Below are 105153 nucleotides of genomic sequence, written 5' to 3' on the forward strand. Positions count from 1 at the left end.
CATAACCTTCATTTTATCTTGAGCGCAGGATGTTAGAATTGCATGACCTGGATGTTTTTTCTTCTGAAGATCTGTTTAGTCTAAACCAGGCAGGAGTGCTTGTGCAGCAGAATCCATGTATTACCCATCTTGTTTGGTACATCATGCTCTAACAGAGGAAGTACTTGTTCATGGCAGGTTAATTAAGGTCATTCAAACATCACAACCATTTTGTTGTACAAATCTTTTGTGGCCACACAGCAAGTAGTAATGTTGACATCCAGACAGTCCAAGGAGGCAGTTGTGAATATATACTTTTTGTGAACTGTTAGGGTTGCATGCAAGGAAAAATGGTGACCACTAGCTGCAAAAAAACTGTTATATCATCATGGTGCTGATCATTACCATGGAGACTAATGATAGCACTTACAGTCAGACATTTACTCTCTCTCCCCTCCTAAATATCCTATAAAGTCTGGCTTACGGGGTGTTTAACTGCTCACAGGGATTGCAAATTTGAAGTGGGGTCAATGGTTCACACTCATCCATTGACAACTAACGCAACAAACTGTGAAATGTTAAGTAATAAATCCCAGAAGACCTGTTTGAGAATCACTACATAGATGTCTGAAAGTCTATTTTCTATCTCTAAGCATATTCTGCCCTGTGCAAAATAAAAATATCCTCTCATCTATTGCTTTGAAAGCCCTCGGTCTGCATTGCGCCTCTCAAAACCTTTTTCAAGGTGAAGTCATTCTTCATGCTGTAGATTACTTGAGGCATTTTATAACCTTGGTGAAATTTGCAACAGCATGTCTGAAATGGAGGAAGGGTTCCTTCTTTCTAACAGTGCTGACATTTTTTCTCTATCTTAAATTTTTTATTTTGTTATTTGACTTTGTAATTGTAAATAAAAAATAAGAAAACCTCTAATACATGTGCTCACCATCTTGGTAAAACCAGCTGGTAAACAAATTACTTTGTTAAATATTTGAACAATAAGGCTTTTCATTGTTATATAATTAACACTATCAGTACTTCCAGTAGGAAAACCATGGCATAAGTATCATTGATTTATACCAGTTTAATGAGCTATAATCTCTCCAGCAGCTGGAAAACACAAACAAAAAGGCCTTAAAATGCGCAAGAAATGCAACTAGAGTTGGTGCTATTTTCAAGTTTATGGCCAGACCACTACTCACCTGCACTCGTCTTTTATTTGATTTATTAAGCTAAATTCATTCAGTTCTGTAAATGCCACAGATGTTTTAAAGTCCAGTGATCTAATATCTAAATAGCACCCACAAACTTAAATTTTTTAAAATACTACTGAAAAAAAAATCAAAGCATGAATGCAATTGTGAGAATAGTGAAGATCCACCATCACCACTCACTGCTGTCTCACCAACTTTCATAGCAAAACGATCAAGCAGAGGCCTCCACTGTTTGTACACAGCCCAGATTGTGTCAAACCAGCGATGACGCATTCCTCTTCACCAGTCAGTGAGTTCAACTGTGCTGAGCTCTCACCTGATTTCCCAGTGTGGGTCTTAATGTTAGTGGGTTGCTTGCAGTAGACGGCAAACACACAGGAAAGCATACACTGCACATCTAACTTCACACAAACACACACGCGCTCTGTCTCTGAGGCAGAAGTGTGAAAACTCTTGAGTGTCATGAGCATCATCAAGGGCGCGTAGTGGTTGGTTTCTGTGTTTGGGTTCCGAGGCACATGACCTGAGGATTTGTTTGACTGTGTAATGCAGCGAGATAATGGATAGTAATGTGACCAGTGATGTCTACCAATTGACTGTAGACTCCACTGAGCACATGTTTTTTTTTTATCTGATGGTGTCACTCAGGGTGAAGCAGTAGTCTTCATCAAAAAAAGGGTGAATAAGTTCCTCATGTTTTAATTGTGTGCACTGTTTTAAGTCCATTCTTTAACAGGTCAGTTACCTTTCTGTGTCACTATCATTTTACCTTAATTTTTCTCTCACTGCAATTCTGTGGCTGATTGTAGCTCAGTATGAGAGGCAAATTCGTTACATTTTTATGACAGGCCTTTTAAATTAAAAGGACTGATGCATTAGGTTGTGACTATCTGAAAATACCCGAGCTGGGCCCCACACACTATGACCATGGCCATTCAATTGATTGACCACTCACAGCAGCAGACAGAAAAACTGGACTAATGGTTGAAATAGATGGGTTTCCAAGCAACCTTGTCAGTGAGATGCACACACAACATAGGTGTAGAAAAGTTTATAGGTACTGCACATAAACATGAAAAGTTTTGGACCTTAAACTGCATGAATCACAAAAGTAATGGGTGAAGGATATTGTGTCATGAAGGATACCTCCTGGTTGACTTGGTAGAGCTCTCAACGAACAACTACAACCTGTAAGGAGATGATCATGTGACCGACAGAGACAGTTGAAGGTGTTAGTAGGCTAATTTTTAGTAGCCTTGCTAGCATGTGCAGTTGTCTCCCCAGTTGGCTCAGAGTGCAGAATTAGCCATTAGCTCTATTAACAATCTATTCCTTTATATGGTGCAAAGTACTGGAAGGTTCATATGATATCCAGAATAAAGGAGCTCTGTGCTTTTAACTTGTACAACAGGAATTTCATACAGTATGCTAACATGCTACTATACGTCTTCAAATCTCATTAACAGACCAATGAATTTCCAAAATGACCACCAGCACACTTATTAGAGGGCCTGAATTTAGCGATTGAGACCATAATGACCATAATCATTGGGAAATATTAACTTAGTATTTCTAGAGAGAAGTCAACGCTTTTTGAATGGGAGTCCATTGGAGAGAGAGTTTCTGGAGGCACTTTAAGGTACTTCCGTATTGGCTTCAGCCTCAATGCTGATGTAGTTGCTGCTCGCTTTAAATAGTATTTTGACTGGTTTCCAGCAAGTTGCTTTATTTCTGAATACTGAAATGACTAAATACCCCAGGAAACCTGTCTTTTAGAAACGCCAATTCACTGCATCCAAATGTAAAATTCATTACGTGCCCATGAAGCTGTTTGAGAAAAGGGTGCTTGAATAATAAGCTTGATTAAAATTGCAATTGTTTGATCCCTGACATGTTTAAGAATTTGTTGTTTTGTATTTGTAGTTTACATACAGTATATGTATATTGTTTGTTGTTTATTTGGGTTCTCATCAATTGTTACCTTGTTAACAACCAATCTTCCTTGAGTCCAAATTAAAAATATGCAGTAGATTATAATCAACAAATGTTTATAGTAAACACAGTTAGAAATACAAGAAAATTAAGGAGCATTTATATCAGAATTTAACACAGACCTCATAAAATAATCTCATCATTACGCATGTTTAAAAAAACAATGGTGACATTTTATCCATCATAGTCACTACATGAGTTGTAGACATCTTAACATTATCAAAAGAAATGTGTCCTACTTTTTTAAATATAGCTCTTCAACTACTTTATTACTTTACCTATGATGTTACACCACATCGCTGCAGACTGGGTAGTTGTATATACAGTAAGTGTGGTCATGGATGTATGTACTGTATGTGTTAATGGTGCTCAGTATCCACAGACCGAAGAATCCAAGAGAAGAGGAGGAGCCATAACAACCACAGTTACATAAAATAATTGGAAGGTTATATAACTGTTCAATGTTTGATGTTGGATTTCTTTTTATGGCTCTCCTGTGGCAGAGCTCAACTTTTTGCTGTCAATTAAAAACATTTACTGATTAAATGTTACATATCAACGTTATCTTCCCACTTACGTGTCCAAATTTTCACCGTTACTGATAAATAGTTGTATTCGCTGTTAATTTCATATGAGGTAGCAGCTAATTTTTTGTTAAATACATTAAGGATTTGAAGAAAGAAAACATTTGCACTACTGAAACATACTGTAGGCCTTCTCACAGCAGACATTTAACCATGTCATAGTAGGAAAAGCACAGGTGCTACTAATCACATTAACGGTGGCTTTATTCACATGAAGTGTCCCAGTAAGCCATGACAGTGTGACAGTGAGCCATCATGCACAATATCAGGACCCTGAAACTGAAGCAGATAAATGGAATTCAGCCATCATTAATTTTATAATTTACAGCTGTGCTTTTCCTACTGTCACATGTCAAAATTTTCAAAAAATGCCTTCTTCATACAGGACGGGTCAGCTGAAATCATTATGGATAGACTCCTTATTGTCATGTTTCCTGCTGAAGACAGAGGCTCAATCAAATCTCTTTTTCACAAGACATAATAAAGATGTATTGTGAAGCACTTCATAAATCACACTTTCTCTGTCAGGGGCCGAGGCAATCAGAACTATTCATTATTAGAAAAATGTAGCAATCATACACTTTTTCTCCAAATGTTAAGAAGAGGTTTGAAAAAGCTGCAGGATAGATACAGAACTTTAACAATGGCTGTCACTGTTCATCTGCTAGGCTATATATGCTCACACATCTCTGTCTGTAAAGGTACATGTCTGCCCTGTTCTCTCCACTTCATGTTGCAAGGATTAATTGATCTGTTAAAGGTCTTTTGGTTGTCAAGAAAAAAAAAACAGTGACGTTGGTGTGCTGGTGATAATTCTGTCACTCGAGAAGAAGATCCAAGTTTCCAAGAACTTGTATATATACCATGCAGCATATATGGGAGCAAATGTGACAGCTTCACCGAAGGATGGAGAGAAGTGTGTTATTCTGAGAATCCACTTTCCACTCACGTGAGGGTAAGGAGGAGCTGTGAACTCAGGTCTGGGTTCATCCAGCCCTGTGTCCATTATCATGTCATCAAGTCTTGCCACTTGGGGACACGTGCAGCCTTGAGCAGCCTGTATTGTGCATAAAAATCTGAAGTTGGAGGAGGATCTGGATGATAGGTGATGTGAGAAATAATAGTAGCTGATTGTGAATCATTTGTGGTCTAGTACCAAAAGGAGCTGAGAGGTTTATGATCATGGGTACTCTGAACATTTGCACTGTGGATGACTCTAGACTCCTGAATACAACAAAGTGTGTGAGTGAGTTTTTGAAAGCTATCTTTTTCCTTATTTTTCTCTTCACCTGTACAGGACATGATGTGCCACATGTTTTAAAATACAACATCCAGGATTTGTGTCACTGTGTTTACCTATAATCAGACTGTTTTTCAGATGCATATGGTAAAACTGGCCTCACTTCCTATACTCAACAGCTTCAGATAGGTGCTTTGTGTGTGTAGGTGTTTTTTGTATCAAGCAAAGTTTGAATTGCATCGCTGTTTTGCTCTGCTGTGAGGGTTAACAACAGACATTTCGTCTAATCTTTAGATCCAGTGTCAGGAAATAAGAACACATTTTCCCACAAAAGTATTAAAAGTGCAGTGTGTAGGATTTAGTGGCATCTAGTGGTGATGTTGCAGACAAACTGAATACAAACTGATACTCTAGAATCATGGTGGTACAACATGACAGCCTCCATGGAAGAGGACCTGCTCCCTATGTATATATAACTAAAACACAACAATACTTATATTCAGGTGACTATACACCAATTAAAACATACTTATGAATATTATAATCCATTTCTGCTGAGTCCATTCTGCTAAATGCCACTAAATTCTACACACTGCACCTTTAAGACATTTCACAGAAACAGTTTAAAGCAGTTGAAAGAGTTATATAATTGGCTTTTTGAGTAATGCAGTTTTATAAAGTACTCTGTATGAAACCATAATCCCTTTATTTTTCTAGGAATTCAGAGCAGCCTGACCATTTGAACTACATACACCTGCAAATAAAAGCAAATGCAACTGATCCTCAGTAACACGGCAATGAACACAAGTCCAACCTCTCAGTTTGATGAAGAATGGTATTGTAGTGCCTTTCAAAGCCCAACATACCTAATTGCTGTTCTTTCAGAAGGACTCATTCAGTGGTCTGCACCAAAAGAAAAAAAATGAGAAAAAAATCCAATATATTCTCTTTACGTGAGGTCTCGCCAGCTTCAGTTCACCATGGCAACTGTGTTTTATCTCGATGAGAGCACATCAACTCAATCATGTTGCCTTTGCAGACACAAAGGTTGAGATACAGCAAAAATCTTGGGGAGTCAGCTACAGTGTACAGCTTTGGTATCAAGAGGAACATGACTGAATACATTCATAGACAGGTATAGCTTCAGTGACACTACTAATGTTAATCTTGATATTGAAAGTGTTCCCAAATAGAGAGCAGGGATTGCTCTGTAAGCTAATTTGATAATTAGTTTTTTGTTGGTAAATGGTAAATGGACTGCATTTATATAGAGCTTTTCTAGTCTACCGACCACTCAAAGTGCTTTACAACACATGCCAACATTCACCCATTCACACACACATTCATACACTGATGGCAGAGGCCGCCATACAAAATGCCAACCTGCTCATTAGGAGCAATATAGCGCTTTTTATCCAAAGCGCTTTACAATGTTTCTAATGTTCACTCACCCATTCACACACTGATTCCAGAGCAATTTGAGGTTCAGTATCTTGCCCAAGGACACTTCGACATGTAGACTATAATGAACTATAATGAACACCGTTATATTTCTGTTAATGAATGCATAAACTGTGTATACTGTGTATAGTTTGTGCCATATGTATTGATTGTGTCATTGTGTCAGTTATATTAAATAAAAGTTATAGATCCCTAACTGTAAGGGTACTGACTCAAAGACACTGCAGTTGACCACAAACACAATCTAGTAAACACACACAATCACATTAATTGAAACAATCTACCGCTTTCTTGCCTCTCTCATTGATTTCCAATGTGTCTAATTTCGTTGTTGCTCTACTGGAGCAAATAAGCTCTATCCCCTGTGTTCTGTCCTAAGTAAATAATCTGCAGTGTGTATCTGCTCTCAGCAGGGTCTCCTCAGGTCATATTATCTTGCCTCTTAACTGCCTCTCCTGCACCAGTAGTTTGGTTTACCAGCACCAAGGCCCTGGGGATGGATGTCTTTTGTCTCTATGACTCTGGAGCAGCAGCAAGTTGAAAAGGCACAGTTTGTCCTCATACAAACATGATCATTATTGATTTTTATGCCCTTCACTTGGAGCCATGATTTCAGTAAGATGTTTCTCTTTTCACCTTTTCTGCTGTTTGTGTAACCTTCTCTGATATGATGAAAACCACATATGAAATCATGATTGTACAACACAAGACTCGTTCATGTTCTTGCTTGCTGGCTCGATTGTTGACTCATCTCATTCTCCCAGTTGAAGGTAAACTATCCACTTGACTGACTGCAGAATTGAAGATGTTTTGCTAGTCATGGTAGAGATTTCATCACTTTTACATGCACCAGGTGATTCTGAATTTGGATTTTAATATCAGTTCCACAAAAGAGGAAATGCATAACAATAAACTGACTGAAATAGAAAACACAACAGATCAGTCCTTACTGCTTGCCCCTCCCACCCACCTGAGAAAAACACAGGTGTGATTTGAAACTTGCCTCATCAAGCAGAGACATGATCAACAAACATTGAAGCTAAAACCAGGGAAGAGAAGCACATCCGACAGTCTTTGAAGCCTGTGGTCACCTTAAAACCCTAACTAGGTCAACAAAGACCACCAAACTAAAACAACCAAATTCTCATTCCTGTTGTCTCTGAAAAGTACCAGAAGATTTGCACAAAATGCAGCATTCCTGTATTTGTCAAACATGGCGACATTACTGAGGCAACACCTGAGGTTGCATGCCTGAACATCTCTAAAGCAACTATGTTTGCAGTGAAGTGCAGTGAGGAGTGTAAAACCAAAACAACCTTTTCACAGATGCATCTATCATAGAAGAATACAATGTACAAATCCTGTACGGAGAGTATGGAAGGTTTGAACGAGGTAGAAACCAACAGGAAGTTTACATAGACTGCATTTATTAAATTTTACACTCTGAGTATGAAGCATGTTACAAAACTGACTTTAAAGTCCTCAATGTGCAATCCACTGCATTTTGTCCAGACAAGATTAGCAACATCAACGGCTGTATTTTGGGTTAAATGTGAATGATAAACATCTTAGAACATGTGATAAAATGGCATCTGTGACTTTTTGTTGAGAACATAAAAGCAAATAAAATGGTTAACTGAAAAAAATGGAATAATTTCATAGCATGTTTTGACTCGTGTCTCCAATGTATTCAATTTAACCACCGTGTTATGTCATAGTACTAGTGGCAAATTTCATCTCCTTCAGTGTTCATGTATTTGCAACAAATTTGAATCTATGTGGACAAACATACTGAGCAGAGTTCTCCTTTACAGCATTTACAATATATAGAGGCAGTGAATGCTACTGATTGTTCTTGCATGGGAAGACTGCCTCCCTCTGGCCATCAGGAGGAAATGAAGGTTAACTACATAAAGAAGTTCCTGGTTACAGTGAGCATAAAACTAACATTAAAAACAAGAGTGATTATGAAAGTTATAAACCCCCTCTCCACAATAGACAGTTGTCTGTAAGCTATCAAATACAAGAAATTATATAGCATGTTAAAAAACACAACATATCCATTCAATGGCAGCATTGTACAATTACAAACATGATGTATTAGGATGGATAAAACAGAAAAATGTCCAATAGGCCAAATCCTGAATCATTGCATAACTCACTGGCTCATTTTTATTTCTCTTTTCATTTTTCCATATTCCATGTTCTTGAGAAACAAACTATCGACACCTGAAATCTGCCTGTTTGTAGCATCTCATTTACATCATAAATTTCACCATCACCATTTCCATTATCATACAGATCCACTGCAGTTTGGCTACACTCCCTGACGACCTGCCTGATGACCTCCCTGATTCCCCCACCATAGATAGCTGTTTACTGGAGAAATACTTCTTGGCATGAGGTAGCCACAGTGAGCAGTTATAAGGCTGGGTCAGGTGTCCTTTCTGTACATTTATTGTACTTGTGATATCGTACCGTCCATGTTTGTCCTTAACTTCCTGCGTGCTGGCAGATTCAGTTAAGTCCACATCCCCTTGGAACCAGTGGACTGTGCCACTGGGGTAAACTCCATTGAACCAACACTCAGCATAAGTCTCATTGATAAAGAAGCCAGAACTTCCAGGGCAGTCTGCAAAGATCAAAGAACTTTTAGAAAGATAAAACAACACAGACAAAATCAAAAAAGAAAATGAACAAGCTAACTCACCTTGTATCGTAACAAAACTTGAATTGTTGTTTACTCCCATTTTGGAGCGTACTTTGCAAAGATATTTTCCATGGTGGATCGGCATCACGTTGATGAGAGTCAGAGTGAGCTTTTGGTGGGTCGTCTCTGCGGTGCTTTCACACATAACTTCAGGGTCATGTTTGCCGTTATATTCACACAATGTTTTATTTGTTCCCACCCAGGAAAATAATGTGATATCCGACAGACGTAATGAGCTGGTGTCACATGTCAGCGTCACATTGTCTCCACACTGTGCCACCACTCTAGGGATGGTCTGTACGCCCACAGCTTCACCAACTGAATTATCAAAGAGATGGAACTAGGTTAAAAAATCTTACAAAGTCTGATTAATAATTCCTGCAAATTAAATACACCATTAATTGATTTTTGATCACATTTCACTTTAATATTGCAATGTCAAAACTCAATATGGGAGTGACTAAAAAGAACACTGAGTTTGAATTGATAATAATTATTCTGTAAAAGTATCTAACTCTCAGCAAAAAAGCAAATATGCTAATTTTCCAAACATCAAACTACTCCTTCAAGTCCCAAAATGGGGTTCATGATGGGAGATTTACCAGAAAAAAAGTGAAAAAGACAAAAAAATCTATGTTAAACAGTGCTATTGTGTCATCTGTAGATCTGCTGTTTGTATTTTTCTCTTAAAGATAAACCACAACTTCTTTTTCCTTAAATCATAAAAAGTTTACCACTATTACACACTGATAAGCACACACTTTGTAAAGCCCTAGCATAACCTGTAAGCTTTTAAATCTGTTTACAAAAATGTTCTGATGAACACATCTTTTCATGTACTTTTCATGTACAAAACAAAGCCTCACCGGCACTGACTGCTGAAGTGAGCCAGATGATGGAAACCAAGCCAAACACATGCTGTGTCCTCGCAGCAGAGGAGAGACTGCTTGCTTTGATCTGTATTAAAATCAATATTTATCGCATTAGATGAAACAAACACGGAGCTGCATGAGGTAAAACAAATTTGTCTGTACTCACCATTTGTGTTCTTCTGAACATACGGCCAATAATGTTTTTCAAGTGTAGGATGATTAAGATTTAGGTCCACTGTCATTTAATGTGCTCGAGCTCAAAAGGACTTATGAAAGTACATTCAGCGACTCAGCATTTTAGCAGAAACTTCAGGCAGTGTCAAGTTTACACTTGGACATGAGTAGACTTGCCCTGGAATGAACTGACTCCTGAGACACAGTCAGAGTGAAAGTTTTCTGCCTTCTTCAACCCTCAGAACAAGAAAATAACCTGAGGATTATTATTTTGATACCCGCAGTACCACATAAGGAAACTGTCCTTGTGAGGATTGGCTTTTCTTCCCTGATTTGTGAAAACTGAGTTTTCTCAGTCATTTTTGGTGTTTCCTTCTACATTTTCTGTTGACCCTTGCCACTGACAATAAGCAGTACTACAGCTACACATAAAGTTAGAGTGAGTTTATGCCATCCTTTGGTGATTACATCAGGAAAAGCTTAAAATAGGAGTTCAATTTGCTGTTTAAGGGCTGGTGGAAATAAGGACGTTGTATTTTCTTCAGGATGGGTGATTGAAGTGTCGAACCAGATTAGCAGCAACTTGAAACACTATATTTCAACTAATCCTGAAGGCTGGGATAATCATTTTTATTTGTCAACAGGCTTCAGACAAAATTCAATTTCTTTTTTTTTTTTTTTGTTCTTTCTATAATTAGATTTCTCCCTGAAATTCTTGTTACATCTCCTTTCTATGCATTTCTAGCTGGTTACCTATATTTTTTCCATGTAAGATTACTTTGATTATTTATATGTTTACTTACACTCACAAAAAGTCAATTAAGATAGATTTAGACTGTAAAATATATTGTTTATTATTACTATCTGGTACATTTATCTGAGTCACATTGTAACAGACGTTTGAGGTACTGTTTACGGTTTGGAGAAGATTCTCTTGCACAATCTATTATCTCAGTCTGACTCATTTAAACCACTACTCTCTGCAATGAAATGCCAAAAAATGTGACCTTACCTCAGGGTAGTGTTGAGCATGAAGCATCATGGGATTTGAATTTGTTAGATTAATACTTTCCAGCAATAAACCCTCTCCATTATCTCAGGATCAGCTATTGTTTGTTCAAGGAGTTTTGCTGGGGAGTTTTTCTTCAGGGAACACACAATAAATTTGTTTTACTTAACAGATTTTCTTTTAATTTGGCTGAAATTTGTTAAGCTGACACAGCTTGATCTGGAATGTGGCTGTAACACCAAAATAACAAACAGTGTAGGCTGTAATTAAACTTATAAAAGACAAAAGTACTAGGCTGATTTCCAACATTGCACTGCTACAGGGGGTACAAGTTTTTCTGTGTGCCTGGTACATTAGAAATGCCTCAGGTCCTGCAGACAGCAAATAATTTATATAACCTTTTATCTGTTTCTTTGTAAATCACAGCAACATTTACACACCGGATGTATTGGATTTCACAATACTTTCACCATCTATCTTTTAAAATCACAGGGAGATTCCGCCCACATTCTCCAATTTCACCATAAACAGTGAAAAAGTGCTGTGCCATGGGTGTGGAAGCAAGCCCTCATGATAGAGATTAAAAAAAACCCAGCTTGTATCCGCTAGAAAAGGTATCTATCCAGACATACCACCTGTCTTTTGTGCTAGTTCTACTTTTCTTACTTTGTATAGATACTTGTTTTTTCTCTTACCTTCTACTTTTTTGATTGTCATGCACCACAAAACCAAGACAAATTCCTTGTATGTGCAAACTTAAAACATAAATCTGATTCTACTTCTGACATCTCCAAATACCACTGATAAAGAATGACAAGATAGGCGAGCGTGAAATTATAAATTACTCTTCCTCGCCATGCAGACAAGATGCATTATCAGCTTTCATTAGTAAGGCATTTTTTTATAGCAGGACAAAATAACAGCTAATCTTTTAATTTTACGCAAATTCAATACGACTCGACAACTTAACAACACTGAAGAGTCTACAGCCATGCTATCAGCTCTGTGATGTGTTATTATCTTTATCCATCTATATCTATATCTTTATATACAGCCTATGGGCTCGAATTTGGCACAGTGGTACTTTGAGCTAAATGCTAACATCAACAAGATAACATGCTCACATATATAATGTTGTTTTTACCAAGCAGATATAATGTTTAGTGTGTTAGCATGCTAACATTCACTAATTAGCACTGAGCACAGTTTTCAGATGAAGCTGATGGGAATGTGATTAGTTTTGCAGGTATTTGGTGACAGTCTGCTTTATTACTACCCAAAGGGGAAATACTTTTTGTCACTAGCCCATGCACAGGCAAAGAAGAATTGGCAAGAATAGGTAGATTAACTGGCAACAGGTTGAGGCAGGTATTATAGGCTGAATCATACTGTAAAAGATCTGGCAAACAATACGAATAAATTACCCTTGATTCTATTCCCACAGACAGAGCCACTGGGAAACCAGGTAGCAGGTCATGGGTGATTAGTGATGAGCCTCAAGTATGCAAGACAGGGGAGTACACTGAGGGCACCTGGTTGACAGATGAGAGGAGGAAAACACAACAGCAAGAAAACCTGCAACAGCATGATGAGTGAAGGCACAACAGCTAACCCTAACAGAGATGGAAAGGAGTATGATTTGAAACCAAGTTTTCTTTCCTCAAGACACAAGACAAGACAGTTCAAGACAGTTTACCTACACCTGAAAGACAAGGGACACTCTTTCAAGGACAACAATGTGCATATTTTGGATAGGGAGAACAGATGGTTTGAAAGAGGAGAGAAGTAGACCATCTACCTTAAAGTAGAGAAGCCATCTCTCAACATGGGAGGAAGTCTACGACACCACTTATCACCCACCTTCAATGCTGTCCTTTCCTTCCCAGGAGACTTAACAACCATTCACATTTTGGCTCATGTGACAACTCCAATGACTACCTCATGTGACTCCAATGACACTTAATGACTGTCATTACAACAGCCAGGAGCACTAACGAGTTTAGTGGTATCAATGACCTTGATAACGACTCCACAGAGGTTAAATACTAGTAAGAATGGAAGAAGCCCCTTCGATGAGAAACATCTTCAGGTATCTTCAGCCAAGTCCAGTTGCCCTCGATTCAACACTCCTTGGATAACCATGACCTGGATGACTGAGAATTTTCACAGACATCCTCAAGACACCAAATCAAATATCAAAGTTATCAGACTATTTTTCAGAGTTGAAAGTGGTCCTGCTCAGTTTTGTTAGTGTTGTAGGAGGACAACCGCTTGTTCTTTAATTCTGTTAACTAATCTTTGATTCTTAAGGAAAATAAGAGACAGACTCCCTGGATTCCTAAGGGATTGTAAGAGCAAACCCTCAGCCTGCAGAACTGACCTTTGTAACCCTAAGTGGGGGTTTGATCAGTGATGCTCAACAGACTCAAAGACCTCCCAATAAACCATTTTGATAAGTTGAATTATGACACGAACCAAAAGCATGAATTCTTCCTAAAGGTCACTTGGACCAGGGTAAAACAACTCCCAACTTAGAGGGAAGACAGACTCTTATCACCAAAGCCATAAACTAACCCACATTCCTGAGGACTTTCAAATCTAAGTCAAACCTGAAATTCATGTAAATTAAATGTCTGATCATTATGCAACTTATACTGGGCCGTAAAGTATACCCCTGCAGCCCCCGCAAGGCGGGGGGGCCCCCCGAGGTAGGGATGTATAATAAAAGCTGGATAGGGCGCCGCCGCTCAGCCTTGCAGCCAATTTTTCCCAGTGGCCACTCGCGGTATTGCAGTGAAAAATCCTCCTGCGGACCAAAAAGGATTTTCCCCATAGACCACCATTGTAGAAGAGATGCCTGTAAAACTGTTGACAGGACCCCTCGAACTGCAGACAACGTTCATTATGACTCTTTCTGTTATGAACTTTTGATCCATGGAGGTTTTATGTTTGTAAAACCTTCCTCGAGCCGAGAAAAGCAATTTAAAAATCTGTGACGTCATCACAATGTCAATTCTATGGGCCGAGCAGGGGGTCGTGGGTGGGGCCAGCGGGGGAAACACTGTCGCTGCCCGATTATCGGGTAGCGATGCAAATCGGGCAGCGACAAACACTACTGTGCATATTCAGTGGGCCACACAATGCGGAAGCTAACCCGGAAGCTAGAAACTTTTTTTGACGTATGCTCCAGGCGAGCAATTGTCGCTGCCCGATTTGCATCGCTACCCGATTTGTATCACGCATGCGCATCACTGCTCGATCTACACCGCTCATGCGCGTAAACTTTGACAGCTACGTACGGCATCTCCATTTGGACAAACAACATTAGAGTTGAGTTTAACAGTTTCTGTCACTGCTCGGTACCTGACGTTACAACAGTACTACTACATCCACAAAAATGAAAACTTTCGAGTATTATCAACTTTTGAGAGATTACATCTCTAATGGTGTATTTCACCCCAGCCTTTCCAGGATGGAGCGAAGTGAAATGCACCATGCTGCTTCCAACTTTATAATTAAAGGTAATTTAAGCTCATTTGGCCAGTATGCACAGTATGTTAAGTTAACATTTTCCCAGACAAATTAGTATATGGTGACCAGACGTTGTCCCGGTTTCGAGTTGGGTGTCCCGAGTCCCGACATATATCTGTAAAACCCTAAAATGTCCCGGTTTTCAACATTCAGTACCAAATTGTCCTGGCTTTCACCAAAATTAAAATGATAATTATATTACTATACTTGTTTTCAGCGCTTACATGACGTGTGTCATGATCTGTCCGACTCATTAACGTTATCTCACCTAATATAAGTTAACCCAATATGAAAACATAAACAATGCATCACGCGTCTGAATTCAACACTGATTTGTCTCTAGGCGTGTCAGTCATTTAATTTGTCGTTGTCATGGCTGTTGCTACGACGCTTGCAGCTCTTTATGAATGAAACCCTCAGTATGCTAACGGTTAGCCGTCATGCTGAAGAGAGAGTTGGACTTTTCTAAAATATGTCACCCTACGTTAGTAGTAAGGTTATTGGTTGCTAAGCTCTTTTTTGTGTGTAAATGGCCGAGTGCTTCAGATCACACCTAACATCCATCTGTTCTGTATTGAACTACAACTCTTTGTCTGTATTTCCAAGATAACAACGAACAAAAAAAGCTATTAAGACCTCTCAAATAATCGCATATGCGTGATGCAAATCAGGTAGCGATGCAAATCGGGCAGCAACAGCAATATATGGATGTATAAAGAGAACTGGATACAGTACAGAAAGAGCGCCAGGCTTTGAAGCCAATTTGACATAGCGGCCAAACTGTGTAATTACGTCACATGATGCACACTGGCCCAAAAAGACTTTTTCCCATAGACTTACATTGTGAAAGAAACGTCTGTAATTCAGCGGATACGTTTTTCTGAGCGTCACAACCCCCATGAAATGACTTGTCTCACTATCAGAATTAAATCCATTTGGTCCGATCACATTTCAAAAGCCTAGAAGAGCTGCATGATTGAATTGTTTTATCCCCATTCAAGTTAGCCGGAGGGCTAAACCAGAAGTAGCCGAAGATCCGGGTACTTTCATACTGGGAAGTCGATTTTTTTTGGCTTCATGCGCCACTGAGCAACTTTCATAAGAATGAACGGGGCCCCGACTCCGACACTGTATCCAGTTCTCTTTATACATCCATGCAGCAATTCCTATAGGACTGAATGGGTGCCATTTTTAGCAAGAAGAATACGAAGAAGCAGAATACGAAGAAGAATACGAAGAAGAATACGAAGAAAAAGGAATATGAAGAATATGAAGAAGAAGAAGAATACGAAGAAGAATACAAAGAAGAAGAATACGAAGAAAAAGAATACGAAGAAAATACGTTTAGCTATTAATAAATGTCTTCATTTATCCTAAAATTGTTTGGTTGTTTCTTTGAGCTGCAGTAAACAGACGTCACTGTTTGGGACAAGAACTTACAATCATGAGACCGATTCATTGATTAAATTGAACCAGGGCAAGTGCTCCCTCCTGGCACTAACAAATCCTAACCAAAAAGGAGGTGGTGCCCCCAATAATGAGGTAATTCATTAATAAAGTATTAATACTCCTACAGTGTTCAATGGGTTATTGCCTACAATCTTCCTTTCAGGTGAAAGACAGATGACAGTAACTGAGGAAAATAGTGAAATGTAAAGTTTGATCTGTCAGGATCATATCTGTACAAAAGAATGAGCACCATTCAAAGAAGAATCTGAAACTGATTGGTATTTCTACTGTACGGCACAACTTGGAAGCTTAACAAACACAGGTGCTGTCTTACAAACCTTATATCTTTCTCCTTTTCATTTTTTGGGTTTTTTTTGTATAGTTTTTACTTCACAAGTGAACCCTGAGAATATTAGTTCACATTCATAGAGTTTTCTACAGTTTTGAGTTATGAGTATGATACAGTATATAGTATAGATCTATTTGCAGCACAGAGGCATTTAATATTTTAATATTTCCTCATCTTATTTTTGAAATCAAACAAAAAATGATGGCAGGTAAACACAGTTCAAAGATTTCAGGCCTATGTAGTGTGCAGTGAGTTTGACTTTTTCTCAGGGCACCTTTCTCACATGTACTTCAGAAAAGCTGCTTTGTACCCTGAGGGCAAACCTTTCATTCTAATTGGATATAAGGCTCCAGCTTCTGTCATCACTTGCCATTTTGCTTCTGGTGACAATTACCTACAAACAGTGCAGAGATGCACTGCAGTGCTCGAAATGTATATACTCAACTGGGAATTTCTCAGCTTCACCCAAAAAGCCTTTAAAAGTCTCCTTTCCACATTAAATTAATCTTAAAGATTTAGAATTGTGAAACAATGATTATCAAGTAACAACCCTGTGCAGACCGCTTGTGTTTACACTGTTTATTGTTTATTGTGCAAGTTATGTCCACTGATATCTTAATCTACCAATACATTATATTTAATGAGCTTATATGTTTTACGCTAAACTAGAAAGTAACTTAATGGTAAATGGACCGCATTTACATAGCGCTTTACAATTTGCCTCTCATTTACACCAAGCCAGCATGCAAGGCACTGGCCTAACAAGCCAGAGCAAATTGGGGTTTGGTGTCTCACTCAAGGACGAGAGAAGCCTGAATCAACCCACAAACCCTGTGATTAATGGACGATAAATATGGTGTATAGAGTATATTTTCCTCTGCATATAATGAGTGAAATTATAATGTTTCACAAATACTCTGCAAAGTGCAAGTGGGGAGTGGTAACACCGGAATCCCCCGCATACCATCCAAGACAATGAACGGACCATGAACATAATACTGTCACACCTGGCCAACAGTCAGCTCAACTAGTGAAACTTGAACTGGGACTTTCAAAAAATCTCTCCATTCTTCCAAAAAAGTAAATGTAGCTGGCTTTTCTGGGAAGTTTGCCTTTCACATAAGTTTGATCTGTTTATATTCATATACAACACAGAGAGTGAGCTTATACCTGTATTTACAAGCTGCATATTTTGACAGATTCACTTCTTTTCATGCAGTGTGACGGTGAGGGGTGTGCCAGAGACTTGAATTCTTTGAAACTCCTAAAATAACTCGTAAGGTGCTATTCTGCAGATGCAGTCACTCGAACAGGATGTACACACATGGTGTACGCTGTACCCTTGCTGTATAACTGTGTTGTAGAACACATTATAAATATTAATCAAGCTGAGTCTGCGAGTCTGCAAGTATACATTTCATTAAATCATTATGTAAATATATTTCTGTGAAATGTAGCTGCCATGAATACATGTGGTTCACCACTGAACCTCTGCAGAGAAGAGAACTCAGCCTGTCATCTTTATAGCTCATCTCTGCTGGACCCTGTGGTGTGCAGACTCTCAGTTACAGACATCTTTTAGTTTCTATGACATGCACAGCCATTAGGACTTTAATGGATCATCTGAATCTTGATGGAAATCTATGAACGAACATCAAGACTATTACTGCGTTTTCAGCACCAATATTAGAGCAGCACTAAGGCTGTGTCATTACTCTCATTTACATTAAAATGTGTCATGAACGTATGGTGATGTAAAGAACTCCTCTGTGAGAAATAACTGATCAAATGTAGCTGGTGAGCATAGAAGGCTGGAGAAAGGGACATGAATTTAAATAAAATCTTGTTTTTAAGGTGTCTGATTGGTGTCATTTGATGTCAAAAATCAGCTTGGTGCTTGCAGTTAATTGCAAGTTATAAAAGAATGGCACAGGCTGATTTCTCTACCTGAAACATTTTGAATGACTGTGATTTGACAGCTGCTGAAAGGAATGAAACCCAGAGTCAAAGCAGGGCTGCATGGGCTCGTATGAGCAGATTAGAGAGTCTTAGTTTGTTCACGTCTTTTCAGTTTGTCTTTGATTGTGTACTAAAGACTGTGGCTGCGTGCTGAACATTTGAAAAGGTGATCTCTGTTCAATGGAACAACTTCTGATATGTAATTTAATCATCTTGTGGTCTCCAATATAGACTAGAATGAATTATTGTAGCCGATATTTTTATCATCAAGTGTCATACGCCCAAAGGTTCCCAGTCCACATGGCTTCCAAGACACCACTTACAGAGGCAAGAGAAAAGGAAAGCAAGCAAATAGGGGGCTGTTTACATAATGTGTTAAACATATTATATCAGATATAAACTTAAGTTAACATATAGTGTTCTCATATGTTAGTGTAATGTATTTACAATAACAAAAACTGAGCTATCTCTTGTAATGTATGCCTGGCAGACTTTAACATGAAAATCATGATAAGATGAAAAATGAAATGAAATTGAGAAAATAAAAAGTGAAAAATAAAATGCATTTCATTCATTCAACCTCCTGCACACAGACAACTTTCTGTCCTCTTAGACTAAATGGAAGCATGCTGTTTGCACAGCCAAGGGCAGCAGGATGCTAGATAGATATTCAATCAATACAGTAGTATCCATTAAAAAAAAAGAAAAATACTGAAAGCTATCCTCTGTGATTAGATTGATTTCTCTTATTTTGCTGAGATTACCATACAACCGGGCACATAACATGGTATAACAACTACACTAGTGATTCCCAAGCAGAGATAGTTATCCCATTGGTAATTCTGCCAGGGGGTAAGTGGAAAGATTGTGGAGTAACGTTAGCTCAACTCACTAGTAATGGATAAACTGTACAAATAGTTAGCTAATTAATGAATAAATGGTTAAAATTGCAAGCTAAAAGAGATGGAGACATTGATGAATGTCCAGCTACTGCTATTCCAAGTGGTGGGGCTGTGCAGGTGGGTAGAGTGGGGTTGCAAGGTTGGCAGTTTGATCCCCGGCTCCTCCTGTCCACATGCAGAAGAGTCCTTGATGTGTGTGTTTGTAAATATGTGGAAGAGTGATATATTGTGAAGCACTCCGGATAAAAGTGCTATATAAATGCGGTCCCTTTACTATTCCAAATGCAAAATGATGAAACTGACCTAAACATGGAGAGTTCAACTGTATGAAAAAAAGTAGCATGGAACCTGACAGGAGGTGCCAATGAAGACACATGTTTTATCTGTAAGGGGCCATGGGGGTAAATCAGACAGAAAGAGGTTGGGAACCACTTAAATACAGAATATCAACCCTGACCAATAAAAAAAAAATGATTTTAGTTTCAGGGGACAGAGTTATAAGTACTTCAGACATTTGAAATAATTACTCCAGAATTTAACGCACTTTGGGCATGCCCAGTACATAATGTATGTGTTAGACCTTGTGGAGCATGTGACAGTTATCATGTTGCTCAAGAAATGATTGTTTGGCCATTTTAAACCACAGTTGTACAGTACTAAGAAGATATTTTACATGTATAGTGTTTTCTCTTCTGGTCTCCCATCCACCAGCACAATATTGATACTTTCACCTGCTCTGTCTTTTAGTGTTTGGGGATTTGAAGTAAACTTAAAGATTTCTTCATTCATTAAGTTGTATCTTTGAATTTGGCTGATATCAACCATCAACTACTTTGCACTAACTCCAAATTTGCCACCCGCCACAGGTTAAATTAGTTTTTGCTTTCCTGTTTGTGTCATGCAAATGTATGCAAGGCTCTTCTGTTGTTATGATTACTTGGCCTTTTCCCTTTTACAGACATCATGGCAGTCGAGTCCACAGAAATACACTAGAGACAGGAAGACATTTCTGCTTCGAGTGAAGCTCAGCAATGTTATGCGGGCTGAAATTCTGTGAGTATTTTCTGCCACATTCCAGGCAGACAAATAATTGTAAAAAGACTATTTGCATAGTACATTGGATTTTCTACCCATTTTGCAATGAAGCTCCAGTAAAATTAAATAGTTTCATTACTGCATTTCTGCCTCTGCTTTTCCCAGGTGTATGTCTCCCTGTAAAATACAGTTTTTAGTTTAAATGAATTACTTTTAAGAGTTTTTTGTCCTTGGGGATTTGCTTCTGTGAATCTTCAGTAAAGCAGAGGGAGTCCAAACCAAACAGTGGGAGGGAGAGAAAAACTGCAGTGGAAGTAGGTACTCAAGAGACAGTCAGAGAGAAAGATGGAAAGATAAACACAGTGAAGGAGAAGAAGGCAGTATATGTCAGCAAAATAGCAAATATTGTGGATAATGCAGTGGTGGAGATGTCAACATGATGCAGGAGAAGGGGAAGATGACCATGAGTAAGCAGATAAAGAAGATAGATAAAAATGAAGGAGGGGAAATGACATAGGCTAAAGGGAATGAAAGAGAGATTTCTGAGAGAGTGCTGCTGCTGGTGTGTCGGTGGTTAAACTAAAGGTGACATTATCACTCATCGTCTCCTCACTTAAGGGAAGTGAAACTTTATCTCAGCTTCAATGAACACTTACTTATCCTTGAGAGTGATTTGCTTATTTGTACAACCACAGCTAGACATTGCTTTCAAATGAAGGGCCAAATCACCTTCACAGACACACCTTTTTGTCACTGATTACTCATGCGGAGGTTTTATTTTATGTCCTGCAGCACCACAGTTAGTCAGACAAATGAAGACCAGTCATGTTGTAGTAATGTGATCTGTCCGGTGGTTCATTTTAAATCTCAGCCGGGGCTTGTAATGTCAGCAGAGCCAGTCTTGTTGGGCTGTGGGCCAAGAAGCAAGAGCAGCAACAGGAAGAGCCAAGGCCCAACATAGTCAGTGTAAAGCGAGTTGTCATGGCAACAGAGGATGCTGCCTCTCGTTGTCCATTAGGCTGACACTAGATGTGAACTTTTTTTATGTGAGTTCTTATCCCTTTTTTCCCTCCAAGATGGCACACTAGGTAAGCAAAGGTCAAGTCACTATATTTACTTTATTGTTTATTTTCTTTTTCTTCACCCATGTTTCTTGTATAGCCATAGCAAAACTTAAAAGATAACAATAGCAATAAAAACAGAATAGATGTCAAAAGGCTTGTGCCAGATTTCATTAAATTGTTGTAGAAGCTCATCACAAAAGCAATTGATTATGTATAATATTTCTGTTAATGTATGAACTGTTCATAATGTGATGAAATGTCCCTTTTTAAGTCAAAATTGATCAATGCATCTTATAAACCAACATCTTTACATTATCACTTATATGTCAAATTATAATTTGTTCCATGGTTGAATTCTCAAATTGATCATGAAGACTGGCACGAACATTTTGACAAATCTGACTTTTTTTTAATCATTATTTTTAAATTTCATTTGTATTTTGTCGCTGGATTTTACTGTCCTCTGAAAACCGCAAATAAAGAAAACAAGCTACTATTATCTTTTAAATAGAGCATAGAGTACTGTATGTTTCACACTAAATTCAGTGTATTCTGTGTTCAGTCCGGTGGGTGTCGCTGCCGAGCTGCTGTCTGTCTGCAGGTTCCCAGCCGGCGCTGTCCACGGTGCTGAAATGAGTCCAAACACCTCAGAGGCAACAATTACAATGCTCCCTTTAAATGTATTTTTGAAGACTTTTCCACGTCAGTGTTGGGATTATATAGTGATCTGCTTTGATAAATTGATAAATTGATCTTCAGTTGGATGAGATTTACGCTCATGTCTCCAGAAACCCAGAGAGTTCATGTCATGATGAATTATTCACTGCCATCAATCTAGTGGCCTCTTGAGGATTTAATGCATATTAGCAAGCTTATTATCTCACTCCACGACTGCTTTAATTATTTTACTTGTTTCCAATAATATTAACATGTTAAATTTACTTACTTATACGGATTGAGACACTTATTGTGCATCCCTTCATCCAGGGTCTGTTCTCGTTATGTATCCACAGAATCAACTTTGGTTTTCCAGTATGAATCATTAGATGGCGCTATCAGTAGGCTAAACGAGTCCCAGCTAAAGAAGTACTAAACCAGAAGAGCGAGTCTGTGCTTCATCCACTCAGAGGAATTCAAAGAACTCTGCAGTCCTGTCGTATTGCACCTCCACTCCGCTATGTTTCCAGGACATTTAACAGTGTTAGGGATAAAATCATAACTGCTAACAGGACAGCCACCCAACATTTGCCCCTAATTTTTCCTCTGCAGATCAGTCCGCAAGCGGGAGGAGGACTATCGACCCGCTGCTGCAGGACTCGCCGGAGGGATTCCGGCTGAAGTTGCTCGCAGCACCACACTGACAGCAGTCAGGCTGAGAAGTTGCCTGTTTCACCACCACGCTCTCCGTCCATCCTCTGGACTCGGGTTGAAAGTTATGGTTTTGACGCTGGTTGTCACACGGACTTGCACCATGTTAAGGAGACCCGGAGCTTTCTATGTGTGTAGAAAATGATTGCAACCAACAGCGACCTTTCCATTATGGTGAGGAGATGTCTTCTCACTTTCAAACCGTTCAGGTAAGAACATGTTCTCCTCGATTTATTACAGCTTGTTAGACCATTTGCTGACATTTAAAAATAACAACAGCAGACTAAGTTCTCTTTTTCACACAATGTGACGGGTTTTTCTTTACTGTTTCCGCAACATCATGAAAATAAATATGTATGTATATGGGGTGAAATTAAAAAATAATACAACAAAAACGGCAAAACATTTAGGCATCTGATATGACGTCACTGTATATAAATACACTAGTGGTTGTTGGAGACCGTTGGCATTAATTGGAGCGACGGGACGCCCGTTGTGCCACAATTAACGTTTGCTTGCGCAGCTAAAAGTTTCACCACCAGCAAATGGGGAGGAGAGAAAGCACATCAAGCAGCCACAAACTCATTAAAACTTCCAGGTTTGACAAGATAGGTTGTATAAAAGCTCAATGACCCGTTGTGAGATGAGTAATCACCATGGCAGTGATGATGCCAGTGTATCTGTCAGGTATAAAGTCCTCAGATGTTTTATAGCTTTCTGAGTGAAAACAGTGGCATGACACATATTATTATGCGCATTATTATGCTCATAGCCTACACAGCAGTGGCTGTTACAGAGAGAAGAGGTCTAACTGTATAATAGGTGCAAAAGTCACACAGCGCTGCATGCTTCCCTGAACATCAAATCCCAATTATTCACCATTACCTCACATACTGGGTAGTATTAAGGCACTATCGCTCACTCAGACTCTAGCTGTGCCTCTGTGTTGTCAGTATGATGCCTTATAAAAATTCAAGAAAGCAATCTGCACTCTACAGAATGGAAATGTGACAATCTGTCCTGCAGTTTACAAACATTTACAAACATTTTCTCAGCACGACTCCCGGAGCGTGCAGACGAGCCTTTTTTTTCTTTTTTTTTTTTAGCTAATCGGTCCAGAGCGTTTGTTTCAAAGCTGGAGAACTCCAGCATGTGTTTGCTGTGTGTTCACTGCTGCCTCCAAAATGCAGCTATTCGCCTGTAATTTGATGCTTTCATTTTGGATGTTTGCTCACTGAGCACAGTGTGATCCATTGTAATGGTTCGTTTGAAATGACACAGTCAAGCGAGTACACAATGCTTTTCTGTGGGTTGATTGGTACAATATGAACTTTGAGAAATATGTCCACGCTCCATAAAGCCTCACGGTGGACTTAACTCAACTCAGAGTAACTTTATTGACTTTAAGTGAACTCTCTTGCACCTCCTCTACTGTGAAATTGAAGAACATGCCTTGTCTCATAATTTCCCTTCTTCAACTTCCTTGTCCTCATCTATCATTTATACTCTTTTTCTTTTCTGTCTTATGCGCTCTAACCTTGTGTCTTGCTCTTTTGTCACTAAACCGCCCCCTTCTCTCTGCCTCTCCTTCCTGCAGGATCTTTGTGGTGGGGATTGGTTTCTTCAGCCTGTGCTTTCTAATGACCTCTCTTGGGGGCCAGTTCTCGGCCAAGCGACCCGGAGATTCCCCCTTCACCGTGCGAGCCGAGGGTAAGCCAGCAGTTACTCCTCAGGGCTGCTTGATAGCCTCTGACTCCAGTGGCTGTGCCCTGCGCTGGTAATGAACGGGCAGGAAGCTTGCTGAGTGCTTCGCGGGGCTTCCTTGATTGCTGCCAGCGGGCTGACAGACCTGGGCCCACATGCATAAAACTCAGTGCAGATTCACTGTGTGCACGCACAAAGCCAGACATATGCATATGTATTCTTTTCGTCAGATTTATAAAGCTGTGTTACGCATGGTTGTGTTTTTTTTTTTTTATAAATCTCTGTCAGAAATGGGTGCACGTGCACGAGCCTCATCTCCACTCCCACAATGAGCCATACATGGATGAAAACACGCAGTTAACCGCACTTTCATATCAATTCGTCTGTGCACCTGTCAATGAAACAAACGGGAAAGAAGAAGCGCCGTTTGACCGATTGTGTTGGACCGGCGGGGTTCTCCAACAGCCAGAACAGCTGTCATTACGCGCGATCATTACGCACGGCTGTGCTTATGGCGTCCATATTATTAATTCTTCACATGGACCTGTAAACCATCGTCAGCAGTGATATTTCAGAAATGTAATCAATGATTAGTTTGTAGCGCTCATGTCTAAAGTGACTTTACAAGGTGTGACACAACTAAGGATAAAATAAAAAAGAGTATTAACAGCTTAATAAAGTGTTGAACTCCCGTGTAAATTAAAATAATGATAGAAATTAATCACACAGAAATAATTAATTATTGTTATTTTTTATAAATGTGTCTTTGATTGGCATTTTACAAATCCCTGTGTAAACGGTTATCAACCTAAACAATGTTTTATTCAAATATCTCGTCTCTCACCTTATATTTCATCTCCACTTCATCACATCACCCTCAGATCTCTGACATGTGTACGCTAGTCTGAAGAAAGCATGAGGTGCGCATGTTCTGTTTTTATAAACACCAGTTTATTCGCGGGAAATGGCGTGTACATGGTTTTTGTGCGTCGTTTATGCATCTGGCCACTGCTCACTCTGCTCATCAGCAGAGTCGCCGAGAGGCTTCTCTCATCTACACCTCCATCTTATTTACACCTACTTTCATCGCTGCTTAGTACCCAAATGACCTTGTTCTGACCCACATGAACATTTTCAGTAGAAGTAGTAGCTGTAGATTTGTGATGGCTGAGGTATGATTCTTATGTTGCTGTGTTGAGATGCTGGTTACATTATGGTTACTGTTGCTGTATGTATTCATGTGGGCAGATAATGCAGACACTCTAAACTTATCATGTATAGGAGGTTTTTACCAGTGGGATTCTTCTTGGAAGCTTAAGCAGAAACAAATGATTTCAAACATGAACTAATCTGGCAGTGAAGATTTAAAAGTGAAATTAATATTTGTTTCAGCCTGACAGTTATGGCTATCACAAAGCACAAGGTATCAAGTTTTGGTTAATGAAATCTCTTTATTATCCTTAAAAAGTCCATCAGAAAAAAGGCAACTCTAGTTGTAGCTGGCATCATTGACCTTGCAGAGATCAACAAAAACAAAGCGATGCCTGAAAAAAAATCAAACTATTTCAGAGACATCGTCCCTGAGAGAAACATGTTATCTTTCTCTGCACGTCCTCTGTGTTTGCACTATGTGCCTCTGCATATAAACCACTATAGAACAAGCCATTTGGGAGAGTCTGTGTTGGCTTTTGGACTATTGTCTCTCACTGTTTTATTGCTGCCTGGCACAATGTTGACACTGCATGTCATCCTCTGCAACGGATATCAGCTGGCACAAGAGAATGCAATGCTTCTATCTATCACAACTCATCCAAGGACACCAGTTGTTTGTAGTTTGTATTTGTGAAATATTACACAGATCTGAATTTATTTATATTCAAATTAGGCAACAGTAATCAGTTCAACCTTCTTGAATAATGCAGTTTGTTTCTATCAGTAAACTGCACGTTGTTTGTTGTGTAAAGATAGTTTTGAAATATTTTTGACTGACAGAGTTGAATGATTGTGGATTAGATAATAAAGGCTGTAATATTGGCTCACAGTAGGCTCCTTGGGCTCGTCAGTGTAATTCTGAAAGTGTAGTAACACAGGGACTGGTGCAGTGAGGTGCATCAGGTGTCATCATGGGAGACAGTTTCAAGGATCTCACCCATTTATGAAACAGTATATGCAGAGCTGGTTCACGGTGAGGGAGGGAGAGAGAGAGAGAGAGAGAAGGGTGTGTGGTGGGGTTGTAGAAGACAGGAGAGCTGTCTGATTAATTAACCACTCTCAGGCTATAGTCAAGGGAAGGCATCCGGCCTCTAGCTCATTAAAGACTGCCTTGTCGCAAACCAAGGAGAGCCAGGCTATGTAAATTATTATCCTCTGTGTGTGTGTTTGCATACGTGAACATGGGCATGTTTGGGAATGTGGATTAGCAGCGTGGGTAGTTTGCGCAATGAACGAGCTGGGATGAATTGTTCAGCGGAGCAGCACCTTGGTAGTATTTACTGTAGTGTACACACCCATCCAGCCTCTGCTGCTGGACACACGCGATATTTTGAATCCGAGAGGGTAAATAAAATAGCCAGCCAGTGCTGAGAAGACCCACCACCCTGTTTATTACTCGTCTTGTGACATGCAACAACCGTCTGAAGAGCAAAAGGTGTAAAGAGAAATATGTAATTGTCTTTCCAGCTTCTCTTTCTTTCTCCTCTCTCTGCCTTATATTTCTCTTTCCAGCTCAGTCTCTTGTTCTTGATTTTATATTATTTTTGTAAAAAATGTTATCTAAGAGGTACTCCAAAACCTGCTTTTCAGGTTTCCGCATCCAGAAACAAGCTCTATTTTTTCTGCAGAGCAATCGATTTCTACTGTGTGTCCATGATACAACTTGGCACTATTCAACGCCAGAGAGCCAGAATAACACCGAGTCGCATTTGGATATCGAGCTATATCCAGATTTAAAATGCATGCGTTTCCTTCATTACTTCCCTTTGAAGCTACAGGAAACTAATGATGTGGAAAAGAAGTAAGAGTGGGGACAGAGGAAGACTATTTCTACCGGAGTGGGAAGCATGAAAGGTGGAGGCATTTGATCCTAGATATCTTAAAGGCTCCAGTGGTGTACTGTAGCTTTCTAATAAGCTCTTTGAAGACCACCTTCACAGTGTGTCCTTTTACCACAGGGGTCTTAATGCAGCTTTGCCACAAAGAGCGAAATAGGCCTGGGAGGTTTTATCCCTGGTCAAAGCATGACTAAATGGTTCAGATGTTAATGTGTTCGCTCTTCCTACCTGCAGGCTCCATTACCTGAGTTTTTTTTAAACCACCATCCTTTAAGTGATGGAAAAATCTGTTTTGCTGCAGGGAAACAGACAGTCGCATCCCTCAACCCCCTTGCCAAAGCGAAAGCATATCATTTCTAGAATATTTACCTCCTCGATTTGAACTTCTACTGTATATATTTATTCTGCTAAATTGCTGTTGCCACAATAATGGGTTGGACAGAATAATAGAGCAACCGCCTACAATTTGGTGGCTGGACCACTGGAAGACTGCAGGATTTAACGTGAATGAAAACCTGCCTTTTTCCATATAGTTTTAATCAATCACTGAGTGGAGTAACAGAGCATCAGGTGTGCAAGGAGCATCATGTTCACTGCGATCCTTTTCACAGACAGCGACAGAACTTTTTTATTTCATGGCTCAGCAATCTCCACTACGTGATGCATGAAAATGGGTATTTTCTGACACTGCTCATAGCAGGGGGGGGGGCGGGAGTGGCATTTGCAGGTCTATAAAAGCTGTGAACTTTAGCACTTTGTTTGAATGAAAAATTGGATAAGTAATCTCCTTAGAAGCGATCTCCTCCAGCGTGTGTAGATGTTATGAATAAAAAAAATGACCTTTGCTACCAATGGAATTTCACCAGTAGTAAAGAATAACTGCAGCTGACTGCCCGGCTCTGTGGAGGTGTGAATAAAAGATGACTGATCATTGTTCACTCTTTCACAAGCTCCCATGTCACCAGTGATTTTCTCTTGGATGGTGAGGCAGGTACAACAACAGGGGTTGATTGTTGTTTCAGTCGCGATGGGCAGTGACACTTCACTAGATTCAACTGCAAACTTGTTTTCGGTGACTCAGATTGCCTTATTGGGGCATCCAGCTTTGTTTTTTTAAAAGAATCATTTAATGTTGAGGGTTGTCTACAACATACAACATTATTTGGCATTACAATGGACACATTTTAGACAGAGATTATACTGTATTTTTTTCCAACCTAGACTATAGTTATCACTGCACTTGACTGTTGATAAAACCGGTTGGTGTTGGTTTAATTTTGTGTGTAGGAGTGTCGGTGTAGACCTATCAGTTGATTAAATTGTCTCCTGGGGATAACAGTGAGAAATGAAGTACTACAGTTTTTAACTGCAACTGCTTCTGTAAATTATCTGCACTAATGTTGTTTCCTCTATGTGAATGTGGCCTTGAGGTCAGTGCGCACACACGCACTACACACAAATACAATCCATTTCAAAGTCATTAACACACTATTTACACAGCTGCTAATTAAAAATGTAACAGCGACTAAAGATCAGCTGCTCTATCATGGTATAATTCTATCTGAAAATGAATATAACAGGGACACAGTGTGGAGTTCTTCATTCGCTACATATTGTTGATCAGACACTGTCATCTATGTAGGGTGAGTTGCAAAGTGGGTCATGAAGTTCACTTTCAGGCTTGGTTTAGGTAGCATTTTCTATTCTTGTTGTTTCTTTTGCATGCATGCAAGACTTTTTCTGTGTGAAAACAGGAAACAATGTTTATGCCAACGCTCATCATATTTTTATGGTTCGGTGCAATCTGAGCAGTGAAAGCATAAAAGAGAATAAAACTCCTAAACTCCTGTCCTGGAAAATGATTGTTTGCTGTGACACTCTGCAGTACCAGTGAATAGTGTGTGTTTTTTATAAGGATATATCAGCCGACCCTGTGCTCTGTGTCTGAGTCAGCCTTTCCTCACCTTAACTGCCAGGTGTGCCTTGTTTTTTTCACAACAATATGGTTTAAACCTGTGGTGAATCAATAAAAGTAAGGCTGGAGTGTTTCAGGGTGTGCAGAAAAGCAAAACACAACCATGTTTCTAACAAACGTGTATATCCATATACTGTGTGCAGAGTGAGGGGCTATAACTAAGGAAAGAGACAGATTCAGGTTTTAATTGAAGCTACAGAGTAGAGCATTAAAGAAAAACCGGTGCATGTAGTTTCCCCCTTTTCCAGGCTGTCAGGCACAATAAGAGGTTGGAGCTGCACAGAGGATAAGTGACAGAGGTTTTCTGCTCTAATAGCTTCTGGATCTGGCAGCTCCCCCATAGGTGCCAAACAGAAGAGAGAAACTCAATCTCAATCAGCCTTTTCTGTAATGAATATTTGAATTGGAGGAGTGAGAGCAGAGGAGGAGGTTTAGCTGTGCATGTTAGAGTGCAAAGCAGGAGGGAATGTATGAATTTTTCCTGGTGACAGGTGAGATGGAGAGGTCTGACCCCGAGCTCCCTTGCAAAGAAAACTAAGCAGCATGCATATCAAGGATGACAGGATTTATTTATATGGCTCCTGATGGTGCCAATGGGGAGATGAAAGAATTGCTGAATGTGAATCAAATGTGACACGCTGCTACAATCAGTGTTTTTGTTGATGCATTAATTGCTAAAGGTAGAGACAATTTGCCATTTTATTGAGCTCAGTGTAAAATACAATTTCATATTAGATGTTGTAGAGCCATATTCGTACTTGATTCGGTTCATGTTGACATTGTTGACAAAAAATGTCTACAATGCAGTAAAGATTCTGTCATTCTCTACTTCTGTATATTCAAACTTTGGTAGCTAAGAGGAAAAGCAAACAAAAATCATCTGTGTTTAAATAAAATAATTTCACTTGTGTTTACAGTTTATTCTATTCACCAGTGTACAGTTCTAATTACCATGTAATGATGCTTTCCACATACTGTGGAGATGACATGATCTGCTCAACACCTGCATCACACCTGAGCCAAGAAATGAAATTAGCTTCTTTAATGAACGTTTACAAGCTACATATCCCCAAAATGTGTTATAACAGTGGACGGAAATTCATTCATTCAGTTTTTTTAGGATATTTTTTATAGTGAAGTAGTTGAACAGTAGATTTGAAAAGAGACATCAAGCTCTGCTATTAATACTTGAGGATTAATGAATTATTGAATGAAAGAAAGATGTTTTCTGTTCAACCATTATATTTCAAAATAGTGACTTAGGTTTTTTCTCAATTAGAGGGAAGCCCGCTATTTTATTTGCAAAAGGCTGTCCTTGTAAATAAGAACTTGTTAAGTGACTTGACCATGGCTCTCTATGAATCAATTATTACTTTATAGTAGAGCTGTAATTATTAGTCGATTAATCAATTAGTTGCCAACTATTAAGTTAATCATCAACTGTTTCTATAATTGATTAATCATTTTGAGTCATTTTTTCCAAATTCTTTGATTCCAGTCTCTCAAATGTGAATATTTGGAAAGTGAATAACTTTGGGTTGTGGACATTTTTATAACATCATCTTAATTTTTGGGAAACAGTGATCACCATTTTTCACCATTTTCTGACATTTTATGGACCAAACAACTAATCGATTAATCAATAATGGAAATAATCGTTAGTCGCAGCACTTTGTTATAGATACAGTTATAGCCTCCAAGTGACCGATTCTGTCTAGTAATTGATTCTGTGATGACTGAGAAAGATATTCAGTCTGTTGTTTTGTTTAGTATTGATTTGTAAATTCAGCTTTGAGCAGCCATATTCAAATGAACCATAGACAGACCGATCAATAAAAACTCCAGCACCAGCATCGCTGTTTGACACTGGTAGCCATCCACTTCCTGAACATAAACACATAACTGGCTCAGATGAAGGCTTTTAGAAATACTTGAAGGATGAGTGTGACATGCAAACAGCCGTTCTCTGCAGAACTTTTAAAGAGTCAGCATCTTAACAAAATACCAACCATTCAGTCATGAATAGGCTGTGATGGCTCTGGAAAAGGCTTAGGAATTCAAAAGCATGACTTGCAACCAGAACAGGTAAGGTAAAAGCAAAGTGTATCAGGTCATTGATCAGAACATGCATGAGCAATTAGGAGCAGGTGTGACGGTGGGGATCAGGTTATATGGCAAAGCGAGAACACACTGAGGGAAACTGCTTAAGTAGTCAAGAACAACAGCCGTTTAGAGGTGTTGCTGACCTTGTTGCAGTCAAAATAGTGTGTGAGGGACATTGCATCCTGCATATACACTGTAGCTTTCATAGTTCATTCTTGTCAGCAATCCTCCCAGTACTGAAATCTTAGCAGTCTGAGTCAAACTTTTTCTGCATGACAATGCATGTAACCAGTGAGTCTCTAGGGGCAGTTGCTTATAGCTTCTGTGTGCAAACAGCAGGCTACAGTACAAATGGTGATCTAATTGGAATTTGTTCATAATATCGATTGTGCTGTGGCACTTCTGAAATGGAGTCGTTAAAGGAGGTTAGCTGCTGCTAAATAGGCCCTTTTATTAACCAGCAGATGAGGGATGACACAGAGGAGGCTCTACATTAGCACATAGATACCATCAACTCTTGCTACACCACTGTCAGCATGCTGGACTCTGCATTGGAATGAAGAAAAAACACATTAGCCAGTGTTTCCCGAGAGGCAGCAGGAAGCAAGGGTAAAAGGTGGCCTGATGAACAGTTGATTGCAAACATATATAAGGCTCAGTTCTAAAAATGCACTGTGTAGGAAGGGTGTTTGGTCTCAGTAATGGTGATTTACGAGCACAATGTGTGTGAGGAGCATTACTGTGGAGAAATGTGAGTTCTTCTTCCCACACTTCAGCCCAGAGGCTTTGTTTAGATTTACTGCAGTGAGTAGACTTGGCAAATATTCTGAAATCTCTTCATGAAGCCACAGTCTTTTCTTTTATGGAAAGCCCACAAAAATCCTAACAGTAAATATACATTTGGGTGGTACACATGCAACGGATTTTGGGTACATGCAACAATGAGCAGAGTGTTTACTTGGTATAATATAGCGTAGCATAGTAATATGTTACCCTGCAGTGCTTTACTCCTACACAAGTCTCACCTCATTTCCCATCCTGTTTCATTCTTCTTTTTAAATTACTTGTTAAACTGCTGCTATAAAGCTGCAAATCTGAATAGGAATTCATTTAGTCTCTTTCTTTCTGTCTGTGGAAGGAAAAAATGTTGTCTAACTTCTGAATTATTCAAAGGGAGACATCCTAAGGCCAGTTTGAAGGAAGATATTCTTGAAATGGCTGGAGTGCAAAGCCAAAGGAGGAAATACGTACAGGCGATAAAGGGGAGAGATTTAGGGGAATATCTGGGCTCTCCATAATACAATTCACTTTTAAGCTGAAATACCACTTCAACTTTTTTGTGAGCTGTTCTGCACCTCTGTTTGAGAGCATGTATAATAGCGAAGTAGATTTTTTTTTGCACTGCAGTGCCCCCTTCTGGTCATTTAACAGCAGTAGTCAGAGCAGGGAATTTCCCTCAGAGTTAAGGAGGCAGGGTAGAGAACAATGTGACTGCTTCTGCTGTTGTAATTTGCCTTCAGCATTGTTACTTCGGATGCTGTTTGTCTGTGTGTATTTTGTTTTATCAATTTTTTGATACTACTTGCATAATATGTTTGTTGTATATTTGTTTTGCTGCAAAATAGCTCTAAAAGTGACTTAATTTATAGCTAGCATAGCTGTAAGCTCTTAATAAGAACTGCTTTGCCCTGTGACTCAGCATTTTTTATTTCTTACATAGCCATGTCAGTGTATATGAGTATTGTTTAGATTCTGATTTGTGTCTGCATTTTGTGCTTTGTTGCAGTTTTATAGTAAAATTGTGGATCTTCAATAATTATCCAAGAAAGTTACACCTCATGTTTATTTGACTTCACACTGTTAGCTAACTGTCAAGCTTTGAATAAGGACTATTCATTGCAAGGACAGTATAGTAAAATAGTAAAAGGACAAGAGCACAGCGCGCACAATTAAAAAAGATATTACAGTATGCAGCAACAATGAGTCTATGGTCAGGCAAATAGTATCAGCCAGCTCCTCAGCAACTGAAGCTGCTGCCTATGAAGAAGCTAATAAATCTAATAAGAGTGAACTTAGTCAAGACTTAGTAGACTTACCTCTCAGTTCAGCCTAGTGCACCTCCGAATATGTCCAGCAGTATTCAGAGGCATACTCCAGTGAAATCCTATTCAAGGTTGATCCCCTAGGCTGCCACAAGATGGCCATAAATGAAGCAGCTACTTAACATGATGAGAAAAAGAGATATGCTAATAAAGAAGAAGCCAGTGTCAAACAATAATGACAAAGGGAGGAATTAGAAGATAAAATGTACTCCTCAGAGCCAACAGGACAGTTATTTTAACTTTCCTAGAACATTCTGAGAACCAAAAAAAAACTTCCTGCTGAAAACATTTTAAAGAATGTTTAGGCGTAATATTCTAGCAATGTTATCAATAAACATTTTGAAGATGTTTCTAGAACGTTCTGGGAACCAAAAGAAAACTTAACGCTGAAAACATTATTAGAACATTACATGTGACATTCTCAGAATGTTTTTAGAACCAAAAATTACTAGCTGGGAGAGAAGAGTTAATAACACATTTTTAATAATATTATTAATTTAATAAAATGGATTGGTTTAGTCCTCAGAGCAGGTGAAGAGAATTTGCTCTGTGCATGTGTTCAACCCTACAGCACTTAGTCTAGCAACAACTGGAAGAATGTTACGGGTCACCAGAAGTAGTTGAACATGCGCTGCTAAAAATGGATGAAGATTTTCCCAAACTTACTAACAAAGATAATGCCAAGCTAAAATAGTTGGGCGACATTTCTCAGGAGATTAAGTGTGCAAAAGAAGGTGAATAACTGCCAGGCTTGTCTTATTTGAACACAGTTTGTGGAGTAAATCCCATTGTGGACAAGTTACTTTAGAGTTTGCAGGAGAAATGGATTGCCATGGGATCCAAATATAAGGAGGAATATAGAGTTGCATTTCCCTCTTTCAGTTTTTTCTCCAGCTTTATAAGACAACAGGCAAAAGTAAGAATTGACCCCAGTTTTGCCTTTGCATCCCCCAGCAAACATAGCCTAACAAAACTGAGAAATACATGAAAAGTGGCAACAGAGCTTCTGTAAATGTACACAAAACTGAGGTTCCACGAGAGTCCTTGACTATCCAGAGTAACTCTGTTGAGAAGAAAATGGAAAGTCCTGATAAGCAATGCCCCATACATAAAAAGCCCTGTACACTCAAAAAATGAGAGAGCTAAACCTGTTGAAGAGTGGATATTATTCCTGAAAGAGAGGCACATTTGTTTCAAGTGTTGTGGGTCAGCTCAGCATGTGGCAAAGGCTGCAGAGAGGCAATTAAGTGTATGGAGCATGGTAGTGAAAAACACATCTCAGAGCTATATCCTGGTCCTCCTCCCACTACAAAAGAAACGAGAGAAGCCGAGAAATATGATGATGGGGAGGTGATGGGGAGTGAAAATGCAGTACATTTGTGGTAATGCAGACAGTTAATGCTCATGCTCCAAAATCAGCCCAGTGTATCCTACTGGAAAAAGTTAGCAAGGAAAATGTATGCGCTGCTTGATGAGCAGAGTTTTCTTTTCATCTGTTCAACATCACAACCTCATCAGACCCATACACACTGAAAACCTACTCTGGGGTAACCACAACTATGGGCAGAAGAGCTACAAATTTCACGATTGAATCTCTGGATGGCCAAATACAACTTCCCCTCCCAAATTTAATTGAATGATTCCTGATGACCAGAGAGAGATTCCATGTCCTGATGTGGCATGTTATCACCCACACCAAAAGTGAGTTGCAAACAGGATTCCACTTGTGGATCCAGACGCTCCCATCCTCCTGCTCTTGGGTCAAGATCTTACGCAAGATGACAGGGCAAATCAGTGGACCTTACAGTGCTCCTTATGCGCAGTGGCTAGACCTTGGGTGGGTCATTGTGGGTGAAGCCTACTTGGGGACATCTCATAATCCAGACAGCACCTTCCAAGTAACAGAGACCAAGCAATGAAGTGTGTTTTTTCTGTCAGGAAAACATTTGATAGAAAACCTGACATGAAGAGGCAGAACATTGACTTCATGTTGAATATGCTTGAAATGACCATGCAGAGCCTATTGCTCCACTGGAGAAGCATAAAGAAGAAAGAGAGAAAGAGAGAGAGAGAGAGAACATGGCTTTGATGCCAAGCAGTTTGTAGTTAGACAGTTAGTTTTATGTTGATGACGGACTTGCATCTGCACCCACCCATGAAGAGGCTATTGACATTTTGACGAAAACCCTTCGCAGAATCCAACCTGAAATTACATAAGATAGCATCCAACAGCCACAAGGTTATGGAAGTTTTCCAGCTGATGAACAGGCCAAGGATTTGAAAGATTTGTACCTCAGATTGGATGATATACCCCTACATTGCAGCTTAGGAGTCCTGTGGAGCCTTGAAACAGCGGTTCACATTCCAAGTTTCCAAAGAGGAAAAGCTATACACTTGGAGATGTGTTTTAGCCACTCTCAACAGTTTGTATGACCCTTTAGGATCTGTGGCACCTATAGTGACGCAAGGAAAAGCCCTGCTCTGTGAACTCTCAGCTGAAAAATGACTTGGATGAGGAAGAATGAAACAGGTGGAAAGAATCTTTAAAAGATCTTCAACATCTTCAGATAGCAAGATGTCATGTCCCATTTCCACAGCCCTCCTCCCACAGAGACCTCAGCATCTTTTCAGATGCACCCACAATGGCAGTTGGAGCTGTAGCTTCCGAGCAAAAGTTGTGATTGTTCTCACTGTGCAGCATGAGATCTTCAAGGAAGAATACAAATGTTTCATTGTGAAGCAAGCATTGCCAAAACAAAGTCCACTCACAAAGGTCAACCCCATCATTGATGAAGATGGATTACTCAGGGTTAAAGGCTGTCTGACACTGGCAACTCTCCGGAGGAAGAAAAGCAACCACTTATCTTCCCCCATACTCACCACATTGCTTCTCTCTTGGTGAGATACTACCGTGAGAAAGTAACACACCTGTGCTGCCATATCAAGGAAGAAGAAATCAGAGCGGCAGGACTGTGGATTATTGGTAGCAAACGCCTCGTCTCATCTGTTATCTACAAATGTTTCATCTATTGTAGGCTCAGAGGAATGCTACAGATCCAAAAGAGGGTAGACTTGCCAGCCGGCAGGCTCTCGACAGTCCTGGATGTAATTCTTCTTCAGTCTGCACAGACTTGACTCACACATGAAGTATTGACTACCTTGATGGCTGAGGTGATGGCAATAATGAACGCAAGACCACTAATGCCATTGTCTACAGACCTGGACTTGCCAGCTGTTTTCACACCAGCAATGATCTTGACTCAGAATACAAGTGCTTTATAATCACCTTCTGGCAACTTTGATCCAGCAGCTCTCCACACAAAACCGTGGAAACTGGTTCAGTGTCTCGCAGACACTTTTAGGAAGAGATGCAGTGTGGAATACCTTGCCACTCTTCAGAGTCGAAGAAAATGGAGAGAGGACAAGTCCAGCATCAAAGTTGGAGATGTTATTTTGCTCAAGGATAACCAAGCTCACGTGATTAAATGACCTGTGGGACAGTGGGACAGTGCTTTTCCCTCTGTTAGAGTGTGTGTATAATAGCTGAGTAGATTTTTGTGTACTGCCCCCATCTGGTCATTCAACAGCAGTAGTCAGAGAGCAAGGAATTTCCCTCAGAGTTAATGAGGCAGGGAAGAGAGCACAATGTGACTGCTTCTGCTGCTGTAATTTGTCTTCAATATTGTTGCCTTGGACACTATTTGTCTCTGAGTATTTTTTGTCAATCTTTTGATACTACATGCATAATATATTTGCTGTATATTTGTTTTGCTGCAAATTAGCTCTAAAAGTGACTTAATTGATACTTACCATAGCTGTAAGCTGGTAATAAGAAATGTTTTGCCCTGTGACTCAGCATTTTTTATTTCTTACAGTAATGTCATTGTAATGAGTATTGTTCAGATTCTAATTTGTGTTTGCATTTTGTTCTTTGTTGCAGTCTTACAGTGAAAACTGTGGATCTTCATTATGTGTCCAAGAAAAGATACACCTTTGGTTTATTGGAGGACTTCATACTATTAGCTAACTGCCTAGCTTTGAATAAAGATTACTCATTGCCGGGACAGTATATGAGCTTTTGTTACAGTGCATCTCTTCCCTCTTTTAAATCTCAACAATAACACACACACATGCACACCGAGAGATTTTTCACATGGTCCTTATTCTATTTACTGGTGATGTAATAAAAAAAAATTTGAGAAAAAGGTGACTTTCTCCTGAGCAGTGATAAATGAACTCTAACAGGGGAAATGAGTCTGCCCACGCTGCAGTTTCTAAAGCCTAATGCAATTGATGAAGGAACACTGAAGGGTGACTCCCCAAGAACAATATGAGTCTGTTGTGGGTTTCTCATATTTTTTTCTCAGCGATTCAGACCAAAAATTCACTCCCAAGTCCCGAGAGTGGCATTATTTCATCTTGATTCTTTGATTTTTCCTCATTAAAAATGGCTTCAGACCTACAGCCTGAGGCAACAAGCTAATTGTGTTTTCTTAGAGGCAAAGGTGCATTTGAACCCTTTAGTGATTTTGAACTCTGATGCTGTTATGTGCTAATAATCACGTTCAGTACTGACTGTAGAGCTTAGTGTGATCAAAGAAAGCAGAGCTGGGTCGGGACCTTGGTGTGTAGTGATCCAGTCTGAGACCTGCTTTGACCTTATTGTCTGTAGCTGCAGGCTCGTTAATTGACTAGGTGTTCGCTAACAGCATCATTCCAGGTTTACCGCCTGTCAGGTCATTAATTATTTGAGCCAAGCAAGAAGGGAAAACCAATACTGTCAGACTAATTTGCTGATTCCTGTATTTTGCCAGAGCTCTGGCTCCCAGTGAGCCATTGGTTGGAAATTGAAGGACAAAAAAATAGAAATTCAAATGAGGTGATGTTTTAAAGTAAACCTACAATGAAATGGGGCATAAAATAGATGGATTTAAAATGTGACCTTGGTGAGGCTGTGCTACATTGGTGGAAACTACTCATACAGAGAATCATTTCAGTGAAAAGAAATCTGAACAATCAGTTTGTTTTGTTCCTGTGACCTTGTATTTGACATTATATAAAGCCAAATATGGTTATATAAAATGTGACTTTGCACAGAGACACACTCTACATTCTATAAAAATGTACATAATTATTACTATTTTTATTATATTATTATAATTTTATTATTATTATTAATTCATAACTTACTCCTGGTCATTCTACTTTTTTATCTGGAATGATTTTCTCCCTCTTTTATTATTTATCCTCACTCCTTTTCTTACCTCTGAGTTACATCAGTAATATTTTTCTCAATCTATGTCTTTTTAGTACTTGGTGGCCAAGAATCTCGCGGGGTGCTGAGGAAAATCAGTGACATGCTGGAGGTCATCATGAAGAGGATGGACGCTCTGTCTAAACTGGGTAACACCACTGACACCCACAGGCTGGATGAGCTCAGCTCGGCCCTGGACAGGTAAAGCAAGCACATCTCTCAGACTGTGAATCCTAATTTTACGGAAAGTGTTGCCTTTGTAGTTTTGGTTTGGCATTAGACACAGCCTAGACAAAAGGCAACTGCACAGAAATTAGGAAATTGCTGCTGAGTGGTGAATATATTACTTTGTTCTTCTCACTCTTGAAGAGTAATAGCACTCAGTATTTCAGCTCATCACAGCCTGATATACAGTTTTTGAAAAAAAAAAAAAAGCTCCTTGGGCAGAGTAAGTAAAAGAGGTACACTAGAGGTATGGGGTTGGGGTAGTGTGTATTTGGATAACATTCTATGCCTTTAATGTCAGGGAGTACCTCAGACAAGGGGGATCATGGAGTGAAAATTCCCCTTCACCAGAATTATTCGCAAAATTAGTGCTATATTGTAAAAATAAATCATGAAATAGAAATGTTGAGCTTTAAAGTTCATTCTTGACCTTAGAAACAAGATTTGGCAAAATAATCTTACCTGAAGGTCCATTTAGTAGCTTTTCCGGATCATATCACATAATCTTCATCAGCAGAGTTTGCCTGGTTGTATTGTGCTCAAAGAGCTCAGAAAGAATTTGAACACCATGACAACTGGGCAAACTCCATCTTGTGTGATATGATAAAAAGCTCTAGAACAGCTACTAAATGGACCTTGTCATTTTGTCAACTGCAATCCAAATGTAGATTTTAAATAATTTTCAAATCACGTCACAGTTAAGAGTTTGACATTACTGTGGTAACAAATAGCAGTGAGTCTTTAGGCTACTTAATCACTATGATGATTTATTTATGAAGCAAATTTAAAATGTATGCTTATTTTGAGTGGTTACTTTTATTAGATGTGTATGTTCATCTGTTTGCTGTGTCAATGGCGTGATAAAAGAAACAAAATGGAAATTAACGTCATGAAAGTCTAAATTATTTATTGTACAGTTTGTACAACTGTCAAAGTTGAACTTGAGGTGGTCTAAAGAATATTCTATCTATTTCTCCAGCTCGACCTGTGTGCTAAAGGTGAATTTCATTGGCATAGTAATGATAAGATAAAAATACATGGAAGCTGAAGAGGACCTGTGAGATATAGTGTGGAGAAAGGAAGAGGGCCAAGTACGGAGCCTTGGGGCATCCCAGTAGAGCAGGTGCATGCAATGACAAGAGCCTTGTGTTGCATACATTGGTGTTGAAGAAGATGATATGTGTTAGAACAACCCCATCCCTCTCTTTGGGAAGAAATAAAAGAGACTGTCATATATAAAAAAAAGAAAGAGCAGAGGTCTTGCTGGACATGTTGAAGCTGCCAACCCAGAGTCATGTGTGTGCTCTGCGGTTGCCACAGCAACAGACCTTTTCTCATGCACACACCTGCTCAGGATTTGAGGAGAGGAAGCTCCCTTCTGTTTTTGCCTTTGCTGTCCATTTCCCTCCTGGACATCGCCTCCGTCTTCCACATAGCTGTGAAATATCTCTTCTGAAATCCACCTCAGTAAAGCCTGCACTCTCACACACACAATAATGTAATCACCTCTCTTAATGTAGCAAAAGGTATTGTAATAAAGTTTGTCATTTAATGTTAATGTTAATATTGCTGGCCACTGCTGGCTGGAAGTAATGAACAATGATAGAAGAGGTGCACCACCTCATCAGACCTGACTCCTGCTTTTCTGAATCCTAGGGGAAAAATATTGATTGTATTCTGCATTTTATCATTTTTTTATCTGCAGTTTGATATTACACTTACAGAATTTAATTTACTCCACAAAATGCCCTTTGGATATACTCAAAGTTATATAGTTCAAACAATCATTTAATTGGCCTCTTAGGGAATAAACTGGAAATGTTACAGTGACAAAGGCCAACAAGTTTTTAAATTCAACTTGGTGGTGGAAATATTTCTAATGATAATTTTTCTTGGCTCGATTTTGGCTCGTTCAGGTGATTAAAAATCTCTGTCAGGGCCAACCCTAGAGATTAGTGTGAGATCTTCAGGCAGGAAACACTTTGCCCACATGGTATGCTGTTCAAAAAGTAATTATGTTGTCCTCTTGCTCTTTAACAGCTGATAGACTCTCTTGGGTCAAAGTCCCTGCAATGTAAATATGGGCTGGTTGTGTGTGACACCACGAACGTCTGTCTGCACAAGTAAAGGGTTTTGTTCCACTGCATAATATCACTGCTCGCTCTCTCTGTGCATGTGCATGTATGTGTGTGTGTGTGTGTATGCACACTATACTGTAGGCCAGTGTGTGTGTGTAATTGGCAATTCATTTGTGCTGACCTGATGCTCTAAAGGATACTGTAGAAGAGAAGGTTTGGCTACCACTTGCCTCTTGGGCACTACATGGAAAAATGAAATTGGGGTTTAGGATTATTTTAAGTTTTGCATATAAACACAGTTATATTGCTTTCCTCTGGCACACACGCGCACACACACACACACACACACACACACACACACACACGCACAATGAAATACATGCTGCCTCAATGAAATCTGAGTTTTACCGCTTCATCTGCATCCAATGCAGAGCCACCATTTCATTCGTTTTTTTGTAAATTTCCTGAATATACATATTCTGAGTTCTGAGCAATGTAAATTCCAGAAATACTACTACATAACAAGAGAGCTCATTAAATTAATTCATTTTAGTATTTGTTTTCATGTAAAGCATGGCAATGATAGAATAGTTACACTGGTTAACACTGGTCGAATATAATGGGCAGCACACATCATCATCAAGTCATGTGGTGATGTGCAAAAGTTTGGGGTTAAGTTTTACTTTTCTCTGAAGTTGTTACATGTTAGATGTATTGGTTTTGCTCTGCATATGTGTTGAGCTGTGTAAAAACAAGGATCTCACTTTAAAGGACTTCCACAAATTTAATGGGATCCACCGGCAACTGTGAACATTATGTATTCACAGGCTCTCCTCTTGCAAAGTACAACTAAGTGCAACACATATAGTCTGAAAATATGACTATTACTATAGTTTCTCTCTAAAAACTTAAACATAAAGTGTATGTAGAAAAAATACCACAAAATAAGTCTTCAACTAGTCACTACAGGATTTTACAAAAACTTACAACACTAGCTTCTAGTGCTAAATTGATTAGTTCATTAATACATTCATCAATCAATAGAACTGTAATCACCAGAAAAAAATAATGATCATTTATCAAAAACAAAGTCAAACATTTGCTGGTGTCTGTTTTTAAAATGTGAACATTTGCTTATTTCCTCTGTGTATATGATTGTAAATTGAAGGTTTTGGACTATTAGACAAAAAAAAGGGAAAATATATCTGGTATCTTTTTCTTTAAAGGTTCATTTTTGCACAGAACGATAACATTTTGGTTAGACATTTTTCCTTTCTCTCCAAAGTTTCGGATGATTTGACATGTTATAGATTTCTGAAATCTGTTGAAACTATAATACTATACTCTAACCCCTCCTCTTCTCTTTATTCTCTCCGTGTTTCATCCCCCATATCTCCTTCCCCATTGTAAATATTGGTTCTTGATTGTTTTCCCAACAGCTTTTAGGCCACAGAGGTCAAGTGCAGTAAAACACTGAACAACCTTCTTTTTTATTTCCCCCAAGGACCCACTTTAATATGCTCAGCCATGTTTTTGTCTCAACAAATAAATTATCTGTCAGTGTTTAAAAGCTTTTTCGATTTCACGCCTTAAGTTCTAGACAATTAACATTTCTGCTGCTACTTCACGCTCACTGTGAGGGCTGGAAAAATAGCAAATGCTGGACAAAAGGAAGCTATAAAAGAAATGTAGAGTCCTCTTTCTTTTTAAGGTGCCTGATTGCAGTTTGAAAAGAATTCGGGACATTAAATATGCTTGTTGCCGGAACATTTTTAGATATTCTCTTCCTCTTTGTGTGCCAGGATTCAGCCTATAGGGCTAGTGGAGCGGATCCAGGCCATAGCTCAGAACATGTCTGACATGGCGGTGAGGGTGGAGCAGATCCTACAGCGCAGCATGGCCAGCAACAGAGGTAGGATTTAAAATGCATGCACGCACACACACACACACACACAAAGCCTGCCCACTGCCCACTCATATACCTGGAGAATACCAAATATAGCTGTAGCCCTTCAGATGAATCCCCCCCTGTCCATTTCAAATCCATCCAATCTGAAAACACTTTCCTCTCTGCCCACATAAGCCTGACTGTCAAGCCTGGATCCAGTCTAACACTTGAATGCACAATTTATGTCTAACTTGCACTCCCTGATTGATCATATAGAACATGACAGACATTATTCATGGCACATTGCCCGCTCAAATAGCAAGCCACAATTTGTGTCAGGGTGCAGAAGCTCCAGCGTACCATGGCACATACAGTGCTCCACTGTTGCTGCCATATCATAACCACATGAAAGCATGGATGTTTAAATCATGATGATGAATTACCTTCTTGTTAATGGGGTCCATGTCTGTCAGCTCCCTTTATTAGCCTTCATCCTCAATTTCTTTATTGGGTGCAGAATAGAAATTGGACATCATGTTTAATCCAGGATTCAGCTCCTCCCCTGTATCCACTACATTGCTCTTTGTGACAGAAAACAATTCAATACACTGTCTCATTAATGTGTCAGATACTTTTTCTGGTGACATAATGTCTGGTATCATTTAAATAAAGCCGATCTGAACCTGGCTACGTGTAGACAGCAGCAGGCAGCCACACTTTTCATCGTGAGAGGTCTGTCGTTATCATGCTAATCAGACAGAATGGCTGGCAATTATTTGTCTGTGATTGTGCTCTTCGACGCTTGGCAGGATGCTGGCAGAGGAGCTGCAACCGCTCCTTTAATTAGGCTCCGTAGCACTGGGCTTCGAGGAGAAGAAAGGAAGGGAGAGGAAGGAGGGGAGAGGTAGAAAGAAAAGAGAGTCAACTGAGCGATAGAAAGAGGCAGGAAAGATGGAAGGGGGAGCGAGAAAGAAGGGGGGGAGAGATGATGATTTTTATGAATCACACTAATGCAATCTATCTATAGTAAATCCAGTGAGTGGGTTGGAACAGAGACGTGGCCATTCAACAGGGGAGGCCGAGCTCTTACAGGAGCTTGTTAGCCAGCCATATTCTCTAATTTATCTTTGTTCATCCCAAAGGCTGTACTGTATACTGTAATGCATAAGACAAGCGGACTTAATGCCCAGAGGAAACAATAAGGTTAAGACCCAATCAGTCAATATTAACTGTTAAGTCTTATGATCAATAGGGACCACCAAAAGAAGTGATAATTCTGTTTTGTGTTGCAAAGTTAAACCTTATATAAAACAAGACATATTGTTAGAGTTTTTATACTAATAAGGTTGACAGAAACGCACAAAATACATGTTCTTCTCAGCTTCCTCTTTATGTTTCTCTCTCAGCTTTTTCTGCTGATTTGTGCCGATGTCTGATCTGTGGTCTTTTGTTGGAGTGCAAAGGCTTTGATAAACACCCTGCATTTTTCTTTCTCTAGTAAGGGATGGTACATTAGGACAATGCGAGATTCCTAAAGATCCCCGTTATCCAGACTGCCCCAGTAAGATGGATGTAAGTCTTCATATCTCACTTTAAATCCAAACAATTTCACACAGAGCAAATATCCCTTTGTCCTCTCTTTTTCTCTCTCTTGGTGACTCACCTTGGTGCAACATAAATTTTGTGTAATAAGATAAGAGGATGTTTAAGAGCTCCTTGTGGAGCACCGGGTCCTCGTTGCAACACATTATACCCAGTGACGGCAAAGAAACACAGAATATAGAAAAGAATGAGAATGAAACAATATAAGGTTATGGAAAAACATTGTATATGCATGCATTGTATTTATTACAGCCTTAACAGGTTGTTCAAACTAGCAGCAGAAAATACAGCATGTACAATACAAGCATGTACACTACAGCTTTTCATCAGAACAGTGCATGGCAAAAGATTTGTTGACCTGAACCTCTGAAACAAAATCATTCTGACGAGAGCCAATTATAAGCTGTCAATTATTAGGGATACTTGCCCTCAGAGCATCAGTTAATTAAGCAATTAATAAAGACAACGGATAATTCTTTCTGCGCATGTATCCAGTAATGAAGGATTCAACATGGGCATCAAATTGAAGTTGAAGTTAAAATGTTAAAAAGTCCCCTCTGGCTTCACATTTTGTCAGCTGAAATGATGAGTGTACATAATGCTAATACTTTTATAGTTTTGTTAGTATGTACTTGAGACAACAGATTGAGTCTTTGCCTTCCAGTGGATGCGCGCTCGTTGGACCTCGGACCCTTGCTATGCGTTTTATGGAGTGGACGGCTCTGACTGCTCCTTTCTCATCTACCTGAGCGAGGTGGAGTGGTTCTGCCCCCCGTTGGCCTGGAGGAACCAGACTGCTACACCCACCTTCAAGCCTCCACCCAAGAGACAGGTATGATGTCTTTCAGTTTAATTTCACAACACAGCACACAACACAGATCTCTCTCAATACATTTTTTATTTTCTGTCAGGTGAAAAGAACCGACTCAGCTGAGGGGGCACATGGTGGTCTAAACTCTCCTCATGCAAACAGACACTTCCATGATCCATTGTCTTGGACCAAATTGGATGAAAATGGGTCAAAATGAACAATGCAAAACATCAAGGTGCTCTACCCCTTCTGTAGATTTGGCAGCTTGACACTGATGCTACGGAGAGCTTTTAACTTGTTCTCTAATGCATAGAATTTATCACTTCATCCTTCCAAATCAATCACAAGCCACACTTTTTGATTGATAACCTCCTGGGACAATCAGAACATCCCACAGTATCCTGCTGTGCTAACTGTCATTCCCAGTTTTCATTGCTGCTGCATCTGTCTTTCCTGTCACCTTTAGATTTTTTGTTTCAGCGTCAACACATGACGTACTTTACAATCACTCCTCAAGGTCTACCCCACTCCTCGCCTCCTCCCCTTTTTGTCCCCAGAGTAATGTACACCTGGCACAACAGGCCCTGATGTGAATTCATTCTGCAACTCTACCTTCTGCTCTAATTGACAGCCTGTATTCACTGAGACTAATCCCAAGGCTTCCCCTGGGTACTCTGCATTTTGCTGTGGCATACACAAGTTGCTCTTGAGAGCAATAATTCACCAGCATTGTGAGAGTATAGTACAGCTCTGCATATTGATTTAGTCTTTGAGAGAATTCTTTTATATTGTTTGTGTATTTGAGAGAGACAGACAGTTTTGTGTTTATGTGTATCAGATTACTCTTCTTTATATTTATAAGTACTCTGTGCTTCTGCATGCTGTTACTTCATTGATTAATACTCCGATGCTGGCCTTGTGCTGTGATGCAGTGATTATAGCAGGCAGAGGAGGAGATGTAAAATGAGAGCAGACTATTTATGAGGATGATCCAGGAATCCCTCAGGCAACCTGTCTGAGAGGCCTGGCCGCAGGGCACTAGCAGATAACAACATATGACAGGCTTTCTTTTTTTCAAATTTGAGTTCGAATATGTAGAAAATAATAAGTAAGAAAACAAAGCAAGAATAACCAATAAAATGAACAGGAAACATATACAGCAAATTCTCAATAAACATAAATAGATATTACATGTCCGAAAAGGAGAAGGAAGCAGTATACACTTACGTGGTCCTACCCCTTTTCTATAACTCAAATGTTTATCATATATACACTGACATAATTTCCGAAATGTTTATCCTATTTACACATACGTAGTCATCATGCAGATGCCCATACAGCATGTCCCAATACTTACAGAGAACCCCCCAAAAACGATAACAACAACAACAACAACAGTCCTGAGAGAAACAAGGCCTCTTCCTCATCTCTGTACCTCTCAAAAAATATTCTTTGTGCACCTTCTTGAACTGATGTATATTTGTATTTTGCTTTAGTTCTACATCTAAACCATTCCACAAACTCAACCCACAAACTGAAATACACATACACTTTAGAGTGGTACGAACACAATGTTTTTTCAAATTAAATTTTCCTCTTAAGTTGTAACCCCCCCTCTCTGTCTCTCTCTGTTGCCAGAAAGAAAATTACTTCTTGCTTTGTACATTATTTGTGCAGTCTTAAATTCTTCCAGAACCATGAACTTCAAAGCATGTGTCTTTAAAAACAGCTTGTTAGTGTGTTCACGAAACCCTACATTATTTACTATCCTCATGGCTCTTTTTTGTCATATGTATAATGAGTGTGTGGTGCTTTTGTACGTGTTACCCCACACCTCCACACGGTAATTCAGATATGGTAATACAAGTGAACAATACACAGTGTATAACGCTTCATAATTCAATATATGCCTTGTTTTTCACAGAACTGCAATACTCCTTGCCACATTTCCTCGCACATATCTTGTGTGAGGTTTCCAGCAGATTTTGTGTTCTAATATTTTACCTAGAAATTTATTTTAATATACTCTTTCTATATTAACATTGTCTATCATCACTACAGTGTTTATTTTACAATTTCCAAACAGCATAAGGTTAGTTTTGTTCAAATTTAATGATTTGTTTATGTCAAACCACCATTTTAATTTACTAATTTCAGTCATAAACACTTCCAAAAGCTGCTGCTAATTTTCCCCAGAGTGAAAAAACATTGGTGTTGTCCGCAAATAAAACAAATTTCAGTGTCTTTGATACCCTACATATGTCATTTATGTACAAAGTGAACAATTTCGGGCCTAATACTGACCCCTGTGGGACTCCACAAGTAATATCTATACATGTTGATTTGTACTCCCCTATCTTTACAAATCGTTGCCTGTTTCCTACATAGCTTTTCAACCAATTCAGCACAACCCCTCTAATACCACACCTTTCCATTTTATTGAGTAATATATTGTGATCAATGGTATCAAATTTTTTTTTTTTTAGATCTATAAATACTCCCACTGCGTACTTCTTTTTGTCAGTACAATAAGTTAGTTTCTTAACTCAATTAGTGCCGTAGATGTGATGTATTTGTTCTAAATCTACTTTATACTGACTGTCAGTAAACAATTCATGCTTGTCAACTGAAATGTCTAACCTCTCAGTGAGAGGGAGAATTTTTCCAACACCTTAAAGAACTGCGAAAGTAAAGACACAGGCCTGTAATTAGTAAAGTAATGTCTATCCCCTCCTTCTTACATAACCTCATTATGTTAGCTTATTTTTATATTTTTCATGTTTCTGTGCCCTATACAGTTGTAAAAGCCACCACTCACTCCAATGAAAATAGTTCCACTTGTATAAACAGCCTATTTTGTAGTAGTCTTTGAGCATCCCTCCCCTTCTGCCTCAGGCCAACTTATAAATCTTAATGCCAGCCTTTAGTATTTTGCGGTGTAGAACTAAGGAAAAGATCAAATCAAGAGTTCTCTACACGTTTTTTACTGCTCCTGTCATCCAGGCTGCCTTCCAGTCTGACATTGGGACTCTGCTGGAGCAGGTGGGCACCGGGAAGGAATCTCTGAGCTTCATGAAGAGACGCATTCGCAGGCTGGCAGCACAGTGGGCCTCTGCTGCTCGACGGCTAGATGACAAGCTCCGCAACCACTGGAGAGAGCAGAAAAGGGTGAATATGAGGCACACAAATATGCATCTGCACACACTAGAGGATAAAAGTGTAGGACAGGAGAACAAGTCTGTGTTGCGGTTTCATCTTTTTAAAGCGTTGTGGTTGCAAAAGACTGCAGATGATGAGCCAGTTAAAGTCCTTTTCTCAGCTACAAAAGATTTTTATTTTACCGTAATTCTAGAAACGTATTCCTTCGCTCCTAATTTGATGTAAGGATATGTTCTGTTTAGGTATAAAAAGAAAAAAAAAAGTCAAAACACTTCAAGGCACAAGATGTTTTGGATCAAACAATTTTGAGAAAGCCAGACAGTCCTTTAATGCTCACATGCTACTTTCCCAAGTTACCAGAACAGCTGTGACATTTTGTTGGACTAACATTTTCCTCTCTTAATTTGGGCTACTCAGTGTGAGGTGGGGTATGTTGAGTTAAAGACATGAGTAGATAATGAAGGAGGCTAACTCCTCACAGGGATTGATTGGCTTTAGTGCACTTTCACTGCTGACATTTACAGGGACATTTCCACAAGGTGCCAAAGAGCACCGCCTCCTGCCTGATGAAAAGGCAATGACATTAAATCTCTCCTGGTGTATATGTTAAAACCTTTACAAGATCACTTTTAAGAAAATGACCTGGAAGAGTGCTTTTTTGTTGTTTGTTTGTTTTTTTTTCTTTTGTGGTTGTAATTTGGAGGACTTATTGGAGTTTTTTGTTTTAAATGCATGTTTTTATTCTTGAGGTGGATAAATTGCACATAAAAAAAGACACACAATAATTGTTAAATGTCTTTCATTAAGATTTACACCATTTTATATGACAATATACGATACAGCACATCCCACACTATCAACTCAGTTTTCCAAACCCCCTTCATCCTTCGATTGCTGTTATTTTTGCTTTTTTTTTTGGCTGTTTCATATGTTGATGACACTATGATTTGTATGGTGTTGAAATATTCTTCTGTTGCTGCCTGCAGGGTGCCAACAGTGTTCTTTTGCCGTGTGCTGCTCAATTTATTTATTTTTTGCTCCAGAACACAGTTGTAAAAATAGTAATTCATCTGAGCCAACTAATCATTGATTCACTTTGTTTCAGACCCAAAGAGGTTAAAAAACATGACACTGTCAGTATCACTATCTAATCTTCACTTTAACAATCTCAAAATGAATAAATAAACTCCACCAGCTTCATCAAAACTCTAACATTTAATGTTTGCAGCTTTTGGTAGGATTTATTATTTATGTTGTACTAACAGTGTAACAGTACTGTACTTACTGGTACATACATGTAGGTACAAGAGAACAAGATGTGAAGTTAGGGAATAAGGAGGTAAAAATCTGGAAATTAAAAAAATATTTATACTGTAGGTACTGTTTAATGTAATGGGTACCTATTTTAATGTTACAGGAAGCGTATGACCTACTGAGCAACAAGCAACAAATTTGGGAGGAACTTAGAGAACTTATACTGTAATTTTTTTTTTTAAACAACAAGTATTTATTCTATTATCACAGGGTACAGTATGATCATTACTGAGCAATAAAGCTGGAAGTTTGGGGGAAGGTGGGGTAATGAGTTCTGTAGCACTTTGTGAATCTCAATACAGTAGGCAGAAAAGGATTTGTGTGACAAGATTTCTACCGTAAATACAGCTGAACTAAAAACAAGGAGTGTCCATTTATGGCTAAGGTAGTGGTGGAAGATGATCTGATTTAAGTTGTTACTGTGCAATATGTAACTTATTTAAAAAAAACAAACAAACTACAGAGTAAATTCTTTGTAAGTTCCCAGTTTGTTACCTCCTTATTGCCTAACTTCACATTGTGTTCCCTTGTACATGTATGTTTCAGTATGCGCTGTACTGGTACACTGTATATTGGGAATAATTTTTCCGCAATTTTTCATTGCGGGCTGTAAAATTATAAAATTTAGTTTACTGCTACATCAATTTTTATGGTTCTCTCTTTTAAACTGGTGCTTTATAGTCTCCCATCATTATGGAAGTGTAATACTAAAATCACTGGAATACCACTTTAAGTTATTTGTAAAATCATGACCAAGATATTTGAACTTATTATGTTATGATATGTTAACTGATTATGTTTATTTTCTCCCCTCTTTACATGTTTACATTGCTCTTTTAAGCGTTAAATCTGATGTCAGCACCATAGTGGGAACATGTTCTGTATGTACTCAACACTGTTAAAGATCAGCACTGCAAGGAAAACATACACAGTAACTAAATCATTTGCATCCATAAAATGATTCATTACAAAAGCAAAAACACAACCTTATCTGGGGCATTTCAAGTTTGTTTTTGCCTGAAGCTCCACTCATCTCTGACCCTTTTTCAACACATTTCCCTCTGCAGCATCCTTAATTAATATAGCACAGTGTCACTATTTGTAGGCTTGCTTCATAGTAAAGTGGACTAAAGTGAAGAAATATGTAGATCTCACTTTCACCAGATCATTTATGAACATGTGGAGAGTTCTACACAAATCCCTCTGTAGTTGAAAAGTGGCGTGAAACTTAAAAAGCTGGAATGAAACATGAGGAATGATAGAAATTCATTTGTAGTGTTTTGCTTTTTGCAAACGAGCTGACAGTACCCTTCTGCTTTTTTAAAATCTGTTTCTTTCATCGGCCAGAAAGCTTTTTCAGTTGGATAAATCAAAGCCTGTTCTGTAACATCACACTTGTCCCAAATGCCTGCTTCTTCCTCACCAGGGAGCGAGCTTTGTTTATTGTAATGGTGTGTTTGACAGTAATGGTTACTGTCCATTAACCAGGCCCTGCTGGCTTGGCTTTCATCGCTGGAACACTGAGTGCTGTTGAGAAAACAGAAATAGACTGATTTGTTGAAAAGAGAGATGTTTTATGGAAGGTCTCTGTCCCACCTGTCTTGTTTTTTTCCTACTTTCTCTTCTGTCTTTCTGTTCTTGGTGTGCACTGTGCTTTCAGCGTTTGAGTGCAGAAACAAGTTTCTACTCTACCCTCTTATAGTCTTTATTCAGTATCCATGTCCAATGGAGTTAGTTATGAACCATTAGTTATGTCACGGTCACATTACATCAGGTTGTATTTTAACTGGAGGCACAGTGACTTGAACATGATGACTTACTTGCGTCCAGGATGAATTATTGAGGCTGTATTGGGTGGTTCTGGCATTAGCACTGGCATTAGTTATAAAATTTAAATCTGAAAGTCTGGCTCAGTGAGATATGAACCAGACCAGAGTGTAACACAGGAGAGTTTAGATGCTAATATGACTTTATGCCTCTCAAAGTCTCATTAACATCTCTTTAATCTCGGCCTTGTTGATGTAAAATGAAACATGAATCTTCAGCTGCATGGTCTATTAGTCTCCTCAAAGTTATTCAGAAAATCTTTGGAGGAGACATTTGAAAACATGACAGCTAGAAAAAATGTTTTTCCAGTAAGACAATTTGAAGGAAAAACCAAGAATCAAGCTTGACGATGTGTGTGTTTGTCTAAACAGAAAGGGTTCACGTTGATGTCTGTTGTGTCAGTTATCAGTCACTTTCACACCCCTAAACAAATAATGTTGGTGAGTAAATATGTGGTCTAGTAGATGAATAAAGTTGTCATTGAAAGTTTTTTCAACACAAAAGTAACTGTGAAAAAAATTCAATGCTGTCATCTTTTGAAAAATCTAATTTCATTACATATTTAACAGCCTGGAAATTCCATCCTTCCCCATCAGCAATTAAACTGCTTGTGTGCTATTCTGCATATCAATTAGCTCACAGCAGGTCAATTTTCAATCAACTTTATGCACAGTCGATTGTACTTCCTGGGAGTTGCATTGGTGGTTTCTTGCTTTCATTAGATACTCAATTATATTTAAAATCTGACATCACTGATCCATGCCAAATATCTAAATTTATTCATAGAAGTGTATGTGAACTTTCTGAAGCGTTAGTGAAAAACTGCTCTCATATAATCTCAATTATTCACCACGGAGGAGATCGTCTGAATAGAAAAATCAAAAATTGATGGAAATAATGGCTCGCTCTCTACAATAACAGTGCAGAAATAGTTTAACAAAAGCGCATTAATTGCATTAACAAAACACACTGTGCTCTTCGCTTCTCCTGACTTTTCTCCTTTTCCTCTGCGTTCAGATTCTAGTCCATGTGGGCTTTCTGACAGAGGAGTCTGGGGATGTCTTCAGTCCCAAGGTGCTGAAGGGGGGTCCTCTGGGTGAGATGGTGCAATGGGCCGACATCCTTACAGCCCTCCATGTGTTGGGACACAACCTCAAGATCTCTGTTTCTCTCAAGGAGCTGCATGGGTAAGTGAAGATTTGATTTTGTGATTTTTTTTTTTACTGTATTTTCAAGCTGTAGGCAGAACTGCTGCAGTCACTGTACGATTCGCAGTCCTGATGTTTATCCATTCCAAATTTTATGAGAAATTCTTTGATGAATCTGTGCAGGATTCCTGTCTTATTTTATGGGAGTTCAAAACATTCTCTTTTAGCTTATTTGTTGAATAAAAATGATTCGTTGTCCATTCTGGATGCTCTGCAAACTGATCAGCAGCCCAATCTCGGCGCCGTTGCCCACCCACTGTTTTCGATCACCTTTGGCCACACACAGATAAGCTATCTCTCCTTCCTGCAGAGCATAGTTTCAGCCTGGGGGCTTGACAGCATCTCTACAGTTTGTGCACCTCTTTCGTGCTGCAGCTCACTGACTCCGGAGTGATAACGGGCTTGTCGCATGTCATCACAAACATAAGTGCTTGTGCCAGTGGACACACACACACACACATGCACACACACACAGCATTTCCTCCAGTCAGACAGACGGGATGGTTTAAAAATATAAGGCTACTGATTGTCACACCGGCGAGGTGCAATCGGAGGAGTTCAGAAAGCCGACCGGTTCTGCCTCAGACGTTTTTGCGGCGCTGTGATCTTTCAAAACTGCTCCAGCTTCACGCTGGCTGGTCAGGAAAATGACTGTGTACAAGACTTGATTTGCTGTCGATTCTTTAATGCCAGTGGGTGGAGTGAAGCTGGAGCAGACAGGCCGATGATAATGCGTGCTTGTTATCGAACACTGTATCCGTTGCTGTGGGGAAGAGGTCAGAGCATTGATGAGTTAAAGCTGCCCTTTGATCTTAAATATCAGGCCGTGCAGAAAAGCTGCTTTGATAAGAACAGACTAGGGAGATCAGTGAGGTGGGAAAGATGCCGCGGTGGGAATGCTTCTGCCGACCGTGCTATTATTTACCCCACTAATTGGTGTCATGGTGTATTGAATCACTGCAGTCTGCCTCCATTGGGAGCACCATCAGAAATGTTTAGAAAACTGCAGAAGTTCTGTCAGAGACTCCCAAACGCTGCAAAGAAACAAGGTTAGGGCTATATATGTGTGTTTTTGAGTGTTTATGCTACAGCAGAGAGAGATAGTTGATATTTTATTGGTGTACTGTATGTACATCTATTTAAGCGTGCAGTGGCCATCCATTAGAGTTGATATTAGACTCTATTCATCAGAAAATGAAATGTTCAGCCTTAGAGAAAATATAATGGAGGGCTAAAATTGAAGCCAAGTGGATTTATCGGGCGCTGACCATTCCCTCTTTGCTTGCAGCCTCACAAAACATAACTCAGTGTATATATCCTACTCTTTTTTTTACAAGCTTCTTAAACTGGCCATTAAATGGCAGATGCTGCAGATCTATAAATCCCTTTTCTGTGACTATTAATGATTACAAAAAGGGAACCTATCTCTCCATCCATTACTCTTACTCTCCCACTCGCTATTTTAAATTGACAGATCATTATGTGGGTTGTGCTCCCACATATTCCCTCAGGCTTGTATCTATTTACATTTCCTACTCTTCACTTTCCCACCCAGGCTTTTCAGAAAGGAGCTTAGTATTGCTGGATAGCCTGCTGTGGCTCTTATGTGATTGTTGATGTGTTTAGAGTTTTCTCTGATAGACAGATTAGCCACAACCGGAGCTTAGTTACAGTGGGAGTCAAACTGTTGGTTTGCATCACATAAATGCCTCTAATTGGCAACATTCATGCTCTCTGGTGGCTTCACTGAGTCGTCACTTTGACTGGCGTCTTCCCTTTGCTGTCCTGCTTAGACAAATCAGTAAAGCTCACATATCTCTTGTTCAGCCACAGTCTTTTTCTCAACAGACATACGCTGGTTTACTTTCCCTGCAGATGCTCCACTAAAATGTCAATAAGAACAAGGAGGAATAAACTCACTGCACAATCTAGTCTTTTGTTGCCCCACACGATGCAAAATGTTCTCAAAATGCTCTGCTTACTCTGTCTTGGGAGTATGTGATTGTAATTTTTCACCAATTGTAATTATTATTATGCAATTGTATTATTCAGTGTTTAATATTAATCTGTTTCTATCTCATGCACCAATCAGTGATGGAGTTGAAATGGCAGCTATGATAATAATTAGACTTTTCTAAGAATTATTAAATAGCTGGTTTACCGAGTGTGTCTGTGTTAGGGCTGCATGGCATAACTGTCCATGCAAATCACCCAGAGAGGCGTGATATGTGTGATACACCTCCTCTTACCTGTTGATGTACACTGTTTTTTAGCTATGCTTGTGGCTGCTCAGTGGAATGACATTGTCAGTCTGTTGGTCGTTTCACCTTTTTGGTTCAGATTGAAGTGTCTCAAAAATTATTGGATGGATTGTGATGAAATTGAATACATACATTCATGGTCCCCAGATGATGTATCCTGCTGACTTTAGTGATCCCCTGACTTTTCCTCTTGCGCCACCATGAAGTTGACACTTCTGATTTTGAATCAAATGTCTCGACAGCTATTGGAAGGATTGAAATTTGGTACAGATATTCGTGTCCAGGGTGAACTGTAATAATTTTGGTTTTCCCCCAATTTATCATGCAGCACCACCATCAGGTCCAACTTTGACTTTGTCTAATACTTCGGTTTATAACCAAATATCCACAAAACTCATGACACCTCTAACCTGACGGAGCCGTTAGTGTTGCTGTCGACTCTTAGTCTTGTTAATCTATGATCTTGCGCCGTGAAATTCAGAACACCACTCTTGAGTGTCAGATGGATGTCACGGTGGAGCGACCACTGCTCTGACAACGGCTGCAAATTGGCTCACATCTTTTAAGGCATATGTTTCATGGCAAATTCTGACTTCAACAGTGAAAACTAAACAGTATTTAATATTTGAGACTGTTTTAAAATCGTATTTCTTCTAAAACACAGTGCCAATGATGGTAATGAGATCAAATAGCTTTCTGTGGTATAACCTTAAAAGATATGGCTGGTGTTATTTTATATTTGTCTTATTGTCAACGAATCCCATAAAAATACCAAAATTAATGATAGATTAACCCATCGCTCAACACCTTTCAACTTTTTTATCTTCTTTCTGTGGCTCTCAGCCCATTTAAAATGTTTATAGAAAGGCTCAGTAATCTCCTAAAACAGCTGGGCACTGTAGTTTTCAGCAAACATTATGCAAACAGAAAATACAGCATTCGTTGGGGACTATTTTCAGCTGTGGATTGATGCACAATTTGGTGCTTTAATGAGTATTAATAGCACCAGGACGGCATGTGTGGGGTTGATTCAAAATAAACTACAATGCCCATGTTTGTCATAATAAAGGAACGTGTGTCTCATTTATGTGTTTTTAATGGTTGTTGGACAACAGTGGAGCTTTGGCACAGAGGCACAGATGAATGAGCTATATCAGGCTTTGGCAACCAAGGTAATACTTTTTTAGTCCATGGCTGTTTTTTGTCTTTTCATGAGATTTGCTGACAGTAATAAAAATACAGCGTATCACCAGCCTTATCCTTTAATAATATTGCACTATTATTCGTACTTTCTTAAACTAAAAGCATCCCCCATGAACCATTTCTCCCTATGTGTGTGTGAAATGAGAAAAGGTAGTAATGAGAACGTTGAGATATGAATTTGAGAACCTTGTTGACAAGAAGCTGAGTCATGAAGAGAAGAGTTAAAGACAGGAGCGGCAGAAAGAGAAGGAAAAGAGAGGAAGAAGTCTCTCTTCATTTCTTTACTGGATTTACTGTAATTCAAGCAGAGACTGGAGTGGCTGTGACATCATTTCTGTCAGTAACATCGGCACACTGTGGGAAGGGCCCTACAGCAGTTTGCAGGGCGGCACAGACAGCTGTCACTTCCGCTTGGGGATCTCCCCTCATCTCCTCCCAGAGAGACGCGGGTAATTAGCCAGCGACAGAGCAGAGGGTCTCAACACCTGAGAGAGAGAGAAAAAAAAAAGGAGGGGAGAGGTAGCTGCAGCCTGTCAGGTTTAGCAAGTTCTGTCAGCAGACTGAGGAAATAACGTATGCACACACCACCACCCAATAGTGTTGTTATCCAGAGAGAATTTGATGACACCGATATTTCAGTGCTTTTTCAACAACACTCCCTGTCCTCCATGCACAATCTTCCCCTTTCCCTTGCTTTCTCACACTGATTCAATGTCACTGTTGGTACATATTGCATCTCAGGCTCTCCCACTTTTCTGTTCTCTGGTTTGACATACAGGATGTGAGCACTGCTTTGCATTTTGCCAATGTCGTTTCTATATCAATTATGTCTAGTGGGCTTCTGTGGAGCACTTGACAGAGCACATTAACGCAGTCCCCAGGTAATTCCACCTTGTTTCTCTCTGCAAACAGACAGACGTGCCTGAATTGTGTGAACAGTAACCTAAAGAAAATGTCATATCGGGGGGTCAAATGCGTCTGTAATCCACCAGCCTAGCCCAAACGGTGAATGTCATGACAGGCATATGCAGAGGTGTAAAATTAGAAACGTGAAATCAAAGCTGCTTTTTCCTCGAAGCTCTAGCAACGAGCTTTATTATACTGCCAGTTTCAGGTCGTGCCTTTCCATAAGTGCTGATGCACTCTCACCCTGCAGGCTTCTGATTGATGTGCCTTTGTTTCTCTGCTTTGTGGTGAAAAGCAAAAACAGCAGCGTTGTTAAAAATAGCCAGTGTAGTCAGTCAAATAACATCATAAGGATTCATCTTTAATACAACAGTGTAATACACTGGCTAATTGATGTTAACAGTATGGTGGTTTTCTTTGGTGCAATCACCTTTTGTGTGATATGTGACATGTGTTACACGTAGGGCTCGGTGTATTTCATTTTTCCAGACTGTCACAGAAAAATATTAGATTTTTTATAAGGAGCTGAGTGGTTTAAGCCTGTTCTCTCACAGATTTTACATCCCCGCATATACCCAGAATTGGTGTGTTTTCTGTTGCATAAGGATGCTGTTTACAGCAGTTTAAGAAAATGAGGTCCTCTTGTGATGTTGACAGCTCAGAAAAGTGCTTCCAGAATAGAAAGTGAAGTGAAAAACAGGGAGAAATACAAATGAGCTGCTGATTTAGCACCGTAGTCCCTCTTAGTAAGTTACAAAACCCACAAAAACAAAGTTTAAAATCAGATTCTTTTCCCCCTGATGTTTTTATTATTGATGTATATATTTTTTTTAAATAATAACTGAAAATAATGAGCCATAGCTACTCTTTATACATTTACACAGCTGTTCAGCACAAAAAAATAGAGTGTTTCTCACGTGCTGTGATAGTGACCAGATTAATGAGCTGCTTTATCATGAAATCTGCAAGTGGCACATCAGCTGTATCGGATCATAAGAGAGACAACATCTGAGTTTTTGTCTTTTCCAGCTATCCTACTGTCTCAAGTGGTCGTTTAGCATGCCAGACCCCGCTTGCACTGCCAGGCCAGCTTTACACACAGTGGCACGTCAACTCTACTCTCTGCTCATGTCATTCCTCCCACACTGTGAGCCCTTCTCTCCAGCCTTCAGTAAACTCCTTGCCCCTAGCCACAGCCCCTCATATGTGCCTGGAAATCTGCCTCAGCCAATTCCCCTCTCTGTTGGACATACGTGCCCTTCCTTTAAGAAGTAATGCAGTGCAGCTGTGTGGCGTCGTACACTCGTTTGTTTCTCTACCTCTCTTCCTTTCCCCCGAACTGGTGAGCGACTATGGTGCCAGTAGCCAGCTGTGAAACAGAGAAATTGTGCCCAATGGTGGTTGTCAAGCGGTGTCAGGAAATTTATGCAAGTCTTGCACCTTTGTTCTTCTCTTTGCAGGCATCATTCTCTCACAACTTATTTCTTCCTCTCTGAAGTCTGATCTTTTTTTTCTGTAAAGCTCACAGAAATACTGCGTTTGCACATGTATATCTTAAAGAATAATGCTGACATTATTCTATCTTTCTATTAAAAATCCCCTGAAGACCCCAAAGCCAACAATGGATTTATCTGGCTTATAATTATTGTCTATGCAGCCTAAACCATATACAGCTTATGCCTCCTGTACCAATAAGTGTCGTCCAAAAACACATTCAGAACAATAAAGTTGTTGTGCATACATCACATGCTCATGGTTGCCTGTTTATACAGTTGAGAAGAATAAACTACACCTGCTATGTTCATTGTAATAAACCAAAATGTCACTCATATGCAATGGTATGACTCTATTATGTGTTTTTAATAAGTCTTGGAAGAAAATAGAGCTGTACAGTCTATCACGGAGGCATATCAGACTGTAACTGCACAGACAACACTTGTTAGTAGGATAAATTCATTGTTGATTTTTGTGTTTTCATAGGATTTGTTGATAATGATAAAAAGATAAAATAATGCCAGCCTTATCCTTTAATCCCATGTGTGTATATGTGTGAGGGAGATAAAGAGAGATAGAGTTGTTTGTGTCTGGTACGGTATGTATGCTTGTGTGTTACTGTATGTGTGTGTACTCCCATTTCCACACTCCTGGCTCCTTAATGCACTTTAATCCTTTTACTCTTCCCTTAAAGTTTCCATGGATTTGCATATATCCAATTAAACCTCTGAACACCAGCAGCTTCAATGGATCTGTGACGAGCGGAGTCACGTACAGTTCTACACTCAGTCACTGTAATACATCTGCTCTCACATTAATGCGCGTCAGCATTAAACTATGAGAGCCCATGTAAGGCCATAATTTATACTTATATTCATAGAATGAAACCTCACATACATGCATACTGTTGACACATTCGACATACATACACTACTGGCAAGTGAAACCAAACACACATAGAAAAGAAAGAACACGTTCCAATGGAGACATCATACAGATACATTTTAATTTATCACAAAAAATGCATGAATGAGAGCTGTTTCGGTATAATGTGGAAGATTTTGATTCAGTGTTTTTCTTTTAAGTTTGCCTTGAACTTTGACTTTTTCTCCACTTACACACACACTTCTATACTTTCCACACCTGGAATGTGTGTGGTTGTTGCTTTTTAAGAGGCAACCCGCTACCAATATCTCAAAAATATTAAAAGCAAAAATGCCCACCACTACAACCTACATATATGCTCTGTAAATCATGTATCTTTTGGTCTATTTTAAGAAAAAATCTGAAACCAAAAGGGAGAATTTTATATTTTAAATTATTTGATTTTATGTTTGTGCCGAGTTTTACATTATTACAATGGCAATACAGGAAATCAGACAGTCACACTAAGCCTGATTGCATCCTGCTACACAACACAAGGGACTCTGAACAACAACCCACATTAGCTTTCCTGCTGAAGTCTCCTCTACTTATCTAACTTACATACATGAACACAGATCTTGTCCTGCACCTTAACTTGTTGAACAAGCCACCAAGCAAACGTGCACCGCTAACGTCGGTTAGTTAGTTAGAGGCTGGTTTGGTCTTTCCACTTCAAAATCCATGTTAACGACACACTATCTGTCCAACTTGTAGCAGTTTGTTTACTTTGTCTCCATTCCGTACTGTGTAACACCAATAGACTGCCCACTAATGACAGCTGAGACTAAAGGGAGCATTTCTGATATTTTCCCCAGATATTCATTCTGAAAATACACTATTAATAATACTTTTATAAAGCATGGTGGCATTATTTTTGACTGCAAAGAGGGATGAGTAAATGTGATTTCAGTTGGACTTATAATAATAAGATGTAAAATATGGAATTTTCTATAAAAGATTTGTATCATCACTTTTCTCTTTCTTAATCTTTTTTACACTTAACCATGCCTATCTCTTTCCCTTCCGCCTTTTATGAAGTACTTTATCATCTATATAAATTACGTTAACTTGTTATCATATAAACTTACTTGCCTGCATCAGGGCCTAACTGCAGTAAGATCCTGTCATCTGGACTGTCTTGTATCCTCCTGCCTGCATACGGCACACAATGTAGAAAACAGAAATACTGCTTAAGTGAAGAGCTTTTGTTTGTGTAAGCACTGAATTGCCTGGGTGTCTACCTTTGACTGATGAAACTTGAAGCACCATTGCTGACACTCTCTTGCTCATTATCCCATCTACTGTAGGGGAACAAGACGCCATGCTTGTTTCCACAAGGCTGCAGTGCTCACTAATTATGATCAGTGTCCAAAGAAAGATCAATATGCTCTTGTTTTGCAGGTATTTGTATTTGTGTGTGTGTGTGTGTGTGTGTGTGTGGATTCTGGGTTGCACATGATGTGTTTCTGAACAAGGTAACGAGAGAAAGAGGGAGTGCAAGGTCATGGGTCTATGACTACAGCTGCAAAAAGATTCATGAAGTGTATGCAGTTTAACAAAAAAAAACGTGTTTGAGCCAACAGTCACTGAACACAGCATTTTTCTCCACTACTTGCAGAGCAACTGTGATCATATTTATATTTTACATGTCTGCTCTCCATTTTTTAGAGAGCCTTTCATTAATATTGGCTACTTTTCTTTGCTGAAAGAGAAGGCTGTCTGTCATATTTAAACACATGACTTGACAGTGCTCTCTTTTTTATATGATCTCCTTTGATCACAAAACATTTACATTTTGTACATATTAGATATTTATGATTTTATTTATTTGCAAGTAATTTGGTTTTGGTTGCAATATCCATTTTGTGGCCACATATATGTCTCAATAACACAGTTAGACATTTCACATGTAACTGAAAATGTAGCCTGTAGCTCAGACTAAATTTCTCAATTAATCATTACAGTTTTTGATAAATTCACAGATAACCTTTAATGCTATACACATATATATATATATGTATTTAAAAATCTAATCAAGTGTACGCTGCAGAGCTGGAAGGTTTCCAAATGTGTGTTGTTGCTTTCTTGGCACAAAGATGTATATCACATGTTTTGGCTGTACAACTATAAACTATACACAGTCAAAATGAGAGAAGAAAAGAGAGAAAAATCAGATCTTATTACATCCCTAAATCAGATCTTTTCACAATATGTATCCACCACTTCATCTTATTGTGGGGACAAAAATCAGCTAGGGGACTCACTTCCCATATGAGGACAAGATTTGGTCCTCACAAGGTTAACCATTTATTTTTAGGACATGATTTTAGGGTTAAGTTTTTCATTATAACCAGGCTAAGGTTGATGTTAGGGTCAGATATGTAGCAGATAAGGATAAACCTTCAGGGAATGTAAAGTCAATACATTATCCTCACAAGTATAGTATTACAAATTTAGTCTACAGAACTGTATTCATGTATTAATGAAGATATTTTACAGTATACCAGAGCTGGTCCTTTTCACAAACTGCCTCATATTTTTCAGATCTGCACATCCACACCTCTTCTCCTGGGCTGTTTTTTTTTTTTTACTGTGGTGTAGCTCTAAAGAACTGCTGAAGTTTGACAAAGCAATACTCTAATGAAAATAGACACGCTTGATTGCGTTTTCCTCTAGCAAAGTGTTACCTTGATCCCAACTAAACACAGCTCTCTGAAGCCATGCTGTACTTTGTCATAGCAGACAACAAACTGAAATCACCTGTCTTTCCTGTTTCTTTTTTGTAACAGGAGGCTCTTTTGTAACTGCTCTAGTCTGGTTTTAGTTATTTTTTTCTGGCAGCAGATTCTTGATATCAAGACTGATCGAACCAAGCTGGTTCATTGCACAGAATAAGGGCACAGTATCTCTACAGCACTGACATGTTCATTCATTCACATAAGTGCCCTGTGTTTAACTGGAAATGTATAATGAAGCCTCATTGTAAAAAAAAACATGTCCATCACTTATGGTAACTGTAATATACTCATTATTATTCCCAAAAAAATGTCTGGTAAGACAGCTTACAATGCAAGAGAGAAGAACACCGAATGCAAAAGGCGCTATTGTAGCACTCTTGAATTCAACATTTATGTGGTAAGTGCTTGGATGGCACCATGATGGAGACAGATTCAGCTCAAATAATGCTTGAAAGCAACCATCCCTCTGTATCTGTCAAAGACATGTGGTTAAATAAACGTGCTGCGTCTCTCGCATAATATGTGTGTTTTCGTGTGAGAGTCAGAACGAACCGTGCAAATAAATTGGGTGGCTCCCCGTTGCGAGGCATCGCTGCTTGGTAGCGTTGAATTCTGTGTTGTAAGGTTGAATAGCCCTGCCGGCGTCTCACTGAGAGCACTGACATGCTTCACAATGCAATTGGGCCCTTTCACTCTTCCTACTTTCAACTATCACTCTCGTCGTGTCTCCCTCTCAACTATACCCGTTTCATACTCGCTCATATCTTCAGAGTAACGGGAGAAATTGCATACAGCAGCTATGAAAAGTAAGGCGGTCCCATCAAAATTAATTACTCACCTGATCGGTTGTTAGCATCTTGGTGCATTAAAAGTATTTCAGTTCATTAGTAATTTTTGTTGGTCCTTTTCTGGGTAACGATATACCATTACTTTAAAATGTTAAAATCTCTGTCATCACAACAATTTTCACAAATATTTTTTTAGTGTCTTCAATCTTCTGCAAGACTACATTCATCTGTGCAGCCTCAATAACACTGGAGGAAAAATACTGACAATTTTTTCAACTGCACAGACACTGCAGCCCTGGTTAAATTGCTTCACCTACAACTTCTGCTGGACCTGTACTATATATTTGCCTGATCATCTAACAGAAACATTACTATCTTTATACAATAAAGAAACAGTTCCAGTCATACTGTAACACTTTACAAACTGCAGTCTGTGTTTCATTGGACTGAAGTTAAGCTCAGCAAGCTTTTAGATGTACACTACCTTATTTGAGATATTGTTCAAGCACACAACACATAAGCTTTACCTGCTGTGTTTCACTTTTGCAGAAATATTTTCCCTTTTACAGTTGTGCGATGGTTATTCAAACTCTCCTAGGGAGTGACATTTGCTTTTGCTTTTATATTTCTGTCTTTTATCTCTTCTCTCTTCTTCTGTGGGGATTACAGTGATTGTTTGTATGCCACTGTGCACGTTGCTGGGCTGTTTATGATGCTAAAAGCACATCTGACCTGTGTGTGTAGGTTTCTGGGGGTCCCTCCAGGAAGAGGAAGCTGCCCACTGACAGGACCTCTGCCTTTTGACCTCATCTACACTGACTACCACGGCCTGCAGCAGATGAAGCAGCACATGGGTCTGTCGCTGAGGAAGCACAAGTCAGTACTTTGCTCTCTCTCTCTGTCTTGTCAATAAACTGTCACTCTACAGTAAGTGATGTGCTTGTTTATTGCATACATTTTTATCACTAATTGCCTTTCTGCTGAAATACTTGACTATTGGCTTATTGACAGGCTAGGGTTACCGGCTGGTGGACACTGGGCAACTTTTCACTGTGCATCAGCAAAAGTCTCTGTTTGGGGGGGGGGGGGGGACTTTCAGGCTTTGAGGTTTATGTCACTTCCTTTTTCTCAGGGTTACAAACTCTGCTTTTTTATATGCTTCACATTTTAAGCAGACAGGGCTAGTTGGTTGGCAGCACTGTAGCAGTCACAGTGTACAAGCAAATCCTTTTTTGTCATATCCAAACAGAAAAAAACAAAGCAAACCAATTTTAATGCAAACTACAACTCTGGGTGGAAAAGATATTTATGAAAAAGGAAAAGAGTGGAAGAAAACAAAGGTTTTACTTATAGCAGTGTGAAAATAATGATCATGCAAAGGATGGCTTTCTAGGGTGCAATTCAGTTAGCTGATAATGTGTAGCTGCAATACAGTTTGTTTTCATTCCATATTTTACTGTCAGTGTTGAAGAGGAGAAGGGTGCTACACCCATTAAAAAATTGACACACACATTTCACAATAATTCATCTTGGTTCTCCTGCATTTTGAACTCTCTAAAGTGAGGCACGGCAGCAGTAAAAGCCTCCACTGATTCCAATCAGCATCAGTCCAACGTCAGCTGATCGACCAACACTCCTCAACTGTCACTGAGTGACAGACCAATACTTTAATTCCCTCCTCAGCCCTGACACTGATTAGAGATGCAGGGCACTGGTAAATCTTCTCAGATTGGATTACATCAATTGATTTTTGACTTCCCATTGTGAACATTCACTGCTGATAAAGTGCTGATGTCATTTTCTTTGTCTTCTCTCAGGCTGTTTATTGTGAATTAAACACATATTTTCTCCCTCTCTTCTTCTTTTTAGATTTTTTTTGGCATTTTTGCCTTTATTTGACAGTGATTAGTAAAGAGACAAACAGGAAACAAAGCAGGGAGATGGAATAACATGCAACAAAGGTCCCTGGCTGGAATTGAACAAGGGATGTTGCAGTTATGTGGCATGCACAGCAACCATTTGGCTATTGGGGTGCTCCCACATATTTTCTCTCTGTTAACATATTTAACTTTAATTTCCCCTTTTGAAGTATCGGCTTAACATTATCAGAGAGAATTCTAAGCATTTTTCAGTCAATCCAGAGAAATTTGCTCATGGCAAGATAGTTACAGTATCTCCTAAAAATGCGTTCAGCATTCCAAGATGTGGTCGAATCAAATTCAGTTTAGATCCGTCCAGGCCAACTATGATTCGTTCCAGCTGAGAGCCCCGTGGTGGCTGTGAAACAAGGCTGTGATTTAAGCCTCAGTCGTCTCACCTTGAGGCCCGTGTACTGTGTGCTCAGTGAGGGGAGTACTGGCAGGGGACATGGATATCCATCACCACCGACAGCTTTACAAACCAAACCTCTTGACACTGTTGTACTTAAATGAGCTCTTATAACTCAAAATGAGTATACGTTCTTAGTTTTAACGTTGCTGCTTATAGAATGTCCCTTACTGTTTGATTTGGATGTACCTCTGTCATTTATGTTGCTGGTCTGTTCTAATTGCGCTGTGAAAGATAATGGGATCATTCTTTCTTGTTTTTGCTGTTTGTCTCACTCATCAGTGTATTATGTAAAAGCAAGAGACAACTTTGTTCTAATTTTAGCTCAGCCTATTTTCTATTTTGTCCCAGGTGCCACATCCGAGTGATTGACACTTTCGGCACTGAGCCTGCGTACAACCACGAGGAGTACGCCACTCTACACGGCTACAGAACCAACTGGGGCTACTGGAACCTTCACGGCCAGCAGTACATGACCATGTTCCGTATGTGGACTTTTTCATTTCATCCCTCCGACGGAGATTTCCTTTTTGCTCTTACTGAGGTTGAGGATGTACATCTGCTCACAGGAGAAGATTGAATTAAATGTCTGCATGAATTCTGACAGATGATTATATATCTAGAACATGAAGTGTTTTGATGCGTGTGCATGGACATGTGTACATATGTGTTTATGTGACTGAAAGTGCAAGCAGATTGCGTGAGGTTATATGCCGTCCTCAGACTGTCACAGGCGAGGCTTTGGGCAACAAACAGACCGGGGAACTCATTCAGAACAGCTGTGGCTGCACAGATGCCTAAAACCGCCTACTGTGGCCAAGCACCAGTAGCCATACACACTTTAGCTCATGCACACACACACACACACAGAAATGTACAAAAACACACAAATTCACAGCACCTTTGGTGAAATTGTAAGCAGAAGAAACTTCAGCTGTTTGCGTATGCCTCCAATTAATTCCTCAACAATGGACTGCCCCACTGTTTCTGAAATACTGTTATCATAAGCCTGACACTGAAAGATGTCAGCTTTCATTTCAGGTTAGAAAATTGACTGAAAATACTGCTTCTCTCTGCTTCCCACTTGACATCTCCCTGCTGTTGTGGATTTTCATCGTGTGCGCTACCATTCATAGTGCTGTATTGTGTGCTGAAAGCTGTAAGCTGTGGCATATTTTAGGTAAAATCCAAACTCTCTGCGTGTTAAAACTACAGCAAAGATGATCGAGCAGAAAGCATTGCTTTTGCTGAATTGTTTCACCTCATTGCTAGTTTGCAATGAAAGTCAGCCGACCAGGTAAAGTGAGTGCAAATACACTGTACTGTTTATTGAACTGATTATTGAGCTCAACTTCAGTAAGTGCACCATTTCTACTGTTTCGTACACATGAATAGTATAATATATTATTTAAAAAACGATAAATTTCAGCTTAACAGAATACCCACAATGCACACAGCTCTTTCAGTTTAATCACTTTTTTTTTTTTTTTTTTTTTTTGAGACATGAAATTTGACTTGAAATGTTGTATTGCCAATCGCTTTGTTTGTCCTTGGCAGCCCACACCCCAGACAACTCTTTTATGGGTTTTGTGGCAGAGGAGCTGAATGAGACGGAGAGACTGAACATTCAGAGGAACAAGGTTAACAATATGGCTGTTGTGTACGGCAAAGAAGCCAGCATGTGGAAGGTCAGTATCACACAGTAACATAATTAGCACATTTTCCTTTCTAATCTGTGAGAAGAGGAAATGATTTCACTCTGTGTGAATACATAACATTTTGGTATTATGTTTTTGTGGAAGTGGAAGATTTTTTTCTATAGCTATAGCTATATACATTATATATATTGATGCTGCAGAGATGCAGCTCAGCAACACTTCACAACATTTCACTGTGAAACACTCACTAGATGTTACATTTCCTGCAAACAAGTGACTTCTAGAAGAATCTGGCCTTAAGTGTGATGATTGAGGAACAATTGTTTTTGTTTAGAGCAAATTTTCCCTCCGAGCCACTGGCAAGGTTTCTCGCTCCTACTGTAACTTTGAAGTGTGCTGCAGCCTCCCCCAAGCTTTGGTTCACATGAATCCGACTGCAGCTTTGTTCCTGCATTTCCGTAGTATTGCCCATTTCTCAGAACAACTTGAGTCGCAGTGTAACATTTGTGAGTCTGAAGATTGCTGTGTAAACGTCAATAGTGTTGGGGTCTCTCCAGACAGTGAATACCCCTTCGTTGAGAGCGGGCTCTTCTTCCACCCGCAGTTTTGAGATAAACATGTGAGATTTTTGACAGCTCAACACTCGTAAATTACTAATATTTCGTATCATTTTCTCTCCACTGTCTCTCTACTCCCATCCCTCCTCCTCATACTTCTGCTCTCACCCTGTACTATTTTGTCTTCATTCTCCTATGATGCATCATTGATGGATCCACTCAGCTTCAAGTAAGTGCACCTGCTTCTCACTGACATTATCGACTGATCAAAACTCACACCAAGATTATTCCTGACTTTCTGTTTCCAAAAAAATATTTTCCATTTCAGTTATGTGGGCATGAATTTATACCTAACAGCCTAACTTTTAAATATCAGTTCTGGAAAGAAATATTTTAAAATATAATAAGACTTACAGACTTGTATGTAATAATATGTCACAAGATCTAGATCTGTTAATAAAAAACACAAACCTCTTATGTAATGTAATATAGAGGAAGATAATATAAAATGTTTACAACAAATTTCAAATGAATGAATGAATGGAGTTTATTTTTCACTGGTTATAGTCCCTTTTCTCCATGAAGAATGAAGCTTACAAAACTTCTACAGCCGTCTTTTAAGTCTGCAGTGCCTGTGTGTTTGATTCTTAAAAGATAGATTTTGAATATCGCTTTAAGTAAAAGAAAGTGTGATTTCATCTCAGTGTCGCTCAGAAACAGTATAATGGCACAAGATGAAAAAAGAGGAGTAACGCTCAGATGACGTTTATAAATGATTTATGCCTTGAAGACAGAACTTCGGTAAATAATTCATAACATTCCCCAAGAGACACTTTTTGAGAGAAACTAATTCAGTTTTACCTCAGAAGCTATACATTCATTTCAGTCTTTCATGTTCCATTAAAACTCCACGTTTACTATACGTGAAAAGTCTGGGTTTGTTCCTGAATCAGGATTCATCTAAAATCCCACTGACATTTGTAAATTACTAAAAATCCTGCCTTGGAGCATAGCCTTTCTCTGTTGTGTAATTTACTCCACATGTTTTAATAAGGACAATAATTAATAAATATTTAATTTCATTGTTTTTAGCAACAGTTTGCCAACAAACGTTTGTGGATTAAAATTCACAGCTTGACAAAAGAGACAAGCCCACTGGAGAGACGAGGGGCCGCTGTTAGTTCAGACATAGACAGATATGGAAGAAACCAAAGTAAGGTCGTGAAAGTTTCAACTTCTTAAAGCAAGTGCTATCATGGATGCTACTGGGTTGTAGCATGCAGGAAGTGAACTGCAGGAGCACATTGTATCTTATTTCTGAATGTGGGATTGCACTGAGTTACAGAAGGCAGGACGTGACATCATGTTTTCCACTTTCTGTGGAAGAAGAATTATCTTACACTGTTAACCAGTAGGTGTTTCATTCTATTAACCACACTATATAGACTATATAGACACTTCCTGTTTTCCAGTCCCTAAGGGCTATATAGTTCCTTATCCCAAGGGAAAGGAAGGAGTACTGCGTACTGTAAGTCACTAGTGGCTTATTGTAAAATATGCAACAGCTTCCCTGCTTATTTGTTATCCCCACACATTGAAATATATAAATGGAAATTTATAAATTTATTAGCAAAATCACCACTAAAATCATGTCAAACGTCCTTTTTAGTTACATGTTCCTTTTATAGAAACTATAATTCACAAATTTGAATCAGTGTTCAAGGCTTAATATCTAAAATACCAAATTAATTATCCAAACATCATGAATTGTATGGGAATCATATCATATCCGCTGTGAGGAAACCTATATATATATATATATATATATATATATATATATATATATACATCTATACAGAACAGCAGACCTTCATTTTTCAACATACAGTATAAATGTCAATATGCATTTAAAGCATTCTTTTAAATGCATACATATTAAATTAAATTCTCATGAAGGCTCATTGTAAAGACTTCTAATTCTGTTTCTCGGAGCGTCTTTGATGTTTACATTTCTTGGCGCTGCTGCAACAGCCGTGTTCATCTCTGCACGCCCAGACAGAAAGGAAGTTGGAGGACGCAGAGGCTGATGTGTTGACAGAAGTGTTGTATTTCTTGTTTTGACTGGTCTCTTAGTGGCCAGTGTTGTCACATCTTCCGTCACTGATGCATTTTTCTTCTGCCCCTTCATATCTGCCTCTTTGCGGAACGCCTCCCTCATCCTCTGGATTTTTGTCCTTTCTTGGTTGTAGGCTTTCCTCAGCTTTTCCATGTCTTCCTTTTCCATCTCAAACGCTTCTGTCCTCACACATGATGTGTTTCTCTGCTTCAAAGGCCTTCCTCCTCTTATGTTTTGCCTTGAGTTCTTTATTGAATGCTTTTCTTTCTTTTTCAATGTTCTCTTTCTCTAGTTGGAAAGCATCTCTCATTTTCTGAATGCCTATCTTTTCCTTAATGTAGGCCTTCTTCATCATCGCCATCTCCTCCTTTTCCACCTTGAACGCCTCTTTGTCATCACTCATGGCGTCATTTTCAGCATTGAAGGCCGCTTCATAACCTGCATCCTAACTTCTCTGTTGAAGGTTTCTCTTTCTTTTTTCATGTTCTCCTTCTCCAACAGGAAAGCCTCTCTTATCCTCTGGATATTTGACTTCTCTTGAATGTAGGTGTTCCTCGTCCTTTTCATATCTTCCTTTTCTACTTTGAAGGCCTTTCTGTCCTCAGACATGGCATCTTTTTCAGCATCATGTTTTGCCTTAACTTTATTGAAGGCTCTTCTTTCTTTTGCCATAGCCTCCTTCTCTACCCAGAAAGCCTCCCTCATCCTCTGGATGTCTGTTTTTTCTTTATTGTAGGCTTTCCTCATCGTAGCCATCTCTATCTTTTCAATCTGGAAGACCTTCCTTGCTTCACACATTGAACATTTTTCAGCATTAAAAGCCTTCCTCTTATTTAATTGTGCTGTGAACTCTTTCTGGATGGATTTTCTTTCTTCATTCATGTTTTCCTTCTCCAACTGAAAATCCTTCCTCATTTCAGCACACTCTCTTTGAAAGGCCTCTCTCTCTCCTCTCGTTCTTTCTCTTTCTTTCTCCAGCTCTTCTCTCATCCTGTTGATAAGTGCCTCTTTACACGCAAGTTTCTCCCATGCCTCATCTACAGAGGGTTTTTTGGCTTCTGCCTCCATTTGTTGCTGGAGCACAGAGCGTGCATGGAGATTTATCTGGAAGCCCACAGATACAGCATGCACTTGATATGTAGTGATAAACATGTAGAGAAAGTGTAGCTTTTCCAACTGAAAGTGGATCTTGATAACTCTGTACCTGATGAAGAGTTCATTTGGGATGGAAAAGTTTTACTTTTTCTAAATGTGATATAGGACACATTTTTTCAAAGGAGCATTCAGTCTTTGGGAGGCAGAAATTATTGTACAATTTATTTTCAGACAAGAAAGATGGTTGTATATCTTGGAGTGACCTTTAAATGCTGGAAACACAACAGAATATACAGTGCAGTGGAGTAATTTCATTTCATTTAACCATGTCAGAGAGAATGAGCTTTAACCATGAGATAAGTGTTTTAACAAACCAACTTAAAACTTCCTGGAAGCATGTGACATTGATGTGACTACTGTTTCTCAGATGTTTCTCATCTCTCAAAGACATGGAGAGTGTCTGTCAATAAACATTATCTTACAATTAGACTAATAAGGTACTTACCACCAAGAGAGGTGGGTCTGGTAAAAGTTCCGTCAAGGACATTTCAAATGCTTGTTGCAGATGCAATGGATGCTTTTCTTGTCAACATGCGAACATGTCCAGTAGTCAGGGCTCTGTGTAATGAAATGACTTCTAAGATCACCACAGTTCTCTTCAGCCAGTTCCGTTATGATGTGTAGAGTTCTAAATTCTACGTACGCATCACAGTGCAGGTCTAATGAGCTCTAGTTAATACAAGACAGAGCTCCATACAAAGTCAACTTAAATCAAATAAACTTTAAAACTACGCATTTAAGCAACATAATACTTTCTTGTTTACATTCATACAATAATAAAATACATTCAGACCAGCAAACATTAAGTCCCTTTTCTAAATTAACATAACATGGCCGTTTACAGTTTCATCCCCTCTTCACATTCTTCACTAGTAAAACTACTAAAAATATATTCAAGTGGCTGTTTGGAGCATTTTTGTCCATCTCAGACTGTAAGCTTTAACTCTGCTTTCACATGTCTCAGTTGTTCTTTAAAAGGCTTAGCTCACTATCCATTAGATCCAGCTGAATTTCATCAGCTTCAGCTGTAGTTTGTGTGTTTCATCTGTGGTTTTTCATCAAATCTTAATGGTATCTCTCAACTCTCAATCAGCTCTGAGCCATGTGTGAGCTCTTTTGTGCATGAACTAAAATTTGAAATGACACACAGCTGCCCGAGAAACATTTAGTAGCCAAGTGCCCAATTACTTTTGAAACATTGCAATTTGGGCACTATGTGTTTAAAGGGCTATATCTCCTACACAGCTCTTTCTATATTCATGTAAACCCACACCCACACAACCCCAAATTAAAGCTGACACTTCTGATTACTGACATTTCTTTCATGTCCATTTGTGTCCATTTCTTTGGCTTTCCTTGGCTAATGTGAAAATAAAGAACTTGGTGTTTATTTTCACAGCCGAAGAAATCCCTTTCCCTTAGGATGGTATTTGATTTTGGAGATATTTGGTTGGTAGTTAAAGTTTAAGTATAAAGCAGAATGATCAAGTTTTTATATTAGTATTTGTATTTTAAATATTCATATTTGTATGTTTTTATCACGAGATTTTTGATTATTTTCTTGTGTGTAGCTGCAATATTTAATTGTAAGAATTGTAAGATGAAGTGTGCTTGACTTGAAGTAGTAAAGAGCTAAAACATAAAAAACCTGAACCTGAAATGAACAGAAAGCCTACAGTAGAGTACTGGATAATTACTGATGATATTAGTGGTAACAACAGCAGAGTCAGCTCATTAGATCAACTTAAGTTTGCCTCATTACCATCAACCAATACTTTTGCTCGGAGGAGAGGTACTCTTGCCCTGGGGTGTACATTCCACTGGGGACTGGGGAGGACATGTACCCCCCTTTTCAAAATCCTGTTTGTATCTACCCCATTTTCAAAATCCTTTTATTATCATTTTTTTAAACTGCAAAAATCATGTTTAATATGCTACTGTTTGGCCAGCCCTCAGATTCTGGCTGAGAATGTGAATTAAGCTTTTGATTGTAAGGCCCTGATATATTCCAAACAATTGCCACAGACGAGTAGCGGACATGGACCGCCTATCTAGGTGGTTCTATAGTACATTTTGGCGTCTGTGGACGTGGATGTGTTCCACACATGCGCACTTGAAAAATTGCTCACTGAATGAGCAAGCAGCTGTTCATGAAAATGAAACGACAACAGCAGCAGTCAAATTTAATGTCTTTCTTTGGAGAGGGGATGAAAAGAAAGAAAGGAAATATGATTTGGTTGATTAGAAGGCTATTAAGTAATTTAGCCCTGAATAATCATATTTTCTTTAGACCTGTTGATGTAAGGCTAACATTGACTGAGCCAACATCAATACACTCTTGCTAGGTAACATAGTTACTATTACTAATGTTGGCTGACAAGCAAAATAGTCACCAGCCCTTCAAATATTTCACATATTTGAGGAGGCTGAAGACCTGGCTAAGAAGCACAATGGCTCAAATTCTAAACAGTGTAGCAGGACTTTATCCTTGCGATTGAGTACAGGTTCTTTCAAGTGAGGAGAAAAGAAAGGACAGTATAGAAGGATGGATCAAAGGAATTCGGATAAATAGAGAGATGGGGTTGAAGGAAAAGATAAAGGAGGAGAATAAAGAAATGCGCTTCATATTAAAAGTTTGATTAATTGACTGTCTTTAATCTTAAAAGGTAATTGTTAAGTATGGATACATAAAGGTATGAAGTTCTTGAAGGATCATTAAAAAGGGGATTACAAAAGGCATGTATTTTGAGTTACACTATGAGAAGGTAGAACCAAAGCCTATCGAATCTCAAGTATTATCAATACTCATCTATTGATAGTGCCACAATAATTTAACATAGATTTGTCAGTCCTGTTCTTCTATATATATATATATATATATATATATATATATATATATATATATATATACATCCATATATATATATCCATAATTGAATAACTCAAAATGTGAAGTTCAGTAAAGTTATGGGTTAAACAATACGGAAAGACAAGACAATACAGTAAAACAGCTTTTTCATATTCAGTACTATCCTGGCAGAACTCAGCATAATGACCAACTTAATTACTTCCCGCCTAACCCCTAAATATATGTTGAAATGCAGGACTCCCTGTTATATCCCCCACTCCTCCCTGTCAAACCATAGTTATGCCCTTGCTGTTGTCCTTCCCAACACCTTCAAGTATTCCTGCTCTGCCCTTTCTAGAGTGGTCATACAGTATGTAATACTGATGTATCTGTTCAATTCATTAACTGGCCACTGCAGTGAGAAGTGCTTTATAATGTATAAAGTAAATACAGTGCAACTTAAAACAAGAAAAAGCAAAAGCATAGCTGGCTCAGATTGCCTCAGATTTACTGTCTGACATTAATGCAGTCACTTCAAAACTAAATCATCATAGAAATGCTGCATTTGCTGCTGCATGCACAATTAGCAGCATTCGTCAGATTAAATACAGGTCTGGCAATCTGTACTTTGATCTGTGAATTTTCAAAGCAACATAAGACATCGAACAGAGCGAAGGAGATGACAGAATGTGCCCAAAACAAGTCAAGAGGAACAGCCTCAAAAAACAACGCATGCTATACATAAAGTGCAGCAACCAGAGGCTAAAACTGATCAATATGAATATAGTTGTCATACTGAATAGGGGATTTAAAGAATTATACCAAGAAGAATGGAAATGAGGATGTTCCACTTTTTGTAGCAGTGTTTCCACTGGTTATTATGTTAAAATTCCCCTTTACAGAGTGCTCAAGTCATTTTGCCTTCCTCCTGTATGTCTCAAAAGGGTAAGGAAAAGTTCCTGGCCATCTTGCATCGCTACATGGAGATCCACGGGACGGTGTACTATGAGACACAGCGTCCCCCAGAGGTGCCTGCCTTTGTCAAGAACCACGGTCTGCTGCCTCAGCAGGAACTGCAGCAGCTCCTCAGAAAGGCCAAGGTGACAAATTTTACTGAGGCTTTTTATTTAAGATGTATACTGATGTGATATAGACTTACTATCTCCTCCTCCTCCTCCTGCCTTTCATTTTCCTGTCAAGCTGTTCATTGGATTTGGCTTCCCATACGAAGGTCCCGCCCCTCTGGAGGCCATAGCCAATGGCTGCATCTTCTTGCAACCCAAGTTCAATCCCCCTCACAGTTCCCTTAATCATGAGTTCTTCAGAGGGAAGCCCACCTCCAGAAAGGTAGATGCACTTGTCACTATCTTATCAGTGAGCATGATGAGCACTCTCAGTAGTATATGTGATGGTTAAAGGATAAAGTTGACAATTTTCTATATTTTTCTTATTGTCAACAAATCTCATGTGCAGAGCCAAAACAAAAATGAACTCATCCTACTTACAAGTATTGTGTGTGTATCCAAAGCCTGATATATGGTATTCCTCTTTGCCATAGACCTCCATTGTCCAAAAACTGTTAAAAACAAGTCAGTGATCCACAACATTGCACTGGGTGACATGTTCCTTCACCCCAAAGAGTATGGTTATTGTAGTTTGTTTAGAAACATCTCCAAAGGCTCCTGAAAGTAGTTCCTTGTTCAATAGACAAACGCGGTTCTATTTACAGAGCATTGCTAGCTTGTTGTGCTACATATCACAACCTCTTGACTTTAACAGTGGTGTCTTACTTACTTACTTACATAACCATAATCATAGTCTCTGGGATGAAAGAACATGTCACCCAGTGCAATGGTGTGACTCATTGACGTGTTTGTAATAGTTTTTGCATAACAACAGTTGTCTATAGCACAGAGGAATATATCGTACTTACTACACACAATACTTGTAAGTTGATCAATTCATTGTTGGTTTGAGATTTGTTGACAAGAAAAATATAGAAAATCACCATCCAAATCCTTTAGCGACATTGTTACATAATACAGTCATTCAATAGCTGACCATCTGTTCACATATGCACACACTTTCAAATGTTTATCTACAATTCATACTATACATAGTATAAATAAAAATGCCACACCTATACAACTGTGTGATCTCCAACTGTTTGGTTGAACGGTTATTATTGTGATTGTGAAAATATCTCTTTCATTCCTTGTCAGGTGTCCTCTCAACATCCCTATGCAGAGCAGTACATTGGCAGGCCGCATGTCATCACTATCGACTTCAATAACTCCGAAGAGTTTGATGCAACCATCCGTGAGATCATGGCAATCAATGTATGTTGATTTTTTGGGGGTGTTTTCCATCCATACCCACTACTGCTCATTCAACAAAATAATGGTCCTCCAATATTGTTCTACCACAGTATATATTACAATACTGCACAATAGTGCAGGTGAGAGCATAATTTGCTCTAGCACACTTCATATTCTGGTTTGACCCACTTTTGAAGCCCTCAGCCTTTAATAGAGCTCTTGATCACGGCATCCGACATTACAGCAAAATGCTTAGCTGGCTCCCTCTCCGCTCTCCGCTCTACGCTCTACGCACCGCTAATTGCTAGAGATATTGAGTGGCTCAGTATGTAAACTGTGCCCACACCTGGGTTTACATGGCAGCTTTCCAGAGGTCTGCCCCACAGGCATTAAGCATTGTCCGCAGCAGATCATATTAATCAATCATGCTGTGCTCAATCTGCCACCAGAACAGCACCGCGCTACAGCTAAGCCAAGCCTCTCGCAGTGCCAAGATGCATGTGTACCTCTACCTGCCAGGTGTGTTAAATAGACCTTGTGTTTCCTGCTGATAGAGGAAAAATGAAGTACCCGTTATGGCACTGTAAATGCTTAAAAAGTGGATCCTGAGGGAAGGAAAAACAACACTAATCACACAGACAGACTGACTTACATGTAAAAGATGAATTGGAACTAAGACCAGCTTTATTTTCCATCATTTTGACAAGCATGTGTGCCTAAACAGACAAAATGGAAAATAGTGCATGTCATTTGTCATTTGTAGTTGTGCTAAGAAGGTGGGGCACTAGCTGACCTGGCTAGTTGTGTGAAACTGGTACTTACCGAGACACAGAGCTAGTGCCTAATGAGAATTCAAAAAGACAGACCATGGTCTGAAATGTTAAACAAGTATAGAATGTGTGTTTTAAGAATATCCTGTGTTTTGATCATAGTATTTAAGCTTATGTAGTTTCGTTATATGTAGACTGCAGCTACGTATAACAAAACCTTGTAACCTTGTAAAAATACAGCGTTGTTGTGAAATCACTTCACAAATCATTTCACATCATTTTTAAAAGACAGACACGCTGCTTTTGTAATTATAGACTTTAACAGTAAAATGAAATTTCAGTGTATTAACACAGTCTTGTAAAAATACAGTACATTGTACAGTACCAGTCAAAATTTTTGTTTTGACTGGTACCGTATGTAAATGTACTTTTTTTTTTTTTTTTTTTTTTTTTTTTACAGTGTGCAGCACAATTGATAGGCTGGCTACTAGCACACAGTGACACTATTTATATGTATTCACAGCTGGCTCAGCACATAATTTTCTTTACTCAACATGTCTTTGGATAAGGTTTGTTCGTACTGCTGCTGTTAATATTGTTGATTTTGAGCTCAATAGCTGCCTGCCAGCCTGAAACACTGTTGCCTCCGATTTTATTGGCGCCATGGCAACAGTGCATGATGGAAATAAAGAAACAGGCAGCTGATAAAGAAGCACACCTGCCCGATCTTACTCACCACCTGAGCTTGTGAGCCTTTTTTTTGGTGGATGTGGCTGCTCCCAACTCGCCCCAGGAATGTGGATGAGATTGCATTTCATTTTATGTCATCAATGATGGCATGAAATAATAAATGTCGCTCACATCTTTTTGTGGCCAAGCAATGCCATTAGTTTATGTATATAAATTGCATTGTCATTTAAAAAAATGTTTTCCACTGCTGAATTCAAATCACCCTCTATGAAGAATTTTCTCTCTCTCTCTCTTTCTCTCTCTCTCTCTTGCATTCTATTATCCAAAGATGCCCAAAAGGCAAATTGCATTGTGGAATAGCTGATGAAGTGCCAGATACATTTCATTAAACTCGGATGAAATAAAGTAATAAGAGAGTGCTAAAAGGAACACAACACTAAAAGGAACCATTTATCAATTTAAAAGCCTGAATGCTTTAGTACCCTGATAGTAAACAATGAGATCTCACTTTAATACCATGGGAGACACTCAGAAGATATTCTCCACCAGGGATCCACCATACAAACCAACTGAAGACATGCTAGCCTTCATAATTATTGATGTTGTCAAACTACAATAGGCTTTAAAATGCAGTAATTAATATAAATCTCTAAAGACATCAACCTGCACAAGTGTATCTTTCTGTCACTGTCTGCATAAAGTGCTAGAAAGAAGGGGAAAAGCTATTGATTGATTATCTCAGTGAATTTTAATCCATTATCTGCCATCAAAAGTCAGACATTGAGTGACAGAGACACTTATAACTGGACCCAAAGGACCCAGAATGCACAAAAACACCAGCCTCCTAAGAGTGGGTTGACCTGTGGTCCACTGTCAGTTTAATCCATTGTTTGACATATTGATGTAGTCGTCACTAAAAATAATGAAATCAATTTTCAAAGCTGTCACCTGTGATGTATTAGGTCATTGATTTTAATGTGGAGCTTGTGGCATGATATAAGCTTCTCACAATTACGCTAATGAATGTGTCAGCTTTGATTAACTATCAGATGCTCAGATGCTGTAATTACAATGGCTTGGTTCTGTAGACACACACACACACACACACACACACACACTCCCCCACTGTTTCTTCATCTGTTTGCACATCTGTGTGTGCAGGTGGAGCCATTCTTGCCCTATGAGTACACCTGTGAGGGGATGCTTGAAAGAGTTCATGCTTACATCCAGAACCAGGTGAGTCTCAAAACTCAACCAAATCAGCAGGCAAAGATGCTTTTGGGGTTGTAATACTATAATAGACAGTCCAATAATAATTGGATGCGGTATCTGTTGAAGCATATGTTGCCTGTCAACTTGTGTTAATAATAATTTTAGGGTTGAATGTTCAAGGTTCATTTTAATTGTCATACAATGCGAGATTGCACAATAAAATGCAGTTGTAGCTCCCTGCACACTACACGCATAGACAAAGTATTTACAAATATTAAAATAATTTAAATTAGAGTAGAATTAAACAATGCATTTGGCAATAAAGTAGAACAAAGTACAGAAAGTAGCACTAAAGAAGAAATTAAAAAGGAAAAACAAGATCATGTATACGAAGAATATACAGTTAGATATATGGTAAATGGACTGCATTTATATAGAGCTTTTTTAGTCTACTGACCACTCAAAGCACTTTACAACACATGTCAACATTCACCCATTCACACACACAGTCATACACTGATAGCAGAGGCTGCCATGCAAGGTGCCAACCTGCTCATTGGGAGCAATACAATGCTTTACAATGTTTCTAATACTCACTCACCCATTCACACACACACAATTTGGGGTTTAGTGTCTTGCCCAAGGACCCTTTGACATTTGGACTGGACAAGCCGGGGATCACACCACCAACCTTCTGATTCGTCTGATTATTCCTTAATTCCCTTTTGAAGTATTCCTTGCACATGTAGTTTGCAACCAATACAAGCTAACATAGTTGCATGCTACAAATGTAAACAACTAAATTACAAGCAGTAAATGGGAACTGTGTATTTTAGCTACGTTATGGCCATTGATTGTAAAAAATAATGGACGTAGCCACCATGACGTCACCCATTGGTTTGTTGACTCCCGTTTTGAAGCCTCAAGTTTGCCATTTTAACCATCGCCATGTTGGATTTTTGGAGCCAGAAGTGATGAGAAGTGACCATATTTGGACGAGAGGGTGGAGCTGACCCTGACACTAGCTGCTAGCTTGGTTAGCACAGTGCATTTACAATCTATGGTCAACTGTAATAATGCAAATGCCAATGCTAATTTTTGCTATCGAAAAACATTAAAAAGGAACCATTAAAAGGAAATGTACTTACCGCAAAAACTTTTAGTACAACCTAATCCTGAATAAGACTTTTTTAGGCGACCAAAATGTTACAATTAACTTTCATGGACTGAAAACGCACTGAAAAAGCGACGGCTATGGCTACACCTATACTTTGTGAATCTGGGGTTACGCCATGTTTACGTTACCTAACCAATGTCGTCACCGTGGTAGCAACTTGTCAATCACAACTAAGCCACGCCCTAAAGCATACCCTGCTTTATCATCAAATTTAGATTAAATGGGAACATAATTTACAAAATGAACATCATGCTGTATTGAAGAAGACTTGAAACTCGCCATTGGGACTATAAACTCATTAGGAAAGTGTTTACTGAGGTAATAAATCAAGTGAAAAGTAGGGTAATTTTCTCATAGATACTAATAATACTAACAGACTTCTTTTTGGAGCCAGTGGAGGCGCCCCCTGATGGCCATTAGAGAGAATGCAGGTTTAAGGCACTTCTGCATTAGTGTCACTTTTTAGATCCAGAAATACCTGCTTGGTTCTGGCCTATTTTGGGGAAAACACAAGTGTCTGGAATATACTGAGTATACAGAAGGGCAGCAGAGTGGATTACACAACAGCAGTGGTTTGAAGAGTTTCTTTGGTTTGAGTGTTTTTTTGGGTCGCTGTAGTAGAGGAAGCTGCACATTTTTCAGAGCCATCTTTGAAGCCTTCAGGTGTTGAGCAACAAGTATTCACTTATATAATTTGTGACTGATGAAACTGCAGTTTCGCCAGAGATTATTTGAGCTTTTTAAAACTATTAGTTCTCTCAGATTTCTGGCACATATCATAGTTTATAGCTGCTAAATGCAACTAATTTGCATTCAATATAATTTGAATGTGGTTTTTGTGGTGCAACTGGTTGGACACCCGGGTCGCTCCTGGCTCTCCTACAATACAAGGACGGAATATGAATGGGGGAAGGAAGCATAATATTTAAGGACTAGGATATTCACCTCTGCTCATCAGGTTAGTCCATCCTGAGTTGTCTCAGCTTCTTTGTTGACAGGAGAGGGGAATTAATTGGCTGCTCTCTGAAGCCTGAACTGATTTGGAGGAGCTTGCTGTTGCTTTTTCTATCCTTGTTCGTGAGAGCAACAACACCAAAACCATTTTCTTAAGTGTTTCTGAAGCCTTTTTAGTTATTTGTCAGTTGTCCATCTCTTAGAACAGATACATTTCTTCTACAAACAGTATGTGTCATACTATGAATTGAATGTGTCGACTGATACAGTGGTGGTGACTGTGTTCATTTCCATGTGTGTTTGGAGCAATTTAAACAAAGTTTTTCACATGTTCAATTCAATTGATATGCTGAAATTCCATTTAAGGAGTTCCCTTTCTGGGGTTTCTTATTTGCACAGCCACAACATTTATTCCTCAGCTACACTGCCTGGGTCAGCTATTAAATCCCTCGCAGATGCCAGCTGCAAGCTTAATAGACTAACACGGTGATTAATTTTTCTCAGTGATGCTCCTCGAGGACAGTGATGAAAGTTCATACATAAAAATGGGCTTGTTATCCAACACTTTACACACATCAAAATGGGAATTAAACAGTAATCAAAATATGTTGTTATTATGTCCGGTATAAGCAGATTTCCTACTTCCAAACAGAATAAAACACCCATTTATATACTGTACCGTATTTACAGATGTTGTCGTCCTCTGGCGCATCTATCATGTTGTGACAGTCGGTATAGTGTCTGGCGGCGGCAGGTTTAGGAAATGTGTTAGCCTCTGCTCTGCTCTGACACTATCTTTCCCTCACTGTCAGAAATGCGCACACACACACACGCACACACACCACACACTACACACTCAGTGTGCCTTGACTGACTGTGACTGCCCATCTGGCGTGTACAAGGTCAGACTCCCAATCAGACTCCTCTCCTTTTCTTTTCTTTCTCTCCACTTTTCTAACCTCCTCTTTCCCCATTTCAGACTTTTCCAATTTTATTTCTAACTTCTCAAGTCAGACGCTCGTTTTTCTACTCGCTCTGACTATATCTCTCATCCTCGTTATCTCCCACCATGGCTTCTTCTCGTCTCCGTCCACGGTGACCCCTCATATTACATATAGGTTACAATATCCTCTTATGGCAGCTCAGTCTCTTCTCCTGAAAGCTTAGACTGTATGATTGTGTGATCACACATGCAGCAGTGCACAAATATGCATTTCACACCTTTAGATATCTGTTTTGTTTAATTGTATCCCTATAATTATGGAGAAAACATTCATCTGAAAAACTACTTGATATTTCTTATTTAAGGAAAGAACCTGGTGGAGTTTATTCCTACATATAAAGAGGAAAGAGGCTAACTATAAGGAGGAGAGTAATTATTTTTTATTATTAAAAGACATTAGTGAGTGAGGACAGTTTCTTCTAAGGGTTCATGGGGTTCTTAGATGTAAATGAAGACTGCATTCCCTTGCAGCATGAGATTTTGGTAAGACAAGTTTGTGTGTGTTTCTATGATTGATTTAACATTTCTGAGTCTGTTGGAACAAGCAGTGATATTAAATAACTTAGTCCAAGTGGGGTAATGCCAGGACTCAGTAAATAAAGCCAGAAATATGATTCACTGGCGCTGGAAACCGGGTTATGTTTACATGAAAGGAAAATTGCAGATTTTCAAACCCTGTGTCTTTTTTAATAGTTTTAGCTGTTAGTGTTATTAATTTTGACACAAAATTTAATTGCTGAGATCTGGGGATGCAACAATATCAATACAGTAGAGTGGAGTACAGATGGGCAATCCCCATATCTCAGCAACTAAGTTGTTGAGTAAAATATTATCAAATCAACAAAAATAGAAATAAGACCCTGGTTTGTTTCAAATTTTCTTTTATGTCCTCTATGAGTAGGATTGTAAAATTTCTGACTTGAGTCTGGGGCTGACTGTCTCGTTTTTCCATAAACACAAACTTATGCAATCAGAATCATTTGAAAATTGCTATAATCACATAAAGATTTAACACATACACACGATTTTAATCTGTCTCAAGAGGGTCTGTGTTTGAATACATGTACCATCTCAACAATCACAGTGACTGCAAGGAAGAATAAAACCTAAGAAGTCAGGGAATTCAAGCTGTAGATTTAAATCCAAATACATGCACATTTATACATAAGCTGTTTGGTTGAGTAAAAATAATATAATTACAAATGGTAGCGTCTCGACACACCTCACCTCTTTCCATACCCCCTTATATTTTTGATGAGCGGTGTGTGTTATGCGCGTGCGTGTGTGTGTGTGTGTGTGTGTGTGTGTGTGTGTGTTTGGATCACGGATGTTTCTGTTTAGGAGTGGAAGGACGAGAGAGATGGCGAGATCGGAAGCCTAGTTATTGCCTGTGGGCACTATGAGCCTGTTTAATAAACGGGTCTGGAGGCCAGAGGGACATGTCAGAGAAATGTTATTACCTAGGTCTTATGAATAGCCCCAGCTGGAGGGGGAATCTAATCAGAGCTCTCACCAGAGCATAATTCTGCATCGAAGCCTCATTTGTTATTGGGTGGCATAACTGCATTCATATCATTTCCTGGAAGATTGATGAGTACTTGTCAGCTCTGATAAGCACCTTTATATTGTAATAGTTTTTTATTATTTCCTGTGTCAGCTATCCAGAAGTTATATGTGTTGCTCGGCTAAATGTGTCATTTGTCACTGCTCTGTTGTGGAGCATACAGGTACTGTTTATTTTAACTGACAGGTCAAAGTGTTTGCAATATAACACAGAAAGTATTGCTGTTCAGGGTCATTTCATCTTTGCACCTGCAGGACTTTTGTTCTCCTGAAGCTCCGTTTCCTCCGGTGAACTCCTCTAGGATTTGGCTGAGCAGCCCTCCCAGCCCTTTCATCCTCCTGCCCAACTCCAGCATCCTAAGCTGGGCCCCCAATGCCACCTCCTACACATCCTGGCCTCCCCTTAGTGCACTGCGGCTTTTGGCTTCGCTGGAGGGCCAGTCATGTGTGAAGGCATGCCAGAATGCCGGACTAATCTGCGAACCAGCCCTGTATCGTTTCATCAACATTAAGGAGGCCTTCAGCGCGTAAGATGTCTGTTTGGATCATTTATAAAATGACTGTGCACAAAGTTTGGCCCTGCACATTTTTAGCTTTTCATATGGCAGAATAACACTGCATTATAGCAACATTGTCACTCTGTTACATAATGTAACAGAATTGTAAGGTATGAGTTTTTTTATGAGAAGAGTCTCCTTTAACTAAACACGAGCACTTGAGTGATTACAGTAAACATAATAAAGAAATTAGTACTCCTCTATTTTCCAGCCACACAGCATTGTCTAGAGGAGATGATGCATCTCAAGAATATTAATCCTACAAACAATAAACTTGACTAACTTTCTCTCCACACAGTGTCACGCCTCATTCGCACTTGTAGGTTTCAAAATTATGCAGCAGCACAAAGCACAGAAGAAGACACTAGCTCACCCTTTCCCTCTTTTATTCCCCTTCACTCCTGAGGTCCTAGAGGCAACACTGTAACATTAATATTAAATATATTAGTGGAATAATCACTCATGCCCTCTGGCGTTCCTGCTAACATTAATATTAAATATAATTAATACCCTTTAAACTTGAAAAATAAATTAATAGGAATACTGGATTGGTATAATTATTCCAAGATATTTATTGATATATTATAAACTTAGTCCTCCTCTTCTGTCTTTGCTTCCAAGGCTGGAATTCCAGTGTGAGGGAGTGGAGTCAGAGATGAACCACCTCTTCCCTGCCTTCTCAGCTGAACATGCTGAATGTGCCCTGCAGCAGGACCCGCTGCTGTTCAGCTGTGCCGGCTCCAGCGCCAAATACCAGCGTCTTTGCCCCTGTAGAGACTATCGTAACGGCCAGGTGGCACTGTGCAAAGACTGCCTATGACCGTAGGACAGCCCCTGGATGGACGACGGAGCAAAATCCAGGCTATCCCAGGAGACTCTCTTTGATGAGGAGAGTCTATAGTAAAACCTCTCTGACCTGGGACTCAGTGCCATTGTGCAAAATCCTTCACATCATGCCAAAGTAGGTAAGGTGGTAATACCTCTCAGGGAACTGCATGATTGTACTTTGAATCTGGTGTGTTTGAAGCCTCATTTTAAAGGTTTACATGGCTGCATTAGGACCACAGTCGTTACACAAGTGTAAATGAAATGTATCATTTATTGGATCAGTTAGATTAGTAAAGAAGTCATGAGTAATCAAGCCTCATGCCTCAGTTTCACAAGTGTTTACCCAGTGTTGTGTGAATTCCTACAGTATCATAGTGGAGTTTGGACATTTGTACTAGATGCACCCAAAGCCATTTACACCATGTTGAGATGTACTATTTTACATGTCCTGTAACGAATATATTTGTATATAAGTGTTGTTTAATAAAATACAGGGAAAAAAAAGAAGGATGTTGCCATCATTTATAACAGGACATGGGTGGAAATTATTATAATTCATTGCCTTTTATAAAGTAGGACTCAATTAAATTAGGAGATATCATCAATCTTTCATGGTCAATTTCACACAGGCAAGTGTGGGGAAATATTCTAATTACTTCTTTCAGTCTGTGATTTATATGCAAATACTTCTGGCTCAGACTCATTAGTTTATAAAGCAGTCTTTGGATACAAGATCACAATAGTGTTTGGGTTGCCAGAGGTATTTTTTGACTCGCCCTTAGCTCTAACTGAAGAAGATGTTTGTTTGTATATAATACAATATTCCACAGCAGCATTTATACTCCAGAGTCCAGGCCTCACAGAAACCCACATTGTGTCATCTTTTCTAGATAAAAATATACATCCTTTTAACAGCAGAACTATTGGCGAAAATTACAGAGGCAGACATGAACCTCCTATAAAGAGACAATAAGAGATGAGCTGCAGTATTACAGCAACTGATGGGTGTATGTATGTGTGGCAGCGGCACATAGAATCAGAGCTTCCTCAACTTGCCAAATCACAATATTATTTTGGTGTATCACTCATGAATAAGGTGCCATAATATTGTTGTACTTGTAATTACAAAATATCATCAGCAAAATATAATTGAGGTATTGAAAGTATGCAGAAAAATGACCCCCGTGACTGTTGTGGGTTTTTAATACTGATATATCAGCATATAAGCAGCATTTTACTGTTGTAGCCGCTCAAGGTAAAGCTACTTTTAACTCCTTTATAATTAAGTTCCCGAGCAAGGGATTGGACCCCCCCTTGGGGTCGCAAGATAGATCTGAGGAGTTGTGAGATGAGTACTGGGGTTGGCAAGAGGAAAAAACAAAAGTTCAGACACACAAAGTTATATGTTTTTTTTTAACTTAAAACTTTGCTGTTTTTTTTATGAAATATTGCTTTTTGAAACTGTTATTTGGAAGAAACCATCTGAGAAGTTCTGAGGGGAAATCTTTCTTTATTGCATCTGCTAACAACTCATAGACATCTGATATGTGTCACGAAGCCACGAGTGCTTTTGTGTGTTTTTAAAGGGGGCCACAGCCAAAAAGGTTGGAAATAACTGTATAAATCTTTAATAATACAATTTATAATTTTAATGTGAAATCTTAATCTGAAAAGTATCTAAGAACTACTGTTTAGCTGTCTAATATCTATCTAGTGGAGTAAAACAAATCTCAGTATTTCCCATTGATTGTATGAATCAAGATGAAGTATAAAGCAGCATTAAAGTAAAGTACCTCAGAATTGTACAATTCTTGAGTAAATGTTCTGCAGTGTGGTGCCCACCCATTATCAAGTGTCACATAATGAAAGGCAAACTGAAAAAAGCAAATTTTGATTTTCTACCGTATTATCTTTAAATATTTTGCTAACATACCTAAGAAGGTAAAGATTCAATGTTGCTCCTGTTGTCCACTCTGCTTGTACAGTCTTTGCTTTCTGAATTTCAATTTTGCTACGTGTTCTTCTTGTTGTTGTGTGTTCTTCAGGCAGCAGGACTTATGGTAGACAGTAACAGACAGTACAATGATGAAAGATATTTTGTTCAATAATGAATTTCCCAAAAAAACAAACAAAATAGAAGACCATCTTGTACCATATTGTATATGACCAATATATTCATAAATAAACGCCAATCATGTTCATGTCTGCCAGTGACATCAGTAGGGAGTAAATGAATGAAATGTACAGTGTGTGGCGCTAAACAGCTTTCTTCAATTTAGTTCATTCACAATATTCATTCATGTTATTTTAAATTTATATACCTGATCATGAATTGTGCTCTGTCCTAATTGGGTATGTTCTTGTTTTCCTAATTACAGTAAGATTTTAGTGGCACTTGTGTGGCATCTCTACTCAACTTTAAACTCAACTTACAGATTCATATACTTTCACTATATATTTTTATCATTGCAGATGAAGTGTACCATCATGCAGAGCTCTTCACAAAGAGCACAGAAAAATACTGTATTCGGATACATTTTATGACTAAATCTTTTCAGGTATATGGTATATTCGTTTTGTTTGTGTGAGCTTTACGAATAAAAGTGAGGTTGAATATTCGAAGCTATTTTAAATCACCTTTACGAATAGACATTATAGCATGTGCAGATTGGCTGCAATGTCACTAAAGTCATCATCATCTGAGCTGCTGCTCCAATGAAGCCGAAACCCTTCACTTAGATAAGAGGATTTTAATGAGACTTCCTCAAAAGACAGTTAGAATTTCCCAGTTTTCATTTAATGACAGTGCTGTAGTGTCTCTTTGACTGATAGAAGGGACCATTTCACAATGTGCCCATTTCTCCTCTTCAATTTATAATCTCTGAACTAACATTGAACTTTTTCTTGATCCTCAGAAACCAAAGGAAAAAGAATATACTGTATGTGTAGTCGGGAAGGCTTTGAATCTCATTGCTGCTGCTTTGCTTCCTTTTATGGTGAGAATTCAGGTGTTGAAACGAAAACCTCTGAGACTTAAACTTATAAAAGAAAAAAAATGGAATATAAACATACCATTTCTTAAATTATATTTTTCTTTTGAGCTAAACCTACAGCGCTGCGCCCACAGTTAAGTACTTTTCTATTCAGCTCCGCAGAGCAAAAAGCTCGCTTCTCTTTGAGCTTTTCACTGCTGAAAAAGTTTCATTAATTTCCTGGCAAGAATGAATTGTCACAGTGGTGCTGCCAGTTTTAGATATAGCAGAACCACATAATGATGCTTTTTACATCCTGCAGATAAAGTGTGCTCCTTTGGCAGGTGTTTTGTCTTCACAACCTGTTGACTTCAACCTCAGACAGATACTCAACACCCTGCTGTGCATCAGTCTTGGACTTTGTGTGCCAGTAATACTGCCTGCAAGCTCAGAGCTCAGCAGTGACTATTTCAGGTAACAAAGTGAACTGAAGCAGAAGAGAACTTTATTACGGACCTCTTTTATCCCACTAGCTGGCCAAGAGATAACAGTATTACACAAATGAATGCTCACAGGACAGGCTCTGTGTGCGCACACATGTCACATGCTTGCCTTAAGCAACTTGATCCTGTTGGTTTATTGGGATATGTGCTGGCCATTACCTAGCCTGGAGTTATAAAGCTAATGAAAGTTTTTTTTGTTTTGAAAGTCACAGCAACAGCATCAGGCTAGACCTACTGTGCCTGGTCTCTGCCAGTTGGTAGTTGATGTCTTTCACTAACTGTCAAACTCACAGGTGCCTGCGGAGTAGCATCTATATCCCCTTAACCTAAACATACTCCACTAAATGTTGTCATACACTTCCTTTGTGCCTGATATAACCTGTGTACAAGTGTAAAGAACAGAAGTGAGTAAGAAATTCCTTTTTAAGAATCAAAACTGAAAACGAAGTTTGCATTGACGAAGTTTTCTTTTTGATGAGGGATGTGACACATACAAAATGTTTTTATTACATCTCAAAGAATAATTATGGTTTATTACAACCTGGTTCTTATTTTCACAGTTTTTGACCATCACTCCAATCATCTATAATAATAACTTTAAACTCACCAGGGTATAAATGATGCTGAAGTCAAACAGGACAAGAAACACCCCGAGTTTAGCCAAACTTTAAGTATTTGGAGGAGAACTGTAAACATCTACCAATGTTCTGCTCCATCTTTGACCTACAGTACTCATGTGGAAACACATTTCAGATGTGCTCATTTTTGATTTTACCTCCAAAAAATGGTTTAGATTGTTTGTATGTTTTTTAAAACTGGTTATTGGCTTGTTTAATATCTGTCTGATTGTCTGCCTGCTCAGTCAGACTCCATTGTAGTGATGTTGTCATGTTCACAGATCTCAGTGATTACTTTGGTGAACATGATGTTATCATAACTAATAGAAATGATGGTCCAAACTATGAAAAGAAGCCTCATGATGATACTTTAACAAAGTCTGATTTTAGCAGAATAATAACTGAAAGCATGTCATATTTACACAAATGAATGATATATTTATGATGTTTTGACCATGACTTGTTAGCGATGGAGAAAACTCAGTATGTAAGCATTCATGTTTTGCTTCTCTGAGCTGTAACTGCTGTAACACTGTGAATGTGTTTTCTAGTCAATTAGACAGTGGCAATGACACAGTATGATTCATAGTGTGACAGTCCACCTTTTCTAAAGAGAGAGGTCACACAGACCAAGTTTAATCACTCTTCTCCACAAACAGCAGACATCTTCATTCCTCCAACCTCACCTCCTCACCGATGCCCTCTCTGCTCCCTTTAGTCTGCTCAACTCCTTTTCTTTCCTTGTCTCTGCTTCTTCTAGAAGCATGGGCGCTTCTGTCTCTTTCTAAAACTAATCTCCTCAATGGAGGTTAACTGTCTGCTCATATCATATTTGTAATTTTATTATTATTATTTGTAGATATTGAAAACCTCTCCATGACTGATTACCCTCTGATTACAGATATATATTTGATACTTCCTTTTAATCAGTTCCTTCTCTTGCTTGTGTGACGACCCTCTCTGCCCTGTCTGTTATTGGGTTAGGGTTAGGGTTAAAATGCCCAACAATGGGTACGTTTACATGCACACTAATATTCCACTACTAGTCTGAATATTACATATTTTGAATTTGATATGGGTCATGTAAGCAGCATATTCTGTATGGATATTCTGAATTAGGTCTTATTCCATATTAATCATTAATAATTTTCCAATTAAGACGTGGGATATGCCAGTATTATTCTGGTTTCAGGAGCATTCTTTGGACTTGTATACAGCGCATTTGGAATATGCGTCTCACTTGGGGTTTTTACCCTAGTTTGCAACACACTCTCTTGCCTGTTTATCCCTGCACAAGCGAAATGACATATACTGGAGCAGGAAGGCAGTCAGAGGAGAGGAATGAGAGGAGAGCAGAGAGCTGTTCAGTGCAGGCTGGAAAAGCAGAGCGCGCCTCCTCCACAATGGGGGCGGAGGGGATTGGTTATTATCCTGACTGACGGCAACAACTCGATGTGATACACCAAAAACACTCAGCAGTGTAGTAAACATCATGGGACAACCTAGGTACTGGATGTGCCTGTAACTATAAATTTATAGTATCAGTCATATCAATATCACTCATAAATATCAGGCAGCAGCTCCCACTGGAACAGAGGGAAACCCAGAAAACCCTCTGCATGTAAACTGGAATATTAGTGGAACATTCATTTTCATTAGCCATGTAAGCAGCTTAGTAGGAATGCTGCCTTTTTCAGAATAAGGGCAAAAATCTTTTGTGCATGTAAATGTCATAATTGAGGATGTCCGGTTGGTGGTCTTGAACAGTGCTCTCCTGCTGCTTTTGCCAACTTATTATCTAGCCATCCACCCAACCCACCGCCTCCTGTTAAGCCAAAAATCATCTTATAAAATAAAATAAAGTCACATTATATTGATGTCACTTCCCTGGGAAGGATTGGCATGTCATCTGGACACAAAATTGGACTTTGGTGTATGCACCGCACACAATTTGAAAGTGGTAGGGTAAGTAAGTGGTAAGTAAAGTTGTGTTATTTGTACGCAATTGAAGAGACCAGGCTGGTATGGCAGAGTTTCATCAGCAACACTGGCAACACCTGGGGCCCTGTGTGCCAATGCTCCTTCAAAAACCCTCTCGGAGCTCAACTGCTGTGTGCTCTCCTCCCTGAGACACCCCTTTGGTTTTTGGTTGTGTTACTGCACTACACAACATTGCACCTAGACACTTCTTCACTCACGTACTCACCTACACTGCTGATCTTACTGACTACACACACCACTGTTAGTTTAGTTTCTTATATTAAGTTTATTATGTTATTCCCTTCTCAATAGTTTGTCAATTGGCTTGGCTGTGTGCGTCTCCCTCTTTTGTCATGGCTGTGCGACCTGGTTTGTGACACTCGCTCATGTCTCTTTGGCTATTTAGTATGGATGACAGAGTGAAGACTCAATGCCTTCGGCTCACACTGACCCACCACCACCTCCCACAAAGATAAATGCATCACTTATAATGACTCTGTGCCCCGCTCTGTGTGTGTGCGCATACTGTATGTGAATGCCTTTCTTCATAAAAATAGCTGTCTGAAAAATTGACACTCATAGACTTAACTTAATGGAGTGCGCCTGTTATGACTAAAGAACTGCAGAGTGGAAGAAATATTAGTCAATTTGATATAAACTGTAGTGCACCAGGTTAGTGATGTGTGTCCTGGACAGATTTTACAAATAAATGTTGCAGCTTTATTAGTTATAATGATAGAATTGTGGCAGTCCCACCATAAAGCTATGTAGTCACATATACTGTACATAGCTCAGAAATTATGTGGAGAAAGTGATCATTTGTCTCTGTCTGCTACCTAATTTCTATATTTTCTCTCCTCTATCTCTGCCTGTTTTCAGCTTTCTTATCACAGACAAAAAGGTATAGTTCAACAGTCATTAAAGATAACTGATAACTTTTGTTTTCATATCATTTATTCTGTGAAAACACTTTATTGTAATTGCATTCTTGCTCATTATGCAAATGAATTGGCTTGTTTGAACATTTTGTTTGTTTCACTCTTCAGTTTGTGTTTTTTGCATTCCCCATGTTGGACTATGATCAAACTCTGCTGTCAATTAAAAGCCACTCGAGGCGACTGCAGAAACCACTTCAGCTATAACAGCCACTGCAGCTAATATTTCGATTGCACTTAACAAAGTGAATAAGTGCAATGGAAACTTGGGGTCTGCCTGTTTTTGCAGAATTGGATGTGTATGTAGCACCTGCGGTAACAGATTGCTCACCACTTACAGAGAGCTCTGCTGGTGTATGATAAGGCTCTCCTGTCTACCGCAGTGAAGTCAGTTTCATTTAAACTGAACCGGGGGCATTACAGGTAGGTTTAAGGGGGCAGCGCAACAGAGCAAATATCGAATCATAAAGGTTCATGCTGATTTTTCAGCTACACACCCTAAGAGAAGAACCAATAGATACAGACACACACTATTCTTTATACACTTGTTAGAATTTCACTTTCACTGCCAGGTCTGTCAGCCCAGATGGTGTTAAAATCTGTTTCATGGTAAAGTTGCCAGGAATCATATCATTAATGCAAACTCTGTTATGATTAGCATAACTATTTAAACACTATCTTATTCACCCGCCTGACACAAACTGAAGGTTGGTGCCGCACTGAGAATACATTTAACTTAAGCGAATAAGTGTATTTTTGAAAATACAGTAATATGCTTCTTGGCTTTCTTGCTGGTACTTAGTTGAGAAGAAGAATACCACTTTCATGTATGTACTGTAAATATAAAGCTACAACCAGCAGCAGGGTAGCTTAGCTTAGCATAAAGACTGGAAACAGCTAGCCTGATAGGATGACCATATTTTCAAACTCCCAAACCGGGACCCTTAAGCATACGCACACGCATATGTATGCACTTATGCATGCACCATAGGCGTTTTCATCAGGGTGAGGGACAATTATTTCAGTGCTTAGCGCAACTACTGAGCACACCTTTCAACAGCAGATGAAAAATTATATTTTGTCTCCCAAAATGCACCAAGGTTGTGTACTTTATGAAAGAAGCAATAAGCCTCCTGGAGCTCTTTAGAAAAGACAAACTCTCTCTTTTGCATGATAGCTAACTGTTAGCATATTATTATTATTTGAATTGTGGTGAAAACCAGGACAATTTGGTAGTGAATGTTGAAAACTGGGACATTTTAGTGTTTTACAGATATTTGTTGGGACTTGGGCCACCCAGCTTGAAACAGGGACAATCCCGGACAAACCAGGATGTCTGATCACTGTAGCTATAGCCTTACTATGTCCGAAGCTAACAAAATCCACCTAAGTACTTCTAAAATTGACATGTTATATCTTATTTGTTTATTCCATTCAAAAAAAAAAAAAAATAGAAGAGAAAACCCCTCCAAAAAACAAGTTAAGGTTTCACAACGGGTTATGTGCCAGACTATTTCATGCTGGTGGTAGTGACTTTGCAGGTAGGCTCATTTTGTTACTTTGGACAGAGTCAAGCTAGCTGTTTTCCCAGTTCCAGTTTTTATGCTCACCAAGCTCAGCTAACTGGCAGCTGTAATCAACATATACATATGTATGAGAGAGGTATCAATCTTCTTTTCTGCCTTTCAGCAAGGACCTGAATAAACTTATTGCCCAAAATGTCAAACGGCTAAATTGCACCAGTAGTGAGGTTTGGCTGAAAAGCAGATGGGGGTGCCTTTTTGTGTAAATATATTCTGTAAAGGTTCCACTTAAAAGTCAGATGAAAGTAAAGGAAATCATTTTTCATATTTGTTCAGGATCATATTTGCTACATTTCCAGTTGCTTGCTGACAATATTATGGCCTCCAGGCAGTGCCTCATTTTGCAGGATATTTCCCCCCTCTTACAGTAAATGGTCAAATTTCACATTAGACCTATCTGTGTGTATTTCTCCAGTAATGCATGTCCTGAGTGGCATTGTAGAGCCAAATGAGAAGTCAAGAGGCTACTCCGCAGTCATTCTCGGTTACTGAGTCATCCTCATCTATGGTTCCCACTGCCAACTGGCAGCTCCAGCAACAGACATCCAGGCTACATCTGTCACAGCTGTCTCACATTAAGCTTCTGTGTGAATCTATAGAGCTGAGTGTAAAGCACACTGGACATATAGGAACCAATCCTCCACGGTCTTCCGTGGAAAAGAACTGACAGCTTTTGACTGAAGAGGTGGGGGCTGTCTTTGGCTTGGCTTTTGGGTAGATCTGAGATGCTTGATGACTGCATACCCTCGGTCCTGACAAATAATGTAGGCTAAGAGAGTGATGAGAAGGGAATGAGAGATCCTCGTCCCTTATGTACAGGTCATCTGCCCTGGTGACCGTGTTGTCTGAGTGGACTGTCAAAAGGGGTAATTGAGAAGGTGTGAGAGGTATTGGGCATTTGGGAGAGAAGTGGAGAAAGACTGACCATCCTGCAGAGAAAATGGATTGAATGTAAGGGAGAGAAGATATAGACGAGAAGACAAATGATTGAAAAGTAGGAATAAGAGTCAAGGCAGGGGGCTTGGTTTAGACGAGTTTGGAAAGAGTGAAGTGGGAGAGAGATGACAGAAAAGGAAAAACAGCATGTGTATGTGACAGTTTTTATTAGGGCTTTGCATGGCAACTTCAAAGTGATCTTCTACAAATGCCATACCAAGAATATACAGTAAAAGGCCAGAGCTCTCAAATGGGAATCACAGAAAAACATGTTTTCTTGGATCAGTGTTGTTAGGACCTTGATGTGAAAGTTTTTTTAGAGATCAAAGGTATCGTGTAGTTTTACAGCCAGCATGCTGCTCTGTTCTCATGAGTTATTTAGTGAACTATGGATTGATGCAGGAGGTAAGAGGGCTGTGGAAGAAGATAGAGACTGAATGTGGCAGTGTAGGTTCTGTACAGCAGTTCTCAGTAATCAGCTGCAGAGAGGGCTAAGAAACTGCTGACCAGCATTAAAGGTTATATGTCCCTGAAGATGGAAAAGTGAAGAAACTGTCTATGAATGCCTATACTTAAAGGGTCACATTGGTCAAAACTGCCTAGGTGCAAAATACATGAAAAAATTCCCAAGATCAATTAAATAAACTCTGCTGTGATAGCTACTGAAAATATTTAGACAGAAGAGTATGGCATGGTTTGATGTGCAGAACAGTAATTATTAGTTTAATTATTTCGCTTTTTAGTGCAGTTGAGTTTACAAGCTGTTAAGACGACAGAGAGGAAGTTAATGATCTTACAGTATCATTAAAAGGAAAGTTTGCTGATTTTCAATCAGCATTGTATCATTACAATGTGGGTAATATATGCAAATTAACAATGTTTAACTTTCCTCCATGTTGCCTGAACCCAGAGCTCCCCCCTCATTTGCTGGCAAATGTCTGCAAAACGTGTCATCTGGCAGACAATGGAGATCGGCCTTCGACTACAAACTACGTTTCCTCATTTTCAGTAGTGGTGCCTTCAAGGACGGTAAAATGTGGGTCTCCCAAAACACTCCCATGCCATGCTACGCTAGCGATAGGGAAAAGAAAACTAGAAAAGAAAAGAAAAATTTTGAAGAAAACTAGTTTCATGATACAAGGTCAAATATCACGACCACCGGACCAGAGCAACAGCAAAGCTAAGCTGCTAAGTTTATCCACGATTCATCCAGAAGAGCTGAATCTAATACAAACCAACAACTAGCTTCACAATATAATGTCAGAGCAGAGATGTGGTGCCACTATTGCAACTTCTGAGGCCGAATATAGTGCTGTGTAATCAGACAGGAGTGTGAACTGGAGGAGAAAACGACCACCAGAGCTAAGCTACAGTGCAGGCTGACACACAAACGTCAGCTGACTTTCGTCATGATAACACTAACACAAACCAAAAAACTCTGAATACAGAACAACAGCAAACAGCAACTGTGTTACCTGTAACCTACAGCTACATCCAGCAGCACCCTGCAGCACTCGGTAAGTTGATCCACATAACATAACTGACTCCAGCGCACTGGTTTGTTTTATGATCCTTTGAAAACAGGTGTGATTTATCCAGACTCAATGAGGAAAAACATTTTGTAAATGAAAGAGATGTTATGCTGCTGCTCACTAACACTTTGGACACACAGGATGCGTGAGCAGTGCATGTGCAGCTTGCAGTGTCCACACAGGCAGCGTGTCTGTGCGGCTGTGCTGCTACTATGGTTTTCCCTGTCTATTTCTGCTGAGAACCACACATGTCACGTGGAGAAAATAGGCGAGACCTCAAATCTGCACCACATAAAAAACAAAATAAAATAAAAAATGCACATTTCTATTACATAGGTGACCTAGTTTAAAGAAATCATCATAGTCACAGCGGTTAATTTTTCCTTTAAACACTGGACTGATATGTCACAGACAGTTGTATTACATACCCAGAAATAGCAAAGGAAGTTGGGTTGCTATCTATCATAAACCAAAGCATTGGACAAATTAAAATTTTGACGTGTGGATGGTGCTAGATGAAAAGCCAGGGGATAACCAAAGTTATTACAGTTGGTGGTTATACAGTCCAGTGGTTATTTGATATTTCAGTTGGACCAAAATGGCGGACCAACTGACAGACTTACCTTGCTATCTCTAGAGCAACAGCACTTATATGGCTAAAGATTTAAGTTCACTAATAAAATATTAAAGGATATAAGGAAGATTAAATGTTATAGCTTGAATAGGTATCTACATTACAGGGAAATGTTTGGCTCTCATTCTATGACAATAATGTTATTCTATACATGAGCTTCTACCTCAGGCTTTCCCAGCATAGCCTCTCTATGTTCATCTGCAGTATTAGCGATGCTGTAGTTGGAAACTTCTCTCTGTCAGCTTTGCCTGGCTTTATTCGGCTCTGTCACAGATGATGTCCCTTAAGCGGCAAATGGCTTTGTGCCAAAGCGCACATCCTGTGTGGTGAATCATTAAGATGTTTACCCATGATTAAAGATGTTCTTTCTTCCTGAAATGCTTCAGTTGATTACCTCAGCTCACTATTAGTAGGCAAAAGACGATGTTTGATTAATGATTCAACACTTGGCTAATCAATTCCCCTGACTTCCTGGTTGTTGCTGTGGATGACTCAGTTAAGGGATGTGTAATGGAAAGTATTTGTTGGTGTGGTGTCATTGTAGGACACTTGAGCTGCCCTCCCTGTTCCTTGAATTCTCCAAATAAGATTACAACAGCACCAGACAATAGCAGGGAACTTTGGGTCTCCTTTATAGTTTGTCCAGACACTCACTATATTTTTTTTGCCAGTACCAATTATTTCTGTAAGACAGACATAATTGTCTCGCTGGTTGTCTGAAATTATCTGCATGGTATATCAGCTATTTTGAGAAATGCAATAAAATTAGCTCCAGGAGTTACTTATTCTAATCACTTTAGCAACATGCACAAGCAAGTCATTTCATACACGTAGACAGTGTAATTACAGAGAATTGTTTCCGGAGCAGCTATGGCTGGAACACAGTGATACTAAAATGAAGCAGTGTGTGTGTATGAGTGTGTCAATGGCTATGCTTACGTGCGCACAGTAGTGTGATTATGACCAATACTGCGATTAAGACATTAGTGTATGTATGCCGTTTACATGATTGTAAAAGTGACTACTCCCTTTAATAATCTAGTTTACATGTGTCATATAGTTAGTTCGATTATCTAGAGAGAGTTATGACATTGAGTAGCTTTCTTTATTTCCTGTTATGTTCTATTACTTTAAAGTCAATAATGAACACATGAGAGCTCTGGTTAACCTGACTGACATTATGTCCATGTTACGCAAGACATGCAACATGAACTCTGTCAACACTGCACCACATGGAGCAGTACGTCAGCAGTTGTATATGCGTACCTTTATCAGAGTTTCAGTAATTCAACTCAGGTGTACACATACTCTGACTGGCCCCAAAGTAAGATCGTAGTAAGATCGGATAATCCACATATTTCACTGCGATTATACTTACTTCGACTATGAGCATAACATAATCGGAGTAAGGTTGCATTGATGCACACAGCTGTTGCCTGGCTTGTCTGAGCTTACTAATGACATGTCAACACTACCATATGACACCTAGTTAGCTCTGGCAACTTGGTGTCACAACAAATAAAAACCTCCATCTCTCTGCACCTCTGAGAATTTGTGTTTTCTGAAGCCTGATACACACTGAGCAAGTTAGTAGCTGAAAGCAGAACGCTGCATCAAGCCGTCTTCTTTGCTGTCTGCCCATACAGAAGAATAAATGTTGATACGGTATATATGTGGATGTCTTATGCAATATTCTGCATGGTGATATCTTTACTGAAAACAGCAGTGTGAAAAGAGAGGAAGGTTGTTAACCCACCACTGGCTGCCGTGGGGGAGGCAATGCCTTTCAGTTGCCTCACAGTGAATAAAACACACTTCTGCCCAGAGGTGCAGGGAAGCTGAACAGGAATCAAGAAAACTGTGCACTGAAACCTAAAATTTAAATTATAGCTTCAAGTGAAGTTAAATCAATTCAACTTCAGTCAATTTAATATAAAGCTATTCCACACCATGCTTTAGAAATTCATTATTTATGTTTAGTTACATAAGAAACCTGCTTTTGAAATAAAATTAATATGAGCATGACAACCCAAAAGTTTTGCAATTCAGATACAATCATGACTGTCACTAATTTCTTTCTCTCTACAGATCCGGGAGCAGTCATTTAACAAAAGTGGCTAACTTCCTCTTTTTTGCTATATGTGCAGCTGGATATTGGCCCGGGTAAACCAGTATCTTAACCTTCAGTTACAGTATGTGGGCTAGTTAGCTCTGTGTTACTGACCAGTATGACAAAAGCTACTAATGGGAGGTCTATTGTAATGTCCCAGTTTAGGGGCTGCAGCATTTGAAAGTGGAATGTTTCCTTACTGTAGCTACAAATTTACTGTACGGACATGAGCGTGGTAATTACCTTTTCATCTAACTCTTAGCAAGAAAGCTAATATGAATATTAACTAGAATTTATCTGTGACACCATGTGATTAATAAAACATCCAAGCTGTTAACAAGAACAAACTGTGGAGCAGTGGTTGAATGTAACTAAGTGCATTTATTCAAGTATGCTTAAGTACAATTTTGAGGTACTAGTACTTAACTTGAGTATTCCCATTTTTATGCTACTTTTTACTATTACTCCATTACATTTTAGGGGGAAATATTGTACTTTTTACTCATTTGTTTCACAGCAATACTTACTTGCTAATTTTCAGATTAATATTTGATATGTACAACATCATCAGTTTATACAATAACTGTAAAAATAGCATTGTTATAGATTACCCAGCAATATACATAGATTGTAAGAAAAATGGCTCCACCCTGACAACATTAAAATGCTGCATACATGTAAATTAATCATATTAATATTCTAATGATATATATGATAAATATAACTCTCTAAATGGGGACATTTTGCATAATGAGTACTTTGATACTTTAAGTACATTTTGCTTCAAATACTTATGTACTTTTACTTAAGTACTTAGTATTTACTTAAATAAGTATCTTTTGAATGCAAGACTTTTACTTGCAGTATTCTTTCATTGTGTTATTGCTATTGTTACTCAAGTAAAAGATCTCAGTACTTCTTAAGCCACTGCTGTGGAGTTTATGCCTAGCTTCAAGTACTTACACCTAGTTAAAATGATATTTACTGATAACTGATAACCACCTAAACCCAAACAGGGTCACATGGTATTTCCCAACATAACAAGTTGAAGATCTCTGTTAAACTGAAGGACAGTGAAGAAGGCAACTCCTACAGTGGTGTGTGGCAATAGGGCCAAGACGAGCTCATGATCTCCTGAGTGAGTTTTTCTTTCCACAGCTGCCCCGACTCTGTAGGCTCCAACATCTTTCTCATTTGAATATGAAAGGGTACTGGAAGCATGCATCATGATGATTGATTCTGAGCAGATTGTGAGGAGAGTCATTTGTCATGTTGTGCCTCAGAGTCCAGAGCTTTGCAATCCGTCTTGATATCAGAAGCAAGGTAGTACAGGACCAAGATAGTACCGCGGATGGCTGCCTCAGTGTGTGGGTGCGCATTGTTTTGTCTTGTTTTGTTTGTAAATTCAGTGTTTTGCTACAGTACTCTGAGTTCTTTCACTAAGAGGTCATGAACATCAGGGAAACAACTTCTGTGTATTTATTTCCCAACTTTCTCGTCCCACCTGTGGAATTACTGGACATTTTGGTCAAAAGTGTGCTCACCTTTGTTCACACAGTGAAACACTGGAGGAGAGGGAAATGTGCCGGTGTGCTCGTGCATCTCAGCAGACACAGACTCCGTTACAGGGAATATTTCTCTCTAATGTGCAATCACTGTGCAACAAACTAGATGAACTCCAGCTACTGGTGGGAAAGAACAGAGACTTCATCTTCCGTGTTGTGCTTCACAGAAACTTGGATGTGTGGATCGATACCAGACTCTGTGCTGCAGCTGGCAGGCTTCCAGCTGTTCAGAGCGGATCACGACACAGATCTCACCGGCAAAAAGAAAGGTGAAGGTATTTGTTTTTACACCAACAGTGGCTGATGTAAAGATGTGACAGTGATTCTGCAGCAATGTTCTTCTGTTCTAGAAACATTTTTCATCAACTGTAAACCTCTCTACTCCCCTCGTGAGTTTGCTTCATTCATTCTGGTCGATGTTTACATTCCACCACAGGCCCATGTGCAGGAGGCACAGCACATGGTCACGGACCAGACACTGTGTGTGCAGTGGACAAACCCAGACTCTTTCTTTAGTGTCCTCGGCAGCTTTAACAAAGGGAATCTCAGCCATGAACTTCCTAAATACTGTCAGCCAATTAAACGCCCAACCAGAGAGGAGAACACTGTAGATCACTGTTAAACTACAATCAACAGACGGGTTTAAGGAGTCTAAATATAGTTTTAACAAGGCGCTGACTAATGCTAAATGATTGTACTCTGAGAAACTTCAACAGCAGTTCTCAGAAAACAACTTGGCTTCTTTCTGGAAGGGCCTCAGACAGATCACCAACTACATACCGAAAGCTCCCCACTCCACTAACAACTCACTGCTGGCCAACAACCTGAATGAGTTCTGCTGTCACAGCTGGACAAGACTCTGTCTCTCCCTCCACCCTGAAGCACTGTGCCGATCAACTGTCTCTGATGTTCACAGACATTTTTAACACCTCACTGAAGACATGCCATGTACCAGTCTGCTTCAAGACCTCCGTCATCATCCCCATCCCCAAAAAACCAAGGACCACAGGACTACAGACCCGTCGCTTTAACCTCCGTGGTAATGAAGTCTTTTGAGCATCTGTGTTGTCCCACCTTAGAAGCATCACAGACCCACTCCTAGACCCCCTGCAGTTTGCCTTACAGAGCCAACAGGTCTGTGGGTGAATCATCAGTCTCATCTCTGGTGAGGATGAGACCACCTACAGGTGGGAGACTAACCATCACCACCATGGTGACTGGTGACAGTTAAGATGGTTGTGGATTTCAGAGGGAACGCAGCCCCACCCACCCCTATCAACCTGTGTGACTCCCCAGTCGACAAGAGAGTCCTTCATCTTCCTGGGAACCATCATCAGCCAGGACCTCAAGTGGGAGCTGATCATCAGCAGCCTCACCAAAAAGGCTCAACAGAGGATGTACTTCCTGCAGCAGCTGAAGAGGTTCAACCTGCCAGAGTCCATCCTCACCTCCTCCATCACCATCTGGTATGCTGCTGCAACTGCCAAGGACAAGGACAGACTGCGATGTATCATCTGCTGTACCAAAAAGGTGATCAGCTGCAATCTGGCATCCCTCCAGGATGTGCAGGACATTGAGGTGAGCAGGAGAGATCATGGCCAACCCTTCCCACCCTGGACATAAACTTTTGAAATGCTCCCCTCTGGCAAGAGGCTGAGGTCTGTCAGTACCAAAACCTCACGCCACAAGAACAGTTTCTTCCCATCTACAGCCGGCCTCATCAACAAGGCCCCAAAAACCCACTGACACAGACTCTATCCCTCCCATGGACATTACATGTTATCTTAACATAAAAACCCCAAAATCTTATATTTGCACATCTGTGATCTCTGGATTGAATATGGCACATTACATTAACCTGCAGTGCAGAACTTTTGCTTATACATGAATGTCTGTCTGAACGAGTTCACACAATGCTGATTAAACCTAACACCACCAGATTAATCATTCTGTATTTCACAGCATACAGAGTTTTTAAATCTCATGCCGGGAGGGACATTCCCATACTGGCTGTTTGAATGCACACCCAGAGACTTCCACTGGCTGACCCTGCTAACTTGAATGGGGATAAAATAATTAAATCGTGCAACTCCTCTAGACTTTCCAAATGTTATCAGACCATATGGATCAAATTCTGATAGTGAAATGAGTGATTTTGTGGGGGTTGTGTGATGGTAGTAGCAATTTATCCACTGTTTTACAGCCACAACAGCAGCAACAGAGTAGGCTACGGTGTAGCCTATGACATAAGAATGTGTTGACAGTGTTTTTGTAATTACTCTTACTGCCAGAGGGTGGAGACAAAAGTCCCGCACTCCAGCTTTAATACAACTTGTATTATTATTATTATTATTATTATTATTATTATTATTATTATTATTAATTGCACACTGCTGTTTTACTACTCGTCAATATTTTGTACATTTCATTCTCATTCTTTTCTATGTAATATTTAAACGTGTAGCAGCTCTTCTCTTTTAGAATATATTTTACTTTTTTTTTTTTAATTGTAAATTCTTTCCTTTTAGGATTATTTAAGATTACTTAATTTTGTGTATATTCTTGACTGTTATGCCTCACAAAAACACCAAGGCAGATTTCTTGTATGTGCAAACCTAATTGGCAACAAACCTGATTCTGTTTCAAAAGACCAACACAATATAGATTATAGAAATCCTGAGAACATCATTACCACTGAACTAGAACTGGTTGCAGCTGCAAGCTCCGTAGATATCAAATGTTTTTGGCAACAGTATCTATCTGTATCTTCATCACATCATGTCTGTGATTTTACGCCTTCACCTGCACCTCACCTATCAGCATTTCCTCTACATGTGCCTGTTGTAGCATACTAAATTTATGAGTATCTTTAATCATGGTAATTGTGGCATGCACTGTAGTCTACAGCCTTCTACAGAAATGGCACAGGTGTTGTACGTGTCCAGGGCTAAAATGCCTGTTTCGTTTCAGGACAATGTTGCAGAGGACCTTAGACTGCAATTTGGTTCATAAGGGGTGAGGAGTTCAGAGATGTATTTTGGAGCAAGACCCCGTTTAGCCTTCAACATAATTACTAAAATTTTAAAAATAATTCTAAAATGAACAAGTAGCCAATGAAGAGAGGCCAAGATAGGGGTGATGTGATCACATTTCCCTGAATTAGTTAAAGTCCTCACTGCTGCATTCTCAACAAGCTGCAGACAGGAAAGAGAACTTTGGCTCAAGCAAGAGTGCATGGAATTACAGTAGTGCAACTGTGAAAAGCGTGGATGACAATGATGATATTTCTTAAATGAAGAAAGCAGGACTGTACTGTTTTCTTGACTTAGGCATCAAAGCTAAGGTCAGAGTCAAAAAGCACACCTGTTTTGAGTTTGGTGAGCCAAATAAAACAGTCTCTGATTTGCTCTCATTTAACTGGGGGAATTTGTTGGACATCCAACATTTAATCTCATTGAGGCAGGATATAAGATTATTTAGACCACTGGTATCAATCAGTGTTATTGGTACATATAGCTGGGTGTCATCTACATAAAAGTGAACATTTATTTTATATTTATGAATAATGTCCCTGACTGGAAGCGTGTACTGAAAATACTAATGGACCTAAGACTGAGTCTTGTGGCGCGCTAAAGGTAAAATGGGCAGTTTAAGATGAAGCATTACAAATAGTGAGAATATTCTGCAGTTGAGATATGATTTGAAGGGCAGAGTCAGATGCTGACCCACTTCTCGAGGTGACTGAGCAAGATGCTATGGTCAAATGCAGCACCTTTCAAAAGGGCAGTCTGTGCTATGATGAGATCTAAAACCAGATTTAAATTTCTCAAAAATGTCATTAGGTTTCCATCCACCTGTTTTTATACACATTTTTAGTTTGCACATAAAACTATAAGCTATTTATATCTACATAGGGAAAGGGTCCCCTTCTACACAGGCTGCCATTTTGCATCACCCTGCTTCTACAGTAACAAAACACTGGCTCTAGAGTGTTCTTTTTGTTTTGTGACCACTGTAGTTTCTCCTATATGCTTGGAAGGGGAGGGTGAGGAGAGGTGTATTCATTTGGTTACAAACTGCAACCTCACCACTAGATGCCACTAAATCCTATACACTGGTTCTTTAAATGTCACTCAAGCTTCCACTCCACTGGAGAGATGAAAAATGTGTGGACTGATGAGGAGACTGCAACATTCTTTGAATTAATACAAGAAACAAACATAAATGCCATGGGAAACAGCAATGAAACGCCACTATGTATTGTTTGACTGGCACTCTTTTAATCACATCATCTCATTGCACCCTCGCATAACAGTAGTGGATGGAAACACACATAAATTTATATTTTCTTTTGCCAATTTTCTGAAAATTTGGTCAAAATTTGCAATACATTTGGTTGGAAACCCAACTATTGCTTTTCATTAACAATATTAACTGAGATGTTACTATTTTTTCTAAGACTAAGTAATGTTAATTTGGAGATTGGTCTGTAACTATTGAAGTCCAGGGGATCAAGATTAGTTCTCTTTAAAAGTGGTTGGATAAT

General features: G+C 39.2%; 3 protein-coding genes across 6 annotated transcripts; 1 reads left to right on the forward strand and 2 right to left on the reverse strand.

Moving 5' to 3' along the window:
- Window positions 1–7880: 7880 nt before the first annotated feature.
- Window positions 7881–14000, reverse strand: LOC122967156. 2 transcript variants are annotated; one of them, XR_006398541.1, is made up of 4 exons: window positions 12660–14000; window positions 10047–10137; window positions 9181–9498; window positions 7881–9102 (listed from the first exon to the last, which is right to left on the reverse strand). XR_006398541.1 is itself a non-coding variant. In XM_044331650.1 (4 exons), the coding sequence occupies exons 1-4, from the start codon at window positions 10237–10239 to the stop codon at window positions 8729–8731; spliced, it is 804 nt and encodes a 267-aa protein (XP_044187585.1). In that variant the 5' UTR covers window positions 10240–12645; the 3' UTR covers window positions 7881–8728. The 2 variants fall into 2 exon arrangements, 1 of the variants encoding a protein (XP_044187585.1); XM_044331650.1 differs by lacking the exon at window positions 12660–14000 and adding an exon at window positions 10219–12645.
- An 8145-nt stretch (window positions 14001–22145) lies between these two features.
- On the forward strand, window positions 22146–85728 carry LOC122967748 (alpha-1,6-mannosylglycoprotein 6-beta-N-acetylglucosaminyltransferase B). Of its 2 annotated transcripts, XM_044332540.1 has the most exons (18): window positions 22146–23101; window positions 24490–24602; window positions 39137–39281; window positions 43186–43295; window positions 44770–44843; window positions 45538–45705; window positions 48688–48852; window positions 53002–53171; window positions 64251–64382; window positions 66186–66319; window positions 67392–67522; window positions 68273–68278; window positions 75113–75268; window positions 75369–75515; window positions 76391–76507; window positions 79108–79182; window positions 84111–84382; window positions 85034–85728. In XM_044332540.1, exons 1-18 carry the CDS (start codon window positions 23034–23036, stop codon window positions 85230–85232), a joined length of 2382 nt encoding a protein of 793 aa, XP_044188475.1. In that variant the 5' UTR covers window positions 22146–23033; the 3' UTR covers window positions 85233–85728. The 2 variants fall into 2 exon arrangements, with proteins under 2 accessions (XP_044188475.1, XP_044188477.1); XM_044332542.1 differs by lacking the exons at window positions 22146–23101; window positions 24490–24602 and adding an exon at window positions 33186–33271.
- LOC122967749 (protein CROWDED NUCLEI 4-like) lies at window positions 69919–71894 on the reverse strand. Of its 2 annotated transcripts, none has more exons than XM_044332544.1 (2): window positions 71766–71894; window positions 69919–71269 (listed from the first exon to the last, which is right to left on the reverse strand). In XM_044332544.1, exons 1-2 carry the CDS (start codon window positions 71805–71807, stop codon window positions 70565–70567), a joined length of 747 nt encoding a protein of 248 aa, XP_044188479.1. In that variant the 5' UTR covers window positions 71808–71894; the 3' UTR covers window positions 69919–70564. The 2 variants fall into 2 exon arrangements, with proteins under 2 accessions (XP_044188479.1, XP_044188478.1); XM_044332543.1 differs by having other exon boundaries at window positions 69919–71369.
- Window positions 85729–105153: the final 19425 nt, after the last annotated feature.

This window comes from Thunnus albacares, chromosome 17 (genome assembly GCF_914725855.1).
Source record: "Thunnus albacares chromosome 17, fThuAlb1.1, whole genome shotgun sequence".
Taxonomy (NCBI): Eukaryota; Metazoa; Chordata; class Actinopteri; order Scombriformes; family Scombridae; genus Thunnus; species Thunnus albacares.

What these genes read in the sequence shown, in the direction of transcription:
- LOC122967156 (XM_044331650.1), bottom strand. Translation starts at nt 10,239, where the DNA reads ATGTTCAGAAGAACACAAATG. An exon ending in TGTTCAGAAGAACACAAATG is followed by an intron (nt 10,138 to 10,218) that starts GTGAGTACAGAC and finishes ATTTTAATACAG; the next exon opens with ATCAAAGCAAGCAGTCTCTC. An exon ending in CACTTCAGCAGTCAGTGCCG is followed by an intron (nt 9,499 to 10,046) that starts GTGAGGCTTTGT and finishes TTGATAATTCAG; the next exon opens with TTGGTGAAGCTGTGGGCGTA.
- LOC122967749 (XM_044332543.1), bottom strand. Translation starts at nt 71,317, where the DNA reads ATGTTTATCACTACATATCAAGTGCATGCTGTATCTGTGGGCTTCCAG.
- LOC122967748 (XM_044332540.1), top strand. Translation starts at nt 23,034, where the DNA reads ATGATTGCAACCAACAGCGACCTTTCCATTATGGTGAGGAGATGTCTT. An exon ending in CTCAGCTCGGCCCTGGACAG is followed by an intron (nt 39,282 to 43,185) that starts GTAAAGCAAGCA and finishes TTTGTGTGCCAG; the next exon opens with GATTCAGCCTATAGGGCTAG. An exon ending in CTGTCGCTGAGGAAGCACAA is followed by an intron (nt 64,383 to 66,185) that starts GTCAGTACTTTG and finishes ATTTTGTCCCAG; the next exon opens with GTGCCACATCCGAGTGATTG.